The sequence below is a fragment of the Vulpes lagopus genome, chromosome 23, assembly GCF_018345385.1.
Source record: "Vulpes lagopus strain Blue_001 chromosome 23, ASM1834538v1, whole genome shotgun sequence".
NCBI lineage: Eukaryota > Metazoa > Chordata > Mammalia > Carnivora > Canidae > Vulpes > Vulpes lagopus.
Window position 1 is genome coordinate 59,069,883 of NC_054846.1, and position 112,644 is coordinate 59,182,526.

At 53.5% G+C, this 112,644-nt stretch overlaps 3 protein-coding genes and 1 long non-coding RNA gene across 5 annotated transcripts; 2 read left to right on the forward strand and 2 right to left on the reverse strand.

Moving 5' to 3' along the window:
- Positions 1-28,590: 28,590 nt before the first annotated feature.
- Positions 28,591-31,317, forward strand: LOC121480968. The gene is made up of 3 exons (XR_005985168.1): positions 28,591-28,741; positions 29,330-29,537; positions 30,402-31,317. It is a non-coding gene; the product is annotated as an uncharacterized LOC121480968 (long non-coding RNA).
- Positions 31,318-33,440: 2,123 nt separating this feature from the next.
- C23H1orf109 (chromosome 23 C1orf109 homolog) lies at positions 33,441-40,954 on the reverse strand. The gene is made up of 4 exons (XM_041737773.1): positions 40,384-40,954; positions 38,224-38,403; positions 36,529-36,647; positions 33,441-36,331 (listed from the first exon to the last, which is right to left on the reverse strand). The coding sequence occupies exons 1-4, from the start codon at positions 40,656-40,658 to the stop codon at positions 36,294-36,296; spliced, it is 612 nt and encodes a 203-aa protein (XP_041593707.1). The 5' UTR covers positions 40,659-40,954; the 3' UTR covers positions 33,441-36,293.
- A 185-nt stretch (positions 40,955-41,139) lies between these two features.
- Positions 41,140-53,975, forward strand: CDCA8 (cell division cycle associated 8). The gene is made up of 10 exons (XM_041737847.1): positions 41,140-41,474; positions 41,558-41,686; positions 43,665-43,705; positions 46,865-46,937; positions 47,970-48,046; positions 49,343-49,407; positions 50,208-50,303; positions 51,392-51,518; positions 52,129-52,215; positions 52,784-53,975. Exons 1-10 carry the CDS (start codon positions 41,378-41,380, stop codon positions 52,826-52,828), a joined length of 837 nt encoding a protein of 278 aa, XP_041593781.1. The 5' UTR covers positions 41,140-41,377; the 3' UTR covers positions 52,829-53,975.
- Positions 53,976-60,187: 6,212 nt separating this feature from the next.
- EPHA10 (EPH receptor A10) lies at positions 60,188-98,395 on the reverse strand. 2 transcript variants are annotated; one of them, XM_041738667.1, is made up of 17 exons: positions 98,285-98,395; positions 96,141-96,205; positions 94,740-95,418; positions 88,479-88,634; positions 87,474-87,824; positions 75,400-75,533; positions 72,821-72,899; positions 69,196-69,304; positions 65,402-65,463; positions 65,163-65,288; positions 64,328-64,513; positions 63,837-63,898; positions 63,417-63,620; positions 63,081-63,230; positions 62,688-62,881; positions 61,662-61,817; positions 60,188-61,540 (listed from the first exon to the last, which is right to left on the reverse strand). In XM_041738667.1, the coding sequence occupies exons 1-17, from the start codon at positions 98,388-98,390 to the stop codon at positions 61,426-61,428; spliced, it is 2,934 nt and encodes a 977-aa protein (XP_041594601.1). In that variant the 5' UTR covers positions 98,391-98,395; the 3' UTR covers positions 60,188-61,425. The 2 variants fall into 2 exon arrangements, with proteins under 2 accessions (XP_041594601.1, XP_041594600.1); XM_041738666.1 differs by having other exon boundaries at positions 72,821-72,992.
- Positions 98,396-112,644: the final 14,249 nt, after the last annotated feature.

Here is a 112,644-nt window from a genome sequence, read left to right on the forward strand (position 1 = left end):
CACACACACACACACACACACACTCCTGGTTCTGTCTCTGGGAGCTCGAATAGAGTAAGCGATAACTAAACGTAACTAACACCCTCCTAAACTCCTCCCCTGGATGAGGTTACTCTCATAGGTCCAAGCCCGTTGGGTCTGAGAGTCCGGATACCCAGGTCTTAGTCTGGGGTCTGGGGGGATGATCCCATCCAAGACCCCGTCTTGCTCATGTCAATAAACCGCAGCTCCAGCTGCCCAACCACACCATGTAAACCCCCAGAGGCTTGGCTGGCATCTCCTTTACTCCCCAGGTCTGAACCATCAGCAAGCGGCTTCCCTGCCACTTCCAGAGGGTCTCCCGGATGCACATGTTGGGCGCCATGTGCTCTGCCAACACCCTGCTCCAGCCGCAGCCAAGGTCACCGCCTGCTGGTGCTGTCTCCCGCCTTCCCTCCTGCCCCCCAGTCCTCTCCGTGGCATCTGTGTTATGCTAAATCTAATCATAGCACTCGCGGTAGTTTCTAGGGCTGCTGTTAGAATCGCCACCAACTCAGTGGCTCCAGACACACTCATGTCTCATCCTACAGTGCTAGAGGTCAGAAGTCTGCGGTGGGTTATGGGGGCTGCCTGCCTCTTCCACCTTCCAGAGGCCACCCACATGCCGCGCTCGTGGGCCCTCCTTGCATCCCTTTGACCTTTGCTCCAGTCATCACCTCTCCATCCTCCCCCCTCCCATGTATAAGGAACTTTGTGATTATTCGGGCCCACCTGGATGCCCCAGGAGACCATCCCTCTCTCAAGATCCTTAACATATGTGCAGGTTTTGGGGATTCGGATACAGACATCTTGGGGGGGGGTGTCTAGGACAGCTCCTAAATCTTCCCAATGGGTCCTTGCTGCACGTAGAGTTAGAGGCGAACATCCTCACCCCTGCACTTCACAAACCCTCCCAGGGCCCATCCCTTACTCACCTACTCTGCCGTGGCAGCCACATCACTGTCCCCTGTGGGGGCCGGACACACTTTCCCTTCTTCCTGCAATGTTCTTCAGCTCCTTCTCATCATTCAGGCCTCTGCCCAAATGTCACCTCTTCAGAGAGCCTTTCTCTAGTCCAAAGTAGATGAATTTGAATTCATCATGTTGAATTATTTTTCCTCATTGCCCTCAATCTCTGCCTGATGTTCTCTTGTCGATGATTTATTTGTTGGCTGTTCATCTCTCCCATTAGAACGCAGACATCCTCACAGCTAGGGCCCTGTCGCGCCAGGGTCACTGGCTCTGTAACTCAACTAGTATTGGTGAGCCTTGGTCTCCTCATTTTCCCAATAATCATACTTTCAGTCTCATCAGCTTCTTTTTTTAAGATTTTATTTATTTATTTATTTATTTATTTATTTATGAGAAAGAGAGAAAGAAGAGAGGCAGAAGGAGAGGAAGAGAGGATCCTCAAGCAGACTCCCTGCTGAGCCCAGAGCCTGATGTGGGGCTCCATCCCACCACCTCGAGATCATGACCTGAGCTGAAATCAAGAGTTGGACACTTAACCTCCTAAGCCACCCAGGTGCCACGTCGTCACCTTGTTTTGAGAAGTAAATGGGGTAATGGTAGCTGCCACGTTTTGCTGCCTGTAATGAATCAAGCCCTGCCCTGGGAACTTTACGCGTAACACAGAACGTGCATGTCTTAGTTCAAGGCCATCGGCGGCGAGCCAGCTCAGGGAAAAGGAGGTTTATCGTAAGGCTGCAACCCATGATCTGCAAGCATCCAAAGAGAGAAGAAACAAAAATAAGAGAGTCGGGCTGCTTCCCGGGGACCAAAGAGGTGATGGCTATCATGCCCCATGCCTCCCTCTATGAGGCCACCTGGTCCTTCGTCACCGATCTGTCCATGCAACTGTGCCTTCTCTTGGAAGACCAGCTCCTTCTGTGTACACGTGGCCACTCGCGGCCCAACACAGCCTCAACTCCTTGCTGCCTCCCAGCGCAGCTGCCCAGGACCTGTTCTGTCTCCCAGGGCCCCCAGCCCATTCGGGGGCATCCGACTGCCCTGAAGAGAGTCCATCATCAGCCCTTGTGCCGTCACCTGTAGACGGAATGATGCGGTCCTGCGGCTGGGGTGAGTGACTGTGGATGGAGGCCTCTCCTAAAAAAAGAATTGTCACTAGGCAGGCACCCCCAAAACACAACTGCCGGGACGCAGAGCACCTGTCACATTGCAGCATGCAGTGCGTCCTCTTCCAGAACTCTCCCCTTCCCACCTCCCTTCCATTTGCCAGGCCCATCATTCCCGGGCTTCCTAATACATCTGTCTCCAGCCTGGTTCTCTTATCTTCACTCCCGTCAATACTTGAAGCTGCCCGCCTTGTCTTCAAATTCAGCTTGGAGAAAGCCACATTCCTCTTCCCCCCAAACTGGCTCATGTCCCCAGTTCTCTAGTCCCTGACCCAGCCCGACTCTAAACCCTGCGTCTCCCTTCGCCCATCTCAGGGTCTCGGAAGGAGCGCCTGCCTTTCTGCCCCCAGCCCCAGACGCAGAGCCGGCTCCTCCTGAACCCTGGTCTTCATCACCCCAGGCTGAGTATCCACAGTCACCCATGGCCGGGGAGCACAAGGTGGCGAAGCCCAGTGCCCTGGAGCCAGACAGGTCCGGGCTCACGTGCCGGCGCTGCTTGTCCATTTTGTCTCTTGAACTTGACAAATTCGGTTTCCTTATGCGTAAAATGCTAATAATTATAGTTCTCGCCTTATAGAGTCATTGTGAGGACTGATACAATTCACGTAAAGCAGGCATATGTGTATTTTCTCAGTGACTGATTAGGTTCTAGCAATGTGCCAGGAACACGACGATAAGTAGGATGCAGTCCCTGGATTTAAGAAACCTGAAGTTTCCTGCGTCACTCACGACAATAGCTTTTTGACTTCCTGCCGATCTGTCCATGCAATTGTGCCTTCTGGCCCTTCTGGCAATACACGAGCCGTTCATTATGCTGTATAACATTAGTTATACTGGTCCCAATTATAAGAGCAATGATGATTATTTAGAAAACATATAGGAGAATTAGAATGGCCCTTAATCCCCTCTTTGTGGTAGAACTTGGTCCTTCCGGGTGTGCTGTTTTGCAACAATTATGTCACTCATCACGTACACTTTGTACCGATTGTCATTTTGCAAGTATTGGGCTAGGCCATTAACGGTCCTTTGAAATATCATTTTGAACAGAGTCTGTAGGAGGGACGCCCGGGTGGCTCAGCGGTTGAGCATCTGCCTTCAGCTCAGAATGTGATCCTAGGAGTCCCTGGATCGAGTCCCACATCGGGCTCCCCGCATGGAACCTGGGTCTCCCTCTCTCTCTGTGTCTCTCATGAATAAATAAAATCTTAAAAAAAAAAGAATCTGTAGGCAAAGCTATGAATGTAACGACACATACTTGCCCCTCTTCCACTGTTAGCCACTTGGGAGGGTTTTGCCCCTGTGACAAATAATGCACAACGGAGAGCGTTACTCCACAGGGTCTGCCGCAGGAGGCCGGGTGTTTTATTCCTGCGGTTCCCTTCATGCTCACGACAATGCTGGGAGGAGATATTATTATCCTCACTGGAAAGGTCAAGGAAACTGGGTTTGATCATCCCGGCTGCGACCCGGAGGTGCCCCAGCTGCTGCTGACACACCCTGGGTTTGGATACGCAACTGTGTGTGTGTGTAGATGACCACCCAGCTCCACCCTATCAGTACCATAGACATGACGACTTCTTCTCCTTCTCCTTCTCCTTCTCCTTCTCCTTCTCCTTCTCCTTCTCCTTCTCCTTCTCCTTCTTCTTCTCCTTCTCCTTCTCCCTCTCCTTCTTCTTCTTTCATTGCTGGCGTGAGTGCTTTGAAGGCTCTCCATCCGTATTGCCAATGCGCTTTCCAGCACCAGGCTGTGCCTAGCACATAGGGTGCCTGGGACGTACTGAACTGACAAAGGAAAAGGTGGCAAGTGTTTGTCTTTCTCATAGTATCACCTACACTGGGTATTCTCTTTAAAGAAAAAAACGGGCAGCCCAGGTGGCTCAGCAGTTTAGCACCGCCTTCAGCCCAGGTTGTGATCCTGGAGACCTGGGATCGAGTCCCATGTTGGGCTCCCTGCATGGAGCCTGCTTCTCCCTCTGCCTGTGTCTCTGCCCCTCTCTCTCTCTGTGTCTCTTATGAGTAAATAAATAAAATCTTTAAAAAATAAAGAAAAAAAAAACTTAGCCAATTCGACGGTCAGAAATGCTATCACTGCTTTTCTTGCATTTCTTTGATGGCTGTTAAGATATGTTTTATGAAAGTCTCTTATTTCTCTCCTGTGAATTTTGAATGCGTATCCTTTCCCCATTAATCTACTGGGATCTTTACAGAGGTTCCCCCCCAACCCCATTAAGTATGTTTAAGACTGTTATATGGCAAGAGTATCAATTATCTGCTTATAATAGTCATTGCAACTATTTCCCTCCGCCTCTTACTGGCCCTTCACCTCAGATTATGGTATTTTGGTCCTGCGTGTGCATCCCTTTGCTTGGTTAGGCCGTGAGTCTCAAAAAGCAGCCACCAGCTGCACCTCAAACTTTTCCTGTACCTCTCAGATCCTTGTCAGGAGCCTGAGCACAAAGCAGGTCTCTAATAAATCATTCTTCAGGGTCACATGACATGCCATGTGCTTTGTGGACACTCTCACTTCTTTGGATCAAAGGCTCCCCCCCCAGGGAAGGGATTACCATTTCCACTTCGCTGATGAGGCACAGAGAGGCTAAGTGACCTGCCCATGAGCATGTCGATGGTCAGTGGCCAGGCCTGGACCTGAATTCAAGCCGCCCAGCCCTACATCCGTGCTTCCTGGAAAGCCCAAAGCAATACCTTCAACAACTGGCTGCTGGTCCGGGCCCCCCAATCCCTTTTTCTTGCAAGTTGGACTCACAGCTTCAGCTCTGTTGTTTCGCCCAGTGTGCATGACTCGTGTGTGCATGTGTGTTTGGCGCATGGGATGAGGGGAAGGAATGAAGCGAGGAAGAGAACTGAGCTGAGAATGGATCGTGGAATGCCAAACCAGAGAGTCAGACTTTGTCCTGTCAATGAAGGGATGCTCAGATTCTCCACCCACGTCCCCACCCCTCCCAGAAAGCAAGGGCCAGCCCCACCCGGACCCCAGGGCCCCCCAGTCCAGAGGCCTGAGACCTTGCGCATGTGAGGTAGCAGAGCTGGACCAACTTCAGGACCACCTCACCATCAGTGCTCCTCCACCGCACAGAGGAGGGAAACGAGCCCAGCGAGAGCAGGTGACTTGCCCAAGGTCACACTGCAGCTTACAGACCGGTGGCCAGGCATCCCAACCCTGAGCCGGAGCCCCCATCTCCTACTCACTCGGTGTCTCCAAGCAAAAGCAGGGTGTCTGTAAGGAGCCGGGGTAAAGCTCTCACTCATCTCTCACTCATTTCATTTACTCCACTCGTGTGTACGAAGCACTTACTATCTACCAACTTATGATCTAAAACCAAACAAAACTAGACAACAATGGCAAACAAAACGGACCTGGTCCCTGCCCTTGAGGGCAATCGGGAGGAGGAGAGGGACCAGTAGTGTAGCGGGTCCAATCCAGGGGAGTGATGCTCCCTTGGGGATGAATCGGAGGTAGGGGGACCCCTGAGCAGGGTGGACAAGCCATTGAGGTTCCTGAAGAAAGTGACCCTCAGCTGGGACCAAAGAGCACAAGCTGGAGAGGTCAAGAGTAAGAGGGGAAGGTCTACATCGAGGGCAAGATCCCGGGGGAGGTCCTGGGGCTGAAGGTAAGTTATCATCAGAGACCCCCAACAAGAGGCACATGCCTGAGTGTACGCCCAAGGGAGAGCAACAAGAGATGATGCTGTAGGGGTGCCTGGATGCCTCAGGTCATGATCCCAGGATCCTGGGATTGAGCCCCACGTTGGGCTCTCTGCTCCACAGAGAGCCTGCTTCTCCCTCTCCATCTGCTCCTTTTCTCCCACCCACCTGTGCTCTGTCTCAAATAAATAAATAAAATCTTTAAGAGAGAGAGAGAGAGAGAGAGATGCTGGGGGGGGCGGGCAGGTGGCCCGAGTCTGGGTGCACGAAGGCTTATGCTTGCCTCTCTTCCTGGCAGGGGTCACCCAGAGCAGGCCACACAGCTCATTGGGTTCAGATGCTGTGGCCCCTGGACCCTGGACAGGGGACCACAGACAGCCCCTCACCCTCCCACGGAGTGAGCCCTCGGTTTAGTTCAGTCAAGCTGCCCCAGGGCAGTTCAAGGCCTGAGCAAGCTCAGGTGTGGAGGAAAAGGGTGTTGGTGGAGGCACAGGCTGGATGGGGCAGGTGTAGGAGTCGGGGGGAGCTCCTCCGAGGAGAATGATCCTGTCCAGTGTGACATGCGTGTCTGGATCTGCATGCTTGTCACTGGGGCATGGGGGGGGGGGGTGTCCACCTGATGTCTGTGACAGGACTCTGCAGCCATGGGGATGTGAACCTGTGTCAGTGTGTCCCTGCACATTTGCCATGGGAACCGCACGTGTGTGTTTATACACATGGGAATCAACGGCTATGGGCACCGTGCTTGCACCAGCGTGCGTGTATGTGTGTGACTGTGTATGTTTGACTGCGTGCGTGCTCTCACTTAACTCTACATCTGACGTTGCCCCTCTTCATCTGGGAGTGGGGGCGAGGGTTAGGATTTGCTAAGCCCCAGCCCAAGCACCACTCCCCGGCCCTGGTGCCCAACCCCAGCTGCCCGCTCTGTGTGGCACTCCTACCCAGTGGCACCAGGCCTAAAGCTGACCCCTCCGGGCTCCTTCGTGCAGCCTTCCCAGGACCCTGTTTAGCCTGCAAAGAGTTGGGCCTTGATGCAGAAGCAACTCAGGCTCACGTACACACACATACATACATACCCAACACACACACAGGCATGTGCACACATGCATGAGTGCAAGTATCCACATGCATTCATGCCCTCTGGACGCTGGTCAGAGAGACAGAAAGAACCAGCCAGGTCACAGTGTGCCCCCCAAGGCCCCAGCCTGCGTCCTGCAGCTGGCATCCCATGTGCAGCCCATATGCAGTGGGTGCCCAGGTAAGCTGGAGCTGGGGTTTGGAGAGGCCCAGCTTTCTGGATGCAGGGCATACGTGGAAGCCCTCACAGGGACACTGAGGCATGAGAACACATGAGGATTTCTACACGTGTCTGTGAGACGCGGCCCTGTCATCTGACACACCTGGGCTGGGGGCACCCAACCCTCCCAGAATAGCCGTGGTCCCATGGGCCTGCTTAACCGTGAAGTGGACAGAGGGCTTTGCAGCCAGACAGGCCCAGCTCTGCTGCATGACCTCGGGAGAGTCACATAACCTCTCTGAGCTTCAGGGGAGGATGGTCATTGTACCCACCTCACAGAGTTAGGAGATGATCACAGGTCCAAATGCGTTTATTCCACGTGTATTTCCAAGCACCTGCCATGTGCCGGGCACCGCAATAGGCACTGGGGGTTACTGACCAAACCCCAAGAGAAATCTCAGCCCTCGTGCGGTTAGGTTCTGGTGTGTACAGAGTGACACGTGCATCGTCCCGAAGCAATGCCTGGCACACAGTGGGGACTCGATAGACGCTTCCTTCTCGCCCTATCCTCCGACCTGCTATTGTTTCCGAGGTGAGGAGCAAGGCAGGAGACCCTCTCGCTCCGTCTCCTCCCTTGGCCATTCTTGGCTCCAGCGCACACTCCTGCAGAAGCCTTCTTCAAGGGCAGGAATGGGGTGGGAAGGGCTGTGGACCTTGCAGGTGTGCAGGAGTTAAAAGCACAGTGGTCGCCGGGGCTGCCCTTGGCCTTGGGGTGGGGAGCAGGAGAAGGGCTCTGTCCTGGCTGCCCCCCAGCCCCTGTGGCCGGGAGGAGAGGTCCCCATCACGGGCCACTGGGCAGCTCCAAGCATCACCAGCACCCCTGGACACCCAGCAGCACCCCTCCTTTCCCAGGGGCCTATGGTCTCTAGGGTTTGGGGATGGACAGGAAAACCATAAGAGCCAGAAAAGGCTCCTTGAGGGACATGCTGCCCCTCCTCCCCCAGGCAGGACGCCGCCCTCCTGAGGAGGAGGCCCAAATGGGAGTGGTTGCTAAAGCAGAGAATTCCCAAGGTCTCAGCCTGCCCTGGAGTGGGGATGGGTCACCTGGTTTCAGGATTGAGTCAACAAGCTTTTACTGAGCACCTACTTAGGAGCAGGTGCTTGGATGGCCACGTCCTCAGAGGGTCCCCTCTACAAAGTCTATATCATGACCGTCCTGCAGGGAGAGTTGGAATGTTTGGCCCCGTAACACAGAGCAAGTCAGTGGCTGAGGATGGGACCCTGGGTCTGTTCGGACTCCAGGGACAGAGGAGAGGGGAAGGCAGAGGCCTCGGTTGGCCTAAGAGCCCAGAGTATGAGCAGGGAAGTGAGGGCCTCCAAGTTGGGGCCCCCAATGATCATGTGTGCCGAGCTCGCTGCTGGGAAAGGGGGTCTCCACGGCTCTGGGCTCATGGAGATCTAACAAGGAAAATCCTCCCACCTGCTTTGGAGGTCTGGGCTGGGGGAACGGGGTCAGCTCGGGGGAAGCCGGGGGGTCGGGTGGGCCCTGGAGACCCCCTGCTCCTTGCTCTCCGGTCCTCGGAGCTCCTCAGCCCCACTGCAGCCCACCACGACGCCGATGCTTGCCCGCCCAGGGGCCTGGGGAGCCTGGTGGAGTGCCCCAACTGGAGCTATCTGGTTTGGTCTGACTGAGCCATGATGGAAGCCACCTGTGGTTGGGCAGGAACTGGGGTGGGTGGGAGGGCAGTGGGGGTGGGGGGAGACTCCCGTTTCCAAGTTCATGGCTCAGACCTGGGAACTAAGGTTGGTGGGCAGGAGGAGCCAACGCATGGACTATTGGGGCAGGGGAGTTGTCACCCTGACCTTTCACCCTATTGGATCACCCCTCCCCCCACAGAGCCTCCCTTTCACTTGGAGCTTCTGGAGGGTTCTCTTGGGATGTGTGTGCATGTGTGTGTGCATGTGTGTGTGTGTGTGTGTGTGAGACTCAGGTGAGCCCTGCCAGGCATTGGGGGAGATGTTTATCATCTCCCACCCCGCCTGCCCCAGGGCCCCCAGAGGCAGGTGGGGCTGGTCCCCCTACTGTCATGTTCCCAGCCTGTGCAGAAGCAGGGGAGCCATTGATTCCTTCCATGGCCCCCAACCCAGCAAGTCCACCTCTGGGCATAGGAACCCAGCCACCCCTCCACCCATCTAGCCCCCAGGCCCACCCTGGGCCCTCCCAGCAAGTGGAGTTGGGTGGGAATGCAGGAATGAGCTGACCGTGCAAGCATGCACTACGGTGTGCATGAGCCTGTAAATAATTGGGGGGGGGTGTTAAGGAGTGTGGGTGTGGGAGGTTTCCCTCCCGAGCGTACGTACCCTCATGCCCGTGTGTGTATGTGTTGTGGGGGGACAGGGGTGCTGAGCTCACATGCATGAGGAGCTCAGATAGTGGAGGACCTGGGGGGGGTGTGCATGGAAGGCCCCCAGAGGGGACAGGTGCTGGGACCCCGCAGGCGTGAAGCTGTGCACACGGGGCGGTGTGTGTGTGGGCTCGCGACCATCTGTGGCAGGTGTGCACACCCGCGCGTGGAGGAGTGGGGGTGAACGGACCCGAGTGCAGGGAGGGTCAGGGGGTGCACCCGAAGGTCTGGGTGGGCGGGACAGGGAAGAGGATGGGGGAGGGGGGAGGGGGACATGCGAGTCCATGTGCGTTTGACAGAGGGTGTGTGAAGCTCCAGTTTTCCTTTCTTCTCTCTTCACTGACTTCAACCAGGAACAGATGTCTGAGAGGCTAACGAATTGGAAACATCTGAAACAACTGTCCGAGCTGAAGGATAATAAATAGACCTTTCATCACGTTCCCGGGAAGGGGGTCGCTGGGAACAGGCTCCAGGGAGCACCCAGAGGGGCTAGGAGTCGAGAGCGGCCGGAGGATGGGCCTGGAAGGACAGACAGGCTGGCCTCCCCGGGAGGGAACGGCTGTCCCAGGAGGATGGGAAGGCGGCCCTGCCCCAGGCCCTCCGAGCAACCACAAGCCTTGGGTTTTCTATCTGCCTAGTGGGCTCGCTCTTAGCTCTGGGGCCTGACACCGGCTCCCTGAGGAAGAGACATTTTTAGCTTGTTTTTTTTTTGTTGTTGTTGTTGTTGTTGTTTTTCTTTTTCTTTTTTTTTTTTTTAATTCATGAGAGACACAGAGAGAGAGAGAGAGGCAGAGACACAGGCAGAGCGAGAAGCAGGCTCCATGCAGGGAGACCAATGCGGGACTTGATCCCAGGACCCCAGGATGATGCCCTGAGCCGAAGGCAGATGCTAAACTGCTGAGCCCCCCGGGCTGCCCACATTTTTAACTTGGACTCAGGGGGTCAGTTGACCACACGTGGTGCTTCCTTGCCTTCAGGCTGTAAGCCAGCTCTGAGCAGCCCTGCAGACACTTCGATGCCCTCACTGTGCCCCCACCTGGCCCTGAGCTCCTGGGGCCTGGCTCCTGCACCCCCCAGGATGCACCCCGCGGCCTCCTCCCGGACTTGAGCTCTCCAGAGGGAGGTGCCCCCGGCTGTATTGGCGGCGTGAAGGGTCTGGTGAGAGAGCTGCAGAGGCTGGGGCTGGTGGGGGGGGCAGGGGCCTGGAGACGGGTGCCTACCACGGGGTGTCCTGGCGGGCCTCACCCCAGGCCCACGTCTGCCACCGCGGCAGACACACATTCCTGAGAACGCCGGCCCCAGGAATTCCGGGTAGAGGTGGGCCCAGGCCGCGGGTGGGAGGAGGTCAGACCATGGGCTGAGGATGGACAAAAGCCTCTGAGAAATCTCAGCCCTGGGGAACTCATCCCAGAAAGGCCCAGGGCTGCATCTCCAAGTGGCCGGTCCCCACTGCAAGCCTAGGTCCTGGTTCGGGGGTCTCTACAGTAGCAGCAGAGAAACGTTCCCCTGATCAGCCAAAGCCAAATACAAGGGAAGGTAAAGGGTCCTGGCTGCACCGGTCACCCACTAGCTGGGTGACCGTGACCACATCTAGAGGTTGCTGGGCCTCGTCGTGTCTCTGCGAGGTAGGGGCACATCAGCCCTGCCTCGAAGGGTTGCTACAAAGACCCTACAGGATGGGATGTGCGCGCCCACCCTAGGAGCCGGGCGAAAATGAGCGTTCCATCCAACAGCCGTTGCCCGAGGCTTTACTCTGGGTCAGGCTCCAGACTATTCTAAGGCTCCTGACAATGACCTAGGCATCCTGCCCCTGGGCCTTTGCACATGCTGCTCCTTCTATCCATTCCTCACCTGGCTGCTCCTACTCACCCTGCAGGCCCCACCTTGAACATCTCTGCTTCCTGAGACCCCTCCCCAAGCCAGTGCCCAGGTTAGGAGCCCCTGTTCTGTGCTCCCCTAGAACCCTGCCTTTACCTGCCATAGCAGCCCGTTAGGGGAACAAGGTGATGGAGGACGACACCCCATTCTATTCCCTAGCCCCTGGGACTCCAAGCTCACTGAGGGCAAACACTGCATCCACCTTACTCCCTGGGGCACCCCCAGCACCCATCGGGGTCGGGCATGCAGTTGTCAAGCTTTTTAAACTAACGGATACTCGGCACCAACTTCATGCCGGCTACTGTGCTGAGTTTACACACGGTAATTCCTTCAGTCTGCCGACGGCATCGGCCATAGCCATCATGGGGACAGAGGCCCGAGCCTCTCGTTCCTCCTACTTTGTTTAACCAAACACATACGCCGAATGTTCTCAGCTTGGACTGGACAAGGTGTCCTCCCTAATCCAAACCAGTGCTTCTCTTTGGCAAGGGCTCCCTGTGAATAATCTTCCTACCCGCCCCCCCAGAGCCCCATCTCTTTGAAAGCCAGCCTCGGGCTCTTGCACCTGAGGTTTCGAGTCACTGGAGGTCGTTCCCAAAGGACCAGAGCAATGAGATCCATCTGACCAAAGCCAGATGCCATGAGAAGTCCTTGGCCTTGGAGCCAGCGCCCAGAGCGGGTGTCTCCCTGGGTGATTCGGCAGCAGCTGGGCAGGGGCTGGGTGACACACTTCCAGGGTCCCTTCCAGCGCTAGGGTTCCTCACATGTGACCCTGCCTAAGAATGAGGATGTGCCCGAGTGACGGCAGCATGAGCGTCTCTGAGTGTGCCTGCGTGTGCACGCCTGAGCATGTGCCCCCACGAGCGTGTTTGTGTACGTGACTTGAAGTGTCCACCTAGGGTGGCCGTCTGTTAGCGCACGGCATTGTGAGTGTGACCCGAAGTACAGACATCTGCGTGTGCGCATAAGCAGGAGTGGGGGCTTGCATGGGTCTCCGTGTGCCCACGCGGCTGTGACCGGGCGCGCGTGTGCAGCGGGGAAGGGTAAGGAACTCCAGCAGCCCGACGTTCACACCCTACCCTGCTGCGGTGGCCTCGGCCCTGCCGGGAGCCTGGCTGGGACTCAGAGGATTTTGGACCCTTTGAAAAGGCGGCATCCCGGCCCCTTGTAGTCACCCAGACAGACCCGCAGGGTGGGGAAGAAACCGGAGCCTTCGGAGGCTCCTATGGGCCTAACTCGGTTACACGCTCCTTACACAGATTCTCCGCCGTGGGGGCGGGGCAGGAGGCCGGTGTCCCCCACCCCTTCCAGTCCTGCAGCCACTGCCCCCCCACCCCATGTCCTCCTTCAGGGTGTGGGGAAAGGCTGAGGGAGGGAGCCTTGGTCCCGGAGGGGGAGGAGGGGCCCCCCAGCCCGGCCTTCAAGGGGCCCTAATCAGAGGGAGGGCACTGGAGGGAGATGCCTGTGGCTGGGTGTTTCCTCCGTACCCCCAAAGGGCAGGGATGAAGGCAGCGTGGCCTGCTCTCAGCCCCCACCAGCCCCACACTTTAAAGGACTCGCCTCAGGAGGCCAGGGAGGCTGGGCGGGCTCTCCTCGAGGGCTGGGGGCACAGCTCAGAGCCGCTCTGGGAAGTGGGAGAGGCCTGGCCGCTCTCCCCTCACAAGAGATGCACAGTTACTCACACCCCCAAACCTTCACAATTAGACGTGCGGTTTGCAAAACCCAACGCCAGCCTAATGAGAAGCACATTGTCTCCCAGAGGAAGCTGGAGGGAGAGGAGAGGGCAGCTCCGCACCCTGCCGCCCTGGGGAGGGCCTCCAAGCCCGAGGGATGGGGGGGAGGCCAGCCAGTCCCTCTGTCCTTCCCCTCCACCCCCTACCTCACCCCCTCCCCCTGCAACAGGGTCCCCAGGCCTTCGCCTTCCCTCCTGGGGGGTCATTTGGGAGCCAGATGTGGAGCTCCGGCCTCCGCGAGGGAGGGGAGCAGAGGGAGCGAGACGGGGAAGGGCCTTTGGAAGCAAACAGATGTATACACTGCAGTTGGGCTCCGCCACTTGCACATGAGCTGTGCGATCTTGGGTAAGTTTCTGGACCCTTCTAAGCCTCCTCCGTGCCAACACCCCCACGCCCAGGGGTTGCCCGAGGATTGAAGTAGATCCTTAACTCAAGTATGAAGTGGTGCCCGAGGCAGGAGGCGCTTCACACTTGGACACTCCTCGGGGAGCAGAGGACAGGAGAGCCAGCCAGGGTGTGTGTCGGGGTGGGGCGGGGGGGGGGGGTACATTTTAGCTAATGAGGCAGCAGGCCAGCGGGTGGAGGCCAGGGCTGGGTGCTCAGACAGGAGGCCTCTGGGAAATCCCACTGTGCCCCCCAGGCTCCCTCAGGGCTGCGGGCAGGTGCTGGCCCCCCTACCGGGGAGCCTGGAGGAGAGACCCCCCAGACTCACTTCCTGCTCCGCGATTTACCAGGTGTGACCAGGACCAGCCGGTCCTCCCCAAGCCACGATTTCCTCCTCTGTAAAGCAGCCAGGATCCCAGTCCTACCTCTCCCAGAGCGGCGACAGGAGGAGGACCGTAAAGCGCTCCCGAAGGTGCCTGGGTAAGCCTGCAAAGAAATTCCTCCCCCTCTCTCTCTTAATCTATTTAAAATTATCTGATATCCCGACACCTGAGTAGTTCAGTGGTTGAGTATCTGCCTTCGGCTCAGGGTGGGATCCCGGGGTCCCGGGATCGAGTCCCGCATTAGGCTCTCCTCGATGAGCCTGCTTCTCCCTCTGCCACTCTCTCTCTGTGTCTCTCACGAATAAATAAGTAACACTAAATAAAATGATCTGATATTTAACTGATCTAATCCCTTTACATACCGTATGGTGTTTAACCCTTAAAATACCCTAGGGGCAACCCAAATATCCGTCAGCCAGTCGATGGACAGACCTACGGTGCACCTGTAGGCAGGGTAGTCAGCACGGGAAACAGGGAGGGCTGTCACCAGCACTGAGACCGCACAGCGGATGGGCCTGTGGACAGGAATCCTCCAGAAATGCAAGTCTAGAGAGACAGGAAGCAGATGAGTAGCTGCCTGGGGTTCGGGATGGGAACAGGGAGGGACGACAAACGGGCAGGAGGGGTATTTTGGGGGTTGATGGAAACGTTCTGAATTCGGACTGTGGTGCTGCTGGTCGCACAGCTCTGTGCGAAGATCATGGGATCCGACACCTAAAGCGACTGGGGTTTACAAGCGGATTTTCTACCTCGGCAAAGCCATTTAAAGGACAACCTATAAGATGAACATTATTATCTGTTTCGTGCTCAAAAAAAAAAAAAAAATCCACAGGCAATTTCTAGAATACACTGCCAGGTCTATTTGCTTCGAAAGCCCAGTATCCAAGTCCTTTCATTTGGGAGATTAAAACCAAAAACAAAAAAACCCCAAACCAGACAAACAACCTGAGGTGGACGTTCTGAGTCCCGTTTGCTTTCTGCTCAGTCGTCAAGGATTGACACACGGAGGTGAGGTGAGGAGCGAGGAGAGGGAACCGGGCCCCAGAGACTGTCCTTCCCTGCCCCGGGGTGGGGGCAGTGGAGGGGTGCCCAGGCACCCACCCCCACCCCCATCCCTACCCCCCACACAGGCGGTATGGACCGTCCATTCATTTATTTTTCACCCAATATACTGTACGTTTAAAGCCGTGTTCTGAGCACCTATCAAATTCCAGGCTTTGCACGCAGTATCCTACAGACGTATTTCTGTATTTCACGATGATGCCATGAAGTAAGAACTGTCATTTCCAGCTTGCAGATGAGGAAACAGAGACTCAAGCGGATGCAGGAGCTTGGCCAAGGCCACACGACCACTCACCAGGTGGGCCTCCAGAAGCAGGTGCACGTCCAAAGCCGCCTCCTGCTTCCCACTTGGTCAAGCTACCTCCACTCGCCCCCCGCCCCCCGCCAGCTCTTTCTCCCTGTCTCACGAAGTCTCTACGTCTACCTCCTTCCGTCTACCTCCTTCCGTCTCTGTCTTCCCAGCTCCCTCTTCTATCTGCCTTTCTTTGTCTCTCTTTGCTTGCCTCTGTCTCTCTCTCTGTCTCTGTGTGTGTGTCTCTGGCTCATTTATTTTTTAATAACCACAATAATGAGAAAAGCTCCTTTCCAACCCTCCTGGGGAGGGAGACAAAGGAGGGGAGTTCAGGGAAGAAGGGGAGGGATAACCTCCCCTCTTGCTCCTGAGAAATTTAATAAAGGGCCTGAGAAAGTGCTGGGCTCCCCCGGCCAGTACCCTGGGAAAGGGGGCGGCCCCCCTCCCCCACCGCAGACACCGGCTCTGCACGGGCCCGGGGGTCAGGGGAGGGAATGTCTCCGTGCTGGGCCCCCTTCTCCAGCTCACAGGCTTTATCTCTCCCCTCCCTGCTGGTGGGAGCAGTTCCCCCAGCTAATCCGCCCCTGAATATGGTCCATACCAGACTCCCTCCCCTTGACCCAGACCTGCCTGCTTTCCCAGGAGAGCTGCTCAGAGGGGAGAATCACTCATGAATTGTAGCCTCTGGACTCACAGGAGGTCAGGGGGTCCAGCCCCTCCCCGCCGTGTCCAGGCCAGCGCCCCACAAAGCTGTGCCCAGCCCCCCACCAATGTCTGGCAAGAGGGGGCTGGGCCCACCCACCCCCATCCCAGCCTGCCAGGAACACCATGCCAAAGTGCTCGGCTGACTCCAAGACCCTCCCCACATATGCCCTGGCACCCCCCCCCCCCCGACATCCCCGTGCAGCAGAGAGCCCCAGATCCTGGAGATCCTGGGAGGGAGAAGCCTCAGCCCAAGCTTCTGCCCCCTTGAGGACCAGCATGGGCTGAGATAAGGTCATAGGCCTCACCCTCCAAGGGTGACTGGGCAAGCGGCCCAGCAGGTCAGAGGGGGAAGCAGCCCCGGGGCCAGTCTCAGGGTACAGGAGGCCAGGTGCGGGCCTGCAGCCAACGTGGAGGAGCCGTGGGATGGGTAAGAGGAGGCCGATTCAGCAGACAGAACGACAGTGCAGGTGGGCACGTCCCACTCGCCAGCCAGGAACCTGCTCCAGGGCGGCCGGGGGGCCCCGAGGCCACCCTGGCATCGCCATCCTGCTGCTCCCAGGTGTCTGGGTGGCCCTTTGTCCATCAGGAAACTGCAGTTTGGCAAAGCTGACAGCGTCTCCCACCTGCCCAGGAACCGGAAGAAGGGGCGGCCAGGGCTCCTGGGCTGGAGAGGGGGGTGGACCCCAGGACTGAGCATGCATTCACACACTCGTTGGCTCAATCCAAGATTCCTGCTGCTGAGCCCCAGGGGTGGAGAACACTATCGGCTTCTCCTCGGGAGGGGCCGCCAAGCACCAGGTGCTGCGTTAGCACATGGTCTCACTAGACTCTTGCGGCAAGGCCACACGCTATCTGCTCTTCAAAGATGAGGAAATCGGGGGTCCAGAGAAGTTAGGTGGCTTGCCTAAGGTCACACAGCCAATCCAGAAGAGTGACAATTCGGGGTGCCTGGGTGGCACAGTCAGCTGAGTGCCCGGCTCTTGATTTTGGCTCAGGTCGTGGGTCTCTCGGTTGTGAGATCGAGCCCCACATCGGGCTCTGTGCTCAGTGCAGAGGCTGCTTCAGGTTCTCTCCCTCTCCTTCCCTCTGCCTCTCACTCATGCTATCAAATAAACAAATAAAATCTTAAAAAAACAAAAACAAAAACAGACACCTTGGGGGCTCAGTGGTTGAGCGTCTGCCTTTGGCTCAGGGCATGATCCTGGGGTCCTTGGATCAAGTCCTGCATCAGGCTCCCTGCATGGAGCCTGCTTCTCCCTCTGCCTGTGTCTCTCATGAATAAATACATAAGATCTTAATAAATAAATAAATAAATAAATAAATAAATAAATAAATAAATAAATAAGAGTCCCAGTTCAAACTCGGCACTGAATGGCTGGGAGGGGCACGCGGGTGGGAGCCGCAATAGTGCAAGAGGGTGGCAGGGATGGCTTCCCCCGGGGCTCAGGCCTCCTTCACTAGGACCTGGAAGGCAGAGCGGTGACCTCACAGGCTCTGTCGACAGATCCCAGCTGCTGACAGGCTCTGCTCGGACTAATAGAGCAGACTGTCTACCCAATCGCACCTGGGGGCGGGGGGGCGGGGGGGGGGGGTAGCTGGCCACAGCCCTCACCCCCGCACACCTGGGCGCCTCACCTGGGGCCACGGGCAGGGGAAGGGAGGAACAGCCAAGAGATGGAAGGGGAGACAAGCACACCAGCGGCTCCCGGCCTGCCTCTGCGCTGTGCCACAGCCTGCGGGGGTACCGAGGAGGCTGCTGGGCAGCTCCCCGCCCTGCCTAGGGAGCCAACAATCTAGCATTCTAGAGCCTTCTCAGGGAGCTGTGGCCATGAGAATTGGAGGTGGGCACTGAGTGCAAGGCAGACAGGCCAACAAAGAGTATCTGAGCTTCACCGGCCCCTCCCTTGGGCTCTCAGACAGACAGCATGTGAAGGGAAGGCCTGGCTGATTCCTTTTCTTTTTTATTTTTTAAAGATTTTATTTATTTATTCATGAGAGACACAGAGAGAGGCAGAGACACAGGCAGAGGAGAAGCAGGCTCCATTCAGGGAGCCCGATGTGGGACTCAATCCCAGGACCCCAGGGTCATGACCTGGGCCCAAGGCAGATGCTCAACCATGGAGCCACCAGGCATCCCTGATTCCTTTTCTAAATCCGCAGGAGCAGGGGCACCTGGGTGGCTCAGTCGGTTAAGCACCTGGCTTTGGCTCAGGTCATGATCTCAGAGTCGCAGGATGGAGGAGCTCTGTTCCCGGCAGGCAGTCTGCTTGTCCCTCTGCCCCTCCCCCTGCTCGTTCTGTCTCTCTCTCTCTCTCTCTCTCTCTCTCTCTCAAAGATGAATAAAATGTTTTTTAAAAATTTTGCAGGAGCAAAAGCCAGAAAAGAAAAATATTTCCCAAACACCCACCCACCCCACCCCCAGCAAAGCACTATATGCCTAAATTTTAAGACCCTTCCTTGTTCTCTCGGATGATTCTGATCCTCCAATCCTTCAGGACAGGAATGATAATCTGCATTTTAAAAAAGACTCTCAGGCCCAGAGAGGCAACAAGCGTTGCCTGAAGTCACACAGCAGGTAAGGGGTAAGGAGCTCCGTGCAGAGGCTGCAATGCCCCGGCTCCTGGTCTGGGGCGTGGAGGCCCCCGGTGTATGCAGGTGCTGGCAAAACTCGTGGGGCGCTGGGTGGGTTGGGCACCCTTCTCCCCCCCAGGGGCAGCTCCCACCTGGAGTTCAGCGCCTGCCCCAGGGCGGCCGGCGGGCAACGGAGACTCTTCAGGACACGTGTTTCCACTTTCACTGAAGTTGGGAACTAATAGCAGAAAAAAAAAAAAAAAAACCTGTGAAGCCGCTAATGGGATAATGGAGAAAGTATTTATTTATTTTTCAAAGGAGGCCTGTGTGGACTGGGGCAGGCTCAACGTGAGGCCACGGAGGCAGGAGGTCAGCCTGCTGTTAACTGGGATTAGGGGGATAGTGCGGAATGAGGGGGTTTCCGGGGCAGAGGCTGGAGGCTGGAGGCGGGGGCTGGCCTGGAGCTCTCAACCTTGGCTCCCCCGCGTCGGAGCAGAGAGGCTGGGCACGAGGGCTCAGGGTGCTCTGAGGCAGGGGGAGTTCGTGCTCCCAGCTTCCCTCCACTCCCCCCTGCAGGCCCCCAGAGGCCATCGGGCCGCTTCACCCCTGGGCACGGTGCCCTCGGAGCCCCCCAAGGGAAGGCCAGTTCTCCCCCACCCCGCGCACAGCTCCAGGCGCAGGTCACACTGCTCCTCCCGGGGACCGTCCCCAGGAACCTGGTTCCGGTTGGTACGCGTCCTCTTAGCGAGCCTGCCACCAGCAGCCTCTGTCCCCAGTCCTCAACGGCTGTGGACATCGGTCCAGCCGAGGGCGCTCGCTGCTCTCGGACCTCGGGTCCTAACCTGCTTAGGATCCCCGCGGTCCTGCTCAACAGGTGCAGGGGGAGCCGGGGGGGGGGGGGGGGGGGCAGCCCGGGGCTTGCCGCGATGTGGGGCAGGTGCTCAGAGGCACAGGGCGCAGTGCAACCCCAGGCCCTCCCCGCACTGCGACCCCGGCCACCCCGTCACTCTCTGACTTGCAGACATTCTGACTCGGATTTCTCCCGGAATACTGTAGTGTCCTCCATGGTAAAAACCAAAAAGCACTTCAAGGTTCCTGCTGTCACCCACTCTGTGCAACTGGGATAACCCAGGGCCCAGGGAAAAGAGACTTGCCCAGGGTCACCCAGCCTGGAGGCTCACTGACTGCAAGTTCCTTGCCTCCTGGTCGGGAGCTTTCCCACCCCCCACCCCGCCCCCGCCTGAGCACTCACCATGTCCCACCCCCCACCCCGGGCAGAGCAGACACCGTGACTTCAGGAAAGCCAGAGAGGTCACAAAGTTCCCTTCCAGCAGGGAGGAGGTGGGAAGGAGAGGGTGGTTTGCAGCTCCCCACTCCGCGAAGCTGCTGCTTCCCCTGGGCCACCCCAAGGCCTGCACACAGGGGGTGACAGTGGACACCATGGGGGGCATAGGGAGCCTGGTGGCAGCCCGTCCGCAGTCCGGCTGTAGCAGGGGCCGCTCCGGCCCAAGGCCCCGGCTTCTGGCCTTTGGGGGGTGAGCAGTCCAGGCCCAGGTTCCAGGGTGTTCCGTGCAGGCCAGGCTGCCCTCATTTCAGCGCCAGCCTGGGAAGGCCAAGGCTCTGGGGCCCCCAGCAGGCATCCCGGGACCCCGCTGCCTCACACCGTGCACCCACAAGCACCTGTCACGCTGGGGAGGCCTGGCTGCCGCGGCTTGAGGGCTCCCCGCCTTGCCGATGCCTCTCCCCCAGGGATGTTCTTAAGGCTCTGGTCAGAGGCAGCCCTACCTGGCCAAGCCCCACTCACCACAACTACATTCTATTTCCTCAGGAACATGTGCTTGACATTTGTCGGTTCCTTTTCCAACCCGCCCCCCCCCACCCCCACTTGCTTTCCTGCCCTGGTCCCTGGTGCTGTCTTTGCCTTGGGGAAGTGAGGAGAGGTGTTTGGGGAGGGCGCCCGCCCGCCTCCATGCTGCCTGGCTCTGGGACAACAGGCTTAAGTTATTCTTGGAGGTTTAGGCAGCCATGGCGGAGAACTTCCTGACCAATGGGGGCTTCAAAACTGGAACAGAAGCCAGAGGATGATGGTGAGATCATGGGCCCTTGAGACAGTCCACGCGGGCTGGGTGCAGGTGCAGGCAGAGGGGCTGTCCAAGGCGGAGGTAGGTTACCACTTAGGGGCCCCCAGCCTACACCTGCCCACAGGCCCAAAGTCTGCGTTTCACCCCTTTGACAAAGGGCATCTGTGGGGCATCTACTCTGTGCTGGGCACCCACCAGGTTCTGGAGAAGAGCAGAGAACGAGAGACAGGGAGCCTGCCCATCCTAGGTCACGGACAAGGAACTGGGCAACTTCGAGATACGTGTCGTTAGTGACAGGGAACCAGTAGCTGATGACAGGACACGTGAGCCAGCTGAGAGGGAAAAGGGGAGGACTTACTGGAGGAAGAGAGAGTGGACTAGAAAAAAAGAAGGAAGGCCCCAAACAGAGGAAGAACCTAAAACGATGTGACCTGGGGTCTGCACCCCGCTGAGATACACCCGGAAGCTCAGCTGGGCTGGTATCAGGGAATCTTGGCCCTTTCATGGAGGATTTTTTTTAAAAAAATGGATGGCCCAGCAGAGAGAAAAATAAAGTCACCGGATCACCTGAGTGACAGACCTGGATCGACGTCCCTATCAACTGTATGTTTGTAGCCTAGTGCTTGCAGGGTGTCAGGCATATTTGGTTGGGGCCTTTCGTTCTTAGGACAATTAAGAGAAGCAGGTGAACATCCCCTTTTACAAACGGGAAAACCAAAGCTCTGAGAGCCAAGTAGCTTACCCAGCCTGGAATGCTGCTCCTCGGCTGGCGATACAGCGCTCTCTCCTCTTCACCCCATGTGTTCCCTGGGGCCTGCCCCAAACCGGGGCGCTGGGGTGCAAACAGCTGCCCCTGGTGAGCTCTGGGAACGAAGCCGCTCCGGGAGGGGAACTGGCCCAGTGACTCGCCAGCAGGATTTATGTCCCGTCCGGGGTGGACAGTTTGGCTGCCGTATGAAAGGCTGAGCAGAGCTCAAAGATGGAACTTGTTCCCATTAAACGATTGCAAATGTCAGGCAGCACGGCCGGGGAGCTCCTTGCGCACGCACCCAGGCGGCTGGAGGCCAGGCCGCCCGTGACGAGCATGCCCGCTGACCTCATGGTTCCCCCTAATGCAATTAGAGCCCGCTGGGAGACAGCGGTTCTGACGCGGAGCCTGAGCATCGTGCTCCGGGGGACGCGGGGCCCCTCCCTGCCCAGAGATGGCGCTGGGACAGAGGGTGTTGTTCTAATTAATTGACTGCAATCCGTGCCAATGCAGATGGATGCAGAAATTACCTGCAGATGTGACTGCGCACAACCATTGTAACTGTCTGGGCTGTCACGCAGGCTGGGGAGCCAGGGCCTCTCGAGCAGGGTTCATTCTGAGCAGCCCCCTGCCTCCGGGCAGGGCAGACTGGTGCCAGCCTGAGCTCCTGGCCTCCCCACCAGCGCTCCCTGGGCCTGCGGGTCCAGAGGCCTAGCTGGCAGGGTGGGACTTCCCAGTGGTGCTGGCTGATGGCCTTGTGGAGGGTTCTGCAGGGGCACCTGCAAGCAGGGTGCTGTGTGCACCCTCCTGCTCCCGGGGGCCCAGTCCTCCCCCTCGCGTGCTGCAGAGCCCCTTCCCTGGGTCTTTGCATCCCTACGCGTTTTTGGAGCGTGTGAAACCAGATGACACAGTTTGGGGTTTTCCCTTCTATATGTAAAGACAAGCGATGGCCGTGCTTCCCACGCTGATTACACAAGATCCCCGAGAACACTGATTGATCGATTCATTCATTCCAGCACCCGTGAGGCTCCCGACTGTTCCTCTTGCTGGGACGTAACAGGCTCAGCCCTGGCCCCTGTTCCGGAGGAGCTCACAGCCCAGGAGAGGAGATGGATGTACAAATAGCCGGTTGCCACAGAGTGGGATGGGCTCTTCCCCCGGAGGGTGTGATACTGGGGGACTCAGATGAGGGAGGTGGCATGGCTTGTGTGGTCAAGGAGGCTTCAGGGAGGAGGTGATGTTTCAACTGAGCCACAGAGGCAAATAGAACCTCCCCAGGGGGACACAGGGAGAAGGACTTCCCAACAGAAGCCCCCAACCCCCCCATCCCCCCACCCAGCAGAGCCCAGGAGACGCCTGAACAAAGGGGCCTGGGGGAGGGGGGACCTCAAGAGTGCGTTGAGACATTAACAGGGGTTGGGGGGTCAGCAGGCTAATGGGGGGCCACGAAGATCACGCTGGTCTCATCAAGAGTTTGGGTTTCTACCTGGACACCCTGGGAGTCTGAAAGACGCCAGGGGTAGGAGGACCACATGGTTAGAGCTCTAGTTTATTTGAATTAAATTTTTTTTTTTTTTAGATTTTATCCATTTACTCATGAGCGACACAGAGAGAGGCAAAGACACAGGCAGAGGGAGAAGCAGGCTCCCTGCGGGGACCCCGATGCGGGACTCGATCCAGGACCCCGGGGTCATGCCCTGAGCCAGAGGGAGACGCTCCACCGCTGAGCCACCCGGGCGTCCCAAGGGCTCTTGTCGTAGAGCGGCCGTCTTGGCAGAGGGTGGACTGGAAGGACGGAGCCCGGGGGCAGAGACAGCAGGAAAGGAAAGACAGATCTGTGAGGGGTGGACAGGGCCGCCACCCTGGGACCACGCTGCAGTGGGGTGGGGGTGCAGAGCGGAGAGCAGGTAAGAGGAGGAGTCCAGGCAGGTGAGCCTGGAGCCTGGAGGAGGGGGAGGAGGGAGAGGGATTGTGCCGAAGGCGCCCCCCACCCCCCCTCCGCTGCGGTCCCCACTGGGGAGCCTGGACGGCTGCTTTAGGAGTTCAGGAGTAGGGTGAGGGCTTCCCTTCCCCCGGCATCCATTTCCCCACACCAAGTGGGACGTTAATTCTCACCCTAGTGCCTCTTCCATCCATTCCCTCCCAGTGAGAACGAGACAACTGGGAAAAGCGTTCAGGGAAGGTACTAGAAGCTCTTTGAAGGGAAGCACTTCTTAAGTCAGTGTGCCGTGTTTTCTGAGCACCGCCCCCCCCCCCACTCCAGAGGCCACTCTGGGTGCAGGGGCAGGGAGGTCCCCAGCCAGGTTTGCTGTGAGACCAGCCTCCCTGGTGGCTGTCCACACCTCCCTCTCTCTTCAAGCCCCCATGGGCTGATTGCCCACAGCACACCACCTTGCTCCTACCTGTCACCCAGAGGGCGCCCCCTCCACTCCCTGTGCTCCCCCCGAACTCCTGTGACTGCCTGGCCGGGTCCTGAGCTCTGGGTCTCGGTGTCACCAAACATCCACACAAATGGTTCCCATGTCCCCCGCCCACCCCGACCCCCCCGCGCTAAAAGACCCTCTGCATCTCCTTCAAGCTGTCTTCTCCAGTCCCCTCTTGAAAGCCTGCGTCCTGCCTCCCAGTCACCCCTCAGCCCTGGTGAACTAGCTCGCCCACAGGCCCAGGACCTCTCTTACAGAGGTCAGAGGTCACAGCCTGCACCACCAGGCCCTCGCCCTCCGTGACCCCTCCGCACCCTTAGCGGCCCAGACCTTCCTGTCTTCCTGGACCCCTTCCTTCCTTGGCTCCTGGCCCCCGGGACCTTCCGGTTCACGTTGTACAGGATGACAGACCCTAGAAGGTCCGTCCGATGTCTCTTCTGGTCTTTGCACACATCCTCCCAAAGCTTCATCGCTCCAGTGCTGACCACCTAGGGCAACATCCAAAGCCATCTGGCCAGAGACTGGCTGTATGTCTCCCTCCCCTGACACTACTCTTATTCTGTCCCCCAGCAGCTACCCCAGAACTCCTGCAGCTCCCGTGCCCCCTACCCTCGTGCATGGCTAGCGACTTGAAGCCAGTCTCTCCCTACATTTATTACCGGGTTTGGTTGACCCCGCCTTCCAAATCTCTCTGGAATGCTCTTCCCTCTGTCTCCCCCACTGGAGCCCTGGGGTGGTCTTTGACCTCATACCCGGAGAGCCTCTCTGTCCTCCTCTGCCTGGGGTAGTCCTCTCTCCAGGTCCCTGCATGCCTGGCTTCGACCTTCCCCTTCACCTCCCACCTCATCGGCCACTGACACTTTCTCTCTTCCATCCTGTCGCCTGGCCTTCCTGCTCCTGGTGCCACCTCAGGACCTTCTGGAAGCCTTTTCCACCAGAGCAGCAGTTCTCAAGCTTTCTGGTCTCATGACCCCATTAGGTTCTTAAAATTGAGGCCCCGAGGGGCACCTGGGTGGCTCAGTCGGTTGGGCATCAGCTCAAGTCATGATCTCAGGGTCCTGGAATCGAGCCCGGCATCGGGCTCCCTGCTTGGTGGCGATGGCGGCAGGGGTGGGGTGGGGTGGGGTCTGCTTGAGATTCCCTCCCTCTCCTTCCGCCCCTCCCCTACGTGTCTAAACTAAATGAAAAAATCTTTTTAAAAATGTGTAAGGACCCCCAAAGGGCTTCTGTTTGTGTTCCCCATGAGTTCTATCTATCGGTATTTACCAATATGGACATTAAATCTAAGAATGTTTTAAAACCTGAGCCTACACAAGCACATGTCCAGTCAGCAGTCGGAGCAATGATGTCATGGGGGAAACCCTCGTACGCTCCTGAGAGGCAACCAGTAGAAGGAGCACGTAGTGTCTTGGCGGTGTTTCCACCTGCAGGGTGGGAAGGAAGGGTCTCCAAATCCCCAGACGACACCCTGAGAACTGCCGCACCACCAAATACCCATCTGTCCCTTTCCCGTCATTTCGGTCTTGGTGCACACGTCACCTGCTCGGAAAATCTTCTCTGCCCCTCTTGTTCCCTCCCCAAATCAGTCTACCCTGGTACCATGACCATCGGAAATTATCCATTTTCTTGCTTCCTTCGTGGCTCCGCACTAGAATGCCAGCCCCGTGCAGGTCGAGGGCCAGACTCCTGTTCAGCTCGGCAGAGCCCAGCCTGACACACAGGAGACATTCAAAATAAGTAGAAAAAAAGAGAGATTTTTATTATTTTTTAAAAGATTTTATTTATTTATGAGAGACACAGAGAGAGAGGCAGAGACAGAAGCAGGCTCCATGCAGGGAGCCCGACATGGGACTTGATCCCGGGTCTCTAGGATCACGCCCTGGGCTGAAGGTGGTGCGAAACCGCTGAGCCACCCAGGGATCCCCAAAGAGAGAGAGATTTTTAAATAATTGAGTTGTTCTCCAGCCTTTGCTGCATACCGAAGTCACAGGGAGGGGGCGGGGGAAGGAGGGGAGGGTGTTGTAAGACGCCTGCATCCCACCATCCAAACATCCAAACCAGCGTCCGGGGGCAAATGTAGGCATTGGTGCTTCTTCCTAAGGCTCCCCCAAGCGACTTCAGTGTGCAGCCGAGAAGAACCATGGGCCTAAATTCTTAAATTGTCACTGACGGAGAGACCGTGGCTTCCTCCCTGGGTCCGAGTTACACAGGGTCTATGAGGGCCGCTCCCCGTCTTGCCTGTCTCTCTCCGGACCGGGCAGCTGGGCGTCAGGGCAGTGGGTTGGAGGAAGCTATTAGGCCAGAGCCCTCCAGGGGTTGGGGAGGGCCCTCCTCGGACCCGATTCGGGGCCTTGGACTAAAGCAATGGGGTCCGCATGTTGTGAGCCCACAAACATCCACAGGGCCCCCTGTAGTGGGCACACGTCCCCCCCATGCAGCCTGTGGGCCGCTGGTGCTTTGGTGACTCAGGGAGTGTGACGGTGACTTCAGCGGGGAGACAGAGAAATGAGGCAGGTCCCCAGATTACCCTGGGCCTGGGGATGTCTCCCACCCGCCGCCCTCACCTCTGAAGTGCAGCCACGTGTAGCCAGGAAATGACACACCTTTAGGCTCCTATGGCCTAGGTGAGCAACGCTCCCCTCACTGAGTGGTCCCCAGGACCCCCGCCTGCTTCAGGGACCCTGAGGCCTGTGCCGGGCACCCCTGCCTGGGGCTGGAGTCAGCCACCACCCGGCCCCGAGCAGCTCGCCAGTTTGGCTTCCACCCCCCGGCCCAGCTCCTAGACCCCGGCTTCCTCCTGGTGGATGGCATTAACCCCAAGTCTTTTCTGAGAGGTGATAACAGATAACTCACTAGCTGGAGCTGCTAGTGAGTTCGTTGCCGCGGTTGTCAAAGGGAGATCGCACTTTCCATTGCACGAGGGGGGACACTGAGGCACAGAGAGGTTTCGATGACTTGACTAGAGGCACCTCGCCGGGTCTGTTTCAGACGACTATGTAGTAGATTGGGACGCGGAGCTCTCGAGGATTAAAACCTCAGAACAGCTGTGTGACCCTGGAGACGTCGCGCGACCCTCCTACATCCGGCTCCTTGACTCACAGGGCTGACGTAATGGATGCAAAAGCCCTAGATGTGAGCATGAGGCTGAGAAGTTGCTCAATAAATACTAATTACATTATCATTCTTATTGGTTCCCAAAGCCTTCTTTCCATTACAGCCTGGCGCTTCCCAGAGGAAAATCACTTGCACGCAATTTTAAGTCCTTTCACACGTATCAACCCATTTGCCTTCTGCGGTGGCCCCAAGAAGTTGAATCGTCTGTGCACCCCACTTTGTTTTTGCTTTTTGATGAAGACAGTGGGGTCCAGAGAGGCCAAGGCACCTGCTCAGGTCCCACAGGGGTGAATGGTAGATGTCCCAACCCCCCAGTCTAGAACCTTCTCCCTCCCCGCCTTCAAAGCAGCAGAAGCAGCAAAGGCCCATGACAGACCCTGGCCCCAAGCAGAGGTTACACCCTGGGTTCTCGGTGTGGAGAGAGGCAGAGGCGGGGAAGCCCGAGGTGGGAGGGGATGCAGAGGGGAGGGTGGGGCTGTGTCCTTGATGTGGTGGCTGGGCCCTGTCGGGGTTGTGGCCACAGTCCTAGGGTTTGGCTAGAATGGCAACCACCATTTCCGCTGGTGTGGCAATGCCGGGTGGGTCTGCAAACCCACGCCAGGCGGGGCTGGGGAGGGGAGGATGCTCTGCTTGGCCTGGTCCGTGGCTCTTTGTCTGGGGTGGGGGTCCGCCCCTGCCCAGTTTGGCTTCCACCCCCCGGCCCAGCTCCTAGACCCCGGCTTCCTCCTGGTGGATGGCATTAACCCCAAGTCTTTTCTGAGAGGTGATAACAGGTCGGGACTGGGAGGCACCTCTTCAGGCCCTTTAGAGAACATGATCGTGTGACGGCGATCGCCTGTGTCCGGAAGGCTGGGTCTCAGGAGCCTTTGGGGGCAGAGCAAGGCCAGATTCCGCACCCCCCAGCAAGGAGGCGGGAGGAGAGGGGGTCCGTCCGGGGCTCTGGGGTAGCTGCTTGCCGTAAGTCCAGAAGGAAGCTGGGCAGGACCAGAGACACATTTTGTAGGGCCCAGTGCAAAATGGAAATCTCCCCTCTGCTTCCAAAACTATTAAGAATGTCAAGGGGGTGACACCAGCCAAGCCCGGTTGACCCTTCTAAGCACAGTTCACAGGCCCCTGAAGCTGCCTTGAAGTGGGACCTAGAGAAAGTGGATACAGGATGAGGCCGCATGAATAGGGCAGCCACAGGGGTCTTCTCCTGGCCCCCGGGGTCTCCTGACCCAAATGAGGAGACCCTGTAAACACAGGGATGGAGGGATCCCTGGGTGGCGTAGCGGTTTGGCGCCTGCCTTTGGCCCAGGGCACGATCCTGGAGACCCAGGATCGAATCCCACGTCGGGCTCCCGGTGCATGGAGCCTGCTTCTCCCTCTGCCTGTGTCTCTGCCCCTCTCTCTCTCTCTCTGTGTGATTATCATAAATAAATAAAAATAAAGTAATTTTTCTCTTCTAAAAAAAAACAAAACAGGGATGGACAGTTTAGGGGCCGCACTCAACAGTTTCTAGCCGGACTCCGCGCTCCACCGAGGCATTTGTAACTCCCCCAAGTCACCAGTGCATCTCAGCCAACCAGCACCCGCAGGGAGTCCATGTCCTGCCTTATTTGGAGGAGGGAGGGCGTTCAACTTCCATCCCTGTCTTGGGGGAGTTCGGAGTGCTGGGAAAAGATGTCATGCTTGGAGCCCATCTGGGAAAAAGGCGTCTGGTGCTGTTCCTTTAGTTTACAGAACTGACAACGGAGGATGGCAAGTACAGAGGGTGACGGCCCAGAAAAGGGTCAAAGTACTAACAACGGGCTCTGTCAGCTCTGGCCCCCCAGGCCCCCCTCTCCGGGGCTTCGCGTGGCCGGGAAGCCTGATGTCCCTGGTTCGGCAGTGGGATCGGGACCAGTTTTCAGAGCAACATAAGCCAGGGGTAATTTTTAGCACAGACTTCACTTTCTAGTTCTTTTTCCCACCCCTAATTTTTCAGTTGCCTTTAAAGAGGCCGCAGAGAGCTGAAAAACAAATCCAAGTTTAAAGAGACAAGTGCAAAAATGCAAACCGGGCAAGGGGACAGAGCCACCAGCTGCACTAAATGTGCCTGGAGAAGCGCGTCCTCTGCTTGGCAGGTGCTGGGGATTTATGGTCGAGTTTTGTAGACGTTTCACCACGTTATGAGCCAGCTCAGGAGACCCTCATAAAACTCTGCTTATATGAAAGAACAAACTAGCTGATAAAAGTCAGCTGCTGCCTATAAACGCGCTGTGGGGATCGCAATTGAGTGGTGGATTTATTAGTCTGGGCTCTTTGTGCAAATTAAGAACGAGTGCGCAGGTCTGAAGGAGGGGGGGCTGTGGAGAGCCCGAGGGCACTGAGGGTTGCTCCCCTCCCCGCTCACATGACGGCACCCCTCCCCCGTTCCTTTCTCCAGTAGAGGGCAGAGGGAAGATTCTCGATGGAATTCGTTGCTGGGGATCTGCTCTTATATTCCCCTTCCTGCCCCCTCCCCCAAAACCCACAGGAAGAACCCATCGGCCCCCATGCCCTGCATCCCCCACATGTCCTGTATGACAGCGGTTCGAAACCTGGGATTACCCGTCCGTGGATGTCTCTAATGCGTCTCCGTGGCCCCGGTTCTGTGTGGGGCGTGCGGGGAGGCCTCCGAATGAGTGAATACGGATGTGAGAGCCTGCACGGTGCCATCTACGGAACTTACTACGCTCCAAACGGTACATAGGGGTTGGGGGCAGAGGACCGAGCAGGTGCCGTGAAGCCACCAGGGACGACAGGGTGCAATCAGGAAGTGAGGAAGGCTCAGTTTCTTCCCCAGAGAAGGGGGATCTCTGTGGCTACTCTCCCCAGCTCCCTCGCCACTGTTTTTTTGTTTTTGGTTTTTTAGGATTAACGCTCTTTCTGAAAGAATGAGGCTGTCCTTGATAAGAAGGCAGGTAGACAGCCCCTCCTCGCACATGCCAGATCAGGACGTCCAGGCTAGAGCCTCAAATGCTGTACCAGGCACCCATCTCAGAAAAAATGGCTTTCCTTTGCACCCTGTAGGGACGGAGGAGGGTGCCAGGAACGAGGTGGAGGGAGAGTGCCCGGAAGAGGCACCGCTGTCATTCCTTAAGGACTGGCTACCTCCTCCCAGCCCAGGCATTAGGGGGCAAAAGTGTCCAGCCCTCACAGTCTGGGACCGAGGGAGGCTCACCAGCAGGGTTGCAGCTGCCCTGAGAGAGGCCTGGGTGCCTCTGCATTCGGAGGAACCCTGCCCCATGCAGGACTGGGTGTTCAGGAAACCCAGCTGTCAGTTGAGTGGGTTTCAGGGGTGCTCCTGCCTTCTGCAACAGGGAGGAAGCTGGTGAAGGGGAAAGACTCCATCAGAACCAAAAAAATCCTGGTGCAGACTGTGGCGACGTCACTGCCGTCACTGCAGGGCGGTGGGCGCTTAGGAAACTCCAGGGGGTTGAGGGTTGGAGATGCTCAAGAGCACCGCAGAGCTGCCCACTTAGTGGGTGGCTAATCAGTCCGGAGTAAATGTCAACCACCCCTTCCATGTTGCTCAATGTATCCCAACCCTTCCTATCTCCTCTCAGCTAAACCTTCCTCGTGTAAGGAATAGATCATCAACTCCATCATACTGAAGAAGAAACTGGAACTGAGAGGGAAGATGGCTTAGCCGAGGTCACTCAGCTGGTAAGACAGTGAGCCGAGATGCGAACCTGGTTCTGGGCCACTTGCAGTTCAGCAGGCTTCCCCGAGCTCCTTCCCCTTCTCCTCCAAACGTGCACCTTCCGCGCCAAGCGTGCAGAGAGGAGGCACTCTGGGCAGCTGAATCCCTCAACAGCTGGAGCTGGTACCCCGTTGTCCAGATTCAAGTCAGACACTGCACAATCCGGACTCCTCTGGCCGGCTGAAGTCCTCCTCTTAGGAGCCTAGGATCCTGCCGGCTTTGAAAAACTGCTACTCTGCCAAGAGACTGTTGAGGTCAAGTTCTCTCTCTTTTTTTTTTTTTTTTTTTTAGATTTTTTTTATTCATGAGAGACACACACAGAGAGAGGCAGAGATACAGGCAGAGGGAGAAGCAGGATCCCTGCAGGAGCCCGATGGGGACTCGATCCCGGGACCCCAGGATCACACCCTGAGCTGAAGGGAGACGCTCAGCTCATGCAACCAACTGAGCCACCCAGGCATCCTTGTTGAGGTCAATTTCTAAACGTGCGTGTGGTAGAGACAGGAATGAAAGAGACCTAAGTTCTTCATTTCACCCCAACAGATTCTCATCGACAGGGAAGGGGTTCTGACCATCAAGAGTCTAATCCCCCCAACTGAGGGAAAACAGAAAAGAGCTCACATCTACTATCTCAACCCATAAGCTAGGATATGCTTTGAGAGGGGAGCATGGTGGGGCGGAGGGGGGGGTAGCCTGGGTGGCTCAGTTGGTTGCATGTCCGACTCTTGATTTAGGCTCAAGTCATGACCTCAGGGTGGTGAGATCGAGCCCTGCATCAGGCTCCATGCTCGGCAGGGAGTCTGCTTGCTATTCTCTCCTGCCTCTCCCTAGCTTGCTTGTTTGCTGATAAACAAAATCTTTAACAAAAAAGGAGGGCAGCTTGGGTGGCTCAGGGGTTTAGCACCGCCTTCAGCCCAGGGCCTGAACCTGGAGACCCGGGATTGAGTCCTACATAGAGCTCGCTGCATGGAGGCTGCCTCTCTCTATGTATCTCTCATGAATAAATAAATAAAATCTTAAAAACATAAAAAGGAGCCCTGGAATTATTCCCACTACGAGGATTCTCCTTACTTTATAAATTAAAAATGAACCCAGGAAAAATGCCAACAGAGTCCTTTCTTCATTGGGGGTTAGTGGCGGGGGTGGGGTGGGGTATGTGGTATGATTAGCTAACCAAAAAATCCCAGGGAAAACAGGCGTAATGAACAGGGGTGGGAGTACAAGAAGGCTGCAGAGACTGGTAAGGCACCAAGACTTTGGAAACCTAATGTCCATCAGCAAGGAGCTAAATAAACTATGGTATGCCCAAACAATGGAAATATATGCCACTGTTTTAGAAAAAGTTAAGGAAGCTCTATGGATTCACATAGAATAGTCTCCAAGATACAGTAATTGGGGGCGGGGGTGCAAAGCTGCCTATGTAGCATGCTATAATTCGTTCAAAGTTAGGGAGAAAAAACATTTGCTTGTTGTATCATCTTTTGCTGTGGGACAAAGTACCCCAAAACTTAATGATTTAAAACAAACATTTAGGGCAGTCCCGGTGGCTCAGAGGTTTAGCACCGCCTTTGGCCCAGGGTGTGATCCTGGAGACCTTGGGATCGAGTCCCGTGTTGGGCTCCTTGCATGGAGTCTGCTTCTCCCTCTGCCTGTGTGTGTGTGTGTGTCTCTAATAAGTAAACAAAATAAAATCTTTAAAAATAAATAAATAAAAATAAAACAAACATTTATTGTGTTTCCATGGGTCAGCAACCTGGGCATGGCCTCGCTGGCTGCCGTTGTCTTAGGTCCCCGTGAAGTTGTAGCTGGGCGGTTAGCTAGGGCTGTGGTCTCAACTGAAGGCTCAACTGGGTGGGGTGGGCAGCTGCTTCCAAGCTCAGTCACGGGCTTGCTGGCAGGCTTCGGTCTCTTACACGAGTGCTCCACAGGGCCACCCTGGAGCCCTGCAGCTCACCTCCCCGAGGGTGAGGGATCGGAGAGTAAGCGATAGACCCATGCGGGAAGCTTCGGGCTTTTTTCATCGGTTAGTTTCAGTAACATCCCACCACTTCTGCAGGGTTCCGTTCCTAGAAGCAAATATGTAGGCCCAGACACACCGAAGGGGGGAGGGAGGGTACACCAGGACATGAATACCGGAGGTGGGACCCTTGAGGGCTATCTAAGAGGCTGCCAACCACTGCACGGATATGGGCAGAGAGTGTTTTTGTAAGAATACATCAGAAACATTTCATGCTCGTTGCCTCCAGGGAAAGGGAAGTGAGTAACTGGGAGATGAGAACTTTTCACTGAATGTGCTCTTGTACCCTCTGAATTTTGCATGATGTGAATGTGTCGCTTATTCAAAAGATAAACTTCTTTCAAATTTAAAAAGGACAATTAAAAAGATAGCATCTTGGGATCCCTGGGTGGCGCAGCGGTTTGGCGCCTGCCTTTGGCCCAGGGCGCGATCCCGGAGACCCGGGATCGAATCCCACATCGGGCTCCCGGTGCATGGAGCCTGCTTCTCCCTCTGCCTGTGTCTCTGCCTCTCTCTCTCTCTCTCTCTGACTATCATAAATAAAAAAAAAAAAAAAAAAAAAAAAAAAAAAAAAGATAGCATCTTAATCGTAAAAAAAAAGCTAAGGAACAAAATAAAAAGTCATACTTATGTGATACATAGTTATTATTAAGCACCGTAAAACACCTTATCTATTTATGGCCAGGATTTTTTTTTTTTTTTTTTAGATTTTTTTAAAAAATTTATTCATGAGAGACACACAGAGAAAGAGAGGCAGAGACATAGGCAGAAGGAAAAGCAGGCTCCATGCAGGGAGCCTGACGTGGGACTCGATCCTGAGTCTTCAGAATCAGGCCCTGAACCAAAGGCAGATGCTCAACTGCTGAGCCACCCAGGTGCCCCTATGGCCAAGATTTAAAAAGCTCTGTGCCACACACACACACACACACACACACACACACACACACACGGCAACTCCAACTTGCAGAACAAAACACACACTCTGGAAGCAGGCCTTCAGGGCTCCTCACAATCGGGCTCCAGTCTACCCTTACGGGGCCATTCCTCCATCCGTGAAACCTAGTGACTCGCTCTGTGGAACTACTATTTGCCAGCTCTAGGAGGTAAAAGCAACAAGCACAACGGCTGGCACACCGCACTTTCGATCCGTGCTGGGTTCCAGTCTTTCTGGAACTCCCTTTGCTTATTAGACTGCCCCCCTCCACACACAACACCCCCTGCTCCTCTCCATCCCCAAGTCCTAACTCAGATGTCACTGTCACTATCAAGTATCCCAGTGAGCAGCGGGTTATCACCTCTCTTCTGTTTTTGTGTCAGATACCCGCTTTTATTATCTTATTTCCTCACAACTTACTTATACCTGGAGGTTCGTACCCTTTAATCCCCTTCACCTATTTTGTCATCCTCCAACCCCCCAAAAACGCTTTTATTATTGTTTTACAATTTAAGTGTGTTCGATTCAGGCTGGTACCTGGATTGTCAGCTTCAATAGTACCTGAGACCATGTGAGAAATACAGAATCTAGGACGCTGCCACCCCAGGCCTGCAGAATCCGAATCTAAATTTTACCAAGAGCCCAGTGATTTCTATACACGTTAAACCTTGAGAGACGCTGGTTTCAAGCTTTCCCTGGTTGAACTATAAATCTTTCTAGGGATCTCTTTCATCTGCCCCCAGAGTATATCTTATGGCCTGATACCCAAATGTCTTTTGAGTTAAGTTTTATTTACAATTATTACATATGTGATACGTTTTTTAAATTCCTGGAGGAATGTCTACCATATTGTTAAAAAGAGAAGACACCATGTGTTTTCACTTTCTGTGATATTTCTGTTTTTCGCAACCAGAATGTGAGATCTTTACAGGCACAAACACATGAAGGTTTGGAAATCTAATTAGAAAATCTAATACATTCACAAAATGGTATGTGATGTGTGTAATAGTATCTACTGTAATTGTGTTGAGCTATTTTTACAGATATGAAAAGATGGGCAAACTATGTTTTTTGAACAAGATTATATAACCCTATAGATAGATCAATGACGCTATATTTGGGTTTGGTTTTTTTGTGTGTGTGAATATGGACACCGTAAGGGTCTATATATCAAAATATCACTGATGGAGCTTTCTTTATTTGTACTTTTCTACACTTAAGAATTTTTTTGACATTTCTATGATTTTTTTCATTTCTAGGATTTTTAAAAAGCATATATATATATATATATGTATATATATATATATATAACTTTTGTAGTAAGGAAAAAAGTCATCTTCATTTTAAAAATATCTATACTCTTTATTAAGCCTCTTTACATCCAGTGACCCAGATTTTTCCACAACCCCCGAAGCTGATAGGTCTGGAAATACCCGACCATTTTACAGATGAAGGCAATGGGCTTCAGAAATGTAACCCCCAGGGCCTGATTCAGGGAGGTCTTCTCCCACCGTGGAGCTACTCTCAGATCAGAACAATGTGGCGAATCAGGCGCCAGCTTTGGTCAAAACCCCTGTCACTGTAACCATCTCGCTCTCCCCTACTACTAACTGGGACAGGGGGACACAGAGAACTCCTCAAAGTCGGAGCCCTGAGCATAATTCATGCTGCACCACCTCCCCCTGGTGGTGGCTCTAGAAACTGGAGCTGTCCGGACAGGTGAGGAACTACAGCAGTTAGGGAACAGGGACACTTGGCTGGGAGGTATGCTTTGACTTGTGGTTTTTCGACTCTTACGATGGTGCAAAACGCCATACGTGTCCATCAGAAACCGTCCTACACATTTTGAATGTGGCTCTCTCCCTGGGCTGGCAACTTGCGGCATGCTTGTGATGCTGGGCGGCAGCAGCATGCCACAGCTCAGTCAGCCCCGAGATCACAGGGGCAAACAACCTACAGCCATTCTGTGCCCATACAGCTATTCTGTTTTTCAACCAATTACAGAAGATATTCAACATTTCATTGTAAGTTTGTGTTATATGATTTTTGCCCAACTGTAGGCTAGTGTGAGTGCTTGGGCACCGGTTTGGTAGGTTAGGTGTATTAAGAGCATTTCTGACTTCCAATATTTTCAATTTATGATGGGATTATCAGGAGGTAATCCATCGAGAAAGATCTATACTGTCTTCCATCAATATCACCTTTACTTCTTTAAATCAAAAAGAATCCTGTTCCATCAAGGAATCAAGTACTGACCCAAATACACGGAACAGGCCAGGTGTCAACCAAGCTCAGAGCTTTGGATGATGCCGAGGGCGAGGCCACACTCCCCTCCCTCTCCCTCCCCACTGCTTCTGTGGCAGCGGCTCCTGCCCCATTCTGCACTGCTTTTCCCCATTCTCTCTGCCTCCTTCCATTCCCAAGCCTATGAAAGGCCAAGCGGTGGCCCATGTGCCCTCAGCCATGATGTCGCAGGGAGAGGTCCCAACATCAGAAGCCTGTCCTCAGGCTCTAGGCACTGATTTTTCTTTTCTTTTTTTAAGTCTTTATTTATTTATTCATGAGAGACAGAGAAAGAGGCAGAGATACAGGCAAAGGGAGAAGCTCCCTACAGGGAGCCCGATGTGGGACTGGAACCCGGGTCTCCAGGATCACGCCCTGGGCTGAAGGTGCTGCTAAACCGCTGAGCCATTCGGGCTGCCCTAGGCACTGATTTTTCAAGTATGTCAGGTCACCACACTAGAAAGCACCAATGTCAGTCTTCAGCTGCGTCCCCCTTGTCTGCTGATAAACACACAGCTTTCTTACTCTTCCAAGAAAAAGGAAACATTCAACAGGGTATCTGGAATAGTAGGAGAGAAAAACTGTAGCATATCACCCTCTCCAGAAAATGCAAAACATCAGATTTATAAGAAACACAGACACACTGCAAGGGCATCTCTGTAATGCTTCCAAAGAAGTGAGACACACACACACACACACACACACACACACACACACACACACAGCAGACATGAAGGAATAAATGAAAACCAGCACCTTGTACAAGGCTTTGGTGCTCATCTTCTGAAATTTGGTCCCAGGCCTTGGGCAAAGCTTGGATGTTTGCCAAGTCTCCCCACTGGATCGAGGCCAGGAGGTACTTTCTCTTCAGGTAACTTCCTGGAAGTTAAGGACTGCCCAAAAAGCAAATGAAATATGTTGAAGGGGAGGGGATCCCTGGGTGGCTCAGTGGTTTGGCACCTGCCTTTGGCCCAGGGCATGATCCTGGAGTCCTGGGATCGAGTCCCACATCAGGCTCCCGGCATGGAGCCTGCTTCTCCCCCTGCCTGTGTCTCTGCCTCCCGCACCCCCCCCCCTCTCTATCATAAATAAATAAATAAATAAATCTTTAAAAAAAAAAAAAAAGAAAGAAAAATATGTTGAAGGGGAAAAATGCCCAGGGGAGACGACCGGGAGCCAGAAGAGTGAAAGGGTGGCTATCGTTCCATTTACCAGGTGGCAGGACTCACCAACGCTACCGATCTTTACCGAGCACCTCCTCACTCACAGAGCTACAAGGCCAGAGGGATGAAATGTTACCCCAACAACCTAGGATCTCACCATCAAAAAAAAAAAAAAAAGGCCAGGAACTGAAAAGATACAATCTCAGTGACATTAAAGGGGAAACTGTATGGCAGTTCCGAGGATGAAAACCTCCCTTTGGGGGGGGGGGGCAGCAGAAGGATTCTGGCTGGCAGGAAAGGCGTAAGCAAAGGCACAGAAGTGGAGAAGCACGGACTGGTTTCAGGGCCAAGTAAATCCTCCCATCTGGCCAGCAAGGAACAATAGCAGGGAAGGCAGGTCGAGCCAGAACATAGCACTGAAGACCACCGTGGGGATTCCGGTCCGTGAGCAATGGAAGCTGCCCAAAACTCCAATGTTGGCAACGGGCAGAACAAAGACATCTCCAGAAGGAAGTGAGGTCACAACGGCTGGAGCCGGCTTAGAGGGAAAAAAGCCAGAGGTGGAGAAACCTATCAAGAGGCTGCATAGACCAGGGGCCACACGAGAGGCAAGAAACTACAGAAGAGGCAGTGCAGATACATAAGGAAGATACGAGGGCCCAGGGAACAGAATCAAAGCACCTGCCAAGGGGTCGCGTGGACATTCTCAGAACAGTACCTGGCACATCATCAGTGCTCAATACTGCTGGCTGCGGCTCCATCAAAAACACAGGCTGATTGTTACCTCCTTCTCAAAACCTTTGAATAGCTTCCCGTCACACTCAGAGCAGAAGCCAAGATCCTTTCAAAGACCTCCAAGGCCCTGCAAGGTCCGGCCCGGTCTCTCGGAATCCGTCTCCTATCGGGCTCCCCTTCCTCACTCCAGTCTAGCAACCGGCATCCGCGCTACTTTCTGAACATATCAGGCCTGCTCTTACCTCAGGGCCTTTGCACTTGACATTTCTTCTACCTGGGACACCCTTCCCCTGAGTATTAACTGGTTCTCTCCCTCATCTTCCTTAGGTCTTTTCTCAAATGTCACTATCTCAGTGAGGCCTCTCCTGACCACCCTGTTTAAGATCACAGCCCCGCCCTCGCCCTTCGCTTGCCCCGCTTCATTTTTCCCCAAGTTCAGAGACAATGAGAACTGACCCGCACTCTACAGTCGTATGCTCTCGTGAAAACTGAAATGAAAAAGACTTCCTGAGGCAGCTCTGGACGCTGTCTGAAACATATTCACAAAGGATACGCATTTCGATAGTGTCTCTCAATATCCTGCAACCACTCCAACATGTCAGCCACAGAGGGGCTCACCGCTGAAGCCCGCTGGACAGCATCAATGCCAATCGCGTCTGCGTGCTGCTCATAGACCTCAAACACTTGTTCCACGTGCCTGCTGACGACGTCACGCACCTTGAGGAGGGTGGCTCTGGGGGGAAAAGTCTCACATTAGGCAACACCACGAGAGGAACCTAAGGCAGGGGTCCTCAACCTCAGCACATGCACAATTCAATTTGGACGGTCCCTTGTGGTGGAGAGTTGTTGTCCTGTGCGTGTTAGGATGCTAAGCAGTATCCTCAGCCTCTACCCACTAGATGAGAGGAGCAAACCACGTCAGGACGATCAATCGGGTCTCCAGACACTGCCAAACGTCCCAGTGGGAAAAACTGCTCTGGGTGCACAGAGAGAGACTACTGCAGATAGGAGAAAAGTTACTTAACGCTCAATCATGTATAAAAATGGCGTTGCTCACTGCATACCCTAAGTGCTCACGACCCTGAGACTGGCACGTAGAATGACAAACTTGTTCAATGAATGGAGTGAAACGGTTCTTGTGAGGATCAAATGCAATAATGCTTATAAAGTGCTTAGGGAAGTGCCCAGCTCACAGTGAGCATAATAGTAATAATATTGTTATTATTCCAGGGCGTGATCCTGGAGACCTGGGATTGAGTCCCACATCAGGCCCCCTGCATGGAGCCTGCTTCTCCCTCCGCCTGTGTCTCTGCCTCTCTCTTTGTGTGTCTCATGGATAAATAAATAAAATCTTTAAAAAAAAAAAAGGGTATCCCTGGGTGGCTCAGCAGTTTAGTGCCTGCCTTCGGCCCAGGTCGTGACCCTGGAGTCCCGAGATCGAGTCCCACGTTGGGCTCCCGGCATGGAGCCTGCTTCTCCCTCTGCCTGTGTCTCTACCTCTCTTTCTCTATGTCTATCATAAATAAATGAATAAATCTTTAAAAAAATCTTAAAAAAAAATAACTGTCTCTCTTCTAATCTACAAAGAAACCAAGCCTGGTTCATTGCTATATTCCCACCACCTTGTGCGTGGCTTAATTACAGGTGCTCAGCTCTCTTGTACAAATGACTACAAAGAAGATCCCTGTACTTGACCGGTTCCTGTTAGCCTAGGGCACAGTCCGTATACACCGGACACTTCTTTTGGTCTAGTCGAGAAAAGGCCTATCCGTGCGGGGTGCCTTTGTCAGGGATGCATTCCGTTGCGATTCTGGCTCAGGTCATGTTGTCATGACGGGTCGTGACATGGGAGCCCTGCATGGGGCTCTGCGCCCAGCTGGGAGTCTCCTTGAAATGCTCTCTCTTCCTCTGCCCCTTTCCCCACTTGTCCCCTCTGTCTAAAATGGAAGGGAAGGGAAGGGAAGAAGGAAGGGAAGGGAAGGGAAGGGAAGGGAAGGGAAGGGAAGGGAAGGGAAGGGAAGGGAAGGGAAGGGAAGGGAAGGGAAGGGAGGAAGGGAGGAAGGGAGGAAAGGAAGGAAAGGAAGGAAGGAAAGGAAAGGAAAGAGGGAAGGGAAGGGAAGGGAAGGGAAGGGAAGGGAAGGAAGGAAGGAAGGAAGGAAGGAAGGAAGGAAGGAAGGAAGGAAAGGGAGGGAAGGGAGGAAGGAAGGGAACGAAGGGAAGGGAGGAAGGGAAGGAAGGAAGGGAAGGAAGGGAAGGAAGGAGGGCAGACTGCACACTGAGTGCAGAGCCCCAGCGCCCGGCTTGACCTCATCACCTGAGAGCATGACCTGAGCCAAAACCACAGAGCCCAAAGCCCGACTGACCGCGCCAGCCAGGTGCCCCTGTAAAACGACTTTGTGACAAGAGGTCTCATCGCGGGGAACCCCCGGGGGGGGGGGCGCTCAGCGGGTGAGCATCTGCCTGCAGCCCAGGGCGTGACCCTAGAGACCCAGGATAGAGTCCCACGTCGGGCTCCCTGCGTGGAGCCTGCATCTCCCTCTGCCTGCGTCCCATGCATGCATGCATAAATAAATAAATAGGTCCCACTGCAACAAATGGAGAAGAGGCGAGGCTGCGACACCTCCTTCCAGGGAAGGGGAACCCCCTCTCCGACTGGTCCTAGCTGCTTAGGGAGCCCCCGCGTCTCCACCCTCCCGCGCGGAGCTCTTCTTACAGCGTCTCCCCTAGCTTGTCCAACACGTCGTCGCCAGCCTCCAGCTGCTTGCGCCGCAGCCGCTCCCGCAGGCCCGGGAAGGCCCGAAGCGGGGGCGCGTCGTCCAGCCGCGCGTTCTGAGCCGCCTGCAGCTGCTCCGCCAGGCTGCCGAGCGCGGCCAGCAGGGGCCGGCAGTCCCCGAGCGCGCCCCGCCAGCGGCGCTGCTGCTCCTGCACGGCGGGGAAGCAGCCCCTCAGGGCCTCCCGCACGGCGAGCAGAGGCTGGTCCTGCGCCATCACCTGCCGGACAAACCCAGGCCGACGGGCAGCGCCAGGCGGCCCAGGTGCGAGCGGAGCAGCGCGCCCCGGGCGCGAGGGTTCCGGTGCGCAAGCGCCGTGTACCCCCTCCGACCCGGGGGCGGCCCCGCTTTCAGGTCGCAGCGCTGTCCCGAAACCCGGGCCTTGAGCCCGAATTCTGTCTCCTCCCCTGGAAGCTCCGGTCGCCTTCCCCGAACCGGCAGGAGCACTAGAAGCCCGCGGCTGCTAAGCGGGAGCACCCACCGGGGCACCCACGCCCGGCGCTCCCTCGCCGCCTCTCTGCGCATGCTCCAGCGCGGCCGCCGCGGCGCAAACGGAGGTCGCAACGCGCGATGCCTTCTGGGGGCTGTAGTCCTACTGGCGGAGCTTCCTTGTGATTGGATGTTGCGGGAGCCTCCCAAGACGGCGACTTCTGATTCGTCAGCCGGTGGCGGTTTGAATTCGGCGGCGGCGGCTGCACGTCCGGTTCTGCACGGAGCTGCTCCGTCCTTGCCGCTGCCGAGGCGGGGGTTTTCCTGGACGCGCTCGGCGACCTGCATGTACGTGCCCCGCGCCTTGTTTAAGCTCGGGCCTCCCCGGGGCAGCCTGTGCCCCCCGCTCGCCCCTTAGGGCGCCCGCCCGGCCTCTCCCGCGACCTCGGCCGCTGACCCCCCCCCCCCCCCGCCTCGGGGGCGCCCCGCAGCCTCCACCCAAGCGCCATGGCTCCGGCTAGGAAGGGCGGCAGTCGGGTGGCCAAGACCAGCTCCTTGCGGAGCCGGAAGCTCGCCTCCTTTCTTCAGGACTTCGACCGGGAAGGTAGGGGGCGCAGCCGGGGTGCGGGCGAGGTGGGGTGCGGGGCCCCGGGCCCCGGTTCACCCGCCCGTGTGCCCTGCCCGCAGTGCAAATACGGTCCAAGCAGATCCAGTCGGACACACAGAACCTCCTCAAGGAGATGGACAACCTGTACAACATCGAGATCCTGCGGCTCCCCAAGGCGCTGCGCGAGATGAACTGGCTCGACTACTTCGGTAAGAGCTGCTCGCGTCCCCAGGCCTCGGCCCGGCGGTGATTACTCCCCCTCCCCGCCCCCCTGCGCTGCTTATTGCACTTCCCTGCTTCACCTGTCTGCACAGGACTCTGACGTCATCTGCCCCGCAGGTAAGCAGGCAGGCAGGCAGGCAGGCAGGCATCCCCTCTAAAGGACCCCATACTGAATTCTTGTAGCTTTGCAGCTACTGAATTCAAGCTGTTCTAGGCCCAGAACTGCTGGACTGAACAGGTGTATGTATGTGTTCCAGGAAAACGTTACTTAGGGACACACAGAAATGTGAAATTTGTGTGCATTTTATGTGTCACAAAACGCTCTCTCTCACTTGCTCGCACTCTCTCTTTTTTTTTTTTTGGATATTTTATCCAGTCGCTTAAAAACGGATACCTGAATAACTTGGTTGGTTAACCAGAGCTCAGATGGTTGGAGAACCCTAAGCCGTGCTTTCTGCATCTCATGGAAACCGTCAGTTTAAAAAAAAAAAGGGGGGGGCAAATCAGATTGTGAAGCACAAGGACTTGAGTTTTTCTGGCCAGCAGAAAACTGCAGCCTGTTCTCTGGCCCCCATGTTAAATGCCCAAGGACATGCGACAGGCTTTCTTTCTGGTCTGGGGGTACCCTTACTTTTCCTCCTTTCTTTATTATTAGCTATTATGTAGGTTCCGTCCTGCATAGAAAAGCACATTGTGTTCAAATTGTGGATACTTAATGACCCTTTTGACTTGCCCTTTTATTTTGCTCGTTTCTACAAATACTCATGGAGCGTGCCTCTGTCCCAGTGCTAGGGCGGGAAAATGTTTTGGGAAATAACAGCAGACGTTGTCCCTACCCTCAGGAGCTTACAAGTTAGTAGAAGAGGATCATTTTAAAAAAGCACACATGGGCAGCCCGGGTGGCTCAGTGGTTTAGCACCACCTTCAGCCCAGGGCCTGATCCTGGAGACCTGGGATTGAGTCCCGCATCAGGCTCCCTGCATGGAGCCTGCTTCTCCCTCTGCCTGTGTCTTTGCCTTTCTCTCTTTCTTTGTGTCTCTCATGAATAAATAAATAAAATCATTTAAAAAAATAAAAATGCACACATGATTATATAGCTAAAATTACAAGTATCAGAAAAAGGGTAGAGTAGTGGTTGGTAGGTCCATTTATATAGTGCTTCCCGTGCTAGGTGGGCAGACATTGTATTGAATGTACTACGTAAGTTAACTAATTTTATCTTCATAGCAAAAGTGTTCATTGTTAATATTGCTCCTATTTTATAAATGACAAAATTAAGGCACAGAGAGGTTGTTTACTTTGCTCAACGTCTCATAGGCTAGTTAGTAGCAAAGTATACTTATTTAAATCCAGGCATTCTGGTTCAAAGCATGAATTTCTAACAGTTCTACAGGACTCTATGAGAGTTTCTAGAAGGATTAACCTAACTTTACATCTAAATCTTGTGCAGACCTCTGTGTTCAGCACACATTGGCTATATACCTACCCCATGCCATATTTTCGCCCAAAATTGTTTTCTAGGAATTCAGGTGAACATTTACACATCTTTGAGTAGTTGTTGGGTATGATGAGGCTGAGCATCTAACTCAGCACTTCGCAGGGATCTGTTGTGATAGAACAGTAAAGAGCTTTGGATTGGAACTGAGTTTTGAAAGACGAATTAGAAACTTGTTGGGCGCAGAGGAACATTTCCAATAGAGGAAATAATACATACGTGCCAAGGCATGGAGTCATGAGAGACAGCGGCACATTTGGGAAATAAGGACTTCCCAGTGTGGTGGAACCTAGAATATGCGTAATGGGGTCAGTCAGGTACGGAGAAAAATTAAACGAGGTTGTAAAGATCCTTGAATGTTGAAGCCAGGGTTTAATCTGACCCATTTTTAGGCAGATAATGGGATATATCAGGGAGGATGGTTTATCATTAAGATTTGCTAGTAACTAAATAAAACGTTCTTTTTAAAGCCCTTGGAGGAAACAAACAGGCCCTGGAAGAGGCAGCAACAGTAAGTGACCTGTCCTATTTTGGAACTGTGCTTAGTTTTTAAGTTTAATCTTGTCACAAAATCCAACCAGGGGGTGCTTACTACGGAGGAGGTTTTGTAGGGGACGTATCCTGTTTATGCCAACTGGAAAATTATGATTGTCAAATGCTGAGTCTATGAAGCCCAAATACCGTCAAGTTCTACAGAGGGAGGCCATTCTGTTTTGGGCAGGTTCTTTGCAACTCTCTGCCCTGACCTCTCAGGCAAAGCAGAAGCCCCAAGCCCAAGTCCCTCTAAGCCCCTGGGTCATTACCTAATGGCCTGGGCTGCTAAGTGCCAAAGAGACTTGTTTTATTTTTATTTTATTTTATTTTTTAGAAATTTTATTTGAGAGAGAGGGAAAGGGAGAGAGGAGCAGAGGGAGAAAAAAAACTCAAGCAGACTCTGCACTGAGCACAGAGCCCAACATGGGGCTCAACTTCACAACCCTAAGATCACAACCCAAGACATATTCAAGAGTTGGACACTCAACCGACTGCCACCTAGGTGTCCCGAGACTGTTGTTTTATCATGTCCTACTGTAGAAGCTACACTCTTACTTGGGATTCTCAGGATTCATCATCCCCTCTCACCTCCTCTATCCTAGCATCAGGATCAGGAAGAGAGTAAGATGAGGAAGCAAAATAAACAGGTTAGATCTTAGATCTGTAGTGTCCAGTGCAATAGCTACCAGCTACAAGTAGCTATTTTAATCAATTAAAATTAATAAAGTTAAAAATTCAGTCTTCAGAGACACTAGCCACTTTTCAGATGTTCAGTAGCCACACATGACTAGTGACTACGTATTGGTAGCTCAGAAATAGAGCATTTCTATTGTTGCAGAAAGTCCTGTTTTACAGTGACAAGAACTGGTCCATAAATGGGTCTTCATGGAGACCTTAGGTATTGTACATAAAATTGTACATAAGCAATGTGTGTGTAGATACGCATTTGTCATTTTTCTGGGGAGAATATTTATTATAACCTTCATCAGGTTTACAAAGTGAACCCAAAAGTCTACATCCTACTACACATTATTAGAATTACTTGGAATCCTAGGTTTTGAAGGGATCTGACTGCAAAGGGTACATAGTAGCATTGAACAGCAGGTTTACAGCAGCCTCAGAAGTTAAAGATATTTCAGAGCCAGTTGTTCAGTCAGGAAAAAACTAATTAGAGAGTTTGGGGGTGAATATTGTAGAAGGAAGGGGATAGCTGAAAAATAAAATCAGGAGCTAGTAAAACATTCTTAGTTCTGGCTTTCTCTTTCTTTCTAATATGTTCTTGCCTCCACACACCCAGATGTAATGTTTCAAAAGACTTAACCTCTGAGATGAATTATACTCATTAGCTAATGCATCACCCTTTTGTTAATTAATCAGACTCTAGAGCTAAAGTCAGGGAGCTTCTAGTGTAATATGAAATAGCCAGCGTCTTCACACCAAGTCAAGAGAATTGTAGCCTTAGTTAATATGACTTAAAACTCAGGGGAGGAATGATACTTTGGTACAGAAGTTCATAATAATTAGGTATGTGGGCATCTCCCAAGTTTTCACTTCTAGGAAACCTCACAGGGCTCCGATATGGCTCATGGCTATGATTCTTTACAGTGAAAGGATCTAAAGCAAAATCAACAAAGGGAAGAGACACGTGCACCGAAGTCCAGAGGAAACCAGGCACAAGCTCCCAAGAGTCCTCTCCTAATGGAGTCACATAGGACACCGTAATTCATCACTTGTAAAGTGTTGTCTACCAGAAAACATTTTTGAGACTCAATGCCTAGGATTTTTACTGGGGGCTGGTCACATCGGCATCTTCTGTACCTAGCATGTACCAAAATTTCAGACTTCCAGGAAGAGAGCCAGTATGCGGCATAAGCCATATTGTTTATTCAAAGCTTAGGATCAGAGAACCATTCTATCCAGGGAATGGTGGGAACTCTGAAATCCAGGTTCTTACACAAGCCACCAGCCAGCCGTGCAAACAGGCCTTTCAGGTCTTAGGCCTGTTAACTCTTCTGCTTAAAGGTGCTCGGTGGCCTACCACCACAGAGACCTTCATAACATGCCAGATGTTTCTAGAGATGGCAGATATTTGGCCACTATCTATTCCATCAACCATTTCAGACGTCACTAATCTACAGTGCTATTTCTTGCTAAGATTGGACAGCCTCAGAATGCTCCTCAGCACTCCACGGAGTCCCTACCAATCTGGAGATGTATCCTGCCATCCCTAATCCATAACAGGTCTTCTGATACTTCCACACGCCGTGCAAGGAAAGCCATAGAATCATACCTGCTCGTGGCTATTCTCATTCCCATAAGTAGTCAACCACTGGGAACACATTTAATTAGAATGACAGTGATTAGAAGCCTTCTTGAAGGGCCCATGAGTGCAACAGAAAACCGTGTGGACGCTCCAGACTTTAAAAAAAAAAAGAGAGAGAGGAGAAAGAGAAAAGTCAAATACAGCACCAAGTATAGAGAATGTGAGTCATTAGGAACTTGTATTGTTTGCCAGTGGGATGTAATCAAGTGCAACCGCTTTGGAAAATGTTTCGGCATAATATCAAGGCTGAACATTTGTGTAGCTACAACCGTCCCGTGCCCCACCCCTAGTATACAGCCAAGAGAGAAGTTGGACACATGCATCAGACACATTGTGAGATGGATCAGAGTAGCAGTGTTGGTTAATAGCAAAAAGACTGATGACAGGAGATTGGACAAACTCACTGTGATAGAGTCCCACAGTGCAATGTTACGTGGCAGGGAAAACAGATGAATTACAACAAACAGTGGTCAGAAGTGAAACTAAGTAAGATATTACGTAAGCACATATATATTTATAAAAAAACAAAAACAAAAAAACCACGCTTTTAAGCAAATGGAATGATGGTGGCACCTCTGGGGGAAAACGAGAAAATAGACCAGGGAAGAATGTAGAGTTAGAAGCAAGTTATCAGCAACATTTTAGCTCTTGGGCTGTATTTATGAGAGTTCACTCTATCGTGTTATAAGTAATACGTTACAATCTTTGGTCCATAACAAGTAATGTGTTTTTTAAGTTAATCGTGTTGAGTCTTAAAATATTCCCCATATTTGATGAAATATGCCTGGTGTTTTCTGGCTGTATTCGTCACAGGCTGACCTGGATATCACAGAAATAAACAAACTAACAGCAGAAGCTATTCAGACACCCTTGAAATCTGCCAAAAGTGAGTACTTGTTGAAACCCCTCGTTGAACTGAGAATGGAGGCCAGGTGGTTGGCTGGTTGCTCACAGAGGCCTCGGTCGTGGAGCCTCTTCCTCAGATGCCTGGTCCTCAGGCTTATGAATCCAATCATGTGATTCTGGCCGCTGCACCGAGTTAATAGTGTGCAGGACTAATAGTGAGCAAACTCCTGGCCCATGTGGAGCAAGAGTGAGAGTGGCTTGTGGTTGTGCATGTTTAACAATGAGACACTAACTTGTATCACTCGACGGCTGCGATGCTGAGAAAGTTTTTTCTAACCTACATAAATAACAATATTTTGCTGTAATAAATAATACTTCTATGACATGTGTCCAGTACTGTCCAAAGGCCTTTCCGTCATTCATTCAGCCGGCACAATCCTAGGGTTTGGGGAAACAGGAACGAAAGTAACAGACCCTGTTCTTGTGGAGAACTTCCAGGTCTCATCTTACCCCTGTGAGGTGACTACTCCCCTTTATGGATGACGTGCTGAGGGAGCACAGCGAGGGCCCCGTGACCTGGGCAGTGCTGGGACCGGCCTCATGCTCAAGCCTGGCTGAGTCCAGCGTCTGCAGTCTTACCAGAATGCTGGGCAGCATGTGGGCTTTCTTGACCAGTCTGGGTAGTTTCTTCTGTCTAAACCCTTTTTTTTAAAGCCACCTTATTTGTATTCAAAATTTGTTTCTTTCTTTTTTTTTTGTCTTTTTTTTTTTTTTTTAAGAAGATCTTATTTAGCAGAGAGCATAAGCAGGGGGAGCAGCAGGCAGAGGGAGGGGGAGAAAAGCAGACTTCCCTCTGAGCAGGGAGCCCAATGTGAGGCTGGATACCAGAGCCCTGGGATCATAACCTGAGCCAGAGGCAGACGCTTAACCAACTGAGCCACCTAGGCGCCCCTCAAAGTCTGTTTCTTGATTAAAGCCTAAGATTGCATAAGTTTTATTTCCTCTAGAAACAGGACTGCATGAAAATGTATTCCTATGAGCATATCAGTTTGTTAAAACTGTTTTCTTATAGCACGAAAGATAATAAAAGTGGATGAAATGATAGTGGAAGAAGAAGAAGAAAATAAGAAGAATCTTCGAACTTCCAGAGTAAGTAGGCACTCGGGTCTGGGGCTGAGAGCCTACGAGAGACAGGGAAATAACAAAAATACAGAACATCCCGTTGTCCCATCCCCACCTGCCAGGGTTCACAGTGTAGCAGAGAAGAACGCACTTAAATGGCTCATAACAGAAGCGACCATAGAGTGTGTATAGAACGCAGAAGAGGAAGCTGTCACGTTTTACCTCCCCAGTTAGGATACACCCAGGCCTTTAAAAGTGAGGGAGATTTCACTAGCTGTGAAGAAAGAGAAGGGAAGCCCGGGAGGAGATGAGAAAGTCCCTTCAAGTTCCATTTAAGGAACAGGAAACAGTTTGGAAGCAGTTTGGGCTGACAGGAATGTAGGCTGTGGGCAGGTCTGCGTACAGTAGGGCCGGACAGTGAAGGGCCTTGTGTGCCGAGCTCGGGAGTTCCCATCTCAGCAGGTTGGTTATGCTAAGTGATGCTGCCAGATTGGTATTTCAGAACGATATTCGGGACAAATAGGGGAAGAGAAAAAACGGAGACAAGGAAACCAGTTGGGAGGCTATTCTAAATCTTAAACTGAGCCGGTGACCCTATATAGAGACCAGGGATGGTTCTGACCAAGCAAGACTGGTGGAGGCAGGGAGGAAGCAGGGATGACTTGAAGAGCCTCTATCTTGGACAGAGGAAGGTGGCACAGAGTGGGAAGAACAGGGCTGGGTTCGGGTAAAGGGGAGCACCCGGTTGTGCCGGTGGTTTGATGCATCAGGTGTTCCGTTCTCTTCTGAAATTTCAGCCTGGAGCTCAGGGAGGAGTTGGGAGATGGAGGGGCATGCTGACTCCCAGTGTGGGTGTCGACGAGGTTGTGCCAGGAGGGCACGGAGGTGGCGGCTGAGCACGGGTACTGGAGGGACACTAGAAAGAGGAGCTCAGGAGGCAGCCAGCGCCAAGGGGAGGATGGGGTGGGGGAGATTGGGCACCCGGGATGGCCCCGGTGACCTTCACAGCAGCATTCTGTCGGGGAGTGGGGGGCCAGCCAGGCTGCAGTGAGTGTAAAGGAGATTTACCTTTAATATTGGCCAGAACCCTCTACTTTGAAAATCCAGACAGTAGAAGTCCTGAGTTGATCAGTCATCTTCCGTGTTACTTAAGCCACTTCCCTCGGGACATCGAGCTCCTGTTCAGCCTCCGTTTCCTTTTCCAGAGCTGATTTCCCTCCCCCTTCCCCGCCCCTCCTTTTCTTACCCTTTTCTTACCCTCCCTCACTTTCCCCCTTTTTGGGGGCTTTTAATAACCACAGTGTCATTCAATTGTGAATCCAGGTCAAAAGGTGTCCTCCGTCCAAGAAGAGAGCCCCATCCGTACAAGGAAAAGGCAGAAGGAAAAGGTGATGGGTTTTCCAAACCTCGGTGTGCATTTTGGTTTTACTGGCGAGCCCCGTCCGTTGTGGCAGAAATGGGGGAAGGGCTCCCGTGGCTTGTGCTCAGGGAGAGCTCGGGTCTTCAAGCTGGAGGCGCCTGGAGAAAGGATCTGACCCAGCACGCTCTCCGGTTCTGCCCACGTTCTCTCTTCTCCCCCACGTTTTTGTGTTAACGCTGTCGGGGAGCGCGAGGCCCGGGAACCTGTAATAAGCACTGCACGTTATGTTCACGTGCCTGACAGTCCCCGTGCAGAGCTCCCCCGGGGCCTGTCACAACGTGGCTGTCACCGCCCTTCTTGACATGTTCCCCGTGGTCCTAGTAAGAATTGCCAGGGACCTGATTGTGCCGGGCCCTGCTGAACATTTGGGACAGGGCACAGGGGCCACCTCTTAAGGAGCTTAGCACATTGCAGCAGGGATGTGTGTCCGTGAAGGAGACTCCCTGAGCAGTGGTGGATGCCCGGCCAGAAGCCAGGAACTCTGGCCGAGGGGCCTGCAAGGTACTAAGGGGCCAGACTCGAGGCTGATGGATGGCTTGGCTTCAGAGGTCTGGCTCCACCCTGACCGGCTTGTGATCTTGGCCATGTTACTCCCCTCAGTGCGCTCAGGTTCCCATGGCCATAAATAAGTCTGACAGCCAGCATCTGGGGTTGTTGGGAGGGCTGCGCCAGTCGGTGCGTGGAGGCACTGGGGATGGTACCCACGTGGTCACTGCCCTCCGCGTGTGACCCACGCACCTCATGGCCACCCCTTACCTGCCATTACAGGTCGAGCCATTACAGCACCGTCACCCCAGCTGTGAGCCGGCTGGAGTTGTCTCTGGTGAAACCAACTCCAGGCCTGACCCCCAGGTTTGACTCAAGGTGAGTAACGGGGGAGGGCAGCGCCTGCATCTGGGTGGGAGCCCCCAGGAAAACACTTGACCCCTCAGCCTGGCACGCCCTCTAGGAAGAGGGTAACTGTCCGGGCTTCTGAGCGTCTGCCTCTCCCCTGAGAGCCGGTTCACCAGCTTTCAGCGTCAAAATGAGTATTTGATGACAGGAGAACACGCTGCCTCTGAGGACTAGGGGGCCGCTAGTGACTCTTGCTCGGCCTTTTCTGTTTCTGACCAACAAAAGTGTTCTTGGAATGGGCAGGTGCTCTCCCGCACCCTCGGTTAGAGTGAGAGGGCATCCCGTCACACCAGGGAGACCAAGGTGACCCAGGCGGGAAGCTAATCTCTTCCATGGGGCCGCTCAGCTGGTCAGGAGACTCTCCGTAGCCATTAAAGAAGCGGATCCGTATGTGCTGGATGAACAGCATCGTGATGACGGGCATCTCCAAGCATGTTGCACGACGGGGTGCCCTGGATGAGCCCATTTGTGTTTATATTCAGAGGACGTTTCTGGAAGGCATGAGGAATTGAAAGTGGGGCTCTCTGGGGCGAGGAGAGGGAGGAAGACTTCTTTGAATTCCTGCTCCTGAACTGCTTTTTCATATGCACGTACAACAGAGGGCATTTAGAGGAAAACAGAATTTCAACTGTCTTGAGAAAGTTTGTTTAGGAATTAGTATAATGCTAGAATCTCCGAATCCTCCTCTTCTGACCCTGGAAAATTCCTCCTGCTGGAAGCACTTAGCCACTCTTGAAAGTGCATTAACCGTAGTTTATTTCTGGCTTTGTGGATGGCTGGATGGCTGGTGTCCACGCAGAGCCTGGGACCTAAGCTTTCCGTGGATAAGAACTGACTCTGGCTAGATGGAGGTTTGATCATTACAAGCTCTCTTCTCCAGCTGTGTGTAGTCATTACTGTTTAAAAAGACTTTTTGCCCTAAATTTAGAACTCGCCTTCTTAGAAATGCAGGGTTTGAAAACTACAGCTTGAGGCCAGATGGGGGTTGGAAGGGCTCACGGCGCCTCGTGTCACTTTCTCTGCCAAGCCATCTTGACGGAGATCTCCCCACTTCACAGGGTCTTCAAGACCCCGGGCCTACGTACCCCAGCAGCCAGAGAGCGGATCTACAACATCTCCGTGAACGGCAGCCCTCTTGCCGACAGCAGAGAGATTTTCCTCACGGTGCCAGTGGGCGGTGGCGAGGTGAGCGTCTCATGGGGAGGCCGGGCTGGCATCCGTGCCCGACTCCGTGTTCCGTTTGTTCATCAGCTGACGTTTGCCCACCTGCCAGGTGGTAGGCCCAAGGTGTAGAGGACATGATTCCTGCCCTCGAGAAGCCTTCAGTAGTTGAGATAGGTGCCCAGTGCCCTCTAGTGTCACGGGACGTGTGCAGTTGGGGGATATCCTGCAGGGAGTGCAGAGGAAGGCAGCATCCAGGTATGCGCCCTAGAAAGGGGAACGTGAGCTGGGTCTCCCGCAGTGGACGACTCTGAGGGGTTCTGAAGCGGGCTGAGCCCACTTGCCCTGGGCTGAGTAGAGCAGAGCCTCAGCTCCTGGGAGGCAGGGAAGGCGAATCTGCGGGGCGTCCTTGCCCTTATTCCCCGGGTGAGCCAACCATGGTCCAGGGTCAAACACCAAGGTCATCAGCTCCTCGGGGGCAAACTCCTCTCCTAATGGCCTTGCCCCTCCCCCTTCCCGCTCCCCTTGCCCAAAGTGCAGGATATCCAGGGGCCCCCTGGGGCACAGTAGGGCACGGGTGCAGGGTCCTGCCCCAAGGGACGTGGCCACTGAACCCACTCTGCTCTCCACACAGAGCATGCGATTACTGGCCAGCGACTTGCAGAGGATGGACATCGCACAGCTGGACCCAGAGGCCTTGGGAAACATTAAGAAACTCTCTGTGAGTCTTGTAACCATTCGCACGCGGGCTGCCTCTGGCAGCTGGCTTAGTTTAGCTGCACGTAGGATTGTCTGCTCCGTCTGGCCCGCATACTCAGCGTGAGATGAGAGATGACCTCCACGGGGCCCGGGGTTCCAGCTCCGTTCTCCCTCCACACTGGCTTGCGTGTGGCCTCGGGCAGCCCCGCTCCCAACTCCCGACTCTGCTGCTCTAATGCTCAGCATCGACCGTCCAGCTTCTTGTCTCCCCTTAAATTCTCAGGAGGGAAATTAAGTTGGTTCAGCTTTGGTCACACGGGCCTCCGGGTCCAATCAGCACAGTCCCCAGGGGTAGATAGATGGGTGCTCTTGGCCCAAACACGGCTGCCCCAGGTGCCCCCTTCCTGGGTGCCTGTGAGTGGGACATCCAGGGAAGGGGCGAGGGTGGAGCTGCCTTCCCAGCCAGGTCCCCCCAAGGGACCTCCGTCCTCTAGGGGAGATCCACTGAGACCTGGCCACCCCAGCCCGAGGTGACAGGCAGGCAGGGCCGCTGCCCCGCTCTCCGCTGACCCGCCTCCTTCCCTCCGTAGAGCCGCCTCGCCCAGATCTGCAGCAGCATACGGACTCACAAATGAGGCTTCCAAGAAGGCCCGCTGGACAGGACGGACCTCCAGCGGGCACGTCGGGGACCCTGACACCACCTCTTCCCTTCAGGCTTATTGTTTGTTTGAGTGTGCAGCTCCAGAGCAGGGAGCGGTGTTCCTCAGGGAGAACCGGGGAAGCGGGGACACTGCTCCCCCATCGGTTAATACAGCTTAGCTCCTCACGCCTCCCCACCCGCCACCTGCCACTTGCCGCCTCCCGCCTCCGTGCAGTCGAGGCTTCCTGTCCTTCCTGTAGGATTCTCCTTCCTGTTCTCAGGGCTGCCGCTCCTGCTCCCCCTTACCCAGCACCCTCCGTGCCCGGCGTTTCTGTGTTGCTTGAGGCCGGGAGCTTTAGGCTCAGAGAAGTGAGGGCCAGGGCCATGGGAGGAAGATCGGAGGCTGGGAGGAGCCATACAGCAGAGCGAGGCCTGTCCAGCAGGGACGCAGCAGGCGCATCGGCCCGGTCCCGCTTCCTCCCGAGGCGGACCCAAGTGGCCCTTCAGGATCTCCTGCCCGCCCTGCCCAGTAGTTTTTTCCAAGCTGACCATGGAACAGTGGTTTGTACTTCTCCCTTGACCGAAGACCAAAAATTAGTTTGGAGGCAGCTTCCTCGTCTGGCACCTCTACCTCTCTACTCGGTAGGGATTTGGATAAGAGAATTCTAGGGCTTAGCGTAGTCGAGGGCTTCGTGGGACCAGCTGCAGAGGGGTGGTCTGAGCTCTCAGTGCCAGGTCCACAGACTGCAGAGAGCACTTCCTGTCATGGGGTTCATCGGGGGCAGGTGTGAACTGCCTGGTGGCCTCACTCCACGTGTCTGGCCTGTGCTCCGGGCATTGGCTCGGTATTCAGAGCCCGCACCCCGCCCCAACGAGTCCTGCAGTGTGGCCCAAAACTGCGGGCCCTGGGGCCCCGTGTCCTCTGCGGCCCTGCGTCACGCTCAGCGTCACCCGGCCAGGTGACCCTCCTGGCAGTCCAGTCCCGTTGCAGCCATATCCCCTTCAACTTGTTTTATTCTCCCTTTCCTGATACTTCTGTGCGTATCGTGTTCCCAAGCATCTCTTATTAAACTCTTGTAATTAGGGCTATTGAAAGGTACCTGTTTTCAATAAATTGTGGGTTGGTTTGTTTTTAATCCATATTCAGCCTGCCTGTCGTCTCCGAGCGGTGCTCCCTGGACTAGAGGCTGTCTGGGGGCCGAAGCTGTTGGGGGGGGGGGGGGCTCTGAGCGGCTATTTTCTTCAGGAGACACTGAAACCTCTCCTTTAGGCAGAATCTGATACCTGGAAAGGGGGCCCTTTCCCCAACGTGCAGGGCATAGGTAACCCACCCCCAGTAGGCTTCCCCCAACGCCTGTTCGTGAGCAAGAAGTTCATACTGGGGAGGACAAAACCTCGGCCGTCTACGGTTCACCCCTGAGCGCAGGCTTGTTGGCGGGAACAGCGGGGGCACAGGGAACGCAGCCACCACACTTCTCCAGGCCCAGTTTCAGGGCCCTGCAGGTGTGCCTTCCTGAACTCGTTCGGCACTGAAAACGATCCTGCTTGGACCTGACGGCAGGAGAAGAATGGGCCGTCATCGAGCCCGGCCACCTGGCTCTGACCGTGATGGGCAGGGACCCTGTGGTCAGCGGCAGCATTTGGAATAAAGGTTCCTCCTTTCAAGCAATTCAGTCACCAAACCCGAGGCATCTACCTATTCCTTCACCTGGTGCAGTGTCCAGAGGAGCCGGGCACCAAGGACACCCTTAGGACCCAACACGCTCGGCCCAGAGCTGTCCTCGCCCTATTTCGTTCCACTTGCACCACCGGCTGAGTGAACGCAGGGGTAGGAAACGTGCGGCGCGGAGCAGGTGCCTAACAGATGCCAGCCACGTGAAGAAGACAGAGCCGTCCTTCATCCCGCATCAGGGACGGGCTGAGGGTAATGAGCTCCCCATCCCAGGGTTTAAAGCACAGCTTGGGATTTTACAAAGGAAATTTAAGTCCTACTGCCAGCCCACAAACCAAACAGACCGACTTTCACTGGATTTTAGTTTTAGTTTTCACTGGATTTTAGTTTTAGTTTTGGTTCGGGTTTTTTTTTTTTTTTCTTCCAGCTTCGTTCCTAACAATTTAAAAATTGTGAGATTTCATAAAAATGATTGCTAGCTTCAAAAAAAAAAAAAAAAAGATTTGGCAACACCGCCAGCTGGAGCTGAGAGCCCCTTTCCTTAGAGCATCCTCTCCCCATTCAAAACAACCCCTGCTAGATCACTCCCCTCTGTTCCGTGCCTCCCCCTGGTCGGCAGTTTACCTTGTACCCGCCGCTTGGGGTTGAAGCGAATAAAGGCACAGCTGCACTGGCTCGAGGGGAGCATGAGCCCCAAGTCCTCCCCTTCCCCAGGGTACTGGAGGCAGCGCCAAGAGGACCTAGAGTTCCAGTAAACACTAGGTTCCTTCTTTGCCCTGCAGGCTTCCTGCTATTTCCAGAAGCCCTCCTTGGTGATTCCTGTTGGAAGAAGAAATGTATGGCCTTTTGGAGAGTTAGGTCCCATTACTCCTACGAAGAGCTACTTCTTGGGATGTGCATGGTAGGACCTCACCCAAGCGTCGCTCATTCACGTGTCACCTGTTCACCGCGTCAGACATGCTTTGTCGCTCAAAGGAACCATGGTGCCCACTCCCACCAAGGGGTGTGCATGCAACAAAAGACCGTGTGTCCAAGTCCACATGGGCACCAGCTCTGGGATGCGTTTTCCCGACTTCACACGCTGCCAGCTGTTGACCCACACTTAAGACGTAGCATGACACGTGCTGAAGATTTTACTAGTAGGCGCTTCCCAAGGCCTCAAATGGGAGGCGCTGGAGACGCTAGGAGACCGTTTGCTCAGAACTGGGGCCCACGCGGGGCTCTGCACTCCACGGGAGCCTGGAATCCAGTCTGCTCTGGCTCGGGTGCCTCCTGCCTTCACAGGATGAGGCCTTTCCCCAGGCCCCCCTGCCCTGCCTTGGCACCTCCCTCAGGTTAAACGAGCCCCACCCCCCTTCACTTGCCTTCCACGCTCTGCCATCGTCTTTCCCTTCGACGACATCAGGGTCTATGTAGTTGGCATCTTCCGATGATGCCTCATATGATGCATATGGTGGAGAACATAGCACAACCCTTGGCACTGAGATACTGGGAAGAGCCCAGCTCCCCGTCTGCAGATTTTCAGGGCCATGTGTCACCATGTGCCATCAGGGTGGAGGCCGAGGGCACCCTCCATGGATACAACCTTGCAAATCCTCTCAATATTTCACCATGCCCCAGCCGACTGTTGGGGAGGCGTGCGGTGGGCGAGGGAGGAGAAGGGCCCAGAGACAACATATCTGGGAGGGGGTGTAAGGTGCTTGCTGTGGGGAAACCTCCTTTCGGTTTCCTAGTTCTCTTGAACCTCCTCAAGCAGTCTTAGTCAAAGCACATTCCTTGGAGTCAGACGTGAGAACCATAATCCGCCCACAAGGTGCTGGTAGGCACCACGAGGTCATCTATGAACCCAACGTTTCTGACTCTTCTCTGCTGCCCCAAGGCCCCAGGGGGCCCGGCTACTAAAATGGGCTGGGAGGCACCCTGGGGAGATTAGCCAGGGTTTGTTTGTTTGTTTCAAGATGCTGGCAGAAGGGTGAGTCTAGATGGCCAAGGGTAGGTACCAAGAGGTTTAAAGAGAAGGTGCCATACAGTGAGGAGGTCTTGAGTCCCGAGCCGTGTGAAGGGGGAGGTGGGAGGACCCGAGTCCAGAATTCAGCCGTGGTTTTGTAAGGGCAGTGAAGGCGCTACATGGTCCCCCTGCGTCCCCCCCCCTCCCCGGGCCCTCCTGCATCTCTCCAGGGACAGGTCAGGTGGAAGGTCACTGGACTCCTAGGACACCTTAGCATTTATCCCTACTGCTCTGCCTTTCGTGCTCTTGACTTAACACGCCCCCATCAGGCAGTGAGGTCCTAACTTCCTAGTGTCTGCCCCCCACCCCGTGGGAGCTGGGTTCACTGACCCAATAGCTGGTCACACCACGTCAGCAGCCTTGCTGCCCAAACATGAGCATTTCGATCCCCAAACACATGTGCACGTCGACCCGTTGCCTTACACCTTGCTAACAGTGACATTTAGTGAGCACTTACAGTGTGCGGGGAGTGTGAAGTGTCGGAGGGGGTCCCCCCCATTCTTCAGCTCCATGCCTCTACTGAGGCAGACGTTGTGGGTGGAGCAACACTGCTGACGCCCCCACCTCCTCCCTCCCCACTGCCCCGGGGGGGGGGGGGGGGGGGGAGAAGCCACTTAACTGAATGGAGTAAGCTAAGCTGCTTGAGCTGACGCCACCTGGCCTGTCCCCTGTTCACAAGCAGGGTGCACGCTGGTCTCCCCACCCTGCAGGAAGTTGGGGAGAGGGGCAAAGCTGCCCGTGCAGAGGAGGCTTGCAGCTTCCTGGCTCAGCCTGGGACTGGGACTGGGTGGGTCTAATTCGGGGAAAGGCACCTTGTCCCGATACAGCACGACTCAGTCACCGAAGATGTACGTTTTATACATTTGAACATCTCCGAAATTGGGACACAGCTTCCAAGCAGATGGCACGACACAGTCGAATTGGCTCTGATGTTTTCCTAGTGGTACATCTCACACTCGGTGACGGCATCTTAGATTCGAAGAAACATGGTAAAGCAACAGCCCGCAGTCAGCCTTATCAAGGAGCTGCTGCCTTGGGCTCCGTCTGCCCCCAACGAGTGGCGCTCAACTGGTTCTGAGCACAGGAACGGAGGAAAGGGGCTTATTTCCCACCACCCCATCATCCCAACACCCCAGCCCAAAGCACTTCCCGCAGCCTGACGAGGCAAGAAAATAAGACACCTTCTCCAAGCCGAGAACACGCACAGCCCGGTCCAGAGAGCGCAGAGGCTCTAGCAAGCCGGAAAAGGCAAGGGCTCACGTGGTACGTGTGCGTGTGTGCACACATGCGAGCACTCAGCCCGCATCCCCGCTTGGCTCTGATCACTGTCTCATCCCACCTTCCTCCCTGTGGCACACCCCAAAAGATTCCTCAACCCCCCTCCTCCATCCTCTCACCCGGCTCTGTCCCCCTCAATTAAGGCCACTACTAGGGGTTGAATTATGTCCCCTCAAAATCTGTATGTGGAAGTCCTAACCCCGGGACCACAGAAAGGGACTATTCAGGGACAGGTCTTTACAGGGGTCATCAGGTTAGAGTGGGGTCACTAGGATGGGCCAGGCTAGGACCCCTGGTCCGCCTCTGAAAGGGGAAATCTGGACGTGGAAGGCGGGGTGCAGACGCAGGGAGAAGTAGAGAGGCCTGGGACGGGTCCTCCCGAGTCCTCGGGAAGAGCCCACCCTGCCGACACCTTGATGTGGGCCTTCCAGCCCTGCACCCCAATCCCGGGCCTGCTGGACAACCAGCTCTGTCGTGCAGGCTGCGGCCTGGGAACGAGCACCGCCCTCCCACACCTGCTGCTCACGTGGCTTCTCCACGCTGCACATCACACTCACGGCTCCTCCCCTCCATGGCTCACTGCTCCCCGCGAGCTCCATCCCTGGCTGTCTCCCCAGAGCTCCCTTGGCTCCCCCCTGCTAGGCCCAGGTCGCCCCGGCTTTGCCCCCTGCCCCCACCCCCAGGAACCATGGCCCTCAAAGCTCCACCTCTAGCCCGCGTCTGTATGAAGCTCCAGACCCAGCACCCAGCCACCTCCTAGGCACCCCCACCTGCACAACCCACAAGACCCCAAACACATCCAAACCAAGCGTGTCATTTGCCGCCTCGCGCCCCCGATGCCTCCCCACCTGCTCCCCTCCCCGTGTATCGTGCATCTCAGAAAAGGGCCCCCCACCCGGGTATTGCCGGGGGAAGCCTTCCTGGCTTTACTACTCTGAGACCAGGTGACATCCTTCTCCACGCTCCCAGGCCACCCTCCCTAGACTGAGAGACCTTTCACGGCAAGGACCATTCAATTCGTCTCTGCACAGAGGGACCTCAGCCCTACACTCTGGAGACACCGCAGGGCGGGTCGGAGATGGTAGAAACCCTCCCACATAAGCTCTTAAAGGTTAAGCAACTGTCACTGAAAGAGGTACCTTATCACAGACAAGTTTTTATTACTTTGTCCTGCATATAGAACACACGAAATATAAAAACATCTCCGGAGTTAAAGGAAACACCCCTCCCCGCCACGCTGCCACCAGCCCCTTCCCTCCCTGGACGGGCTCAGATGGGGGAGCTGGAGGGTTGCAGGCCACCTCCCTCTGTCCAGTGAACAAGTTCCATATAAAAATAGATCTGTAGAGGGCTCCCAGGGAGCTGCACAGCCATCGCGTCTGTGCAGGGCAGAGGTCTGGGACCCCTCAGGATTGTGGGACCTCACTCCTCAGGGGAGGGGAGGTCTACCCTGGACACCGAAGTCCTGCCAACACAGCCAGGGGGCCCCTCCACAGCACAGCCAGGGGATGGGGAGGGACCCTGGACCTTTAGAGCGTGACTGCTGCAGCTGGAGATGGGGATGAGGCCCCCTCCACCCAAGGCAGGGCCCCTGGTCTTCTGGCCAGGTCCTTTCCAAGCTTGTGGGGGGGAGGGGGCAAGCCCAGAGGGGCGCTGGCAAAGGGACCGGATACTCCAGCCCCATCAAAGGTGGAAGCATTATCTCAAGCTCCCCCTCCCCACCCCATTCCCTCAACGTCACTGGCTAGGGCAGGTGCTTGGACAGGGGGGTGCAGAGGGAGGGGCCCCAAGGAGAGAAGAGCTGCTGCTGGCAGGGTGAGGCCAAAGGCACTGCTGTGAGGCACTGTCCCCCACCGTGGGCGCTCCCCAAAAGTCCGCTGCATCTTCCCTCCCCCAGGCTCCTTCTCATGCTAGTCCCTCTGCCTGGAGGCCTCCTGTCCTAGGCCCTGCGTCTCTCGCCTGCACAAAACTCCACCCCGCCCTCAGGAGGGACACCCCCACCCCCACCTCCAAAGCCTCCTTCAACTTCTGCATCAGCCTCTCAGCTGAGAAGCCTTTCCAGACACAGGTGCATGCATGCAAATCACGAGGGTGTCCATCTGCCCTCGGGCCCACCGGCCCACCGACCCCGAGGTCTCCTGTGGGGCCCGGGGCACTTCTAGAAGGTGCCCTCGCCCCACCCCGGTACTTCTCAGTGCCTGAGCTTCTCCGCCCACCTAGGCTGAGCCCTCCATGGGCCGGCTCGATGATCTGTTCACCCCCTACTTCTCCGAACCCTGTGGCTCCTCCTTCCCACCCATCCCACCCCCACCCACACGCAGCCACGTCCAGGGTCGGCATAGGTCAGGGGTGACCGGGACCAACCCAGCCCCTGGAATCCTGGCCAGATCCAGCTGCCTTCCTGCCGTCCTATGAGAGCCCTGGCCTCATGATCTCCACCACCTCAGGGAAGCCCTTCTGGGTCAGGAACTCTGGGGCTAGCCCAGGGTGGCCACTCCTGCCAGAGTCCCCCAGAAGCCGGAGGGAGAGGGTGCTGCACAGGAGGCTGAGTGGTGCCCAGGAGACAGCTTGCGAGAGGTGGCCACCTCAGAGTACCCCTGGGCTACCTCGGGGAAGGGAGTTGGCATCACAAGGTAGGACCAAGGACTCTCTCTCTCTCCAGAGCCAGGCCCAGGCCTGGACTGGGAGTCGGGGGCATGGGTTCTAACCCCAGCCCTGGCCCTGACTCTTTGACCGCCCTGCCCCTTTCCTATCTGCCTAGTGTGGCTTGGAGCCTGTCAGAGAGAGAAGGTCCACCTCTGAGTGTCTCTTCACCATCCCCTGAGGCTGGAGAGCAAAGTTCACAGGTTCTCCGGGGAGAAAACATCTCCCCTCATGCTCCTCTCAGATGTCCCCCCTCCCCCCGCCCCGACCAGTTGAATTTATAAAAGGAATGCACAAGGGAGGCCTAGCTGGGTCTCAGGGGAGCACCAGAACCTCATGATGGCCTAGCCAGGACCCTCACCCTCACCCTGAGCTGTCGGCCCAAGGGCAAGGGAAGCAGAAATCAGCTCCTGAGTCTAGGGCCTTTGGGGTCCAGCCCCTGAGCTCAGCACCACCTTCTTGGCCTGGGCCTTACCACCAGTGTGCAGACAGGGCCAAGCCCAAGCACAGGGAGTAGAGGAACTTGCTCCTCCAGGCCCTTCAGGATGGGCCGCCAGGCAGCTCTGGTCCCTGCTGGGTCTCATGGGAGCATGTTAGGGACCCATGCTGCCAATAGGCTGAGAGGTCTGTGCGGAAAAAGGGGCACCCCCTGGGGTGGGCCCCAGGCCCCAGTGGGTGTGGAAGACAGAAAAACACGAACCAGGTGATTTAAAGCTACGTCTGCCCTCCCCATCCTGTCCCCCTTGGTCCCTGAGGCCCGGCGTCTCCTCCTGCTAGTAGCTCAGGGGTTCTCCCCAGGGATTTAACCCCTCTGGCCAAGGTGTTCAGACTGGGGCAAATGGGAGGACTAGGCAGTGAAATGAGGGGAACCGTGGTCCCGAACAAGCTCTGGGCCGCAGTGCAGGGAGAGTGTGCTCACTTCCACACCGCTGGGGCCCAGCCTGCCGGGGTCCAAGTCAGGGCAGGGGTCCTGGCTGCGAGGACGCGCTGCTCACACCTGCACCCCCTGGCCTTGCAGCTGGAGCACCCGTGCTCGCAGGGCGCTGATCCCGCTGAGGAGGGCCTCTCGATGTTCTGCCGACGAGATGCCCAGGTTCAGCAGGTCCCTGAAAGAAGGGTTGCTCAGCCCCAGCCGGCTGAAACCCCCCTCTGCTCTCTGCCCCCGACCGCCAGGACAGGGAAGGACTCCCAGGCAGGTAGAGGTAGGGCCCCGGGCTCCTGACTCACTGGGCAGCCATCGCGGCCACGGCCTCCAGGCTCCCGTAGCCACCTGCAGCGAAGCTGTCCTTGTAGCGGCCCAGGTCCAGGGCGTCCAGCCACGCGCCCACGGAGCCGAAGGAGGGAAAGGTGGAGAAGGCACGGTCCGCCAGTGGGGTGGGAGGCCTGGGGAGCAGAGGAGCTGCGGTCAGTCCACAGCAGGGATGGGTGCCCAGACTTGGTCGCTCTGCTGAGGAGAGGCCAGCTGAGAAAGGATGGGCAACCGAGCCCCTGGGCAGACCTGGCTCCACAGGGTGCGAGGCATCACCAAAGCAGGTGAGGGCTGCAAGATACCTGGGCAGGTAGGTAGAGAGAAGGTTGCACCTGAGCCCTGTAAAGGTCCTGGGCGTATATGGACCAGCCTGGGTAGGGTAGGACATTCCTAGGATGCTTTGGGAGGTGACCCATGTTATATTTGGGACAACTAATGCTCATTCCACTCATTTTATAGTCGGTGGTCACTGTACGGGACGTGTGAGGCAAAGCCCAGGACAAGTAGAGTGACTAAGAAGGATAAAAATTTACATGTGTCTGAGGCAAGCAGAATATCAGATTTATCTAGGGCAACTGGGTAAGCAGTCATACCTGGACAGGTGTGGTAGGCTGGGGTGGGGTAGGAGGTGGGATAGGACTGGTGGGGTAGACGAGGTGGGGTCGGACAGGTGGGGTAGACGAGGTGGGATAGGACATGTGGGGTAGGACAGCTGGGGTAGGACAGGTGAGGTAGGCCACGTGGGGTAGGCCAGGGTGGGGTAGAGTAGGTGGGGTAGGCCACGTGGGGTAGATGAGGTGAGATAGGACAGGTGAGATAAGAGAGGTGGGGTAGACGAGGTGGGATAGGACATGTAGACGAGGTGGGGTAGGCCAGGTGGGGTAGGGGGTGGTTGTACCCTGGCCATGCAGGGAGGCCACCCATGGAGAGGTGAGAGGTTGGCCGTATCTGGTGGTTGGGGATAGACAGGAGTGTACCTGGGACAAATGAGGCTTCAGCTGTACCTGGGAGAGGTGGCTGTGGCACACTTTGGGGGTTCTGGGTCCTGCACCATCTTGCTCAGGATACTGTGGATCTGAGAGAACCTGGGCCGCTCGCCAGGGTCCTTCTGCCAGCAGTCGAGCATCAGTCGGTGTAGCAGGGAGGGGCAGTGCCTGGGGGGTGGCAGCCGGAAGCCGTCCTCTACTGCCTTGATCACCTGCGTGGTGGAGGTGGAGGTGAGGGACAGACAGGAAGCTTGAAGTCCCTCTAGCACAGGTACACAGCCTATCCGAGGGAGCCCAGGCAGGGACCGGGCAGGACTGGAAGCAAGTGGATGGACAGCAAAGAGGGGCCTGGGGCCCAGAGGTCAAAGGGCAAGGGGCAGAGGATGGGGGGTGGGCCCTGAGGTCACTCACGTCTTGGCCAGACATGTCCCAGTAGGGCCGCTCCCCAAAGGCCATCACCTCCCACATGACGACACCAAAGCTCCACACGTCACTAGCAGAACTGAAGTGTCCAAACTGAAGCGTCTCAGGGGCGGCCCACAGCGCGGGGCTCCGGCCACTCTGCGGGCGGGGGGCAGGTCAAGGCCAGCAAGGGACGGGCCCGCACACCCAGGGGCCCACCCCACGGAGCCCCAGATCCAGCCCCACCTGCCACCCTCCCAGCTGCATCTCCAGGGAAGGCACCCCGTGGTGTCCACACTGGCACTTATTTGGGGCCAACTGGGTGGAGGGGCAGGGACGCCTCACCATGGTGGTGTAGACAGCCTCTGCGCGGTCCCGGGGGCCCCGTCCAAAGCCAGAGATCTTGCAGATAAGGCCGCTGGTGACCAGCACCCGGCGGGCCGCCAGGCCCCGGTGGACGTAGCCCATTTCCGACAGATATTTCATGGCCGACGCCAGCCCGGGCAGCAGGCCCAACAGCTGCCCAGCTGCTAGCTGGCCTTCATGCCGCTGCAGGTGGAAGGGCCACACATTCAGTCCCCTGGGGCTGCGTGACCCTGGGAAGCCAGCTGGCCCTCCCTGGCTCTGCCCCGGGGCCCACCAGCTCGGCCTGGCCAGCGGGCAGCTTTTTGGGGAATGATGCCGAGTGCCAGTCCCCCCAAGGAGAAAAGTGAGGGACGAAGCACAACAGGGTCAGCGGTCGCCCCTGGGGCCCAGGCCACTTACCCGCAGGAAGCTGTCCAGGGCCCCATGGCTCATGTACTCGGTGACAATCATCAAGGTGCTTCCTGCGCCCAGGGATGGGGAAGGCGCACTCTAAGTTGCCTGCTCCCCTCTGCACACACACATGCACCCTCCCACCCCCTACCCCTGCTACCTGCCCCACACACCCCCCCCCCCCCCGGCCGCTGGCCAGCCTCCCACATGACCCAGGATCCCCTAGGCCAAAGAACAGAAGAGGGGACATCTGGAGGAGGACAGGGTCCAAGGGCGAGGAGCTGCAATAAGTCTGCTAGGAAAGGTCACCCGAGGTCCAAGCAACACAGTCCCACAGCGTCACTGCAGGGCAGAAAGGTCGTTCAAGGTCAGAAGGGCTGAGTCAGTGAAAGAAAGCTGCAGCCTTGTCTGCACACTGGGCAGCTTAGGGGCTGGAGAAAGGGCCTAGGGGCCTAGGGGCCCCCCTGCCACCCCCAGGCTTGTGGAGCACGCGGCCCTACCTCGGGTGATGACACCCTCCAGCCGCACCACGTGGCTATGGTCAAACTGGCCCAGGGTGAGGGCCTCGGCCAGGAAGCTGAGCCTCTGAGAGTCGGAGCAGCCGTCCCTCAGCGTGTGCACGGCCACGGGCAGCTCCTGGCGGCCGGGGAGCTGCAGGCAGCCGAAGGACAGCTCCCCGAAGCGCCCTGTGGGGAAAGAGCACCTCAGACAGTCCCGTGGAGCTCACTCACCCCCCGCCCCACCCCCGCCAACCCAGGCAGGGTGAGCAGCTTCTGGATCATGCGGGCAGTTCGTGGCCTGGGGCTCAGAGCCCCTGAGCTCAAACCTGGTGAACTGAGTACCAGCCATGTGATGCGGGCTTCGAAGTCGCCACCTCGGCTCTGCACGAGGCAGCTGTCGTGCCCGTTTTACAGACAAGGAACGGGTTCAGAGCTTCGAGGCACACACCCCTGGTCACACAGCTGGGCAGTGTAGACCAGGACTAGCACTCAGGTGTCTCTGGTCCCCAAGTTTGCAAATGTTCCTCCCCAAGCCACGAAGGCCTGGGACCACACCTCTGCCAGTGGCAGCCTGCAGAGGCTGGCCGGGACAGGGCTAGAGTGATGGGGACACGGGGGCATCAGGAGAGGGCAGGAAGGCAGGATTGCAGACCCCTCCGCCATCCCCTTCCCCGTAACCTGGTGGCTGCAGGTCCCGTTTGGTGCGGAGCTGGCCCTCCTGGGCAGGCCGGGACTGGGGTGAAGGCAATGAGGGAGGGCCTGGGGGCAGAGGTGGGGTCGGGGGGGCAGGTGGGGGCTCTTGGGATGGACAAGGCTTCCTGGCTGCCCAGCTTGCCTGCTCCTAGGCTTTTCTCCAGTGTGACAGTTTTTGCATCCAGCTCCTTGGCGAATAGATGAACGGCCTGCAGCGGGTCCCCACAGCTCTGGGGGTCTAAGAACGTGCGGCGGGTCGGGACTTTGACTGGAATGCAGGGAGAGACAAGGGTGGGCTGGGGAAGGGGGTCGGCCGGGGGCGGGAGAGGTTATAAAGGGCGGCAAGGAAGAGGGCCACGGAGGGGCCAGGCGACAACTCACAGTGGAAATACAGCTCCTCCTCGTCATGGGCGTCCTGACCTCCTTTGCCGTAGGGGCAGGGCCTGAGGAGGTGCAGAGTCATGCTTTGAGCCACATGGCCCCAGCCCTTCCCCTCTCACCAGCGCCCACAGTGGCAGCGCCTTATCCCTCCAAGACCCTTAAGGTCTGTGCCCTCGCGGAGGGACCTTCTTGTCTTATTTTGAAAGCTCCTCCCCGCAGCTGACAGACAATGCCAGCCCCAGACCTAACTCCTCACCCCCATCAACACTCCTAATTAGTTGCACTCAGAGCCACAACTGCACACTCTTGCAACTCCCGACGCACCCGAATCCATACCCCCGACCTTGAACCCAAGCCGCCTGCCTGAGAACAGGTGAGCAATCGGGCGGCCCTGGCACTCACGGGCAGCCACAGTCTAGCCAGGGAAACAGGCCCTGAGGGTCAGTGGCAAGCCCGCTCACAGGTCCAAGCGGAAAAGAAGGGCGATGTGCTGGGGGGACACATAGCAGATGGGCCTGACTCGTCCCAGAGCATCCAGGATGCCTTCCCGAGGCAGAGGTGGCCATGGACCAACGGACTGCGTCACCATCAACAGAGCCACCGGCCGGCGTCAGGAGCTGCTGAGCAGGGCCTCGCTGGCCCAGAGGAGAGCCCCCAGGGGCGCTGAGCAGGTGAGTGCCGTGACTCAATCTGCACTGTAGGAAGACCACGCTGGCGTAGCTGTTGTCCCTGCAGGACCTGGCAACTGTAGGGTTGGCCTACAGCGTGAGCACGGGCTCAAGTGACGTGTAGGTGCTGGGGCCACAGGGCTGCGAGCCTGCTAGGAGGCAGAAAGGAGGAGGGAGGGAGAAGGTAGGCATGGCTCTGGTGTTCTGGGTTGCCTGACAGTTGGCGGTGGTGCCATTTATGGGGACGGGGAGAGGAAAAACTCGAGCCCAGCCAATGGGAGTCTGCAGAGCCCATGGGATAAGAAGGGAGAGGTGCAGGGTAGGGAGTTAGACGTGAAGGTCAGCGGTGGGGGGGGGGTTGTTGGAGGAGAGGTCTGCTCTGGAGCTCCAGTGCGGGAGCTGTGGCATCGTCCAGGAAGAGGACAGAGCCTGGGAAGTGGGACTTGTGAACAAGTCTGCGGATCCTGACGTTTAGAGGCCGGGTGGAGAGGAGGAAGAGGCCATGGAGGAGGTCACAGAAGACCCGCCAGACAAGTGGAAGGAAAACAGAAGGCAAATCAGGGGTGGCGACGGAAGTCACAGGAGCGAAGGAAAGAAAAAGTGGAGCAGGGGAGGGAGGTGGTGGGAGGGCCATGTTTCTAGACAGATGGGAAAGGGGGCAAAGGCTGTCATTTAGGATCAAGTGGTCACGATGGTGGTCAGCAGCACGGGCTCTGGGGTCTCAAGCGGGGACCGGCTTCCCAGCTCCCCCCACTCAGTAGCTGCAGGACTGGGTGGCTCGGATTTCTCTTTAATAAAATCGGGATAGGGATCCCTGGGTGGCGTAGCGGTTTGGCGCCTGCCTTTGGCTCAGGGCGCGATCCTGGAGACCCGGGATCGAATCCCACGTCGGGCTTCCGGTGCATGGAGCCTGCTTCTCCCTCTGCCTGTGTCTCTGTCTCTCTCTCTCTCTCTCTGTGACTATCATAAATAAATAAAAAAAATTTAAAAAAAAAAATAAAATAAAATCGGGATAAAGACAGCCCCGCCTGACACAACACAGGTGCGCAGAGTTTACTAAGCACTCCATAAGTGTCTGCTGTTATGTGGGGCAGAGGGGGACATTAGAAATAGTAGGGGATCCCTGGGTGGCTCGGCGGTTTAGCACCTGCCTTCAGCCCAGGGCATGATACTGGAGTCCCGGGATCGAGTCCCACGTCAGGGTCCCCGCATGGAGCCTGCTTCTCCCTCTGCCTGTGTTCTCTGCCTCTCTCTCTCAAATAAGTAAACAAAATCTTAAAAAAAAAAAAAAAAAAAAAAAAGGAATATAGGATGCCTGCGATGGAGAGAAGGGGTGGGCTTCAGAACATAGCAGGGAGGGCTAAGAGGAAGGCACTTCCCCTCGAGCAAAGGGAGTGGATGGGCGCAGAGACAGCTGGGTGTGCGGACCTGGGGACCAGGAGCAGGTGGCCCATGATGCAGCGAAGGAGCAGGTGCAGCAGATATGGCCGAGGGGGCAAGGGGAAAGGACAGGCCACCTGCGGTGCATAAGCAGACGGGCCAGACGCAGTACCCGGGGGTGATGGCCAGGTCCGTGGCAGGAAATGGGAGAGGAAGGTGGAGGTGGAAAGAAGACAAGGTCCTTGGGAATGAGGAAGCCAAAGAACTGAGAAGCCAGGGGGTGGGACGGGTCGTCTAGGGGCCACTGAAGTCCCCAGAGTGGTGGCGGGACCTCCACGAAGGAGAGCATCCAGGAAAGGCGGGTGGGGAGGAGGGGGCAAGGCTGAGCCGATGGAGGAGTCGCAGAGGACCCGAGAAGCTTCCCCTGGACAGCACCCTCTGGTGAGAAGTGGGATGAGCCAGCGTGGAGCAGGGAGGGGAGGCGGAGAGGAGGACACCCCGCACACAGCCCGTACTGCAGGGACTCAGAGATGTCAGCCCGAGTGGCGCAGGACCGCCACCTGTGCCCATCAGCACCTGACCCGCAGATCCTGCCCATTTCTGTGCCATTGGATTTTGAGCAGGTGCGGAGACCGACCTCCAGCTTATGCTACCCGCCTGAGCACACCTGTCTCCCAGGTGCTCGTGGGCAGCTGTCCTGCACTGTCCCTACCCGGAGGGGTGTGAGGAGCCTCCTCCTGCCCCCCCTGAGCCCCTGAGCCCCCAGCCAGGACAAGAGGCTCTCAGCTCCTGTCCATTCCTGCTTTTCCAACAGGCCCAATACGGGTGTCTAAGCCCCAGAAAGGAGCTCCCTATTCCTGCCCTGCCCCCCTGACTGTCCTGGCCCCCGGCAGAGGGGCTCCTGCACTGCAGGTCAAGGCGCTCTCCTCCTCGGTCACTTTCAGTGCTTCACCAGAGGCAAAGCTGCCCCTGCAGCCCACCCACAGGCAGTGAGACGCTGAGGGGTGGAGAGGGCTCCCCAGCAGCCATCCTCTCCTCTGCTCCCTGCCCTCGCTCCAGCCCATCACATGCAGACCTTCCGGCCTCCAAGTCTGCTGACCTCAGCCCCAGCCGGGCACCTCTGTGCGGGACCAAGTGTGGCCCCGGGGAGGAGGCGGGTATACATGCCATGAGGTTCCCGCTGCATGCAAAAGGACTGGAATCTTTGAACCAAACTCAAGCTCCCCACCCTTCCCCCTACTCCCATCCCCCTTCTCTGCCCACTCTCCTACAGGCTTCCTTCTGCAGGGGGTGGCGGGGGGGGGGGCTTGTGTATGAGTTCCCCTCCTGTCCTCCCCCCTCCCACACACACAATTTCTGCCTTTCTTCCCTCTGCCTGTGTTCAAGGGCCTCGAGATCCCTTGCGGGCAGGGGCTGGGGGCCTCTGAGCGCCTCTGGAGAATCCTAATCACACCGGAGCAGCCAGAGCTGGATTCCATCCTCAGTGATGCCTTCTGACATTTAATGAGTTAAGGAGCTAAATCCCCTTCATCCCAGAGCGGCTGAGGCTGAGCGAGCTGCAGCGGCTGCCGCAGGTGCAGGGAGTGGGGGAGGGGCCTGGATCTGCACCGCAGCAAGCTGGCGTGTGCAAATCTGCACGTGTGTAAACGCAGGTACAGGCCGCAGGGCCCTGAGCACATGTCCTTCTGTGGGCCCAGGGACCCCACCCACCGGGAGTCAGCCGGCGCGCAGGGACCAGCCACTTACCTTCTCCACATGGCTAGTACGCTCATCACGGAGCCCAGGACCAGGAGGGCTGAGATGGTCACCACGGTGACGACGACCGCAGGGTTGTGGTCCCTGGGCCTGGAGGCGGCTGGGGGTAAAGCAGGAGGCTGAGGCAGGCAGAGGGCCAGGCTCCTGGGGGCGCCCCGGGGCTCAGGGAGCTTCCTCCTCTCCCAGGCTCGGGTGCCTCCACTGCACTCCAGCTGTGCGACAGAGGACTCCAGGGTCCGGACAGGCAGGCCTGGGCCTCCCTTGTCGCCTTTCAGTTGGACACTGTAGCTCTGCAGGGGGCGCGGCCACTCACGGAGCTCCCAGCCGCAGGCAGTTACAGTAAGAGTTAACATTTAAGATCCTGTGCCCCAGGGCCTTAACTAAACCACCCCGTTGCACCTGCACCATCACAACAAGCCAGGCAGGCTGTGTTGTCTCCATTTCACAGGGGTTGACCGACATTGATAGAAGTCACCTGCTTTGTCCGAGGCCCCACGACTAATAAATGGTGAACCTAAGACTTGAACCTGATTCCAAAAGCCTCTACTGTGAACTATTTCCCCAAGAGAGGGGCCCTGAAGACCCCAGGCTCTCAAGCCCATCTATCCATCTCTCTATCCCTCTATTCATCCATTCAACATGTGGATGACAGGCTGGCACCAGCCCTCGGGACACAATGATGAATGGCCCAGAATCCCTGCCCCAGAGGAGTGCCCAGACCAGGGAGGGAGACAAAGTCCTCGCTGCAGAATGAACAGACACAGAGAGCTGAGCAGAGGCTCACCCGTGTCTTCCTGAAGCCTGAGAAGAAGGCTTCGCAGATGAGGTGGGGCATCTGCCCTGGGCCTGGGAGCCTGGAAGGGTTTGGTGGCGCTTGGGCGCCCACGCTAGGTCTGGGAAACACAGAGCCTCCCCGTGGCGCTGGGAAAACAGGCTGCGTGGGGGCCCAGAGCGGCCAGATGTGAGGCTGGACAGGGGAAGGAGAAAGGGAACCGGGGGGCAAGACAGCATCTGAAGGGCCTGGGATGCCAGGCCAGGGAGCCGGGATGCCATCCTGAGGGTGATGGGGAGCCAGGGAGCCACAGACAGAATTCCTGGCCCAGGGGAACAGGATGATGCTATCTGCTGGTGGATGGGCAGCAAGGATGGGCAGGAGGGGCCCGGGAGGGGTCCCGGTTTGGGAATACTATTGAGGATGGGGAAGATGTTGTGTAGCCCTGAAGACTCCATTGAGACCAGATGAGACGTGGGACACAGGACTCAGGCCAGCTCCGGGCTCCAGGCTCAGGGACAAGCAGGGCAGGTGCAGCGCAGCGTCCAGGGAGCGAGGGTCAACAGGGGGAGGGGAGGGGTATTTTCTAAGGGAGGATGTGCGGGGGCTGGGCGGCTGGGCCACAGGGGGCAGGGAGGGGGCTCAAAGCTGGGAGATGAGGTCAGATCCCCACAGCTGTTAGGAGGATGTCACAGCCACGTGACAAGGGACAGAAGAGGAAGGGAGGGTCAGAGACCAACAAGGCCAAGGTCAGTGAGGGGATCATAGAGCCCACGGTTGCAGAGGTGCGGACGGGACCCGGGGTCTGGCCGGGCCTGAGGTGGGTGGAGCTGCCAAGAACTGTTTGAGATGCGGTGTCCGAGGGGACAAGCCTCTGAGACGGGCCCAGGGATTCCCCACCTCTTGGTATTCAGTCCCTCAAGGGTGGGTTCAAGATGAGGCGACAAGAGAGACAGTGGTTTGGCTTGAGAAACCCCCACCCCTTGGGATCCCTGGGTGGCGCAATGGTTTGGCACTGCCTTTGGCCCAGGGCGCGATCCTGGAGACCCGGGATCGAATCTCACGTCCGGCTCCCGGTGCATGGAGCCTGCTTCTCCCTCTGCCTGTGTCTCTGCCTCTCTCTCTCTCTGTGTGACTATCATAAGTAAATAAAAAAAAAGAAAAAAGAAAAAAGAAACCCCCACCCCCAGTCCCTCACTCGCAGTCTCTGAAAGAATCGAGTTGCTGTGTGATGAGGAGCCCTAGGGAGAAGCCCAAGGGGTGGAGAACTGCGTGCATCCAGCAAGAAACAGCCTGTGAGAACCTGAGCCTTGAGATGACCGCAGCACGAGGGACCCTGAGGCAGTGGCGCCCCGTTAAGCTGCACCCAGAGAGGCCTGGCGTGCAAAAACCACCAGAGAACAAATGTCTGTGGTTTCCAGCCCCTCGCCTTGGGGTAACTCGTTACGCAGCAGTGGGTAGCTGATACGGTCCTTCATCGTGCTCCTGTGTTAGGGTCTCGGCTCACTGGGGAAGAAGGGCTCTGCAGACCGGGAGACCTATTCCCCCAGAGCCGGGGCCACAGCACAGGAGGCGGGGGGGTCCAAGAAGTGTCTACTCACCGAGAAGCACCAGGTGAACGGAAATCATCAGCCCATTCCAGCTAACAGCGCCCAGCTCCCGCCCCGACCTCCCTCGCTCCAGCCAAACCCAGGCGCCTCTGCTCGCATGGGATTCCTCTACCCAAAATGTTTTCCCTGCCCACCTCCATACGTCGAATGCTCCCCAGCCTTCAAGACGGGGCTCTAATCTCCCCCTGCCAGCACCTGGCCGAGGTCTGGCACAGACAGGCGTTCGAGCAAGAAGTGCTGTCTCTCTTCCCAGAACCCAAACTCCCTCAACATTTTATCTCCACCTCCCTTTGGGCTCAGAGCTCTTCCTATCTTGGATTAGACTCATGTAGCAGGTTGGAAAGAATTATTATCTTGACAGCTAGTGTCAGAATGCCTCTTAGGGGGAACTGCCTTTGTCCAGGAAAATACTTTCATGAACTGCTCGGGGCAGATATAGAGGTGAGACCCTGAGGACAGGGTTAGCAGCAGGCAAAACCACCAAAGCCACAGCTAAGCAGCTCATCTCTCCCCATGAAAGGGGATTTGGGGGTGGCTGGGGGAGAAGAGGAGCCAGGGGACGGAGGTGAAGGGACCAAGCGGGTAGCACAGGGTATCTGATGTTCAGCTTTTGTTCTGTTGCGCCCGGGTAACAGCATTATTGGAGAAATTATTCGCGTACCATACAACTCCCCCCACGGAACGCAGGCAATCCTCACTTTGTGTTGTTTTGTTTATGGCCGTAGCACAACCCCTTTGTGTCCCCAACCTTCAGTGATGTGTGCTTCTCACTCCAAGGCCCAGTGGGGAAAGGGGTGGCATCCCACAGTTGAGTCTATGTCACAGCAGAGAGGGACAAGCAGAATGGGAAAGAATCTAGCCGTCAGAGCAAGAAGGGACCAGGAGGCTAAACCTCCTCCCAAGAAAATAGCAAGAATCTTGGAGAGGGCACAGGATGTTTCTAGAAGACATGAGAGGTCCTGAGAGGCTGGGAGACCACAGCTGAGACATGGCTTCTGCAGCCCCTACCCCGTGAGCTCCCCCAGGACAGGCCCCCCATTTAATTCACGGCATGAATAGGCCCTAGTGGGTGGATTCCAAATTCATTAATTATTTAGGTTGTCATTAAACCGTTCTGCAGGCTCCCTTAATTGCATAGATAACCACCCCCTCCCCAGGCTGTGTCTCCATCCCAGCCCCATCCGGGGAAGAGTTTTCCCTGCCCAGACCCTGCCCACTCACACACACCACTTACCCTCCCCTGGGGTCTGCACTTCAATGGAGGGATTGAAGCTCTGGGTCTCCCAGGAGGGTCCCGGAGAAGCCGCCCGGATCTGAAAGACGTAGCGGGTAGCCGGCTTCAGGTTGGTGACAGTGACCGCAGGTGCCCCTGTCTTCACCGTGGAGTAAGTCTGTTCACTCTGACCCTGAGGAAGGACCAAGATGTGAGGCCTGGATCCAGGGCCAGACCCGAGCTGCTTGGAGAATGATGGGGGGGGTAGGGTGGAGAAGTGCCTTTAGTCCTTAGTCGAGCTCACAGCAGGACCCTCCACAGTCTGGGGAGGGTCCCCACAGGTTTCTTCCGTAGGCTCCCCAACCCATCTCTCCATCCAGGCTCCCACCTGCAGTCAACAGTCCCTGAGGCTAAGAGCAGTAAGAGAAACTTTAGAGAAGACACTAGACACTCTTCTTGGGGACAGACATCAGGCGCTGGCGGTCCAGAAGCTGAGTTGGGCCTGATGCCTCAGAGGAATGAGAAAAGGCCTGACACCTGCCCGGCCCCTGTCGGCTCACAAAAGTTTTTCCTTCTCTTTGTCATCTGGTTTTCACAAGGTCCTGCAAGTCACGAATTCACAGACAAGGAATCCGGCACAGAAAGGTAGAGAGCCCGCCTGAGGCCTCCACTGGACAGTGGGGACAGTGACAACTGTCACGGAGTGAGCGTCAGCTCATTGCCAGCTGCTATGCTAGGCTCTTTAGAGGCCTGGCTACATACAGCGCTCACAACAGCAATTCTTTCGTCTTTGGTAGGTGACAGTCACATCAAGGAAGGGTCAGAATGACACCGTCTTGATGCCTTCAGGTTATGTGCTCTATCTCTATATCACACGGCCGCCAGCGCGTGTGAGCAGCCATCATTTCATCTCTGCCCACCGCCCTCCCACCTTATTAGAGCCCCTGCCACTCCCACAGCCCCCTGGCATCACATGGCCCAGTTCTGTGGCCACCGTATTCAGGCTTGGGGCAGAAACTGGGCCAATCAGCATCTCCCTTCCAGGTATCTGAATGGCCATGGAAAGATAGTGAGACAGTGGCTGCAGGTGGGACCTCTGAGACTGGCGAGGGGGGTGGGGGTGGGCGGAGCAAAGAGGCAAGGCTGCCAACCCGGGCAGCTGTCACGTGCCCTGAGCAAGCCCCTGGGCAGAGGACGCAGGACTGGTGTGCACACAGAAGTGCAGGTGAGGAGCAGCCTCCGACACCTGTGGTCCCTGGGTTCCAGGCGATGCCCCTGCAGCCCTTGAAAGAGAGCTCCTGTTGTACAGACTCTGCTTTTCAAGGGTTTTTGTTCCCTCAAATTCACACCCCCTTAGAGCCTGGAGCACCAAGCCAGCTCAGCTTCGGGACTCTGTCTCTATGCCCTGACAACCCCCCCCCCCCGCCCCCAGTGTTGGTTCAGCTCCCAGCCCTATGCTGAAAGGCCCCACCTCTCCTTCTCCCAGGACAGTCCTCTGCCTCGAGCTGCAGACCCACAAAGCCCACCCAGAGGTGCCAACACTGCAGTGGCCAACCCAAGCTCACCCTCTTAACCCAGACCTGCTCCTCCTCCTCAGCTGGTGGCACCTTTGCCCCCTAGATCATCCAGCAGTGACTCAGGAGTCCCTCCTCCTTCGTGTTTGCGCCCCACCCCCCAACTCACAGCTCTCAGTAGACTTCCAGTATTCAAAAACTATTATCTGATTCAGCCAAGAAGTCCCCGGAGTCACTAAGGGGTGAGTGAAGTTCTGACACATGAAATGCTGAAGATGAAAGCAAGGTTTCGCTTGGATGAATAAAATTTGCACCAAGGTGAGAAACACTCTTAACTCTACATATCACATTTAGAGACAATAAATGTATGGGGCAAAGAGATAGTGGGTCGGGACATAGCTCCATTTGTCAAGTCGAGGCTGAACTGCAACCACAGATTTGACAACAGAGATACAAGAAGTCAGCAGAAATGGGGAAAAGCATCCTATAAGGACCCACTGGCTGTATAAGGAGCACCGTGTATCTTTTCTTCTTATTTGTAAAACGATGTATGACACACCCTGTGTATCAGTAAAATTGTAATAAGAATTCATCATTCATTCATTGCTCTGGAGGCCAGGGTGTTAGACATTCACCGGCAGCAGCACACCCGCCAAGTTCTAGGAGACGCCTCCCCTCGGTCATACATTTTCGTGAATTTTGAAACAATATGGTATTTCTGCATTCTTTCTCTTAAATAGGGTTGCAAAAAATAAAAAATAAAATAGGGTTGCAAAATTGCACGTATGGGGTCTGGCCACGGGAGACCTGCATCAGCCCCCAGGGAAGGTTCTCAGGGGGCTGCAAACAGCAGGCAAAGCGGTGAGGATGGAGGTTGCAGAGTGGTGAGGAGCGAGGGGGCGACCAGCAGGTGGGCGGCCGCGCCCTGCACCCAGCGGGAGGCCACCTAGGAGGCCGGGGATTTGCTCCCGACGGAAGGTAAGGAGGCTTTTGCAGAGAGAAGGTAGAGAAGGAAGCAGAGGCGCCGAGGGGACCGACCTCAGCCCCGGAAGGCAGCCCCAGGTCCCGCCCCAGACCCCGCCTCACCTTCTCGTAGTATCGGATCTCGTACTCGGTGCCGTTAGCCCCCGGGGCTCCGGCGGGGACGGGCTCCCGCCACGACAGGGACACGCTCTGGGGCTCCACTCGGTCCCTGCGGATCTCATCCTCCTCCCAGGGCGCTGAAAATAAGGAAGGCGGGGGGTCTCCGCGGGATCCCCCCGCTGGATGCCACCGCGGGCAGGGGCAGGGGCAGGGGCAGGGGGCTGGAAGGGCGGGGCTGCAGGCAGGGGGCGGGGCCAGGGGCGGAGCGTGTGGGTAGGGGCGGGCCAAGGGGCGGGGTATGCACGCAAGGGGGCGGGGCGTGCACGTGGTGGGCGGGGCCAGAGGCTCCTGGGGGCGTGGCCTCCGCTGTCCAGTCCTGAAACCGGAGGCAAGGGAGGCTGCTCACCCCCCAGCTCTCAGCGAGCCCTGTTTCGGCTTCTGCGGGGAGGCGGGGGACGCGGGCAAGCCACCTGCTGCCTGCCCACCCCCTGCCCTCCAGCAGCCCTAGTGGTGGCTGGTTCTAACTCTCCAGGTTCTTTCTACACTTTCTGTGGTTTGGAGACATTAAAGAGCACAGGAGGCAGGTAAACAACCTCCTTAGCTCTTCTAACAGTCTGGTCAAGAGGCAATACACTGGGCGCACTAGGGACCGCAGGAAACTACCTCGTCATAATAGAGACCATATATGAAAAGCCACAATGAACATGCTTAAAGATGGTGGTAAACTGAAAGCCTTCCCTTGAAGATCAGGACCGAGGCAAGGACGTCCACGCTTGCACTTCTATTTAACATAGTACCGAAGTCCTAGCCAGAGAGCTTCGGCAAGAGAAAGAAACCAAAGGCACTGAGATTGGAAAGAAAGAAGTAAAGTTATTTCAGTCCGCGGGTGACATAATCTTGTACATAGAGAAAATCCATAATCTTGTATGTAGAGAAAATCCTAAGAATTCCACAAAAGCACTGTTAGAAATAAGTGAATACAGCAAAGTTGCAGGATACAAAGCCAACACGCAAAAATCAGTGGTGTTTCCACACACTAACAATGAACAATCTGAACAGGAAATGAAAAAAAAATCTCGCTTATAATTGCAGCAAAAAGAATAAAATACTTAGGAATAAACTACACAAAAAATGAGCAAACATTGCTGAAAGAAATTAAAGAAGAATAAATGGAAAGACATCATGTTTATGGAGTGGAACACTTAATATTGTTACAATATCCTTGCTACGCAAAATGACCTACAAATTCAGTTCAGGTCCTATCAAAACCCCAAAGGTGTTTTCTGCAGAAATAGAAAAGAAATCCTAAAATTCACATAGAAAATCAAAGGACCATGAATAGCACTATGATCCTGAGAAAGAAAAACAAGGCTAGAGGCCTTGCACTTTTTGACTTCAAAAACATTGCAAGGCCACCATAATCAAAACAGTTTGTCACTGTGTATAAAAACAGAAATACAGACCAACTGAACAGAATAGAGAGCCCAGAAATGAGCCTTCACATATACAGTCAAATGATTTTTGATAAGAGTGCCAAGCCTACAGAGGGGAAAGGACATTCTTTTTAAGCAACCATGCTGGGAAAACTGATTATCCACATGCAAGAGAATGAAGTGGACCCTTACCTCACACCACATATAAAATCTAGCATGAAATGAATTATAGACCTAAATGTACGACCTGCAACTATAAAAGTCCTAGAACAAGAAAATAAGTAAAATTTGCCCTATAGAAAATGAGAGGGGCGCCTGGGTGGTTGAGTGTCTGCCTTTGGCTTAGGGCGTGGTCCTGGGGTCCTGGGACCCAGTCCCACCTCGGGTTCCCTGCAGGGAGCCTGATTCTCCCTCTACCTGTGTCTCTGCCTCTCTCTGTGTCTCTCATGAATAAATAAAATCTATAAATAAATAAATAAATAAATAAATAAATAAATAAATAAATCTATCTATCTCCTGGAGAAAATATAGAGGGGTGCCTGGGTGACTCAGTCAGTTAAGAGTCTGACTTTTTTTTAAGATTTATTTATTTAAAAAAAAAAAAAGATTTATTTATTTATTTTAGAGGGAGAGTGAAAGAGTGAGAGCAAGTGGAGAGGCAGAGGGTGAGGTGGGGAGAAGGAGAGAGAGAGAGAATCCCCAACCAGACTCCCTGCTAAGCTCAGAGCCCTGATGCAGGACTCAGTCTCACAACCCTGAGATCATGACCTGAAGCAAAATCAAGAGTCGGACACTCAACTGACTGAGCCACTCAGGTGCCCATGTGTCCAAATTTTGAACTCAGGTCTTGATCTCAGGGTCATGAGTTCAAGTCCTGTGCTGGGCTCCATGCCGGGCTTGGAGCCTACTTAAAATAAAATAAAAAAATATTTATGGGGCACCTAAATTGCTCAGTCAGTTACACATCTGACTCCTGATTTCTGCTCAGGTCACGAAACTGCTCAGTGGGCAGTCTGCTTCCCCCCTCCCTCTGTCCCACTGCTGAGTATATATCCCAAGAAAATGAAATCACTACCTTGAAGAGATATCTTTACTCTCATGTTCATTGTAGTATCATTCACAAGAGCCAAGATATGGAAATTACTCCAGTATCTGCTGATGGATGAATGAATAAAGAAAAGAAAATGATATGTGCAAAAAAAAAATGCTATTCAGCCATAAAAAAAAAAAAGAAAGAAATCCTGCCATCCTCAAGAACATGGATGAACCTTGAGGGCATTATGCTAAGTGAAATAAGAAAGACAGAGACAAATACTGCATGGTTTCACTTATATGTAGAATCTAAAAATAAAACCAAACTCATAGAAACAGAGAGTAGATTGGTGGCTGCCAAGGGCTAGGGGCTGGAGGAAATGGGAGATATTGGTCAAAGGGCACAAACTTCCAGCTAGAAGATGAGTAAGTTCTAAGGATCTAATGTACAGCAGGGTGACTCGAGTCAACAGTACTCTATTGTATAATTGAAAATTGCTAAGAGAGATCTTAAATGCTTTCACCACACACACACACACACACACACACACACACACACACACGGTAACTACAAGAGGTGATGGATGTGTTAACTGTTTCATGGTAGTTATGCTACAATATATACACATACTGAATCATCTCACATGGTACACCATGAACACTAACAAGTTATGTGTCAATTATATCTCTATAAAGCTGGAGAAAAAAAAGAAAATGTGATATAGGCATACAACGGAATATCATTCAGCCAAAAAAAAAGAAGAAGAAGAGAAAGAAAGAAAGAAGAAAGAAAGAAAGAAAGAAATCCTGTCACAGGCTAGGACATAAATGAACTTGGAGGACATGAAGCCAAATGAAATAAGCCAGTCACAGAAAGACAAATACTGCATGACTCCACTTATATGAGGTATCTAAAGTAATTAAGCTTAGAGGGGATCCCTGGGTGGCTCAGTGGTTTGGCGCCTGCCTTTGGCCCAGGGCGCAATCCTGGAGTCCCGGGATCGAGTCCCACGTCGGGCTCCCTGCATGGAGCCTGCTTCTCCCTCTGCCTGTGTCTCTGCCTGCCTCTCTCTCTATGTCTATCATAAATAAATAAATCTTTTTAAAATTTTTAAAAATAAAATAATTAAGCTTAGAAACATAAAATAGAATGGTGGTTTCCAGGGGCCCCGGGGGGAAGAGGGCGAAGAGATGTTTTTGTTCAACAGGTACAGAGTATGAGTTTTGCAAGATGAAAGAGTTCAGAGGTCTGTTGCACAATGATGTCCATATAGGTAATACTACTGCATACTATACACTTAAAAATGGTAAAGTTGGTAAATTGTATATATTTCTTTCCCCCACAATAAAAAAAAAATATTGGTGCCCGGGTCACACAACCCAAAACAATTAAAACATCTTTGTAGAGGGGGACTCACACATTAGCATCTTTTTCTTTTTAATCTTCTCGGTGATTCTGATGTGCAGATAGCTTTGAGAATCATTAGTCTAGATAATGTTGGATGGACAGTACTTAAAAAAAGGTAATAATGCCTGATCTAAGGCAAGGACTGCCAAGTTACTGGGAGGTAAGATCATAGCCTCCCTTTAGGTGTGTTGGGCAGAGGGGTTTCCAAGAGAAGATACTGGATAGGTGGTTTGGGGGCTCACAAAAGCCATCTGGGAGTGAGATGGAGATCCAAGAGCCATCACAGGGTGATGGGATGAAGCTGCCCAGGAGGACGCAGAAAAAGAGAAGCTTTTAGGAAACAAGAATTTAATTTAAGAGGCAAGTAAAGGAGAAGGAGCTCAAAAATGAGGAGCCAGAGAGGTAGCAGGAAAACCAGGAGCAAATGAGATCACAGAAGCCCATGGAGGAGAGCATCTAAGAAGGTTCCCTTCTGACTCTTCCGGTTATTAGCTAGTGGTCCATGAGCAAGAGTCTCTGTTTCCTCACATGTAGAATGGAAAGAATAATGATTTTCCTAGGCTCACTATGAGAATTTTATGAAGTAATGTATATGAAGAGCTTAGGGCAATACCCATCACAGAGCAAGTGCCCCATGCAAGTTTACCAACAAGAGAAGCCCATGGTTGGCAGTGTCATATGCTGAGAAGAGACAGGGTAAGACTCTGATTCAAAGTGTCCTCTGGGTTTAACAATGTGGAGGCTCCTGGTGACTTTAGGGGATTGAGGGAAGCAGATACCAGGTGGCAACAGGGCAAGGAAGTGGAGACAGGGCATATACAGCTCGCTCTTTGAAAAGCGCATGAATATGGCTTCTAGTTTTAAATGATAACCATCTAGCAGCCTCCACCTCCAGTCTCTCCCAAATTCCGATTAAAACAAAGGTACAGAAAGAGTTGGAAACCCAGAACATCACCATAAACTAGTCTTGACAGCTGATTGCCAGAATTGGGGGGGGGGGTAGAGTGGCATGTCTCCACCTAGGAGAAAGCCAGTGCAACCAGATTGAAAGTGCAATTGTAGTGAACCCCCAGGCTATGCTGCCCACAGAGTGACACTGCCTCCCATCCTAAAAATAACTTGAAAGACCTTTTATCCCTCCTCCCACTGTCTGACCCTTAAAAAAAGGCAAGGTCTTTGTCAACTGGACAATGCTCAGCCATCACTCTCCTGCATGGTTTCTCTGGAGGAAAAGTGTCCTTCCTCTATCCCCTAGGAGGGCCTCTAAGCCTAAGTCCACCTGGAGATGGTAGCTCTCAGAAAAGACGTGGGTCCAAGGTGGGAGGAGTGAGGAGGCATCCGAGGAGGAGGCACAGCCCCCTGAAGATACAGACGGACAGCCCAGACAGGAAGAGGCTAGGAACGTCATTTTTCTTTGGAACTGCGTCTGTTGAAAGCATCAGATGGCCAGTGTACAGAGGCAGGAGAAGGTTCCATTTCAACCCCACAGAGATACGTTAGATGAAAGCCTGATCAATCCTGAGGATGGAGCTGAAAACCGAGCCCAAGCACCTGCTCTCCCGCTGCAGGTCAATGATGAAACTCGGCCAGCGCCCAAGAGGGACCAAGAGCACAGCAGACGCTACCAGAAAACTATCCAACAGCCACGTCCCCCCACCCTGCCTGTGGAGCCCAATGTTTGATTTGGGGTCTACTGTCTCCCCTCGATGTAACTCGAGTTCATTCTGATCATCCTAAGATAATCTGTGCGCGCTCATGTCCTGTGCCAATGGTTGGGGTCGGGCTCATAACCCAGGTCTGGCCAACCACAAGGAGAAGTCAGCAAAGGGGAGGACAGATTCTGGGAAAGGTTTCTTGCTCTTTAAATAATACCTACAGAAAAAAAATAAATAAATAAAAAATAAAATAAATAAATAAATAAATAATACCTACAGAGAAGAAACAGTTCTTTTTCTGCGCTGGAGGGTGAGGATGTGATGTCTGCTGCATCCAACTTGCCACCTTAAGGGAGCCCGGCTAACGTGATAAGGATGGTGCAGTAGGAAGACAGAAAGAGGGATCCCTGGGTGGCGCAGCGGTTTGGCACCTGCCTTTGGCCCAGGGCGCGATCCTGGAGACCCGGGATCGAATCCCACCTCGGGCTCCCGGTGCATGGAGCCTGCTTCTCCCTCTGCCTGTGTCTCTGCCTCTCTCTCTCTCTCTCTCTGTGTGTGTGTGTGTGACTATCATAAATAAATATAAAATAAAATAAAAGACACTACTCAAAGTGAAAGACAGGTGTCTGGCAGAGGTATGACTGGGGGGGTAGGCAAGAATGGGGGAAGGTGGGCAAAAGGTACAGATGTCCAATTATAAAATAAATAAGTCCTAGGGGTGCAATGTACAGTATGTGACTCTAGTTAACAGCACCATGCTGTGGGGCGCCTGGGTGGCTCAGTCGGCAAAGCATCTGCCTTTGGCTCAGGTCATGATCCTGGGGTCCTGGGGTGGAGCCCCACTTCTCAGGTTCCCTGCACAGTGAGGAGCCTGCTTCTCCCTCGCCCTGCTTGTACTCCCCCTTCCCCTCTCAAATAAATAAATCTTTTTAAAAAATACCATGTTGTATATCTGAAAGTTGCTAAGAGAGTAAACCCTAAAAGTTCTCATAACAATAAATGTGTAAACGTGTGGTGATGGAAGTTAACTAGACGTCCCGTGGTGATCATTTTGCAACATATACAAATATCAAATCATTATGTTGCACCCAAAAGGAATATTATATGTCAATTATATCTCGAATGTTTAAAAAAGTGACTGGTAATCCACAGAGTAGGAGAAAGATTTTGTAAAGCATGTATCTGGCAAGGGTGGTTATGTGTTGTTGCATTGTGTCCCCCCCCTCCAAAAAAAAAGATTGAAGTCCCAGCCCCTCTAGAATGTGACTTCCTCTGGAAATGGGGTCTTCTCAATGATAATCAAGTTGAAATCAGGTCGCTCAAGTGGGCCCTAATCCAATAGGATGATGTCCTTCTGAAAAGGTGAGATTTGGACACAGAGACGGGCACTCATAGAGGGGAGACAGTATGAAGACACACAGGGAGGGGAGGCCATGTGACTGGAAGATGGATCTGCATGCCAAGGAAGGGCAAGGACTGCCAGCAAACACCGGAAGCTAGAAGCAAGGACGGATCCTCCCCAGAGCACCCAGAGAGAGCACGGCCCTGCTGACACCCTGACTTCAGTTCCCAGCTTCCAGAAGTGTGACACAATACATTTCTTTTGCTTTAAGCCATCTAATGTTTGGTACTTTGTTACAGCAGTCCTAGAAAACTAATACAAAGGCCAAATATCCAGAAAATAAATATTTTAAAAAGAACTCATAACTCAATGACAAAAACAAAAACCCAGTACATGAAAAGAGGTTCAACATCACTTAGTCATTAAAGAAATGCAAATCTAGGGGCACCTGGGTGGCTCAGTCGGTTAAGCATCTGCCTGGGGCCTTCCGCCTTCGGCCTTCAGCTCAGGTCATGATCTCAGGGTCCTGGGATCAAGACCCCCTATTGGGCTCCCTGCTCAGTGGAGCCTGCCCCTCCCTCTCCTTGTGCACTCTTTCTCAAATAAATAAAAAAAGAAATGCAAATCCAAGCCACAGTGAGATCCCACTTCACACCCACTAGGATGGCTATAACCAACAAAAACAAAAACCAGTTTCGGTGATGATGTTGAGAGACTGGAACCCTTGCACGTTGCTGGCAGGAATGTCAGATGGTGCAGCTGCCTTGGAAAATGGTTTGGCAATTCCTCAAAAAGTTCGTCGGTTTCTCAAAAAAAAAAAAAAGACAAAAAGCTTCTCTAAGGGGTAGTGGAAAGAGAGGTGGGTGGGGAGTTGGGGTGACTGGGTGACGGGCACTGAGGGGGGCACTTGATGGGATGAGCACTGGGTGATATGCTATATGTTGGCAAATTGAACTCCAAAAACAAAACAAAAAAAGCTACTCTATGTTTTAGTCAGCTCAGGCGGCCATAATGAGACACTACAGATTCCATGGCATAAGCAAAAAAATGAATTTTTTTGCACAGTTCTAGAGGCTAGAACTTGCAGATCAAGAGATCTACTACAGATTCATATCCATAGTCTCCTGGGAAGGGTTTTCCCCCTGACCTGCAGACAACCGTTTCTTGCTGTGTCCTCTCCTGGCTATCCTCCCATGTACACACATACAGAGAGCAAGGGAGCTCTGGTGTCTCTCTTCTGTAAGGACACCAGTCCTATGGGATTAGGGCCCCATCCTTATGATCTCATTGACCTTACTTCCCTAACAGTCCCATCTCCAAATACAGTCACATTAGGGTTTCAATCTATGAATTTGGAGGAGACACAACTCACTCTATAATATCATAGGACCTAGCAAGTTCACTCCTACATATATACTCAAGAGAACTGAAAACATGTATCTATGGAAACGTATACATGCAATTCATAGCAGCATTATTCATAATAGCCAAAAGGTAGAAAAACTGCCCATATGCTGATGACCGGATAAACAAACTGTGGTATACAATGGAATATTGCTCAGCCATATAAGGGGAGGATGTACTGATGCACATTACAACATGGATAAACCTTGAAAACATGCTAAACAAACCAGAAAAGGGCAGACACAAAAGTCCACATATTGTCTAAATCTATATTTATGAAATGCCCAGAATAGACAAACCTATAGAGACAGAAAGTAGATTAGCAGTCACTAGAGGTGCCAGAGGGGTGGGAGGGCTGGGGAGTAACTATTAATGGGTTTCTTTTGGGGATGACGAGAATGTTCCGGAATTAGATACTATGGATTGCATAACCATGTGACTATATGAGAAAGCCCTGAACCGTACATTTTAAAAGGTATGTGAAATTGCAGGGTACATGACTAGCTCCAAAAAAAGTGACAATACTAAGGATGCGATATATTATGTGTAAAAACACATTGGATGTGACCAAAGTTATACTCAGAGGAAAATTCATAGGCTAAGCACTGAACTCTCCTAGAAAAAGACTTCAGGAAAGCAAGACAATGATATTAATGAAGGCAAAAGCATAAAATAAATGAAAAAAGTACAAAACATTGGAATTGATAAATTCAAGAACTGATTCTTTGTCATAACCAGTAAAACAAACTGCCAGCAAGGATAATTACCTAAAATGAAATCTCAAGCTTACAACATGAAGAAAGGAAAAGCAGAGTTCACTGCAGATACCAAGGACACTTTTAAAATGTACGTTTCTTGGCTACTGAATAAGAAAAAGATCATTGAAATATTTGCTACAAAAACACAAATTAACAATACTGACTCTAGAAGTATGGACAAGATTAAGAATATCATCAAACTTTCCCCCAAAGAAGATGCAGGGCCCCAAAAGCGGTTTTGCATGCCTTCAAAGAATGATCATTATATTATGTAAACTGTTACAGAGCAGAGAAAAAGAAGAGACTTTTCCCAAGGCCTTTCCCAAAGCCAGCAAAACTTGGCAAATGCTAAAACTTGACAAAGAACACAGTAAAAGAAAGAAGAAAGAAGAAAGAAAGAAAGAGAAAGAAAGAAAGGAAGAAAGAAAGAAAGAAAGAAAGAAAGAAAGAAAAAGAAAGAAAGAAAGAAAGAGAATCTCTCTTGTGAATGCACATGGGAAAAATGTTAAAATATAAGCAAATTAATTCAGCAAAATATTAAAAGAATAATACATTCATATCCAGTGGGGTATAATCTAGGAATGCAAAAAGAGCTCACACTGAAAAATCCACAAGTAGGATTCATCATGCCAATAGGTCCAAGGAGAAAAAAACATGCACTTATCTTGAAAGATGCTTAAGAGGCATTTTATAAAATTAACATCCATTCCCAATTTTTTGTAAAAGTTGAGTAAAAAGTGAAAGCATTATATGGCCAAGGGGCTAAAAGCATAGGGTGCGTACTTACTAGCTGGGTGACTTTGGACAATTCGCTTGTGCTCTCAGATCTCAAATTCATTATTTGAAAGATGATTATCATTGCATTTAAAATGAATGAATGTAGGCTTCTCCCTCTGCCTGTGTCTCTGCCTTTCTCTCTCTCTCTCATGAATAAATAAATAAATCTGAAAAAAAATGAATTAAAAAAATGAATGAGGGATCCCTGGGTGGCGCAGCGGTTTAGCGCCTGCCTTTGGCCCGGGGCGCGATCCTGGAGACCCGGGATCGAATCCCACATCGGGCTCCCGGTGCATGGAGCCTGCTCCTCCCTCTGCCTATGTCTCTGCCTCTCTCTCTCTCTCTCTCTCTCTCTCTGTGTGACTATCATAAATAAAAAAAAAAATTTTTTTTTAAATGAATGAATGTAGAAAATCGTATTGCACAGTGCCCGTGCCCAACACAGAGCAGCACTCAATCAGTGGAAGCTTAGTTTTTTATTAGTAAAATAGAAAAGCATCTCCTCAACATGATTTTTAAATCCATCTATATCAAAACAGGACTGTTAATATGAAATACCAGATAAAAATCTCATACCATATATATTATACAAAAGGGATTTTATAGTAGATAGTTCTAGATATGTATACAGAGACAGGAAAAAATGTGGAAGGATATACTCCCAAGATATTAATAGTTGTATAGCTCTGGGAAACGGGATTACGGGTGCTTTTTTTCTTTTTCTATATTGAATTTTTTAAAAATGTAAATGCAATAGCAAATGTTAAGTTACAGTAGAGATAGTAAAAAAAAAAAAAAAAAAAAAAAAAGAACAAAACTGTTATTCCAGAAAACCAGACCAATTGGAAATCTCTCCCAAAAGGCAGAGAAAATGGATTAAGAGCTAAAAATGATAAAGGGTGTGACAAGATTCGAGAATCAGAAAATGGATGTACAACCTCAGGCTTAGAGAGATTCTTCGAGAGATATTGGAGCTATCAGAAATTCTAGTCAAAGCAGTAACTGGAAGAAAAAAAAAAGTTCTTTTCCAGGAATAAAAGCTGTGTGCAGATCAGAAAGTTTTACTACGAACCAGCCAAACTCAGTGAAAAGAGATCGATATTGGTTACATTTTATTTCCACTAGTAGGTGAAAGAATCACACAAGCACACACGCCCAAGCATGCTACTTGCACAAGAATAAAAATCACTCTGGTCTCTGACCTCTCTGCCACCCAGCTGCCCCGAGACAGGGAAGGAGAGTCACAGAGCAACCCCGTCTCAGAGATGAAAAGACCCAGAAACCATGCGTCTCACCTCTCCTTCGTGCACAGGAAGGTGCCCCCCAGCTGGGGAAAGACGGGGGAAAGCGAGTGTGGGGACTGGGGAAGGTGGAGCGCTAACCGAGGGTGGAGGTCTGAGTCTAGGGTCCCTATTCCAGACTCAGAAATGTGACCAGTGTCTTCTGCGGCCCCTGCACTGTAACCCTGCTGTGCCCTCTCCCCGGGGCCAGAGAAGAGGGTGGCCGCTGGGCGGGGATGGAGGCTGCGGGACCCAGCCCTAGGTTCTGGGACAGGGGAGGAGGAGGGACGATTCTGGTCCTCCAGGTGAAATTTTTGGACAGGGCGGGGGACAGGTTGCGGGGCGGGGCAGGGGGCTCCCCACAGGGAGCAGGGGCGCCCGCTGGCTCCCGCAGGGCCCCCCCATCCCCCGGGACCGCTCCGGCCCAGGCGCCCCAGGCCCCCGCGTGCTCAGTCCCTCCCGGGTGTGTGGGGGGATGGGGGGATGGAGGGATGGGGGATGGGGATGGAGGGGTGGAGGGATGGGGGTGGGGGATGGGGGATGGAGGGATGGGGATGGAGGGATAGAGGGATGGGGGATGGGGGGATGGGGATGGAGGGATGGGGGATGGAGGGATGGGGGGATGGGGATGGGGGATGGAGGGATGGGGGATGGAGGGATGGGGATGGAGGGATGGAGGGATGGAGGGATGGGGGATGGGGATGGAGGGATGGGGAGGGGGGATGGAGGGATGGGGGATGGAGGGATGGGGATGGCGGGATGGAGGGATGGAGGGATAGAGGGATGGGGATGGAGGGATGGAGGGATGGAGGGATGGGGGATGGGGATGGAGGGATGGAGGGATGGGGAGGGGGGATGGAGGGATGGAGGGATGGAGGGATAGAGGGATGGAGGGATGGAGGGACGGGGGCCCCGCGCTCCGGGGTGTTTGCGAGGCACCTCGCCTCCCGGAGAGACGCGGGGCGGGCGGGCGGGCGGGCGGCCTTACCCCCGGGCCCGGTGGACACGGTGACCTGCGCGTACGTGGCTCCCGCGGCGGCCGCCGGGCCCGACACGCCGTTGAGCGCCGCCACCCGCACGGTGTAGCGCGCCCCGGGCCGCAGGTGGAGCAGCGTGGCGGCGCGCTCCCGCAGCCCGGCCTGGCGCGGCACGAAGGCCACCCGCGGCCCGCACGGCTCGCACGCGCCCCCCGGGCCCTCGCGGCCGCAGCGCAGGCACAGCAGCGAGTACGTGACGTCCGAGCGGCCCCCCGAGTCGGCGGGCGGCAGCCAGCGCAGCCTCAGCGCCAGCGGCGAGCGGCTCAGGCTGTACTGCAGGTCCCTCGGCGCCGACGGCGGCCCTGGGGGGGAGGAGGGGGAGGGGGAGGACGAGGGGGAGGGGCGAGGAGGAGGGGGACGAGGAGGGGGGGAGGAGGGGGACAGGGGACGAGGGGAGGAGGGGGAGGAAAGGGGGGACAGGGAGGAGAGAGGGAAGGGAAAGGAGGGGGGAGGAGAGGGGAGGAGGAGGGGGAGGATAGATGGGAAGGGAGGAGGAGGGAGGGGGAGGGAAGAGGAGGGGGTGGGGGGAGGGGAAGAGGGGGAAGAGAGGGGAGGAGAGGGGAGGCTACCGTCAGTGGGGGGTCGGGCGGGAGGGGGCATTGTGGGGACACCGAGGGGGGAGGGGCGGGGAGAGGGACGAGGGGACCACAGGGAGGGCGGGTCCCAGGGCGGTGGGAGGAGGGTAGCAGCTTGGGGAGGCGGCTGGGGATGCAGGGCTGAGCACCAGGAGCCCCCCTCCTGGCGGGGGCACAGGGCGGGAGGGGACCACCCACTCCCACTCCGCCACCTGCCCTCATCCCTCCGTCGTGGGTACTCTCATTCATCCTGGTTCTTCCACCCCGAGAGGCCCGGGCCCGCACCCCTACCCCAGGCTCCCCTCCCTCCACCCCAGCCTGACATCTCCATGGGGTGGCTGGTCCTCCCCCCACCCCCACCCCCGCCGTCGGGGCACTCACGGGTGCAGGAGGCCGAGGGCGGGTCGGTGGGCGAGCGCGCATAGCTGTCCTGGCACACGCAGACCGTGGAGGCGTTTTCCAGGGCGTGGCTGTGCTCGGGGCACGGGGAGCAGAGCGGCCGGCTCGAGGACAGCTTGTAGAAGCCTGGGGGACAGGCTGCGGGGCGAAGCCACGTGAGAGGGGCCCTGTCCCCCACTTCCCTGCCTGCCCCCTGTCCTGGAACTGTGCAGGCCGGGGGTGGGGGGCAGCTGGGAACCCACAGCCTAGGACTACCAAGCCGTCAGTAAGCACCTACTGTGTGCAGAACACTGTTTTACTCTAGTAATTCACTTAATCCTCACAACAGCCTGTGATGTATGTCCTTTATCCTCATTTTTTAAATTTTTTTTTTTTTATTTATGATAGTCACAGAGAGAGAGAGAGAGAGAGAGAGGCAGAGACACAGGCAGAGGGAGAAGCAGGCTCCATGCACCGGGAGCCCGACGTGGGATTCGATCCCGGGTCTCCAGGATCGCGCCCTGGGCCAAAGGCAGGTGCCAAACCGCTGCGCCACCCAGGGATCCCATTTTTTAAATGAGGAAATTAAGGTTCGGAGGCTTGCCCAAAGTCCCACCGCCAGTAAACGGTGGGGTTCCAGCCCGAGCAGACACCATGCTGCCCCCATGCCCGTTGGGAGACAATCAGCTAAACTGTCCAGTCTTGATGTGAGGCCAGAAGAGAGGTGCCTCCAGGGGGTGTCCCCCGGCCCCCCAGGGACAGACACCCAGGCTCTCTAGCTGCACACGCACACACTGCTGTTAGAGCCCATCCCCCCCCCATGCATCACACATCCTCAACTGACACACCCCGCTGCAGTTTGGAAGCGGAGCCAGCTGGGTGCAGGGGAGTGGCAAGAAGGAGGTTCTGGTCTCGACACCCTGACACCCTCCCGGCGATTCTGCATCTCGGCCTCACCCAGGGCACAGGTTGTCGGGAGCACGGGCTCTGACAGCTGGTCAACCTGGGTTGGTCGCGGAGCCCTACCACTTAGTTGCCGTTGGGCTCTCTGAGCCTGGTGTGGAATTCGCACCTCAAAAGGGTTGTTGGGGGATTAAGTGAGCAAAGTGTAAGCCGCTTAGCCCAGCACAGACGACAGGCACACAACAGTGCAGTAATTACCGTTCCTCCATTGCAGGCCCAAAGTGGAAACTGCTAAACACCCACTTGAAAACCGTCCTCGCCAGCTGGGCCAGGCAGGAGCGGGGCAGCGGCTCCCCGCCCTCCTCTGGCAGTTGGGGTGGCCTCACCTTGCTCCCTGCCCCCGCCCACCCGACCTCCTTTCTAGGTTAGCAGTTTCTGGAAGGCGGGCTGCGCTCCAGCCGGAGCAGACGCGGAGGAGTGGGCTGAGGTGGGCTGCGGGGGTCCATCTGGCGGAGGATGGGCAGCTTTGGGCAGGGTCTCTGAAGCCTGGGGGGCCTCGGGAGTATCTGCCTTCAGAACAGAGCCTGGGACTTACGGCCGTTGTGGTCTGGTGGCGGCAGCAGGGACTCAGGTGGCCTGGGCTCCAGTGTTAGCTCTGCTGCTCCCTATGCCTCTCTGGCCTCAAGAGGCCATCGGTCAAGTGGGGACAATAACCATGGCCCGCCAACCTCCGTTGCCAAGTCAGATCTGTTCAAGGGATCTCACTGCAGAGGGGAAAAAGGTACCAGAGGCTCCCTGTCTGCGGGCGTTTGTGACACCTGCTGTCCCAGAGCTGTGTGTCCCATCAGAGACAGCAGCGGTTATCTCTACTTTGATGGGCTCTGTTTCGAAGAGGTTTGTGTTAATGGCCAACAGACACGTGAAAAGATGCTCCACATCACCCGGCGCCCGGGAAGTACGAATCAAAGCCACAATGAGATGCCACCTCACGCCGGTCAGAGTTGCTAAAATGCACAAGTCAGGAAAGGACAGGTGCGGGCGAGGACGGGGAGAAAGGGGAGCCCTCGTGCACTGCTGGTGGGAATGCAAGCTGGGGCGGCCACCCTGGACAAGAGTTTGGAGGTTCCTCAAAAAGTTGAAAATAGAGCTACCCTACGAGCCAGCAATTGCCCTACTGGGTATTTGGCCAAAGAATACAAAAACACCAATTCAAAGGGATACATGCCCCCTTATGTTTATAGCAGCATTACTTACAATAGCTAAACTGTGGAAGCAGCCCGTGTCCATTGACAGACTATATACATATATAATATTATATATATATATAATCTCAATATATCAGACTATCAGTCATAAAAACGAATGAAATCTTGCCATTTGCAATGACATGAATGGAGTAGAGAGTACAATGCTCAGCGAAGTTAGCCGGTTAGAGAAAGACAAATTTGTCGCTGGACACCCTGATTCCCCAACCTCACCCCCTGGGAAACCCCCAGTCTTGCATGTGCCTGGGAGACGGAAACGAAAGAGAGAAACAAGAGGGAGACCACGGTTGTTCTACCCCCTCTACTCCCCAGGCCAACCCCCCCCCCCCACCGAGGTAGCCACGCTAAGCCCTTCCTCTCTCGCCTCTGGGTCTTGCCCTATAATGTCTGATGCCCCTTCTCTTGTTCTCTTGAAGCCCTCCCTGGCATCCTCCCCGGCTCCCTACTCCCCACGACAGAGCTGACACTGCCATTACAAGTGGCTTTTGTCTAGTCTCAGCTTAAATCAGAAGCAGGACTGGGGCCTGTGTGTGTGTGTGTGTGCTTGTGTGTGTGTGATTGCGTGATCGCCCACAATGTATATCCCACCTCACCCCACCCCGACCCTGATCCATTCACTGAGTGATTTTTTTAGCATCTACTGTGAGCCAGGTGCTCTGGAGCTGGAGTCCGTAAGACAGATCAGGATCCTACTCACCGCTGGTCCAGATGCCCTCCTCCCACCTCACCGGGAGAAGAAAGGCTGTCAGGTGGTAATTCCCTCAAGGTCAGCCCATCGAACCCATAAACCTCCATCTACACCCACCTTCCCCCTCCTGCCCCCTTCTAGGCCTGGAGGATGGGATGAGCCACCTCGCGTTGAAGGCCTCCAGCCCCTCCTCCTCACTCTGGGTCCTGCCCCGTGTCCTCCACCCAGACTATGTCCCATCAGTCATATGGCTCCTCATTCTCACATCACTCCTTCTCTACCAGCTCTTCCCAGGGACAGAACAAGGGAGTCGGGCAGGAAAAGCAGCCCGATGAGGGTGTAGACACTAAGGGCATTATCTATAGAGTATCGAAAACCAATAAAACATGGCCTCATCTTTATCAGCAACAAGCATCAGCAAGGCTAAACCATGTCAGTAATAAAATACACCCCCCGGGGCCAGGCTGCTCTCACCGCACCCCACTTGGTACCCCACTGGCTCCTTCCCTCAGCAGATAAACAAGGCTCCTACTTGCAGTCAAAACCTCTCTCAACGCAGCGTCCTCTTCTCCCCTTCCAAACCCAGCCTCCAGGACCTGTGGACATTCCCTGACCGTAGCTCCACATCTTCCTTCACCCCAACCTACGCAGCCTGGTCTCTCTGTCTCTCTATCTCTCTCTCTCTCCATTACTCAACAGAAACTGCTTTTGACAGGGCCACCAAACAGGCACGGTCCACACCTCACCCCACCTGGGTGCTCACCAACACAGGAAGCTGTTCCCTCCTGGACCCTTCCATCTCTGGGCTGCCACCAAATCACCGTCTCCTGGATCTTCTCCAACCTCTAATTATCCCTCAAAGACCTTTTCTATGGGCTTCCATTCTTCTACAGCCCCTTAAATCCTGCTGTTGTGCAAGACCTCATCATTGGCCCTCTTGCTTCTTACCTCACCTTGGCCTGTCCCAACCATACCCACAGCTTCAAGTAGCACCTGTCTCTCTGCTGCTGCGCTCCAGACTCCCTTTCCTGCTACCTCCACTTGAACACACCATCAGTTCCGTGTCCATCAGTGTCCCGTGTCCTCTACCCCAGTGAATGACCCTCTGTCCATTCAGTCCTCTAGAAGCATACAAATCAAAAAAGACTCTTCAGTCCTCCCGTGTCACATGGTCACCAAGTGCTGTGTATGTGCCTCATTATCACATCCATCCTCATGTCTCAATGATCTCTGCTACTGCCTTCCTTCGGACCTTGTGCTCTTTCTCCTGGACTACTGTAGCATCTTGTTCTGGTCTTTAATCCTCGAGTGATCTTTTGAAAATATATATCTGAACATTTCAGATCCCTGGGCACCTGGGTGGCTCAGTCGGTTAAGCGTCTGCCTTCGGCTCAAGTCATGATCTTGGGTCTTGGGATTGAGTCCCACATTGGGCTCCCTGCTCAGCGGGGAGTCTGCTTCTCCTTCTCTCTCTTCCTCTGCCCACCCCCCTGTTTGTGCTCTCTCTCTCTCTTGCTCATTCTTTCTCCCCCAAATAAATAATTTTTAAAAAATGAACATGTCGGATCTCTGCTTCAAATCCTCCACACTGGTCTACAGCATAAAGTCTAAGCTCTTTATCCTAATTTCAAGGCCCTTCAATGTATATACCTGCCCCTCTCTAGCCCCATCACTCCTCACACCCCCAAATGCCCTCTGCTCCCATAGCCCCAATCATGCTACATTCTCTCCTGCCTCCATGTTTCTGTAGACAACCTCTTAGGTAAGGATGCTTTTAGCTGCCTGGAAGAAAGGCCTTCTCATCATCTCTCTCCACCCTTAAAGTTGGCTTCTCCCTGCTCCAGGTTTCCTCAACTCTCTGTTGGTAGGGATCACACTCTATGGTGTGTGATCAGCCAGTACCCTTCCACTGGGCACCTACCATATCCTGTTTTAGACAGTGAGGCTGCTGAGACCAATACAACCATTGCCTGAGGCCAGTTCCCAGTCCAGTGCTGGAAACACAAACACTCCTAAGTAGATCACTGCACGCCATGGGCTGAGTGCAGGAATAGAGGTTGCAGTCAACTACACCTCAGTTAAAAAAAAAAAAAAAAGCAAGAAGTAGAGGTTGCAATGGGTGCTGGAGAGCAGAAGTGGATCCTAACCCTACTTGGAGGGTTCAGGAAGGTTCATGCCTCCAAGTCCCTTACTAATCCACAGGTTCCCCGAGGAAAGAGACAGTGACATCATCTAAATACATATAACAAACCCTCCTAAATTAAATGCATTTGGTAAGTTCTCAATTTATATTGAATGGATGATTGAACAAAGGAAAGAGTAAGTTTAGTCATTTCCCCCTGTCTCCCCACCACTCTATTAATCCCTCCGTGAGATTATTTATCACCTTGTTGTGATTTTTAAGTTTTTACATTTTTTCATCTGTAGAGCTTCTGAAGACTTGAGACTATGCCTGACTCATTTCTTTTGTTGGCACCTAGAAAAGGATGCAGCTTAGAAGGAGCGTCCCTTGGTCTTTCTACATTCAGGGCACACATCCACGCCCCATCTGTACCCTCAGTCCTCAGAGCCCCAGATCGGGGGTGGGAAGAAGGAGAGGTCTGGTCCTGGTGCCCACATAGAACTTAGGCCCCAATAGACCCCCCACGAAGGGGTCTCTCTCAGGCGACACAGTGACTCATGGTGCAGAGAGTCGGGTGCGATCTTAGTGGTCATCTAGTGCAACCTCTGGACTCTGCAGCTCAAGGACCCCCCTGCCAGCCTCTGACCCGCATACCACCAGTGAAAGGGCGCCCACCGTTTATAAGGGGAGCAATCCCACCTGCCCATAGCCGGTGGAGGCGGGCTGCTCTAGCCTTCTTCCTCACTCCTAAGGAGGCAGCGCCATGTAATAGAAAGACTTTGACACTTGGGCAAATCCGGATTCAAACCCTCATTCCCCATTTACTAACTTTGCAAGTGAGGTGTTAATGTCTCTGAGCCTCAGTTTCCTCACCTGTGAAATAGGGATCCAGGTGATTGACTTTATTGCCGAGAATAAATGAGAGATCCTTTGTAAGGTGCTTATGGCAGTGACGGAAATGCAAGCCCCTAAGGCCCCCTTAGGTGGAGTCACAGTCACCTCCTCGGAACTTCACCCAGTGGTCCCAGCTGGATTCCCGCCCCCCCCCCAGAGCCCCGCGGGAGGTCAGGACTCCCGCTCCACGCCCCGCAGTCCCTCCAACCGCTCCCCCTCCTGCCTCCTTTGTCCAGGGCATACTCGCCCCTGCTTGTCACGTGCACGCTAGGCTCCCACGCCCCCCTCCACGACTGCCACATGCACGCTAGGCTCCCAGCCCCCCTCACGATTGCCACCTGCACGCTAGGCTCCCGCGCCCCCCACCCCCCGCGCGTCAGCCCGCCCAGTACCTTCACAGATGTCACCACGTTCCTGGAATCCCGCACTGCAGCTGCAGCGGCCCACGGGCACCAGCCACTCACCGTCGGCGCCACAGTGCATGCGCGGGGGGCTGCCCGGCTCGCCTTCCGAGTGCGCCACGCACGTTCCCGTCACCTCCACCAGCGTGGAGAAGGCGCTCTCGGCCGCGGTGGCTGGGAAGGCCGCCAGGCCCCGCACCGTGGCGCGGCACTGCTTGTAGTAGACGCGCACCGAGACCAGCGCCACGCACGCGCCCACGTCCTGGAAGGCCAGGTGGAAACCCCGCCGGCTGAGCGGACCGACCTCGCGCACCTCCGTGTTCAGCTTCATCTTGCGCTCGCCCAGGTCGCCCTGCGTGAAGCTCTCGTCGGCCGCGATTGTGTCGATCTTGTGGGCCCGGCTGCCCCCGGGGCGAGGCCGCCCGCGGCCCAGGTCGGCCTCTGTCTCCAGGTAGTACACGTTGAAAGTCTCCTTGCAGGTGCCGGCGGCGCCCGGGATGCTGCTGCAGTCGCGCAGCGTGAACTGCAGCTCCACGAAGATGCGCTGCCCGGGGCCGCGGCTGATCCAGCCCGTTTGCAACCAGTTGTCCTGGTTGGGCTCCAGCACGTTGCACACCTGATACGTGCGGATGGGACGGTCATGCTCGTCCACGCCGCTGATCTCCTCCCACTGGGGAGGAGAACAAAGATGTGGGAAACTCAGAGCCAAGGCGCCCCCAGGAGGCCGGGCCCTGGAGGTGACTAAAGCCGAAAAGCCCCTTCCCCATCACCTGGCATGCTCCCTGCCCCCAGCCTCCGCCCCTGAAATTATAAGATGCAGAGCTGGGAGGAACGTTGGAGACAACCGAGTCCAATCCTTAATTTTATAGCTGGGGAAACTGAGGCTCCAGAGAGAGAGAGAGAGTGGTTTGACCAGATATGAATGTCAAGGTAGCAGCAGAGCTGGGAATGGTGCCTGAAGTCTCCTGGCTCTCAACCAGGTGCCCACTCAGGGACCGGGCTGCAGTCACGTAGCCACATCTCCCCACCCCCACTCCTAGTTTTCAAGCCCCTTTTAGGATTTTAGATATTGCTCGTTCCATCAATCCATCAGTCAACACTGCTTGGAGGATCTACTACCTGCAAGGCACTGCCCAGCGTTGGCTCATCTAGATGACGTTTCTGTTGCTAGACACAGCTAGGTTCCCCCTCGCTATCTTTTTCTTTTCTTTTCTTCTGGGACTGACTAAAGACTCAACATTTTCTTATAGGCCACCCTGGCTTGAAGCCAGTGCTGCTGCAGACCACGTGCCCTGGGGAGCATTTTGTTCTGCTGTAACCACAAGGAGCTGAAGGATCTGGATCCCAGACCCCAGAAGATTCCTGGGACAGAGCGGGAAAGGCTACACTTACCCCGTTACTTGGCAGTGCAGTCCAGCCCAGCTCAGCCTGGGAGGCTTTGGAATCCAGGAGGATGACTAGGGAAAGGAGGGACGGAGATGTCAGGAAGCCAGAAGGTCAGGAAGGTGGGAGGGACCCCTGTGTGAGTTTACTGTAAGTTTGCTGAGGGGACAGAGGCAAGTTATTCCCAGTCCATACCTTCCCATGAGGGGCTGGGGCACAAAGTAGCTCAAGTCCAGAGGGAAGCAGCCACAAGAATTAGGGAAGGAGCCTGTAGTAGTTTCTTGTAGCTGCTATAACACATTATCATAGATTCAGTGGCTTCAAATAACAGTAGCTTACAGTTTGGAGGTCAAGAGGTTGGAAATCAGTTTCACTGATCTAAAGTCGGGGTGTCAGAGGGGAGAATCTATTTCCACCAGAATTTTTCAGCTTCTAGAAACCACCTAGACTCCTTGGCTTGTGGCCCCCTCCTCCACCGTCAAGGGGCTTCTCTCCAATCTCCTTCTGTGATCAAGTTGCCTTCTCCTCTGGCTCTGACTCTTCCTGCATCCCTCTTATAGGGCCTGTTGTGATTACATCAGGACTATCCAAATAACCCAGGATCATCTCTGTCTCAGGATCCCTACCCACATCTGCACAGTCTTTTGCCGTTTAGAATAACATTCACAGGTTCTGGGGATTAGGATGTGGACATATTTGGGGAGTCATTATTCAGCCTGACACCGAATTCATGGAAGCACTCTAAGATTGGCCCTAAGATGGGGGGGGGGTAGTGGTGTCAGTGAGTCCCCCTCCTGCTTTCCCAGGCTCCCTAAATTATAACTGAGCGTCAAGAAGAGGGGAAAACGTGAGCGTATTACAGGATTTCTGCATACATCCTGAATTCGTTCATACCCAGGGGCTCTTCTGAGGTCTGAAGTCACCAGGGAGGGGATCCCTGGGTGGCTTAGCGGTTTAGCCCTGCCTTTGGCTCGGGGTGTGATTCTGGAGACCCAGGATCAAGTCCTGCATCGGGTTCCCTGCATGGAGCCTGCTTCTCCCCCTGCCTGTGTCTCTGCCTCTGTGTGTGTGTGTGTGTGTGTGTGTGTGTGTGTCTCATGAATAAATAAATAAAATCTTTTAAAAAAAATGAAGTCACCAGGGATGGAAGAGACTTGAACCTCTTTAGTTGGACCCCCAGGGGCCGGGGCAAACGAGTGGAGAGACTCTGCCAGCACAGCAGCAGGTGAAATAAAAATCTCTTCCCTCCTCTGCTGTCAGTATTGGGTCCCAAAGCAGCCCCTGTCTGGACGGCCCAGCTGCAGATCAGAGACAGCAGCAGCCCAGGCTATCCTGAAGTCTTGGAAGATTACAAAGCTGGAGCTTCAAGGAGGGGGGTGGGGCTCCAAGGTGAGGGTCTCTAAGAGGCTTGGCGCCAGAGGCATTGGCCGACAGCTTCCGGATTGGGGTATAACTGGTAGCACATCGGAATTGCATATTGGAGAGCATCAGAGATCCGCCCCCCGCCCCCCCCCCATCAGCAACTGAGATCCCGGCTCCTCGGGGTTCTGCACCTGGAAGTGACGCCTCTGGATTCGGCTGAGTGTGCAGCTCCCCCAAATCCACGACCGGAGGCCGGACGAGGGCAGCGGGGCCGCCGCGTGGGAGCGCGTCCGCTCCGGAGTCAGCACTGCGGACAGCTCCCGGCCGCGCCGCGCGCCCCGCCGCGCCCCCCGCCGCGCCCCCGCCGCGCCCCCGCCGCGCCCCCGCCGCGCCCCCGCCCGCGCCGCGCTCCCTCCGCTCGCCCCGCACTCCGACCTCACCTGCACGGCTCGGGCTCCCCCGCACTCACCCCCGCCCCCACGCCCCCCACCTGCAGCCGCTCAGCCAGTCCGCCTCTCCGGCCCCTGCACCGCCGCCTCTGGCTCCCCCGGCTCCCGGGCTGCTGCTTCCCCAGCCCCCGGGGCTCCAGCCCCATCTCCCCAATGCCCCCCCTCCCTTTTCCTTTGCTCCGCTACCTTTTTCTCTGTCTCTTGAGCTCTTCGCTGCCCGTTTGCTTCAAACCCCAATGCGGACTCCAGTCTCTCTCTCCGACTCCTTCCCTCCGAGCCCCAGTTCTCAGCCCCTTATCATCCGGCATCCCAAGCTCCAAGAACAGCCACCCGCGTCCTCACCTTCCTCGGCAGTCCCGGGCCTCCCCGGTCCCAAAAGCAACGCCAGACAGAGAGGCATCAGGCAGCCGAGCAGGCGCAGCGGCCGCGCGCCGGCGCCGGTCTCCATGGTCCGCAGCCCGAGCTGTCAGTGCGGCGGCGGCTCGAGCCGCGCCAGCCCCAGCGCCGCGGAGCTGCGCCCCCAGACCCCGGCGCCTGCCGGGGGCGGGATCTCGCTGGTTACGGGCATCCGCGCGGACCAATCGCCGGGCGCCGCCGCAGGAGGTCCACCAATCCTCGCCAGCAGAGGGAAAGGGGTGGAGTTTCGGGGGCCGGGGGCGGGGCAGCGAGGCGGAGACGCGGAGGGGAAGGAAGGGGTCCCGCCGGTCCCCCAGCGTGGGGGTGGGGCAGCGCCGAGCGAGGGCCTGGCTCCCGGGAGGAGGATGCGCCCGCGGCGAGGGCCCGGAGCGCCGACGCCTGGCCTCGGGCTCCCGAGAAGTAGACAGTGTGGGCGTGGTTAAGGAGCGCGTGAAGCTCGGGGAGGGCCGGGGAGGCGGCGGCACCTGCAACCCGGAGCCAGCCTGGAAGCTCCCCCGCTCCCAGGACTCGCAAGGGGCGGCGGAGCCTCGCGTCCTGACCCCACGCTCTGGAGAGCTCCTCCAGCTCCCAGCTCTTGGCTTCTCCCTGCGTCCGCGGCTCCCGGGGTCTCCCGGCTGGATCCCGCCCCCTGCTCTCGCCGCCCTCCGCCCCCCCCCCGCCCACGCTGGAGGAGGGGGCTAAGCCCGACCCCGGGAGCTACTCGGGAAAGAAGAGCAAAGTGGGAGACGGAATCCCACCCTGCCAGCTGCGCCTGGGCGGTTGGGAAACCATGTGGACGCCAGGATGCGCTTGCTGGTAGACGTGGCGTGAACGATTGGCTCCCTAGGTTCTTGCTCTTGCTGCCAGGATGCAGGCAGCGCTCGGACCGACTACCTCCTCCCCAGTTTGCCCAGAGCCTGGAGTCCCCCTCCCCCCCCGCTTTTGATCACCCCTCTCCGCCTATCCCGGGGGACTGGTGAGGAGCTCAGCGGTCCGGACGCCCAGGCGCCCGCGACGGAGGCGGAGAAGCCAGCGCTGGAGAAGCTGCAAGGAAACGAGGAACACGACCTCTATCTCGTGAAGGTCATTTATGTGCAAGCTGAGGGTTTAAGGCGTTGGTGGAGGGATGGGCTGAAGCCCTCCAGGACCAGGGAGGCGGCTATTGAGCGCCACCATCTGGGCTGAACTCGAGCAGAGAAGGCTCCACCCACCCTGTAGCTTTTCAGATCCTTCCTTGGGGGACCCGACCCCTCTGCTTTTGGCAGCGAAAGTAGCTGGAGAACCTTTGAAAACGAGTGAGTCCTGTGTCTCCATGACCTGCGTGGCTTGACTGTGCGTTTTGTAGCTTTGTGCTCCTTACCCTTCGAACCAACGCTCCCTAGTGCCATGCTCTGTGCTGAAAATACTGGGCGAGGGCAGCCTGGGTGGCTCGGGGTGTAGCGCCTGCCTTCAGCCCAGGGCATGATCCTGGAGACCCAGGATCAAGTCCCACGTCGGGCTCCCTGCATGGAGCCTGCTTCTCCCTCTGCCTGTGTCTCTGCCTCTCTGTGTCTCTCATGAATAAATAAATAAAATCTTTTTTTAAAAGTATGCATGAAAATATTGGGTGAATCTGTGTCTGCCACAGTCCGGACCTCCTTGGGCACCAAGAATAATGAAAATTCGTGGCATCGTAGAATGCTGGTCACTTACAAGCCGCTTCCATGTGTCATTTGTGTGTGTGTGTGTGTGTGTGTGTGTGCGCGAGCGTCTAGGATGTGTACACGCACACTTGCTCGCTCACAGACATACTTGCTGGACAGCAGCAATAGGAGGAGTGGCTGGGAGGAGTTGGCCTCCTTTGCCGGTAGAAAGGTCAGCAGGGGGGCGCTGGGGCTCCGACACCGCAGGAGACTGAAGCCCACTGAGGAAGCATAAGGAGCTATGGCCTCCCGCAGGTTCTTCGTTGCAGGCGGGGCCTTTGAAATCAGATCTACCTGAAGAAGGGCTCCTATATCCGCACCTCGTTCCATCTTCATTCTTCTCACGCTTGGTTTTCCCCCTCCCCCTCCCCCTCCCCCACCCCCAGCGTTGGGAGTTGGTATTTTTAGAAGCTGCTTAGAGATCCAGGACTCCTTTCATTTCAAAATGAGTTCTCACTCCACTACCCCTACCCTTCTCTTCAAAACCGGGTCCCACCTCCTATGCAGCCTTCAGGCACCAGTCATGGCTTCTCACCTGAGCTCCAGGGACTTCAATCCAGAGGTTTCAACCTGTGTGCTGACACAAAATGCAGACTCCCTCTGAACCTCGAAAGGATCATTCAGGAGGCAAGCAGATGGGGAAAACTATCTGGGGAAAGCCCCAGAGGACGCACCAACAAGCCCCAGGCTGTCAGGAGTCCGATTCCACCCTCTCCCACTACACATTCGTGCAAGCTCCTTGGGCCTTGGGGAAATTGCCAGATAGACACCCTAGCAATGGGGAAAAGAAGAATTGGAAAGAAGAGGGGGGAAATTGGAACAATCCTTTTCTTTCTTCCTCTGAACGATTCATTTATTAAAAAAAAAAAAAAACAGAACAGAGAAGCCTCAGTGTATGAGGATGTATGCAAACCAGCAAGACCTTAAGAGCTACTCCAAGGGGGACTCCACTCCACCAAGTGACTGAGGAATAGACATCTAAGTGAACATATTCAAAAGGGCTTTAGAAGGAGACTCAGCCATGGTTTCCTATGAACTTTAAGTGCTGAGGACCAGTCAACCAATGGCCAGGTTCAATCTTCTCCAGGAAAAACCAGCACTGGAGTGGGGTGAGGGTAGATTTCTGGCTTGGTGCTGAGCTGTGAACCCCACAGGCCTGCTTCGGTCTTTTAAAACTTGTTGTCCATGCTGCTGAACCTGTCAAAGCCTGGACCCTCCATTTTCAACCGGACCTGGAACCTCTCCACTCTCTGGCTCCAATTCTCAGCCCAGGACTCACTGCCTGTTCCTCCAGCCTATAACTTAGATCCAGCGATTTGACCTTCCAGAAGACAAGCAGCTTACTCCATGGAGTAGGAGTGGAGCGGCCGGGTACCCATCTGGAAACTCCTGTTTTCTCTTCTGCTCCTCCCAAACCCCATATGAGGTAGTTTAGAAAGGATCCTTCTCTCTATTTCTACCTCACTATCTGCAGAATGATGGGGAGAACATGGAGCTGAGCAGCTTAATTCAATGTCCAAATAATTAGAAGTGATCTTCCAGGGAGCAGGTCCAACTTCACTGCAACCTCTAACTCCAAGTTACTGAAAATTACAAATTTAGGGGCTGAAATTTTGAGCTCTTCCTTTTGCACAGATCCAGAAAGTACATTTGACCTGACTGCACAGAGAAGGTGATCTCCTCCATGGAGAAGACTAAGATTGCTTCAGACAAATCAGGGCCAAACCCCATCCTCAGCAAAGAGAACAAGAAGGAAGCAAAGAGCACAGGTGAGCCCGACAGCTCAAAGTGATATTTCCAATTTGTCTCTTTCCTCTTCCATTCTACCTGCTACTCCCCAGCTCAAGAAAAAATAAACACACCCAAGGTCAATTATTTTCCAGGATAATAAACTCACAGGCAAAAATGAAGCTCATACACAAATGCTTGAATTGTATTTTTCTAAGATAAAGGAAATATAAAACATTTAATTTATTGGCTTTGAAAAGTAAGCAGCAAAAACGTTTCATTATCAAATGCAACTATTTAGATTTTATGATCCTCTGCTTTCTCCTCTGTGAAATAAGAATGAAAACATTTCAGAGTTGTGAGGTCAGAATATAATTTATATGTACGTATGGCCCAGCATATGGCACTTGGCACATAGTTCTGATATATTTTATTATTCAACTTCATGGCTAATTAAGGTGAAAAACAGAAAGAAAAAAAAGGAAAGGATAAAAGAAGGTTAGGTGGTGAAATAGGAGGAGAGAGAGGAGAGAATTAGGGAGACAGTCATAGAGGAAAAGACATAATGAGGGATAAAGGAGACAGTCTGTTGAGATGAATGTGGCTAGAAAGCACAAGAGCCTGAAAGCAATGTGTTTGAAGAGACAGGAGTGTCACCAGGGCAGGCTGTTTGGCCAGCTGCCAAGTGGCCTTGGAGGTGACACTTACCTTAGTGAATTAATCATGGTCTAGGATCATAAACTTGACTTTAACAGCCCTAAGAAAGAACCTATGTGTTGGAGGGTTGGAAAGTATATCGTACAAACTCAGCTCCAATCCTGCTTATCTGAGCCAAAGAACCGATGAATTAATACACAATGAGAAATGGAACTGCCAAGGGAGCCAGAATTCTCACATTGCCATGTCCAGCAAATTCTTCCCTTGTAGGAAAATGTGCACAGGAAGCCAATTTATGATGTAAAGGCTGCTTTGAGAGTGTAAGGGGAGGCAGTTGGATGGTTTAAATATTTGATGACATCAGGCTCTGGTAGCCTTGTGCCTCCAAATTCCCAGTGGGGACAAACCTGCCAGTGGCATCTCAGTGACTGTACTAAGGGCCAGGGCTTGGAATGGTATCTATCAACATATGCTTCTCTGACTTTTTAAAAAATCCTGATTTCATTTTAAGATTGAAGCAGGAGGAGCTCATTTTAAGATTGAAGCAGCCCTTTTAAATTTAAATGACCAGAGTAATATAAACGAATAAAAATGTTATAAGTAAAAAGTAAAGATATCCATAAAGATACCTAAAAATAAAGGTATATCACCCTCATATAATCCTATTTCACATTTTAAACCTGTTAACAGGTTGATATGTACCCTTCCTGATATTTTCTATGGGCACACACACACACACACACACACTTTTACAGAAGATGAGTATATCTTAACGAGGTAAACACTTTTGATTTCCCAATACCTTTTCCTTTTCATATTTTATTTTATTTTTTTTTAATTTTTATTTATTATTTATGTATTATAGTCACAGAGAGAGAGAGAGAGAGGCAGAGACAGGCAGAGGGAGAAGCAGGTTCCATGCACCAGGAGCCCGATGTGGGATTCGATCCCGGGTCTCCAGGATCGCGCCCTGGGCCAAAGGCAGGCGCTAAACCGCTGCGCCACCCAGGGATCCCTCCTTTTCATATTTTAAATTCCTGAGAAACCCCCAATTTTGTTTGGATGTACATCCACTGTAGTTCTTTGCTCAGAGAAGATGGCCCTCTCCCCAAGTTCAGGGATGAATAATGATCGTTATTGGTTAATCATCGTCATCCAATTCCATGTGTCAGGGTTAGCTTAAGCATGAGTATATGATACAACCCTGGCCTTCTGAATTAGGGATTCTAGAAAAGATTTTCTCTCCTAATAAAAAGAACTGCATAAAAGGCAATATTCTGCTTCTTTTCTGTATGTCATGTCCACATCTGAAGGTGCTGCAGCCATCTTGACATAATGAAGAGAGAGATCTCAACACTTTGTTAAGAGTTTTCAGTTGTGGGACCCCTGCATGGCTCAGTGGTTGAGCATCTGCCTTCAGCTCAGGTCGTGACCCCCAGGTCCTGGGATAGAGTCCTGCATCAGGCTCCCTGTGGGGACCTTGATTCTTCCTCTGCCTATGTCTCTGCCCCCTCTCTCTGTGTCTCTCATGAACAAATACATAAGATCTTTTAAAAAAATTTTTTTCAGTTGTATGTAATTGGAAATCTAACCAAAACTGGCTTAAACAAAAAATGATACTTTATTTAGTTTTATTTACACTATTAACTGAATTGAATTAACTGAATGGGGATGATCTGCATACAACAACAACGTTTAGCTTTGGGATTTTGTGGTAGAGTATAAGCTAATCACCAAACTTAGTATATTCTAAATAGGAATGGAATTGAAATCCTAGAACAAAAAAATACAATAACTGTATGTAACACAATAGGTGGATAATCTAACATAGGATGAGACACAACTAATCCTAGGATTAATAAACTGGGAGATAGGTCAGTATAGAATATCCATATTGAAGTGTGTAGAGAGAGAAAAGAATAGAAAATATAGATAAGAGAGTAAGAGACATATGGGACATGGTGAATAAGCCTAAATGTATGGAATTAGAAAGAGAGAAGAGGGAGAATGGGAAAGAAGCAGTATTTGAAAAGAGGGTAGTTGAAAAATTTCTAAAACCAATGAAAGACATCAAGACATATACTCAAGATATGTCATCAATCCCAAGCAGAATTAATTCAAAGAAAACAACACCTACACACCTCATAATAAAATTACTGAAAGCCAAAAACAAAATAAAACCTAAAAGCAATTAGAGTGAGAAAAAATAGACACTACCTTCAAAGGAAGAAAATTAAAACTAACAACTAGCTCCCCAACATAAATGATAAAGTCAAGAAAATGATGGAATAGCATCTTTAAAGTCTGAAAGAAAATATGGTTAATCTAAAATTCTATACCCAGTGAAAATATCCTTCAAAAACAATAGAAAAATGCATGTTTTCAAACAATCAAAACCTGAGAAAATTTTTCCTCCATAGAGCCACACTAAAAGAAATACTAAAGGGACTTTTCCAAATGGAATGAAAATAAACTAAAAGGAAGCATGAATATGCAGGAAGAAATAAAGAGCAACAGAAAGGATAAACATATGGGTAAAAGTAAATGAATGATGACTGTATAAAGCAATAACATCTTGTAGAATTTTAAGCATATGTAAAATTAAACCACACCACAGAAATAGGACACACTGTGGGAGCAGGTGAGTAGAGTTAAAGTATTTTAAGATCCTTGCATTGTCCAAGAAAGGGCAAAAGAATTAATTTATATTCAACTTTAACAAATCAAGAATGCATGCTGTAATCACCATGGTAATCATGGAAAGATAGTAAAAAAAAAAAAAAAAATATATATATATATATATATATATATATATATATATTACCAACAAGTTAATGTAGGAAAATAATGAAATAATAAAACCAATCCAAAAAAAAAAAAAAAGGTTTAAAAGATGAGAGGAAAAAGGAACATAGAACATGTGGCAGAAGTAGAAAACAAATACTATGATATCTTGACACTCAAATGTATAAATAGATATTAAATATAAGTGAAATACCCTTAGTAGAAAACAAAAATTGGCATCTTGGTTTTTAGAAAACAACTCTTTACTGCTTTAAAAATAAATATATACATAGGGGCACCCGGGTAGCTCAGTCCATTGGGCATTGGACTCTTGATTTTGTCTTAGGTTATGATCTCAGGGTCATGAGATTGAGCCTTATTTCGGGCCCCTTGTGGGGGTTAAGATTCTCTCCCTCTCCTGCTCCCTCTGCCTCTACATACCCCCCTGTCTCTCCCACTCTAAAAAGAAAAGTCTTATACATAAGGATTTGGATAGGGCAACCTGGGTGGCTCAGCAGTTTAGCGTTGCCTTTGGCCCAGGGCGTGATCCTGGGGTCTCGGGATCGAGTCCCACATCAGGTTCCTTGCATGGAGCCTGCTTCTCCTTCTGCCTGTGTCTCTGCCTTTCTCTTTCTCTCTCTCTCTCTCAATGTGTCTCTCATAAATAAATAAATAAAATCTTTTTAACATTTTTAAAAAAGGATTTGGACATAGTGAATATGTAAAAGATGCTATCCAGACAGTAACTAAAAGACAGTGAAGCAAAACTAATATTATACCAGTTAAATTTTAAGGCAAGAAGGATTACTAGATGCTGTGTAATGAATAAAATGTCAATGAAATAGGAAGATATAACAATTCTAAATTTGTATACACCTAGTAGCATAGCCTTAAAGTATATAAAACCACACCTGCACATCTACAGTGTAAAAACTAAGATTCCTGGAAATCCAAGAAAAGAGAATTTGGGCAAAAGAATGAACATGGAGGGGTGCCTGAGTGGCTCATTCAGTTAAGTACCTGCCTTCAACTCAGGTCATGATCTGGAGTCCTGAGATCAAATGCTGTGTCAGGTTCCCTCTCCCTTTGCCCCTCCCCCTGCTCTCTCTCACTGTCTCTCAGATAAATTAATAATATCTTCAAAAAAAGAATGAATGTGGAAGACAGAGTGTACTCAGTGATATGAACATAGCATAAGGATATCCCTTGGCATTGTCAACAATAGCCCAAACGTCCATCAACTGATGAGTGGGTAAAGATGGGTACACACACACACACACACACACACACACACACACACACTGGACTACTACTCAGCCATCAAAAAGAATAAAATCTTGCCATTTGCAACAACATGGGTGGAGGTAGAGTGTATTATGCTGAGTAAATACGCCAATCAGAGAAAGACAAATACCATATGATCACACTCATATGTGGAATTTAAGAAAGAAAACAGATGAATATTTGGGAAGGGGGGGAAAGAAAAAAAAAGGAGAGAAGGAAACAAGCCTTAAGAGACTCTTTACTAGGGATGCCTGGATGGCTCAGTGGTTGAGCATCTGCCTTTGGCCCAAGTCATGATCCTGGGGTCCGGAGATCAAGTCCCATGTCGGGCTCCCTACATGGAGGCTGCTTCTCCCTCTGCCTCTGTCTCTGCCTCTCCCTCTGGGTCTCTCATTAATAATTAAATAAAATCTTTTTTAAAAAGAGAGAGAGACTCTTACTGATAGAGAACAAAACAAGGGTTGATGGAGGGAGACGGGGGAATGGGCTAGATGGGTGATGGGTATTAAGGAGGGCACTTGTTTTTTGTTTTTCTTTTGTTTGTTTGAGAGAGAAAGAGAGAGAGAACATAAGTGGGAAGAGGAGCAGAAGGAGAGGGAGAAGCAGACTCCCTGCTGGGCGGGGAGCCTGAGAAGGGCTCGATCTTGGTCTCCAGGATCATGACCTGAGCCGAAGGCAGACGCTTAACCAACTGAGTCACCTATGCACCACCGGAGGGCACTTGTGATGAACGCTGGGTATTGTATATAAGTGAGGAATCACCGAATTCTACTCCAGAAACCAATATTGCACTGTATGCTATCTACCTAAAGTTTAAATTAAAGGTAAATAAATAAAAATAAAGTAAAAACATTGCTTGATGTAATTAACTGCTGGCTGCGGCAACAGATAAATTCCCCCCAATTTCAATGACCTCTAATTCGACAAGTTTATTTTTAGCTTTCATTACATGTTCAGTGTGACTTAGTAGGGACTGTGTCCATTCACAGTCCTCAGGGGGAAGAAACAGACAGAGGCTTTAACATATTGACCCTGTGATGGGGGAAGAGGGAGGTGTATGGGACATACAAAATTCTTAAGTATCTCAGCCCAGAAGTAACACAAGTCACTCTGGCTCAAACATCATCGACTAGGCCCATTCACATGGCTCTATTCTTATTTCAAGGAGAATGGGAAATATAGGGGAGCACATGGAGGACACTCTTTGTTATGGGAATTGCCCAGATCCTTAGAGGACAATACAGCTGACCCTTGAACATGCCAGTGTGAGGGGTGCCAAACCCCCTGTACTGTCGAAAATCTGTATATAACTTTTGACCAAAAACTTAACTAATAGCCTACTATTAACCAGAAGACTTACCAATAACACAAACTGGGTTTTTTTTTTAAGATTATTTATTTTAGAGAGGGGTGAAGGGGCAAAGGGAGAGGGAGAAAAATCCGAAGAAGACTCCATGCCCAGGGGATGCCTTGGTGGCTCAGTGGTTAAGCGTCTGCCTTCAGCCCAGAGTGTGATCCCAAGGTCCCAGCCAGGATCAAGTCCCACATGGGGCTCCCCGCAGGGAGCCTGCTTCTCCCTCTGCCTGTGTCTCTGCCTCTCTCTCCCTCTCTGTGTCTCTCATGAATAAATAATAAAAATATTTTTTTAAAAAAGAGAAAATCATAAGGAAGAGAAAATACATTTATAGAACTGTACCGTATTTATCAATACTTAAGTTTATGTCTGTTTACAAGATGACTTATCCGTATCTACACCAATATCCTATCATACGGTACAAAACACTGTACATGTGGTATGTTTTACTAACATTAGGCATCAAAAATGAAAAGATACCGTGAAAAAGACATTCATATTTATTTATAGGTATAGTGATCCATGGATTGATAATGAGAAGTAGCAAGACGATTGTTTTACGGTAGCCTGGTGTCATCAATATGACTGCTTCATGGTAGCGAGGCCTATTCACCAACAAATGAATCGTTATAAAATTTTTATGTTACACAGCATCACAGTCATATTCATAATACAGTATTGGACATACTGTTACATTTTTTTAAAAACCCACTTACCTATGGTGATAAGCTGATACGCAGTTTCTCCAATTAAGAGAGAGAGAGAGAGAGACATAGTGTATGGTACTCTACTTGTTTGAAAGCAAAGTTATAAAACAGTGGGGTGGGACATCTGGGTGGCTCAGCGGTTGAGCATCTGCCTTTGGCCCAGGGCATGATCCTGGAGTCCTGGGATCGAGTCCCATGTCGGGCTCTCTTCAGGGAGCCTGCTTCTCCCTCTGCCTGTGCCTCTGCCTCTCTCTCTATGTCTATCATGAATAAATAAATAAAATCTTAAAAAAAAACAGTGAGGAAAACTAACACATTATTAATTGATATTAAACATCACAGGCCGTATGCCTGCATAAGGATGGGCCATCGGCTCCCACACAAGTCTTGCACAAAGGGTTTGACTTGACAAATATGTAGGCGATGATGGCGATAATGACACAAAATCCAACACATGATTTCATCCCAAAAAATCTATGACAAGAGGGAGAGAAAAGGTTCTCTCCTGTCATACAGTTAATAGGTGTTCACACGGACACACACACACACACACACACACACACACATCCAACAGGTAAGCTTATTAACCATATAGCATGATGATTATTTGTTACTCATTAAGTGGAAGGGGATCAGCATAAAGGTCTTCATCCTCATTGTCTTTATGTCGAGTGGGCTCAGGAGGAGGAGGAAGAGGAGGGGTGGGCCTGGCCATCTCAGAGGTGGCAAGGATAGCAGAGGTGGAGGGGAGAGAGGAGAGGCAGGTGCACCCGGTTTAACTTCGCAGGAATACGGAGTAATTTCTGTCTAACCCTTTTGCCTTTTCATTTCTCCAAAAGCGTTTCTATATGGTGCCAATCCTCTTCCCACCATTTGCTTTAGTGTCAGTGCCTAGGCCATAGAAGGATCCACATCCCGGAAGATCACTTCTGAGCGATCTCGAATAATTGAACTTTTCTGCCAGACTGTCTGATGTCCACCTGTTTTCCTGGCACAGCTTCCTCACTGCTTCCTCTGGGTCTTTCTCACTGTCCGGCACGAGCTCAGGAGCATTCGTGGCACCAAGTCATCGTCCGTCACCTCTTCTGGTGTGGCGTCTATTAGCTCTTGAATTTCTCCAAGGTCCATATCTTTAAGCCTTTTACCCCTCACCTTTTTTTTGCCATAGTCACAATCTTTTATTTTTTTTTTTATTGGAGTTCAATTTGCCAACATATAGCATATCACCCAGTGCTCATCCCATCAAGTGCCCCCCTCAGTGGTCACAATCTTTTTCATGATTTCCTTGACTGGCTCGCTCATAAATCCTGTGAAGTTATTATGCATAACATCTGGACACAGTTTTATCCAGCAGGAACTTATTGTTTATTGACAGCTTTTATGGCCTTTCAATAACAGTGATGAGATAGTTAGTGGGGCAATCCTTCCAGACTTTTGCGACCTTCTCTTCACTGGGATTCTCTTCCATACAGCATTGATGATCCCTTCTGTAGGGTACCATGGGCTATGAGCCTTAAAGGTCCTTATGACCCCCTGATCCAGAGGCTCAAGTAGAGACGTTGTGTTTGGGGGCAAGCGCACCCCTGGGACACCTTTGGCATGGAACTCACGAGGTTCTGGGTGGCCAGGGGCATTGTCCAATATCAAAAGAACTTTAAAAAAGGCAGTCCCTGCTGGCAAGACATTTCCTGACTTTAGAGACAATGCAGCAATGAAAGCGTTCCAGGAAAAGTGTCCTCATTGTCCAGACCTTCTTATTGTACAATGAAGACTAGCAACTCGCATTTATCTTTTTCCTTCAAGGTTTTGGGGTTAGCAGCTTTACACAGGAGGGCAGTCCTGATCACAAACCTGACTGCATTTGCACAAAACAGTAGAGTTGGCCTCTCCCTTTCGGCCTTAAATCCTGGTGCTTGCTTCTCTTTCTTACTAATAAATGTACTTCATGGAATTTTTATCCCCCCGGAATAGGGCACTTTCATCTACATTAAAAACCTGCTCAGACAGGTATCTTTTCTTCTCAATGGTTTTCCTAATGGCATCTGGGAACTTGCCTGCCTGCCTCTTGGTTGGCAGAAGCTGTTCCTCCTTTGATCTTAACATTTTTAAAGCCAAACCTCTTCCTAAAATTATCAAACCATCCTTTACTGGCATTAAATTCTCCAACTTAAGATCCTTCTCCTCCCTTTTGCTTTAAGTTGTCATATAATGACTTCACTTTTTCTCAAATCATATTAGAGTCTGTAGGTATAACTTTGTTATAGCAATCCCGCACCCACACAAAAGCTGCATTTTCAATGTGAGATTTTTAAAAAGGGGGGGATAATAAAAATAAAAATAAAAAAGGGGGGGGTTGCAGCCCGGGTGGCTCAGTGGTTTAGCACCTGCCTTCAGCCCAGGATGTGATCCTGGAGACCCGGGACCCTGCATGGAGCCTGCTTCTCCCTCTGCCTGTGTCTCTGCCTCTCTCTCTCTCTCTCTCTCTCTCTGTGTCTCTCATGAATAAATAAATAAAATCTTTTTTTTTAAAGGTACTTTGCAAAAAAAATCCAAGGCTTTTGTGCTTGCTGGCACAGCTGCAACAGCTGCTTCACAAATTTCCTTTTCTTTCTCTCTCTCTCATTTTTTCCCCCAATAGTACTTACAGTGGATTCATTTATCCTGAAATGGAGGGCAACTGTAGCTGCAGACCTCAATCTATGGTACATATCAAGCAATTCGACTTTTTCTTGTAATGTCATACCTTTGCTTCTGGGAAGCACTTCCAACATCACTAGTGGCATTTTATATGGGTCCCCTGGTGATATTCAAAGTTGACAGTATTGCACTGAACACAAAAAATACACAAGACCCTGAGAGATCACTTTTTACTGCGATACCCAATCAACTGGGGAGACCAACTTCTCGCTCAGAGATGATTAGCATCAATCACATGTTGCTTTTTAAAAATCGAAGTGTAGTTGGCACACAGCGTTACATTCGTTTCAGGTGTGCAACATAGCAATTCTTTTTTTTTTAATTTAATTTATTTATTCATGAGAGACATAGAGAGAGAAGCAGAGGCACAGGCAGAGGGAGAAGCAGGCTCCACTCAGGGAGCCCGATGCAGGATTCGATCCCGGGTCTCCAGGATCAGGCCCTGGGCTGAAGGTGGGTGCTAAACCGCTGAGCCCCCCAACATAGCAATTCAACGGCATATCTGTCACCATACAAGGTGATTACAACACCGCTGACTCTGTTCCCTATGCTGTAACCTTTCACCCCCCTGACTTATTCATTCCTTGACTGGAAGCCTCCATCTCCCACTCCCCACACCTCCTGCCCCCCTGGCAACCACCAGTTTATTCTCTGATCACAAGCTGTTTTAACCAAATACTAGCAACAGTAGAACTCACTACAATGGCAATAGGGGGTAGCTACAAAATCATTGTGGTAGTACAGTGTGCACTATGGTTAATTTTATGCAGTTATATGATTTTTACTGCATCTTTACCTTTGTTTACATTTTTCTGGTGTCACATATGGTCTGGAAGTGTTTGTGTGAGTGAGTTTTGATAAGTTTGAACTTTTAAAAAAGATTTTATTTACTCATTTGAGAGAGAGAGAGACCGAGGGTACGAATGGAGGAAGGAGCCAGGGTGTGTGAGGGTTGCGGAAACAATCTCAAGCAGACGGGGCACCTGGGTGGCTTAGTCCAGTAAGGGGCCAACACTGGATTTTGGCTCTGGTCCTGATCTCAGGGCCCTGGGATCAAGCCCCATGATGGGCTCCATGCTCAGTGGGGAGTCTGCTTGAGATTCTCTCCCTCAGCCCCTTCCCCCACTTGAGAGCACACACACACACTTTCTCTCTCTTTCTGTAAAATAAATAAATAAATATTTTTTAAAAAATCTCAAGCAGGGGATCCCTGAGTGGCTCAGTGGTTTGGCGCCTGCCTTTGGCCCAGGGCGCGATCCTGGAGTCCCGGGATCGAGTCCCGTGTCAGGCTCCCAGCATGGAGCCTGCTTCTCCCTCTTCCTGTACCCCTGCCTCTCTTTCTCTCTATGTCTATCATAAATAAATAAATAAATCTTTAAAAAAAAAATCTCAAGCAGACTCGACCCTGAGATC

Excerpts from the sequence above, each read along its gene's own strand:
- EPHA10 (XM_041738666.1), bottom strand. The coding sequence starts at position 98,390 with ATGGAGACCGGCGCCGGCGCGCGGCCGCTGCGCCTGCTCGGCTGCCTG. Across the intron at positions 95,419-96,140 it reads CTGCACTGCCAAGTAACGGG|TGGGAGGAGATCAGCGGCGT; the intron begins GTAAGTGTAGCC and ends TCTCCTCCCCAG. Across the intron at positions 61,541-61,661 it reads GTGGCCGCGATGGCTGCCCA|GGACCTGCTGAACCTGGGCA; the intron begins GTGAGTCAGGAG and ends CCCTTCTTTCAG.
- C23H1orf109 (XM_041737773.1), bottom strand. The coding sequence starts at position 40,658 with ATGGCGCAGGACCAGCCTCTGCTCGCCGTGCGGGAGGCCCTGAGGGGC. Across the intron at positions 36,648-38,223 it reads GAGAGACACTATCGAAATGC|TTACCTGAAGAGAAAGTACC; the intron begins GTATCCTTTGTG and ends ACTTCCAGGAAG. Across the intron at positions 36,332-36,528 it reads GCACCAAAGCCTTGTACAAG|ATACCCTGTTGAATGTTTCC; the intron begins GTGCTGGTTTTC and ends CTACTATTCCAG.
- CDCA8 (XM_041737847.1), top strand. The coding sequence starts at position 41,378 with ATGGCTCCGGCTAGGAAGGGCGGCAGTCGGGTGGCCAAGACCAGCTCC. Across the intron at positions 43,706-46,864 it reads CCCTGGAAGAGGCAGCAACA|GCTGACCTGGATATCACAGA; the intron begins GTAAGTGACCTG and ends TATTCGTCACAG. Across the intron at positions 52,216-52,783 it reads GAAACATTAAGAAACTCTCT|AGCCGCCTCGCCCAGATCTG; the intron begins GTGAGTCTTGTA and ends TTCCCTCCGTAG.